Source organism: Hibiscus syriacus, unplaced genomic scaffold (genome assembly GCF_006381635.1).
Source record: "Hibiscus syriacus cultivar Baekdansim isolate YM2019G1 unplaced genomic scaffold, ASM638163v2 tig00110044_pilon, whole genome shotgun sequence".
Lineage (NCBI taxonomy): Eukaryota > Viridiplantae > Streptophyta > Magnoliopsida > Malvales > Malvaceae > Hibiscus > Hibiscus syriacus.
The window spans coordinates 827425-971603 of NW_024062574.1; the positions used below are offsets into that span (position 1 = coordinate 827425).

Consider the following 144179-nt stretch of genomic DNA (forward strand, 5'->3'; position numbering starts at 1 on the left):
AAAACGTCATGACTCACATAAATAAATATAAAAGAATATTATGCTTTATAAAAATGATTATATTACTTTCTAATATATATATATATATATATATAGGTTTATGTTCCACTTACATCGTGTAAAACTCTTTTAGTTTTACACTTTTTTAGGATCGTTGGATTGAGGGAACTCAAAGGCTGAGATTAGCTCTCTTTTTTTCCTGTAAATATTTTCTCATTTTCTATTGTTAATTTTAGCCTTTAATCGATCCCATCAAATGGTCCTAAAAATGTGCAAAAACAAAAGAGTTTTAAACAGTGTAATTGAATTATGTGCCCCTATATATATAGGGATAGGATTATGTTACACAATGTAAACTATTTTTAGTTATACACATATTTAGGATTGTTGGATGAGTGAAAATAAATGGTTGATATTAAAAGTAGGAAATGTGAAGATATTTGCTGGAAAAAAATAACGAGTCAATCTCAACCCTTTATTTTCACTTATCTGACGCTCCTTAATCTGTGTAAAACTAAAGAGTTTTACATTGTGTAAGTGATCATAACCCATATATATATATTGGTGGGGGTGTCATACATGCACATGCAGAGAAGAACATGATTCCTTTTGGGTGTTATTGATTCCATGTTTGCATGCGTGCATGGAGAAGAAATAGCCTTGGAATAATCATTGATATGATGAGTGCGTATGATTAACTAACTGTTTTTTTAATTAATTCATATTATATTTACAAATAACTTATCCAATATTTTTGGGTTGATGAAAATTTCAGCAAACGTGCCGCATGCATGATTCTTTCTACACCAACTTTTCTAAATTTATAAATATTTTAAAATTAAAATTTAATTTTGATATTCTAATTTTATTAGGTTAGATTTTATATTATTTAATTTAATAATTGTAATATTCTGTGTGAATCAAGTGACTTTAGTGTTATAACAATCATATATTGTTATTTCTTGAGGTCCCGGGTTCGAGCACCATAAATGTTAAGGGTAAGAGCGTTCAACGTCAAATGGTTAAGTGTTATATTCAAATGATATTGCGATGTACTTATCCTAGATTAATAGAGATAATAATAATTTTAGTTTCCTTTGTTCACTTTTGTTTTGTAGCATAATTTTATAATATTCATACATCCTTATAAACGTTGTATTTGAACTCGACCCAGCTCAATTTGAACCTGAATCTTAAAAAAAAATCCAACCATATAAAATTAAATCAAATCAAAATTCATCAAATGTGGATTAATTATCCACCTTAATGGGAGATTCAACTAATTAAATGAGAGATTATATCTTAATTTTTCTTTTGAAAGAATAGAAAAACGAGCTGAATAAGCATGGATAACATGAAACTTGGCAAGTGAGTGATGATGTGATGAGTACCCCATGGTTCCACCATGCACATGGAGCCACACATGCTTGGTCTAAGTCACTATCCAAATGGCAACCCAATATGAACTTTATTTGCTATGAAATTAGAGGATGAAATGGAATGATATCCCTATCTACATGAATCGAACCAATGAAGAAGAATCCAATTGTGTCATCTTGAGGCAATTTGTTGTATGGGAAACTTATGCATACGTACACTAAATTGATGGCTCATGTGGGCATTTGCATATGGGTGGGAACATTAGGGCCTTCCATGAGTACATATACCTATTTGAATATATATATATATATATATATATATATGGACCGAGCAACCACAATGATAAAGAAATTATCGTTATTTCTTAAGGTCTCAGGTTCAAATACCAGAAATATTGAAGGTGCAAGCGTTCAATGTTAAATGACTGATAGTTATATTTAAATATATATATATATATTGTGACTTTTGTTTTGTACTCAACTATTTGCTTTACTTTTGTCTACTGATGTGGTTTTTATCTAGTTGTTTGATGATAAGGTCCATGAAACCCTAAAAAGCTTAATCAATTGAGATTGGGTTCGCTGGCATGTGTTACCCCGTCAATTTTGGCTAACATGGCTAAAGTTGGTGCTTTCGAATACGGATTAACGGGTCGGTTTGAACTGGGGTTGTGGCCAACCTAATCCAACCCGATAAAAATAAATTATTCACTCAAAATTCGACCTGAATAGGATATAAAGTGATTTCATTTGACTAGAAATTTGACTCGTCTTTGAGTTAAAATATGTACTCGTCTTTGAAATTTGACCTCAAAATATAGTGTCTCAATCAACTAGATCAACACGGTTTTGATCCTAATAACATATTTACTTCCAAGGAAATGCTATGGTTGATCAATCGACGGTATTAATTATAATTGTGCAATTAAATAATGTAAATATAGCATGAAGACATGATACATTGTCATTTTTTTTATTTAATGGTTGGTCCATATATCTATTTGGCTAAAAGTCTCATGTCCCACTTAAATTGAGTAATTCATTTCAATCCCTATCGTTTTGTTATTTTGTAAAATCATCCATACTATTCTTTTTAATAAAATGGTGGATTCATGATTCACCAATCAAAGATTAAATATATATATATATATATTGGGACGAAATTCGTTCCTTTTTGATCTTTTCTTAATTAACATTATAAATGAAATAATAAAGAAACTAATTTCTATTTTAAAAAAATAAAATTATATCATCGATGTACATAATTAATAATCTAATACAGAAGATAATTAAGTACAATTATTCATTCATCTAATATAAAAAAAATGAGAGACTTAAAATATACTCCATCCAAATATTAGTACCCTGCCATCAAATGATAACTTCATACATACTTAATTTCATCACTTGTATTTATTATTTGCATATATAACTATGTTAATTATGTATTCATTATATATATATATATATATATATATATATATATATATATATATATATATTTTAGATTGTATTATTTGAAATTTTAAATCAAGAGTCGTTTTGATTTTCGTTTCAATTATACCACTGGACCGTTAAATCGTTAATAGCACGGTGATGTGGCTTACGATTATCGACGTGGCTGATAGTTGTCAATGATACAACTCACAAAAATGACATTATTTTGATCCGTCCTTTAACGATATAACAACCCAGTTGTATAATTGAAACGAAATCAAAGTTCGGTGCTATAATTGGAAAATTTGAAAGTTTAATGGTATAAACGACACAACACCTAAAGTTTAGTGGTATCTAGTGTAGTTTACCCTTATTTTATTAATAATAATATCCTTTGATATATGAATTTATATTAACATATTATAAGTAAATAATAGGTTTTTGGTAATTGATGGTCATATGAGTTTGTTTTTATTTAGTATTAATATTTATACTAACATATTAATAATAATATATTTGCTTTTATTTAGGGTAAATTACACACATGATCATTTGATTATGGAGGGATTTCAATTTGACCATCAATCTTTCAATTTTATCCATCGGATCACTAAACTGTTTAAATTACGTCAATCAAGTCACCCATTGTTAACATTTGACTTAGGAGTTGACGTGGCAGCTAACAAAATTATTATAATTACGCATTTAATCTTCGTTACTTATACATTCTATTAAATTATTAAATTAAAATCAAGATTAAATTAGATCTATAGATCATGATTCTGTCACAAACTTTAACAATAGTAATAATTTTAACTTCAAGTGCAAACTAAAAATAACTAACCCCATGCATGAGAGATTGCTTGTCTTGGTCTACACCATCAATGGTCCAAATTATTGCAACTTAATCATGATGATTGATGAAATGTATTGCTTGTCTTGGTCTACACCATCAATGGTCCAAATTATTGCAACTTAATCATGATGATTGACGAAATGTTTTCACCTTCTGCGGCAAAGAAAAAGGGTAAAAGTGCAAATGCAAAAGAATTTGGGGTTGGGGGGTTCACAAAGCATGGAAGCTGCCATGATGGGTGCCAATTTGTTGTTGAATCAAGTTGTGTCCCCCCTTAAACAGAACAAAATTGTCAAATGATTATTAAAAGTTAGATTAAATTTATCAAAATGTTAAGGATGTAAGCGTTCAATATCAAAAGGTTGGGAGTTATCTTTGAACAGATAATGCATTGTACTTACTCAATTAATTAAAAAAATTAAATAGATAAACTTAAAATAATTCAAAAAAATTATTGGGACTCTAACGATTTTAGAGTCAAAACTTCAACTATCAAAAACAAGAAGGTATGATGATAAAATTAATCACAATATTTTTTTAAATGATCATTTTGACGATTATTTTTTTAATCATTTTAGTTTTAATATTTTAAAATTTTATTAAAATAGTTCACGTTTAATGAAAATCGTTAATTAACGTACGATCAATACATATTATTGACATTATATTGTTTACACGTATTTAATTAGTGATATGATATATATCAAGTCATCACTTTGGGATGTCGTGACACATGTAACCTCGTTACTTCAGATGACATGACACATATCATAGTATTACTTTGAGTGACATAACACATGTCACATCAATATGATAGAACTATAAATATTTTTAGGGGATGTCAAATTTAAAAATTATAGGCGGAACTTCTTTTAAATGGGAAAATTAAGTTTTAAAATTGTAATTGTTAAATATTTTTCAAAATGTAAGGTCAAATTCTCTTGTAAAGAGTGTCAAAATCTTTTTAAAGGGGTGTCATTTTTATTCTTTTATATTATATATACATATAACTTATAGAGTGTCGATACATACTAGCTCTGTCAGTGCACATCAACAATTAAACACACGTGAAAATGACACGTCAACAACACGTATTGATTGTTAATTAATTAACAATTTTAATCTAATACGAATTATTTTAATAAAATCTAAAACATTAAAATTAAAATATTTAAAATATATGAACTAAAATAACTATTTATATAACTTGAATTGTGGTGGGCAAAGTCCATAAGCTGGTACTATATCTTTATATTATGAAATAAATTGTTGCTGCAATAACACATACCCAGAATTCAGTCTTACGAAACCAATATTTTGACTCAATTGTAGGCCTGTGTTGAATTTATTTCACGAGATATGATTACCCATTTGACTCAACAAATCTATTATTTAACTAAACTTAAAGTAATAATAATTATTATTAATTTTTATACAATTATTGATTTGTTGTATCAAGTTTATTATTATAAATAATAAAAATATCACATGATTTATCAAATTTAGAAGAAAAAAATAATAATGAAAATATTCTCGAATCTAAAACCTCTAGAAATAACAATTGTCTCTTTAATTGCTTAGGTAATTTGGACCGACATAAATTATTATTAAATTAAAAAAATGACATGTAAGTGTAAAGTGTAACAACAATTGGACCCTTGTAATTGTTACCTCAACGGAAATTTCCCTCTACATGATTCAATGTCAGTCGATATTTAGTACCACGAATTTTGTTCCAAATACTTGACTTCAACATTTATCCTTTGTTAATGTACCATAATTATTAAATTATATTAAAATGATATTTTAGTACTGAAATTTTAAAAATTATAAAATAAAGATTAAATTTATCAAACTATAATAAAATGATCATCACGCGTAACATAATGATCAATTTCAATAAATTTAAGAATAGTTTCATAATTGTTTTATAGAATAAAATCATAAATATTCTTAAAAGAAAAATAAGCATACCAAAATAGGGATGGGCATGGGTGGATTGGGTCGAGTTTTTGGTCCACCCGACCTGACCCAAGAACAAGGAGTCCTCCACCCGAGATCCGACCCGACCCGAACCGACTAAAATAAGTTTTCACCCGACCCAATATATAACTTAAAAACCTGACCCGACCCGAAATAATAAAAAAATTATTTTTATTCAATAAAAATAGTGACTTAATTGAAAAATAATAATATATAGAGGGATATTTTAAACCCGACCCGAACATCACATTAAAAAAAACTCGACCCGAAACATAATTTTTTTTAAAAAAAATTAACCCCGATCGGGTCGGGTTCGATCCTATACCCATCCCTATACCAAATAAGGAGCTCGTTATTGTACCTAACAAGTAACAACACCCATGTGATGTGAGAAAAAAATTAGAAAAAAAGAATTAATTTCTCAATTCCGTACCTTCTTTTACTCCAATCTTGTTCGTCAAAGGCCGTGATTGGCGCTCACGTAATCCAATTCCAGCAATATGCCGATTAATTTTCCATTTTTCTATATTTTAAAAATAATAACTTCATTTTATTTATTTATTTATTTTATAATTTATAAAACTATTATTTCATAACCGGAAAATCAGCAGGAAACCGTGCCGCCGTACAGCCGCGTAATATCCTATGTGGCATTTTTCTTCAATAATTAAAATTAGGGTATTTATTATTCGGTTTTATCCAAATCAGTCTATAAAATTAAATTTTAATTTAATTAATTGATCATATAATTTTATATTAAATCAATTAATGATTAAGTAATATATATTAAGGTATGAATTGATTGGTTTCCGTAATAAAGTGTTTGTTGTTATTCCTTAAAGATTCAGGTTTGAACACCATAGATATTAGAGCGTGAGCATTTAATGTCGAAAGGTTAATAGTTATCTTTAAACATATATTGCCTTATACTTACTATAGGTTAATATATATATTAAGCTCAAATCAGTTAAGATTCTGTAATACCCCAAATTTTGGTTAGTGACCAAAACATAAATTTTTTAAGTTTAGTTACCTAAGTAGAAATTTTGAAAATATTAGGGACCAAAAGGGTAATTTTTAAAAGTTATATATTTTGACCCGTAAATGAATATTTTAACCCCAAAAATGATATTTTCATAGGAATCATAATTTTGATCCAGAATTTGTCTATAAAGTAGTAAAGTCCGAAAGAATATCGAATAACCGGATCGAACCAGAATTTTACGAAAAATTGAAGGATGATAGATAAAGATTAGAAATATTATTTCCATAATTTAGAACAGTGAAATTTAATGTGGATCAGTGGAATTGAAGTCGATTTTACATATTTAGATGAAATTAGAAAATTTAGTGACTAAATTACAGTTTTTAAAATTTTTTCAAGGGCAAAGATGGAAAGTAAAATTTTTTATTTTTTCATATTTGAATTTAGAATATTAAAAGGGATGATAATGCAATGGCAAGTTGAAATTATTGTGTTTCATTAAGAGTAAAATGATGATTTCACATTAAATGAATTTTAAATTCATTTATATTAGATTAAGCCAAGTGTATTATGTTTTAATTGAAGAAAAATAAGAAATTTTTAGTTCCTTCCAACCCCAAAACGTGCACCACCATAACTACAAGGTAAGAATTTTTTTAAGCTTATTCGATTGATTTTTAGAATAAGCTGTTAGATAGAGAATTAATCCCTTTGAAATTCTCTATCATTTGGTATAAATATTACATGGAGATCATGCTTATGTGAAGAGTTTGGAAATTAGGGTTTATGTAGGATTTGTTGATTTTGAGGATTTGATGAAAGATTTTGTGTTTTTTATGTTGGACATTAATTCTAAAGATTGTATGATGATTAAAACTATTTGAAATTGGGTGAAATTTCATTTGGCCATGACCTAGGGTTTTGAGAAAATTGTGATTTGGTTAAATTATGTTAGAACCCTGATTGTACAAGCCTTGGAATGTTGTTTAGAGATGGAATCCATGCTTGAATCAAGTGAAAATCAATGACCCTAACCACTATGATATTCGACCCTAAGGAATTAATTGGAGAAAAATTGTGAAAATTTTTCGTATGCCATTTTGTAATTTTATGAAAGTTGGGGAACCTATTTGGCAATTATGGGGTTTATGTGCAAATGCTAGAAAGATGATGTACTATGCTGGAATTGAAAGTTGGAATATTGAATTTGATGTTAGAATGTGAAATTTGACTATTTTGGAAAGTTGGCAAAGTTCGAGTACTAAATGACAAATATTGAGAAAGTTAGTGACTTAAGTGGTAATAGTAGAGTTGTTGAGGTATTGAGCTGGAAATTAGATGCTGTAAATTTAATTAAGTTGTTTGAAACTTGAATTGAATCTAAAAGGCAAAGGAATATTTGGAATAAAATGGAAAGTTTATATGAATTCTAAAAGAATTCATAAATGGTAGTTAAAATGGAAAGTTGAAAATGTTATGTGAAGTTTGGGTGAATTTGGATAAAAAGGGATTTATTGTACAATTTGAAGTATCAAGATCAACATTGATGATGTGATATGAAATTCGTATCGAATGATCACATCGAAAGATTTTTAGGAATTTATTTTCTATTGTATGCCTATGTTAGTAAGATTCTAACATATGGTTTGAAATGTATATGTTATGTAAATGGTGTTTATTTAGATTATGATTGAAATCAAAATCAAGCAATGTTAAAGCTAAGGAGAAGCTTAAGGACGTAATATGAAGCGCTAGGAAGGTTTACAATCTAAGGACATCATGTGAGTGCATATTTAATTCGTATTTATGTTATTGAGCAAACATTGGCTTGCGATGTTCCAGTGACGGAATTACTATGGTAAGAAGTAACTTCTAACTATTATCTGAATTGTGATTCATACATAAATGTTCAGTTAATATGCTAATAGAATTAGTGAATAAACTGAAAATATAAGTTAGTGAAACTTGCTCAGATTTATGTTCTGAACAGAAAGTTTAGAAAATCATTATAAATTATAAAAAAATGATTAGAGGACGATTTTTACACTATTGGATTTGTATGGCATTATATTTTCTTTTAAAACAAACGGATACTGATTTCGATAGGTATAAAAAAAGATATGAATTTTTAATTAATGATAGATCAGAAAGCAGTGCAACAAATTATACTCAAAACAACTTGTGTATATCAACTTCGAAAATTCACTATAAATTGTATAAGATGAACTAAAAAAAAGTTCCTTATATAGTTAGATTCTTATTCGAGTGTATATTCTATTGGAATAAACGGAATAATTTTCAAGTGAGTAGATTAATACATAATAATATTTCTTTGCAAGTAGTGCATACTGTCATCATATAAAACTTTTCATAAATTATGTTTTCATGTTACTCCTATGTTATAGGTTATTATAAATGCTCGAAATAAGTCAACTTTATTACAATCAGTATGATAGATATGATATTTATTACATGATGAATATGATGTTTATATGTTAAAGAAAGATAATTGACGATGATTATGATATATATATGTTATGTGGAAATGAAATGTTTAGGGTATGAACTGTCCATTATGTTAGGATATGAAGAGTTGAATATGTTGATATATTTATATCTTTGATAATTGAATAATATATAATAATTAATGATTCTATTATGATAAATAAGCCCATTGTATGTTGCATTGAGAGTCGTAGGTACATTTGACATGCCATTAAGTTGAGTACCTTTCAGTTATCAGTTAAGTTATGATACATTCGTGTACATTACGATCTGCACCGTTAGTGCTCATGATGTGATTGCATTTGGAGTGCATTATATGTTATAGTTATGATTGACACTATGATGTGCCTAGTGCGCACCTTATTTTCTACTCACGTACCTTGTATTCTCATAAATATGCATTGGGCTATGAATTTGAAAATAAGCTATGAATCTGACAGTAAGCTATGATTATGAAAATAAGTTATAAATCTGGAAATAAGTTATGATTCAGAAAATAAATTCTGAAATGTGAAAGTATTTATTATGAGCATGTAATACAAAAAAATGAATATGTGAATGAATATGGAAGTGGAAAATGATAATAAAATAAGAAAATTCTTAAAAGTATTTGAATGAAATAGAGTATGACATGATTGTTATGTTTATTATTAATTATCATGGGTTTGACAAAATCATGTGATGGTGATTTTCAGGTATTTGATGAGGAAATACGACTTGAATAAATCGGTTTGGATATATAACGATTTTATTTGAATTTAAGTTAAATGTTTTGAATTGTTATGATATTTTAAGTTTAGTTTTATATAAAAAAATATATTGTTATGATGTTGTTAAGTTGTTTAATATTTTATGTCACCTTAGTTTATTTATAATGTCTCGCTAAGTGAATACTTAGCATGTGATGATTTCACGCATAAGTAAAGAAGGGCAAGTGAAGTAAGGAGTCGAGTTGACATCAATCAACAAAGAACAACTACATGTATTAGTAATGTCATCCTACTATTTTAAATTTTCTAGATGATATATATACGAATAAGAAATGTCTAAGATATATTATTAGGGTTATAAATATGAATTGAAGTTTTTTATTTTAGATAAAAATTATATTTTACGAGAACAAAGAAATATTTTAAAATTAGACAACTTTTAAGCAGTATTGTTTACTATTGAACTACTAAACTTCTGCCTAAAATTAAGCTTGATTTATATGATAATTATTATTTTATGATTTTACACGAATAATGGAATATTTGTAAAGTTAATAATGGAAAACATTTTTAAGCATTTATGATCAGTGACTAATTGTAAAGTTGATGTGACATTTTTAGCTCACATTTTAATACGTATACGATTATGGGTGTTACAGACTCCATTATTATTTTCTTTTTGGTTACCCTCTTGGTTTTCTAGAGCTTTGTTCTACTAGTCCAAACCAATTTGTGTCGTATACCTACTTCTATTAAATCAAATTAATCTAATTAAAAAAAATCAAAAAATTATAATTAACAAAATTAACACCAATGTTTGATTAATTCGAAAAATGATTGAATCAGTCAATCTTTTTCCGGTTTCATTATTATTTTATTAAAAAACTAATTTGATTAATAATAAAAAATTAATTAATTTGATTTTAATCAATTTGATTCGATTTATTATCGAATGAAGTATTTAGACACTCTAACATCAATTCGGACTAATTGACTTAAATGAATGTTAGATTTAACTATCAAATCAAAGAAATGGATGAATGAAATAAGATTGATTTTCTTAAAATATTTTTATGGCTTTTTTTTATTTTTTAAGTCGAATATAAATTAATTATAAATTAAATGAGAATTTTTTTAACCGTGGTTAAATGGGATGTGACTTAAGAAAGGGAGAGAGGGAAACAGTTAGTGGCGGTTAGGTAACTTAGGTTTAGTAATACATTGGTTAATGCAAAACCCAACTTTGCTTTTGTATTTTGGGTTAGGCGACGACGCCGTTTCCTCTTTTTTTCCTTTAGCTCGTCGCTCTATAAAAAACCGTTTCCTTGGAGCTTGTACTCTGACTCGCCCTGCTTCTGCTTTTTCGACTACCCTTTTCCTTTTCTCAGCCTTTTCTCATTGTTTTCTTTCTTGTCTGGGTTGTCTGTTTGGATAGTGAGAAAATTTTTGAATTCCGAAGAAGCTGAGAAAGTTGCAATGGCGGTTGCAAACAAGTGGGCTTTCACCTCTTTAGCTCTTCTGTTTTTGCTTCTTGTCGGTGCAATGGCCACTGCACGGACCGGCAACGCTTCCAGGTTTCTCTCTCTCTCTTCGATATTCAATTTTGAAGCTTTCTTTCTCTGCTACTTTTCGTTTTCTTTTACAATTCCAGTAAATGAAGGAAACGGAGGCGCCTCTGTTTATTTAATAATGCCGGATTTTTCTCTTTGCAAAATCTTTATTTTTCCTTTTTTGTTTACTGGAACCGAGTAATAATCCAATTCATATAAAGCATTCATAAGCTAGATCTTGGAGTATATTTTGTGGAAAACGAATCTCATTCGCTAAAAGGAAACTGGAGTTTTGATGTTAAGGAATCCTTTATATATATATACACTTCAAAACCTTCATTAACGCATATCAAGTGAGATCTCACTGTACATTTTCAATATATAAACAAGAAAGTGCCTCGCCTCTTTTTTTCTATTTGTTGTACATTTTCTCTATTTAATTTTTTGTATATATTTATCACTGTTTACAGCAATGTGGAAACGGAGAAGGAGCAGAGCTCAAAGAACTCAACAATGGCAGCAGCTAGGTAATACATTTTCACTTTCTGTAAAAAAATGATCATCTCATCTCAGCCGTTAGTTTTGTCATTTCGTTAACGTTTTCTCTTTGAACCGTTGGATAAACGATGACGGTTACCATTTTATCCATCCAAACAGTAAATTAACGACTCCCTAGCTGTTGAGATCCAAATCCTTGGATCCTAACCGTTTATTCCGTCGTTAATTCCCTTCTCTCTTTGGTCATAATACCAGAATTACCCTCCAAAAACGGAATATGAAAGTGCGTTTTCGTCATTTCCATAATCCTCATCGGTGGTTCACTCGCCCCTTCTTGTTCCACCACCGATCTTTCAACGGTTTCGGGAGTTTCGGTGAACATGCAGCTCTTGAGCACTGTACTTGCTGCAATTTTATATCTATTTACGTACTCGCGTTTGGAGATCGACACGTGTCTAGAATTCATTTGCAGAAATTAATAATTATGAACATTATTTTATTCTGCTTCACTTTAATTATGACTTTTTATTGGCTGATTTTCAGATCAGAAGAGGTTGAGCCACTGAACGAACATGCTCCTGACCCAGAGGCAGTAGCAGCCGAGGTCGAATCTATCATTGCCATGTGAGTCTCTCATTTTTTAAGAACTTTTTTATTTAATTATGTTAAAATAATTTTTTATTTATTAAAATTTTAAAAATATAAATCAATAATTAAATTTATTGCATGTTGTTGTTGATTTACCCCCACCGACATAATTTCCTCACCTCACCAAAAACCAGAAATCATAATTAAAACTTTACTATGACAGCTTGTGATTTTATTGCATGTTAATAATATGTCCATGCACATTTGACATGATGGCAGGAACATTCGCAATGTGACTGAAAGGAGGAAGTTGGGGTTCTTCACGTGTGGAACTGGTAACCCCATTGATGATTGCTGGCGTTGTGATGCAGATTGGCAGAAGAACCGGAAGAGGCTAGCCGATTGTGGCATCGGGTTCGGAAGGAATGCTATTGGTGGCCGTGATGGGCGTTTCTATGTTGTCACCGACCCTAACGACGATGACCCTGTTAACCCGAAACCCGGTACCTTGCGTCATGCCGTGATCCAGGACGAGCCTCTTTGGATTGTGTTCAAGAGGGACATGGTGATTCAATTGAAGCAGGAGCTGATTATGAACAGTTTTAAGACCATTGATGGTCGTGGTGCCAATGTACACATTGCCAACGGGGCGTGTATCACGGTCCAGTTTGTTACCAATGTGATCATCCATGGTCTTCACATTCATGACTGTAAGCCTACTGGCAACGCCATGGTGAGAAGCTCACCGTCTCACTTCGGGTGGAGGACGATGGCTGACGGTGATGCGATCTCCATTTTCGGTTCAAGCCACATTTGGGTTGATCACAACTCCCTCTCTAATTGTGCGGATGGTCTAGTTGATGCTGTCATGGGCTCGACTGCCATTACCGTCTCCAACAACCACATGACCCACCACAATGAGGTAAATATCTGCTGCTTCTGCATATACTTTTTATCATCATTAATGGTAAAGCTAACTGTTTTGAAACCGTGATTAAATGTAGGTGATGTTGCTAGGCCACAGTGACTCGTACACAAGGGACAAGCAGATGCAAGTGACCATCGCTTACAACCATTTCGGAGAGGGACTTATCCAGAGAATGCCAAGGTAAATCCATCAATGGAAGGCCTTTGGATTATCAAGTAAATTGAATCTGACAGCATTCATTTTGTTGATAAATGAACAGGTGTAGACATGGGTATTTCCATGTGGTGAACAATGACTACACACACTGGGAAATGTATGCCATTGGTGGAAGTGCGAACCCAACCATCAACAGCCAGGGGAACAGATACGCAGCTCCTACAAATCCATTTGCAAAGGAGGTTACAAAGAGAGTGGAAACACCTGCAAACCAGTGGAAGAGCTGGAACTGGAGATCGGAGGGAGACTTGTTGCAAAATGGTGCTTACTTCACTCCATCAGGAGCTGGAGCCTCAGCCAGCTACGCCAGAGCCTCAAGCTTGGGAGCCAAGTCCTCCGCCATGGTTGGGGCCATGACTTCCAACGCCGGTACTCTTCCTTGCCGCCGAGGCAAGCAATGCTAGTCATACCCATCCCCCTACTCAATTAAATCGGCTGAAAATCAGCCATTTGCCATGATTCTTAAAAAAAATTAAAACACTACCCACCGAAATATCCATCCATCCATCCAAATTCTTGGTTTTTTACGTTTTCACCACCTATGCCTCTGACAAAGTGTACATTTTTTACACATTATCATTATGTTGTCTCTGTCTGTCCTTGTTTGTCAACATGTTTATTTTCTCAACCTCGGCCTGCTTCAGCTCAAGTAAAGCCCCGAAACAACTGAAAAAACAGCAGGTGCGGAAGCGTTGTCCTTTCTTTATCCCTCCCTCCTACCAAGTTCCTCTCTGCCTCTGGTCATGTTCAGTGTTACCCATCTCTAAAAAAACCATCCTTTGATCTCTCCACATACTCATGGTCATTTGGGTTTATAATATTGGATTGAATGATTTTGTGATTTTTTTTTCGTCCCCTCAATTGTGTCTAAGCTTACAAAGCAAAAGTATGAATGTAAAAGTGGCGAGATATATTGAAAAGGGCTCTTGTTGCAAGTGATGGATAATATAGTCAAATTGGGTTACACTTTTTGCATTTGGTGGGGATCTTTGATATCACCCTGCCCTGCCCTGCCCTGCCCTGTGTCTGGCAGGCAATAGGAGGAAGGGGGAATGCATTCATTACTATCGGTTTCACTCTTTTAAATGCGGGAGGCACCGACATGACCTAAAAGGCCAATAATCAATGGCTTTGTTTCCTCTTAGCTTTTTATTGGGTCTTACTGTCACCAAACGATTAAAGCCGAGGCCTACCCCCCATCGCTTTAAACATGTAAGAACTTGAAAGCATGCAACCACCCAGACTAAATATCAATACATCTAAGTTACATCAAGATTAGATTGAAATTGAATAAAACATTGTAAATTTTTAATCGAGGTTGAGACCAAAAAAAAACTCACCTTGTCCCGTTGTATTGCCATCTCTAATGTAATTCTTCAATATTAATTTAGTTGATGAAATATATATATATCATCACATTTAATATAAATTAAATATGATTCTATTTTAAAATGTAAAAACAAAAACCAAAGTATTGTGAGAGGGGATGTGGGAGAGTCACGTGGAAGATGGGGACTGTAGCATGTGGCATGTTAGAGAAGCCTTTGCATTGCATCTCAGAAAATGGGGATGGGGACCATTATTACCTTTCTCTTTCACCTCCCCTACTTGCACATGCTCATTATCACTCATTTCGAGGATTTAATGTTCTTTTATATAGTCTATAATACAATTACAAAGTTATATATTTTCCGGATATGATACTATTACTCAATATAAAATTCTTTTAATTTCATATAAATTTACGATCGTTCATGAAAATAAATGACTTAAACTAATAGTAGAAAATGAAAGATACGCACTAGAAAAAAAATAAGTTAATCTCTACCATCTATTTTAAGTCATCCAACAATCTTAAATCTGTATAAGATGAAAAGAATTTTTCATTGTGCAAGTGAATATTAACCTTATATTATGACCTATATGTAGGGGTGTTCAAATAACCGAATTAATTCGGTTAACCGACCGAGTCGAATTAGTTCGGTTAATTCGATTCGGTTACCGAATTAGTTCGGTCGGTTAACGGTTAAGAAAATTTTTAGAATTCGGTTAACGGTTAATTTGGTTCGAATTCGGTTAATTAACCGAATTAACCGAAATTAAATTTTAAATATTAAATATAACATATGGGCTCAACCCAAATCATTAAAAACCCAATTAATAATTTAAGATCCAATAACTTTTAAATTTAAATCAATATTAATTAATTAAAAAATTATATAAATTTTTTATTTTATAATTATATATTATTTAAATTAATTGTAAACTGTTTTTTAATTAAAAATATTAAATATATTATATATAACATATGGGCAAAACCCAAACCATTTAAAACTCAATTAATAATTTAAGATCCAATAACTTTTAAACTTAAATCAATATTAATTAATTAAAAAATTTATCTAAAAATTTTATTTTATAATTATTTATTATTTAAATTAATTATAAACTTTTTTTGAATTAAAAAATATTTAATTTTATATAAATTAGAAAATTTTAAAAAAAATTCGGTTAATTCAAAATTAACCGAAATTCATTCGGTTCGGTTAATATGTTTGAAAAAAAATTCGGTTCGGTTAACGGTTAAAGAAAAAAAAAATTGGTTAATTCGGTTATGGTTAATTCGGTTCGGTCGGCCACCGTTTTAACCGAATGAACACCCCTACCTATATGTGTTTTTTTCCTGAAAGGCCTATAATATGTGTTTGATAAACTAGAATTTTGTACTTTTGAACGAAAATACATTACATTTTGATAAATATAAGTACATACATTTTGTTTTTCGAGCTAAACACATGCTTTGATGCTTCTGTATACATGGGCTGCTTTAAGGGCTTTAGTGGAATATGGATAATAAGTTAATATTTCCAACAAAATCTATGTTACCAGGATATTGTTCTGTAACATTGCTCATCATCATCATCATCATCATCATCATATATATATATATATATTTGACACTGACTTGGGCTTTTAACAATTTTCAGGCTAGGTTCAAGACAATCGGAGTAAGTTGGAAGTATATCGGATCATGTTGGACAGAACAACTCTGCCCCATCCCAAGTTCGAGCTCGAGAATTATATTTAGATTTTAAACAATTAAATCTTTCATGTTGAACATTTTCGTTTTAAATCCGGATTCGATGGAAAAGTGATGCTTTTTAATACTTACTAATTGCTATCTTCTGCAGATTGCTAAAAAGCTAAATGTTCAATGGTATGCGCTCTCTTGCACAAGAAACTTGCTTAAAAAGATGGTAGCAATGGTAACAATGAAGAAACATATAGCTCACTCTTTAGACGGTGTAAAATTGTATCCGGCTTCGACAAAGTGGGATTTCACCATATCAAGAGCCCTTGACCGGTGAGAAATCTTGTTCTTCTCTTCCTTCGGCATCTCTGCATAGCTACCGGAATCAGGATATAAATAAATTATCAGAAGATATGTTCCAGCTTTATTCAACTACCGGACCATAATTAATCGTAGGAGAAAGCAGAAATACGAAACGACGGACTTACGTTTGGTCATAGCCATCAGGTTGGAAGATAGGGTCCCATCCGAAGTCATTAGGTCCCCTACCCGGAACTATTTTGCCCTAATAGATCAGCCAAAAAGTAGAACAAAATATCTCAGAAACTATGTTGTTTAGATTCGAATTAGTCTTTGAACTATAAATGGAATATTGACATGACAATCAAATATTCACTCAATGATTCAATAAAGAATGTCCAAGTTAAAAGTAAACATCGGTAAATGCCGTCTGCAACCACAAGACGATAGAGCAGGATACCCTTCATGTGGCTATTAGGCATTTCATGGACCACAAGATCATTAACATAAATGCAGCACTATGCCAGATCCTTAAGAGCAGCACATTCCATGTAAATCGGAGACGAAAAAAATTCTGGGCAACTCTACCAACACATGTCCTGAAGTACAAGAAACAACACTCTACCTGCCACTATTTTCTATGCCCATGTTTTCATTTCCGTTTATTTTCCGAACAATATTTAAATTACTAAAGAATAACAACATACATGGAGCAGCACTTTCTGATTGATATACAATTTGGCTCTCATTCGCTTAAGAATGTAAAAAATCATATAATTGAAGAGCAAAGTCCTTGTGCTCCATTACTGTCATATTTAGACCATATCATTGTCAAAATTTAACTCGAACGATTTAAAAGTTAAGGGGAAAAATAGAAACGTAATCTTGGGAACATACCGGAGTTTTCCCCAGAAAGGTAACAGGCTCAACATCAGGGCCGAGGGCAAACGAAAATGCGCATAAAGCATAAGCTGACTTATCATCATAAGCCATCAACAAGTTATTCAAACCTAGGGAAAAGATTATGAAAGTGAAGTAGACAGGTTAAGGAAGAGTATCCCGAAGCATCTTAAAATTGTCATCACGGAGGTTTAAAAGAAGGAAATGAAATGAAAGAAGGTATCGTAAGAACAGAACCTTCGTGGCCAATCTTCTGCAAAAACCACTTGCTGCAGAACACATTAAACAATGATAATTAGAAAGCATACAACAAGAACCTCGACATCACATTGAAAAAGAGAAAAGAACAATATGATGAGACCTACATTATCTGCTAAATCATCTAAAAGCGATTTCATTTCTATCATGACAAAACAAAGATTAAGCTTAAACCTAGAAATTTTAAGAAAGTGAGGAGAGAACCAAGAGGAGGAGAAATTTATTAGAATCCAAAAAGAAATGGAAAGCTCCGAAAATATAAGGCATATAAAACTTATTGATAATGCATAAAAGGTATTTGATGATTCAAATCAAATTAACACCCTCAAGAAACAATAATTAAAAGGAGTCTATTAATGTTACCAAAGATCATGGTTGAACATGCAAAGAATGTGTTCAAAATGGTTAGGCATTTGCTTATTATCATCGGGTAAGCCTAATAGATTTCATGCTCAATAAAATAATCATAAACTCCGTAGGTTCAGTTCACCAAATACCAAAATACCAGAAGCACAGATAAACATTTTTTGGAACATTTTAATGCTATTGAAACTGAAATGAGAAGAAAGCTTACACCTTCCGAATTTAGCTACAAGAATGGGATAGAACTTACATGTACGGCCCTGCAAGTAGTTTTAAAAAATCATAAAGGAACCCAAAAAAAGAAATGAAAAACAATCAGTAAAACATTATAAAGGATGATTAATACCTGGAAGACCCTTTAGAGCATTGAAGCAAAGGCATGTATCTTCGACCAATACTGGTCCATTCACCTTCACATCCAAGAAAATATAAAGATTAAACCTTTTTAAAACTAAACAAAAATAAAAATAAAGAGGTTAATTTACAAAATACAAAGATTTATGAGTATATAAACCTGGCGAGCAGCCAAACGAGCCTTTTCTTTGGATATTTCTTCCGGTTCCCCTTGCAGTTCAGGCACTGAGCAATTGACGATGTAAAAAGTGAAAAAGAAAATCAAAATCAAACGAAAGAAAGTGAAAGATCTTGCTGGAGAAGAAGAGATTACGGTCAAGCTTGAGGGACTGAAAAGGGATGGATTGGCCCAAGATGGTCTTCACTTCCTCCAGTTTTTTGGCATTTCCGGTTACGAACGTCACCGGACATGATACTATCACTGCTCTAGACGCCGACGCCATTTACCCGCCCCTTTGTTTCTGCCCTGGAATAAAATGAACAATTCAAAGACTGTTGAAGCTGGGTTTTGTCTAATCTCGGGGGCAGAACCTAAATCGAAGTTGTGGTGAAATTTACATCAAATAATACTAAATTTTCGCGGCTTATATATTAAAATTTTGATTTCTTTATTATAACTCTAAATTTTATTTTTTGATTGAATAATATCATTCTATCGTTAAAATAATAAGGTCTAAATACAAAATAAGTGTACGAATTATAGTGTTTTTCATAAATATGTATCTAAACTATTTTTTCCCAATGATCATAGTGTCTAACGTTACAAACATTACCACTTTAGACACTTGGGCCGTCAACGACGTTAATTTCTTCCGTTAAGTGACACATGTTACAATCTTGTATTTTTATTTTTTTAAAATTAGTATATGAACCCTGATTTTTCTTTAATTACAAAAACCCCAAAACCCCAAATCCTAATTCTAACATATCGTCGTTGATCTTTCTGACAACGACCACCGTCGCTAACATAGTCCGTGTCATCTTTCTAGCCATACGTTGTTGTAGTTGCCACTAATTGACCGTCAAAATCGTGTGGGATCACGATTTTCATCCTGCTGTTCAGAAGGTATAAAACATTGATTCACTGTCAATTGATCGTTGATTGGGCACGATTTCATGGGTGTTTAGGTCGTCGAGGGAGGTGAGGTCGGGTGGAGCTTCGTTGACAGTCGGTGTGGGTTTAGGGGTTGAAATAAAGGTTTTCAATGTTATGGGTTATTTCGATATTTATGTGTTTTAATATATATATATATATATTAATCTCAAATAAAATTTAGACGACCTAGGCACTTAAAGGAGGAAATTAATGTCATTAACGATCCAGACACCTAAAGTGATAACGTATGTAACGTTAGGCATCAGGATCATTCGAAAAATAATTTAGACGTTTTTTCGTGAAAAGCATTATATTTTAGACATTTATTTCATAATTAAGTCAATCAATAATAGTACAATAGTGTGGTTATCTCACCAAAATAACGTTATTTTAGTGTAATTGTTTTAATGTCTAAAAATTCCAAAATGCCGTCGTTTTGTTTTAAAAAATATTAAAATATTATACTTAAAGGGAACTGAAATCCAGACCTTCAAAGGTTTTAGCTTAATCATAGAGTTAACGAAAGTAATTGTTGTGTCTTTAAAACTTCAATTTGGATAATATATTTTTGGGTAAATCTTGTATTTAGTACCTAAATTATTAGTTTTGATTTATTTTAATGCTTAAACTTTTAATTTTTTAAAGTTATATCTAACATTTATTTTTTTTCATTTTAGTATCTCGCCGACGAGTGATTTGCACGCGACACTTTTTTATAGGTAAATTACCTCATTCATTACTCAACTATCTTCTCACTCTTATTTTGGTCACTAAAGTTTAATTTTTTAAAAAAATAATTACTTAACTTTCATATTACTCTTAATTTAATCACTCTAAATTTTAATTATATATTAATAAAATAGTAATAAAAAATGTCATATCACAAAAATTATTGATAAAATAAATTAGAGTGATTAAAATATGAGCATTTTGAAAGTCGAGTAGTTAAATTGAAATTTTTTAAACTTTAGCACTAAAATAAGAGTGAGAAGATAATTGAGTGATGAATAATGTAAATTACCCATAAAAAATACATTGCCTTTAAATTTTAATGACGAACCACTAAAATAAAACAAAAATTTGATATGATTTAAAAAATAAAAATTTAAATACTAAAACAGACCGAAACTAATAAACGTGTAACTTCCACTGTATTTTAAAGAATTAAAATCAACTACACTTGATACACTTGTCTTAAAAGAATAGAAACGATACACTTGTCTTAAAAGAATAGAAAGAAGGTTGAACATTCTCTTAATACACCCGAAAAGTAAGACGAGAGCAAAATTTGGATGCAAATTGTTATACAAATCGTGCACGAATCAATTTATTTTAATGGTAAAATGAATTATTATTATTTTTATAAATTATAAATTCGAGTATTAGCGGTTATAATAGAGTGATTGAACGTTCATTATTAGATTATCGAGAACATTAAATGTTACTTTATAATTACTTTAATTTAATAAAAAAAATAGACTTGATTTGGAAGATTACTTTGAATGTGGCCAAATTTCATATAAGCTTAAAGAAATAACACGTGCAGGGTCCTGAAACAATTAACGGCTGTCCCTTATTCCCATATGTAATGGGGTAGGGGAGGTAAGATAGTAGGTTGTCCCCAATATCAGGTTGAGAGCAGCTTCCGTAGAAAACCTCCGAATTATGAAATGCCCTCCGTGAGACTCGATCCTACGACCTCAAAGTTAAGAACCTTATGCTCTACCAACTGAACTTGATAGCCATCTCGTCATGAAACAATTAAGATTTTTAGTTTTAAATTCGGTCAAAATTTGTAATCGCAAGCATTCCTTTCACAGCTGAGTACTTGTAATCTGCAGTGATTGTAGGCCACGGTCTCATCAATCATCAACATACCCTTTTTAAATTTAATTGACCTACATAATTTGATTTTTAATGATATTTTTAAATTTAAATAACGTAATATCTGTTTTAAAAAATCTTAATCATTTGATGATGAACGCTCAAATCCTATTACAGATGTTGATACTCAAATTTATCTCTAGAAATAACAACGATTCTTTTAACCGTTTAGATAAATTAATTCGTTCTAAAATTAAATCATATCAAAAAATAATCATTTATCCCGGTCCCATACCATCCCAATAATGACCCGGTCACATATTACAATAATAAAGTTTTCAACTTTGCAAGTCATTGACCACCGGATTATTATAATTTAATGTATAAGTAGTCCTTACAATTAGAGATAGACATGGGTCGAATTTGTGTCAACTCGATCCAACTTGAAAATTTTACATCCTTCACCCGATTCGATCCGATCCAATTCGAAAAATATATATCCTCCAACCGATCCGAACCCGACCCTACTTTTCGAGATAAAATCTGAATTCGACCAGACCCTACTCGAAATAATAAAAATATTATTTTTATTCAATAAAACCAGTAATTTAATTGAAAAAAATAATATATAGAGGTGTATTATTGTAATTATTCCTAAATATATAACGTAAAATTATATTTTTTTCCAGGTAGGATCGGGTATTTTTTACCCTAAACCCAAACATCACCTTTAAAAATTATGACCTTACCCGCACCTGATTTTTAAAAAAAAAAAACTCGACGCAATTAGATCAAATTTGATCAGAATCTGTCGAGTTCGGGTCCATGCCCATCCCTACTTACAATCCGTAGAACACCAATTATTACGATTATTTACAATATTTCAGCTTTGATGAGTCATTGATCATCTGCTTTTTGACTTGGATTTCTATATATATTTCCCACTATAATCGAAAAATGCTGTCTAATTCTCCATTACCCACCATTGTGCATGTACTTTTAATTCCCTTCGCTTATAAAAGCAAGCAAAGTGATCAAACCCAACTCACTCAAAAACCAAACAGACATGGGTGGCCGGAACTATCTCGTTGCGTTCCTGGTCTCGGTTCCGATAATCATCAGCCTCTCGTCGTCGGTTCTCGGAATGCAACACAAGCAATCAGCCACGATCCACATAACGAATTCGATGCCGAAGGGTTCGGGGCCTATGCAAGTCCGTTGCAAGTCGAGCCACACCGACTACGGGATGCACCTAGTGGACGAAGGGGACGGATATCGATGCGACGTTCGAGAAAGGGCCTTGTATTATTGTATGGCGATATCGGGACGGCGAGTGGCGTCGTGGCACGCTTTTCAGCCGCGCCGGGACGGGAATCGGAAGGCGGTCTATTGGTTGCTTAAGGACGATGGGATCTTCCTTAGTTGGGATAATTCGAGCTGGGTTCGAAAATCCATGTGGGAAACCGAGTGAAATTCCAGCTTGGGGACTTAGGTTTGCTTGCTTGTGTATGTATGTATTTGGTTTCTTCATGCTCTTCGTTGTTCAGAATATATAAAATTCGTGTTGTTTATTGTAATGCAATTCATGTGATGAATTGTTGCGTTGTACTTTATGATATATTAATAAAAAATTGGTAAAGTACACAAATGGTCCCTGACTATAGGATATTATTTTATTAAATCCACCAACTATTAAAAATTATAAAATGATCCCCCGACTATAGAGTGTTGTTTTGTTGAATCTCTCAACTATTAAAAGTTACAAAATGGACATCCGACTATTCATCATGTTTAAAACTCGTCCTTTTATGTTAAAAAGTGAACGATATTATGAGTTGAACATTAACACGTTTACTGTGACATGATAAAATCTTATCCTAGAATCTCATTATCATATCCCATATATCATGTTAACGTCGCTTAAACAACCGTCAATTTTTAACGGAAAAGGATGAGTTTAGAACATAATAAATAGTCGAGTGACTATTTTGTAACTTTTAATAGTCAAGAGACTTAACAAAGCAGCATTCTATAATCGGAGGATGATTTTATAAATTTTTTTTTGGATAAATCGAAATTTTATTATCCAAAAAAGCTAAGTAGCTACAAAAAAATCACCGATCACAGAAAACATAAAGAAAATACAGACCAAATAAAAATCGATCGGTTTTAGTCAATACTCCAAGCAATACAAAGATTTGAGTTTACATCATCAAACCTATTAATATTTTTACCCCTTAGTTTTATACCTACAAAGTCTTTGATTGTGCGGAGTATTTCTTCAATGCTTCGAGAACATCCTTTGAAGATTCTTCGGTTGCGTTCCTCCCACAAAACATAGATTGTGGCGTTCCACGCTAATTTGAGGATAGTGATTAACAAGGATTTACCTTTCCAATATTTACTTGCCCATGTAATCAAGTCCTCCCAAGATAATACTGTCTTGTAAATTCCATTGAGATGAAAGATATGGTCTCGTAATTGAGAAGCAGTCTGGCATTCGAAGAACAGATGATTTCTTTTTTCCAATGACTCGTTGCATAAAACACAGCTTTCATTAGAAACAATACCTATGCGGTGAAGTCGATCTCGAGTAGGCAGCCTATCGATCATTGTCATCCAGGCAATGAGGCTGTGTTTAGGAATGTTATGTGGGAACCAAATAATAGATTGCCAAGGAACTTTATCCCCCTTCGTTCTAATCTCTTGCCAGATTTGTCTTATCGATAGAGCTTCAGTTAGAAGGATTACTTGAGCGTCGGCTCGCAGTTTAAGTAATTTATTGAAACTCCAGCTTAATGTTGAACCTGTTTCCATTTGTCAAAAGTTCTTGCCCTTTAGGACATAAGCATTTATCCAGGCCACCTATAATTTTTTTTATAATTTTTAATAGTCGAATAACTTAATAAATAAATTCCTATAGTTATTTTCGGTGAACATTTATTATAAAGTTTATTTGGATGGACGGATGAGATTAATTTTAGTTAAATTAGTTATCATTCAACGTCCAATTGTTAAAGACGTCATCTTATTTAAAATGTGCACGGTTATGAACGAGACATGTGACGTCGACATGTTAATGTGATTTGAAACCTTTAAAATTCCAAGAATTTGACCTATTGATTTATATACTTAAAGATAGCATTATCCATAATTCTAAGTTATAGCTTTTGGTCTCTGAATATTTAAATCATATAATGTTTGATGAGTGCGAATGGAGTAATTTTAATGATAAATAAATTATTATTATTTTTTAAGGTTTTAAATTCGAGTATCGAAAATATCTGATATAATCCGATCCGAAAAAAAATATAATTTTACTTATATATTTAGGGATGCTTACAAAAAGACTTCTTTATATATTATTCTTTCGATTAAATCCGACATGGTTCAAATCCAAGTCGATAGCTCGCCGCTCTCATTAACCAAGCTTGGTTTATTGACTTCAAGCTCATTAAAAGAGAAGCCAACATGGTAGCAGACTCCTTAGCAAAACTAGAGAATAACACTACAGGGCAGTTAAACTTGTTCGAGTCTCCCCTCGTCAAATTGAAGAGCTCCTTAGGTCCGACATTAGCGACCCTCCTTATGTCCGGCGGGGACATGCCCGGTTCTTCTACTTAGGCTCTTTACCATTCAAAAAAAAAAAAAAGTAGTGTTTAGGGAGGGTGTTTTTCGATGATAAGAAAAAGTGACAATGGAGACTTCAATTGAGATAGACAATGACAGTAGGAGGGTGAAGGTGAGATGGGCGGGGTTGTAATTTGGGATTAGGCCGGTTTAGGAATAAATTTTAAGAATTTTTATTTATTTTAAATATTACATGTCATAATTAAATATTAATAAAAAAATATATCATCGTTATATATTAATGAAAAAACTACATCCTCCATATGTTATAAGTTTAACGGTCGAGTGAGCAAAATAGAAATATTAAAAGTTGGGTGAGCAAAATAGGAGAGAGAGTAAAGTTTCGTGAAAAATACCCTATATAAAATTAAAAAGTGAAATTTATATTTTATCTAAAATTTATGAATTAAAATAATATTTTATCTGAAATTTTAACATTTTTGTTTCATATGTAAGGATGACAACTGTTTTTTATTAACTCAATCCGAAAATTATGTATCCTCCATTTGAATCTGACCTATTCCCAAAAAATATATATACTTCACTCGACTCATACCTTACCTGAATTTTTAGAGAAAGAATCTGACTTGACTCGACCCTGTATAAGGACTTAATTAAAAAAATATTAATTATTTTTAAAAAATTACATTATTATCTCTGGATCAGATCGGGTCGGAGTTATCCCTATTCATGTATCGACTTATCATACGGTTTTGGTTTGTTCTGTAGTGTGTTTCATGTATCTACTTATGCACGTAGGTTTCAGCCCTATTCTTCTTTGATTATTTGCATCTTCACTCGCATACCTGTTAACCAGAAAACTCAGTTAAAAAAATATTCAACTTTATGAGATTCACACATCACTTATGTTTGCAGGGGTTCTCTTTGGTTGCAACAGAATGGTACGTAGGATGCAGCTCTGGTTTGCTTTGTATTGTAACATCCTGTGCTGTGTATGTGTTAATTTGCTTTGTAAGAGCTTGTGTTATTTGTTTCGGGGACAGACACATTATTTTATATTAAGGGGATAAATTTGAAGTTTTAAAATTTTAGGAAATGAACTTGAACATATAAAATTTCTAGAGACAAAAACAAATTTTTAATAAAAAATCTAAAATATATAATAATTTTAAATTTTTAAAAAGACAACTGCCTTCATCTCCGATGGATCCATCCCAATTTACATGGGTGGAGGAGCTTTACGACTCACAAATATCTTTTGTACAACTTTTTGGCATTTTATTTTGTGTTTTTCATACGAAGTGGCTCTCCAGTCGACCCTCCAAGAAATCAGAGTTCAAAATTATCCCCTCCCTCGTATTGTATAAGATTCATGTTAACCTATATTATTATTTAAAAGCTTAAAGTTTACGTTTGCACTTATAGTAGACTTAATTTATCATTTTCGTACATATCGTATTTTCTTATCAATTTAGCTCTTAAAATTGTTTAATTGTATCATTATATATCTTACCCCTAACTTAAAACCTTAATTTATAAGCTCTAAGATAATGTTTAGGGTTAGGGTTTATAAGTTATGGAGTTATGATTTAGGGTTTAAGATTTATAATTTAAAGTTTAAGTTAATGGTAGGGTATAAAATAATAAAATTGAACAATTTCGATAGCTAAATTGATATGAAAATACGATAGAGACGAAAAATAATAAATTGGATCTTATAGGGGCAAAAATTACTCTTTTACCCTATTTAAGAGTACACTCAAGATGACGTCATCGATTAATCAATTTCATTTTTATAATTGACAATTAATTCGTGTCATCAAAGTCTTATCTTTCTTATGACTGCCAAATAAAAATAAAAAATTTCCAGCAGGAAGTATAACAAAGAATATTTAGAGAGAATTAATAGTAATAACAATAACAATAAATACAACATTTGCTAGTTTGTTATTTTGTGTAAAGATCAAAATTTGGGGACTTGAGGTTTCTCCGCAACGAGGGATTCAAATCACGGTCCGAAATAGTAGTTTTGCTGCCGTTCGAGTTACCGGTTACACCCGCAATAGCGCCCGTGACGGCCGCAATAGCCCCCGCGACGGCCGTAATCTCGATTTGAAACCCTGTACACAACTACATTAAGAATTTCCATCTTCTCCTACCATCCCTACAAATGAATGCTGACGAGGAATGCCAGAATCAACTACCTATATAAAAAAAAACACCCTAATGAAAGGGACAAAGAACTATAACATTTGTTAATGCTGCATGATTTTTGTAAGGCTGGTACCTTAATCCTGTAAAAGTTGGAAGGCTTCCAGCTTCTCCTACCATCCCTACAAAATGAATGCTGACGAGGAATGGCCAGAATCAACTACCTATATATAAAAAAAAAACACCCTAATGAAAGGGACAGAACTATAACATTTGTTAATGCTGCATGATTTTTGTAAGACTGGTACCTTAATCCTGTAAAAATTGGAAGGCTGGATCCGCCATAAGTTCTTCGGCGGCTCTTACTTGTGCGTACTCTTTGACTCGTTGGGAACTATGGATGTCGTCCATCGTGAACGGAATGCTACATTCAGAAGGGATTAATCGATTAGGATGGCGAACCGTTAACATTCGATATCAGAGTAGCTGAAATTTGACTTTGGTTTTTGTTATATTACCTCAGATCATCCTCCAGCAGGAAGGAGTTGCTGCCATCGTCGGACTCGTCGGTCATAAGTTGTTTCATACGGGAAAGGACCTGTGCGAACCAAGGCATTGTGTCGTGCCGTACGAACAAAACGAAGAAAAGAAGACTAGGTAGATAGAAATGTCTATCAATTTGAGGATATGACTTACATCTTGTGAAACACTTTGAGTGTTGTATTTGTCATCCCTGTAAAGCGTGCATACCCTATAGAGTTGTTGAACGCTCAGGCCCTGGTGAAAACGAACAATGTAAGAGGAAGAAGAAACCGTAACTCGAAACATTTCGGAGGATCGCGAGATGAAAGGGAAAGAGACTTACATTACAGAGGTCATTTGCTATTTCTTCATAGGTCATTTTGGATTTCTGATTTATAACCTGACAAAGACAAGACCGGGTTTTTCGAAACAGAGAAATAAACCATGAAACAGTCCACATGCACGTGCACGACACAAATAGTTGAACATATCAAAATCTAAGCTAAACAAAAGCCAGAAGAAACATACCAAGAATCCAACAGCTTGCCTTGTGTGTTTGAGTTCATCCCATGCCGGGCCGACATACTGTAATTAAACAACCATCGACTCTAAATACAAATTCAGAAATTACTTCAAACAATGTGAAAGTGCCACCTTCAACATTCATTAGTGGGAACAAAAGAAATTACCTCATGGTCTGCTTCGGCACATCACATTTCCAGTTCAGCTAAGCCAGATTTCACATACTCCCCGTTGCTAAATGTGCAGCACTCTCGACGGAGAAGAAGGCTGTAGCAGAATATGTTAACATCATATATTTTGAAATTTGTTCTTATTATATTATCTAGATTAACAGGGGAAAACAGACAAAACAACCCTTTACCTGTTAAAGAGCAGTACGTTAATATATGCAAAAGTTTGAGTGAAAATATTCTGAACAAATACTGGAGCCACCTGGAAATAAAAAGTGCCATAACCATAAGTTCATGTCTCAAAAATTAAAAACGGGGTCAGAAAGAGCCATCAGAATTGCAAATTATATACAAAGTTTTCTTTTAATATGCTCATCATCCTGTTCAGGCACTCGATAATGGCCTTCCAGTGACTAGCTGGAGATGTATAGCCTTGTTCTACAGACGTCGGAAAAGCAGCTCCTTTTGACATCCTAGGTACCTGACATGTAGGGTGATGAATTAAAAACATAAAGAAATAGCAATTCAAAACACTTGTGCAGAAAATGATATTGTCATGTAGAACCTAAATATGTAAAAGAATGAGGGAAATAAGGTTAACAAGTAGATGCGTCTCTCTCTAAAATAATTACTTAATTTTCCGATGCTCAAACCATAAATCATTCTCTTTGAGAATTTCAAACCAAGCAGGCAGCAAAAAGTAAATCGCAGAGAAGTTACAGGAGAATAGCTTGTGATAGTTTCACATGTAAAGGGCAACCTAAAGCGAAACGCATGATTTTTCACAAGAATGATTTATTGCTTTTGAATAAATATTCGAAATCAAAATGAATTTAAGGCTTATAACATGCAATGCTGAAATTAACACATACAAATAAATTTCAGTCGACAATACAACATACATTGATCTACAAGTTCAAAAGAAGCAACCTGGTAAAAGATTAGTGTGCAAGGCACTATAGAAGCAAGTAAAGAAAATATCATGAAAAGAAGAGATGATACAAATGTGTAGCTCCTTGTACCTGAATGCAACGAGAAATAAGTGGTGCCAATTCCTTTTTTAGGTTCTCTCTAACGATTCCATAGATCTTTTCTACATAAGCGGAGAGCTGCTGCTTAAAAAGAAGAGCAGGATACTTGGCCTCAACCTGGGTCACTATACCAGCTTGAAGATTGGTAGAAGATGAGCGGAAACTCTGAGAAAGAATAACATTATATCAAATAATTTTCCTGCATGAGTTCTAGAATCATTCATCAAAACTGTTAATGATTGTATGACAAGATTTTAAATAAAGAACTAATGTGTTCTGTTCTTTCCTCCTTTTGTAGGAGAGTTCAGAGATATTTAAATCAGGATCATTTCACGCAAACAATTTAAGGAAATGGTAAATGAAATATCTCAATACTTTGGTCATCCTTGCAAACAATGATGCTGCAGCAGGTGGTTTCTGTGCTCCAAAGGCTTTCAAAGTACGTTGAAGCAAAAACAACAATGAAGATGTGTTTGACAGCCAATAAGCTATGTGATCAGTGCTGTCCTCATCCTGAAAATCATCTCATGGAATCATGAATATTATATTAGATATATTTTCCTCATCTTTTCAGTTAATTAAACCTGCTCGATCAGGAAAAAAAATAGTTTAAGAATCAGATAATCTGGCATAAGTCCCTAGCAAAGAGAATACTCCAACTGCTTTGGAGTAATTCTTGAACAAGCTAAAAGATCAAGATTGCTATAATAGCTTATATTATTATCATTATCTTGAAAGAATAATGGTTTATATAGAGGACAAGGATTTTATCTTATACAAATATGAGCTTTCTGAAATAGACATACCTCTAGTGCAGAGCCAATCATCTCAACTAGACGATCAAAAACACTCGTCTTTTCAGCTTCGAATAACTTCCATTGGAGAAGACATTTGTATATGGTAAATGCTGCAACAGGCTTTTCTTGACTGAACCCAAGATTCTGCGCCACACAGTTGATCATATCATCTATACTCTCTTGCTGCAAAGAAGATACATACAAAAAAAAATTAATCCCTAGAAACGTCACCCGATACAAATACTTGAAAAAAAGAAAAGGGAGAATCAATTCCACATCATTGGATTTCATACTTGATGCTTTTCAGTTTGGGATCTCTTCATTTTACTATCTTCTCTACCAAACTGTTTTGATGTACCCAGTTGTGCCTGTTAGAAAGAGTTTTCCATCTCAGGATGATAGAAGCAACAAAGAACAAAGTACGCAGATATATCTAATAAACTGAAGTGATCGGAAGTTATACAGTCTCTACATTCTTCACTTACATCATGACCATTTTCCAGACGCTGCAAAGTGAAATAAAGTCCAATAAGGAAAAATCCGAAAAGCAAAAAATAATCAGAACCGGCAAACCAACTGAAGGAAAATAAGGAAAGCATGATAAGATATATTTCACTGCAGATGGCACCTCTGACATGATACTACCAGGTGTACTCTGCAATTTCTTGACCCCAGTTCCCATGTCCAAAATCTTTTCTTCAAGCCTATTAAAGATGTAAAAAAATTATTCAGAAGAAGAAAAGCAACTTCCCAGTCAAAGAATGGATAAAATTTACTAAACATTCGTACATAACATATAAACTTCAAACACATATTATCCAAGTTCAAAATAGGTATAAACCTCTGCACTTCAATTTTAAGCTCAATTATCTTCGACTCTGCTTCCGTAGCCTGCTTTAGCCTCTCTTCACTAAGCTTGTGTGTTTCTTCATATTTTCTCTCTGTTTCATTAATTTTCTCTTCCAAGGAATTTACCAGAGCCTGTAATAGGGTTGGACCAAAAAAGATTTCAAGAAACATAAAGGAAGAATAACAAAGTTTAAAAATGACATCAGGAAAGCCTTTAGTCAAACCTAAGATCTTATTTGAAGCAACAAATGTTTAAGAATACCTTCAGCTGCTCATTTTCAGCAGTAATTTCTTTCATCAATTCACTGTCAATAACGGGGATCTCCTTAATTATAGGAACTAGTTCAGTAATGCTTTTTGTAGCTTCTTGTTCCTCAACTAGTAACTCTTTTGTTTCTTGAACCTACAATGGCATTGTCCCAAACAAGATTTCAAGAAACATAAAGGAAGAATAACCAAGTTTAAAAATAACATCAAGAAAGCCTTTAGTCAAATCTAAGATCTTATTTGAAGCAACAGATGGGTAAAAATACCTTTAGCTGCTCATTTTCAGCAGTTGGTTTATTCATCAATTCGTTTTCAATGACGGAGCTCTCCTGAACTGCAAGAACTTGTTCAGCAATGTTCTTTGCAGCTTCATGTTCCTCAACTAGTAACTCTTGTGTTTCCTGAACCTACAATGCCATTGTGCCAAACAAGATTTCAAGAAACATAAAGGAAGAATAACTAAGTTTAAAAATGACATCAAGAAAGCTTCTAGTCAAACCTAAGATCTTGTTCTTATTCGGAGCAACAAATGCCTAGCAATACCTTTTGCTGCTCATTTTCAGCAGTAGGTTCATACAACAATTCGTTGCCAATAACGAGGTTCTCCTGAACCGCAGGAACTTGTTCAGCAATGTTCTTTTCAGCTTCACATTCCTGAACTAGTGACTCCTTTGTTTCCTGAACCTACAATGGCATTGTGCGAAGCAAGATTTCAAGAAACATAAAGGAAGAACAACCAAGTTTAAAAATGACATCAAGACAGCTTCAAGTCAACCTAAGATCTTATTTTTGCTCAAAGCAACAAATGTCTAACAATACCTTCGGCTGCTCATTTTCAGTAGTAGGTTTACTCATCAATTCGTTGCCAATATCAGGGTCCTGAACTGCATGAACTTGTTCAGCAATGCTCTTTTCGGCTTCAGGTTCCTCAACTAGTGACTCCTTTGTTTCCTGAACCTACAATGGCATTGTGCCAAGCAAGATTTCAAGAAACATAAAGAACAACCAAGTTTAAAAATGACATCGAGAAAGCCTTTAGTAAAACCTAATATCTTATTTGAAGCAACAAATGTCTAAAAATACCTTCAGCTGCTCATTTTCAGCAGTAAGTTTATTCATCAATTCATTGTCATTAGCTGGGATCTCCTTAATCGAGGGAACTTGTTCAGCAATGCTCTTTGCAGCTTCGCGTTCTTTAACTAGCAAGTCTTGTGTTTCCTGAAGCTGAAGTTGCAGTTCCTGAAACTCAAGTTGCTTTTCATTCAAGGTAGATTCAAACCTTGCACTTTCCTGTTCTTGCAACTCTTTTGTTTGCTGAAGCTCAAGTTGCTTTTCCTGAAACTCAAGTTCCTTCTTTTGCAAAGTAGATTGTAACCTTTCAGTTTCCTGTGCTAGCAACTCTTTTGATTGCTGAAGCTCAAGTTGCAGTTCATGAAACTCAAGTTGCTTCTTATGCATAGTAGATTCAAACCTTGCACTTTCCTGTTCTAGCAACTCTTTTGTTTGCAGAAGCTCAAGTTCCAAATTCTGCAAAGCAGACTCGTACCTTGCACATTCCTGTCTTTTGGACCCCTCAAACTCAAGTTGCATCTTCTCCAAAGCAGCTTCAAACCTTGAACTTTCCTCGACTAGTAACTCTTTTGCTTGCCTAAGATCAAGTTCCTTCTTTTGCAAAGTGGATTGTAACCTTTCAGTTTCCTGTTCTAGTAACTCTTTTGTTTGCTGAAGCTCTGTTTGCAGTTCCTGAAACTCAAGTTGCTTCTTTTGCATAGTAGATTCAAACCTTTCGCTTTCCTGTTTTTTAGATTCCTCAAACTCAAGTTGCATCTTCTGCAAGGTAGATTCATACCTTGCACTTTCCTGTTTTTTGGATTCCTCGAACTCAAGTTGCATCTTCTGCAAAGTAGATTCAAACCTTGCATTTTCCTGTTTTTTGGATTCCTCAAACTCATGTTGCATCTTCTTCAAAGTAGATTCAAACTTTGCACTTTCCTGTTTTTTGCATTCCTCAAGGTCAACCTGCCCTAATGCATAAATCAGTTAGGAAAAATAAAAACACGTACAGTTTAGAACGTAGTTGAAAAGACAATATATAATTTTCCTAATGGTTCTTAACCTTTCTAGCATATTTTTCTATGAGAAATCACAAATGAAAGTTAGAAATGGACTAATCATACAGAGGTGACAACAAGTTTATACCAAACGGATATTGCAGATGTTAATGAATAGACAGATAATTCTATGACAACTTGGCTGGAACTGGTGTAAACCTGTGCACTTATAATAGTAACATTATTATTATCAAGAAAAGCTCTACCCTGGTTCGTTTCTCTAGATGCAAGCGCCATGTAAGTTCTTCAACTTCCTTTTCCAACTTAGTTTTGGCTTCTTGGAGGGCACCAGTTTCCCTGGCGGCCTGCAGACAGAGGAACAATAAATTGAAACAATCATACACATACTTTGGAAAGAATGGTAGAAACTGAGACTACAAAAGATGATAATTTCAACAGTTGCAAGCAACATGAGAAAAAAGGGAGATGATTATTCCATTTCTCAATACATAGCTGGTAGCAGGGATTGATTCTTGACATTCGTTCATTGTTATATAATCAATCAAGATCAGCAGAAATAATAGTAATATTCATATAGCAACAGGGATCACATTAGGGAATATTATCATCTATGAAGAATTTATTGTTGAAACAAAAATACAAGAATACACCCATGCAAAAGAAAATCATGAGCTTAAACTAATTTTAATGAAAAAATCACCATTCTTAGCTTGCGTAATTCTATACGTGCAACTCTTGCTCTCCAGGCACATTGTGTGGTAATTGCTGCTTTCTTTAACTTTATATAATAACATCTGGCCATGAAGCGACGATATTGAGTCTGTAAAATACATGAAATCACATAATATCAAACGTGCAACACGAAATAAAGCATGAGCCTTATTACTTTTTCTGAACAGATCAGCATCAACACAACTATGATAAAACCCAAAAGCAAGACTATGCCCATTCTTTTAAAGGTGAAAGTCGAACCTAGAACCTACTTGAGAACAATCTTTCTCCTTACAGATTAGGGCACACCGCGCTGGAGATTGCTTCTCTTTAGAATTACAACCAGTGAGTGGGTAAATGATTAAGCAAAGTAGCAAGAATTTAAAATAACGACATATTCTTATTATAACGTCGACTGATTGTGATATTATGGGGAAAGTAAGCATTAACAAATGGTTGAAGAGAGGGTAAAATGAGAAATCAGAAAGAAAGCTAGTGCCTATTAATATGTCAACAACTGAAAGAAAGTTTTATTTTTTACCTGAATTGCAGTTGCAGCCTTTGTCTGCCTTCTGAATAGAAGCTCACTACGAGCAACCATCCCACGCATACCTGTTTGAATAGAAATAACTGAGGAGTATAATTTCTTGTACGCTTTCCTCGCAAGAAACCTGCGTGAATGTTTTTGAATTTTCACACTAGCAGCTTCTCTTCTCATATCCTCATACAGATGGCGTGCTGCTACACCTGAAAAGAGGGTAAAAAATAAAAATGAATAACAGTAGATATAGGCAAGCAATTCCATCTCCTGATACAATCAGAAACATACATGGATGAAATGCTCTGTACCTCTACACAAGGCTTGAATTTGTATGGAAGATAACTTCAACAATGTATAGTATTTACGAGCCAAAAACGTTCGGACTTTTCTCTGTATTAGACTCGCTGATCTTGCTAAAACCTCAGCTCGCATTGCATCTAGATCAGCCATCTGACCAGCTCTGAGAAAAACTTTCGTTTTACCAATCTGCAATAGTAGAAAATCTGTAAGGTACAATATTGAACGGTACAAGAGCTTAGTGAAAGTAACAATATGAGAGTGAACTGGGTGCCAAAACTTATGCAAGCAACCAGCAAGCAAGTGATTTGGACAAAAATGACATGCATGAACTACTTAAGAAATACACGGAATATAAAAAAAGGAACCCTCCCAAGTTATTTTTAATATAATATATAAATACTGGATGCACCTGATAACCAGTGAGGTTACTCTTCTCCAGAATCTTCTTGCTAGCAGTGACCTCATTATAGCTACCACTGAATGACATAGAAACAGAGATATGCACCTCACAGGTAAGTCCTGGATTCTAGTAACATTATAAAGAATAAAAGAGACACCTAAAGAAGTAATAATTTTGAACTGCAAGAACAGATTTTGGAAATATTACCTCTTACTCTTAGAGAGAATCTCTGGAGCCAATATGGAAAACCGAGCTGTGAATTCACGAAATGTCTTTCGAGAGGGAAATCCAGCACAACTAATTCTAATTGCCTCCATCACTCCCTGGAGTCAAGTACAACCATCACACGTGGACATACAGACACGCTACTTATCAACAAACGCAAGGATTGACCAAAATATCAAAACTTACCCCGCAACGTAGTTGTTGTAGTACATTTTTGTTCTCAAATATTGCCGGCTTAAGAGCATTATTTGGCTTCACACAACGAATGTAGTGTGGTTCGGTGGCACTCAAAGTTTCGAGCAAAGCTTGGAGTTGTTGCTGTATAAAGGACATGGTGTGCATGAAAATGAACAAAAATAGATGAAGCATGTGATCTACCTTTAACATACACACTAGACTCTAGGGCAGAGACAGACCTTGAAGGAGGAACCTATTGAGGAGAACTTTGATGATTTGGAAGTTTCCTCAGGTGGAGGAGGGAACAAGCTTGAAACAAAAGAGCATTCTGAAGCATGCAGCAGAGCTTGATGCTCTGAAACAACATAATCCTTGTTCTTATCCAGGAAGAGATCGGTCTGGTAAGTAACCTAGAGTGCAAATTCCTTCAAGTTAACGTTAAGCAGATTTCACAAAACTAGATTTGAAAATCATAGCTGATGTGACTATTTTCTAGTCAACATTGAGACCGATTTAAGTTTATTTAAGTTCTAATATTACCACTTAAATACTTAAAGAAGAAAACAATCAAAACAGCTCATGTTATATAGGTCTTGTTAAACAAGGTTTCTTATGTGTAATTTGAGTATTATTAGCTAAGTGGGACCTTCTTGTTTAATCTCAACTGTGTGTTAGTCAGGTTTAATTCCCTTTTCCAAGTTGGACATCAACACGTTCCACAGGTATAGGACTTGTAAGAACAGCCAAATATATATATATAATCTAGATTCAGTGGAGAATAACAAAGATATTCCATCAGGCTTATCTTCTAGCACGTGGTTCCTATGGATGCCCTGACATGGTAAAAATACTTACCTCGCCAGCATAATGGTAAATGGTGAAGTCAGTGCGTGACAACTTAGGTTTACTGAAGCGTTTATTGTCTTTAAAAGTCTGATAAAGCTTTTGAGCAAATGTCTCGTGTGTTGATCTGGGAAACATACTATGAAAATAACAGGAATAATTGTCACAGTTTTCAAAGGATAATTGAAGCAAAAAAAAAATAACAAACTAAAATTAACAGGAGTAATCTTCACAATTTCACAGGTAGATTGAAGAAAAATAGGCCAATTTTCTTAAAATAAGAAGAGCTGATTTATCATTTTATTATTCTGATACCTACCAAGCCTCATCAAGAAGAGCTATGATGCCGCCAGGTTTCTGTAAGCAGAAAAGAAAACATTAGTTAGTACATAAAATTTCTACTCCTGGTCATGAAAAATTAATCCCCCTTCTCCGTTTCAAAAAGATATCCTCTCTAGCACTATTTTCAAAAAGTAATTCTTAATTAAATTCATTTTACTTTTTTAAAAAATCAACCTTAAAATTTTATTCCCAAATCTACAGGATACCTTTTACTTTCAATGTTGATATTTGATTAAAAAGAAAGTTTAAAAAGGAAGCGTCGAACATTTTGACATGGATGGAGTGTTGCTTCTGATGCAATTAAACTCGAACAAAGATTTCAGCATGGGTGTAAATGAGATATTTGCACTACTTGGGTTTGACTTGGAAAAAAATCTTAAGTTCGGATCAGCCATTGTCATGCTGATCTCAAGTAGCTTGAGCTTTTAAGCAAGCCGAGTTCAAGTATCCTAATGCTTGACTTGAATAGCTTGTGAGTCTAATCAAGCCTTTTATTTTAAATATATATATATTTATATTTATTTTTAATTAGTAATTGAAAATTATCAACACAAACTCGAACTCAAGCACAAATAATTGAGCTCGAAGCCGAGCATGAGAATCGAGCTTATTTTTACCAAGTAATTGAATCTAATAGAGAGAGTTTGTGCAATTTTATCTTTGTCTCAGATCAAGTCCAAGCTTTAAACATAAAACTTGATTGAGCATGAACTAAGCTTAAAGCCTCGAATTTCATGTCAAGTTCAAGCTCTAGTTTCTCTTAGCTTGAGCTCAATGCAGTTCACCAACAGTCCGACTTGCTACCAAACGGCAATATGATTGATAGCTACCCTTAAGATTTCCCTTCTAGTAGAAATTTTCTAAAGAACTGTTCTGTTTGATATGAAGAAGATAGAAAATATTCAGCATTTACCTCTCTATGTGTGTACGTGTCTGCACACATGTATATTGGCAGTGTTTCACATTATAGAAAGTGAGATACAGGTCACGAAAACAACAATGTAAAACAGAAATGTGATGCACCTTTTCAATAAGATCAAGAATATCTTGATTATCAATAAATTCTATATAACTCCAGTCAATTTCTTCTTTCTTGTATTCTTCCTGCTCCATCTTAAAAACATGCTGGTAAATGACAAGTACAGTTATGTTAAGCAGAGCTTTAAAAGATGAAAATATCCTAAATACATTAGAATCAATCTAATGCATAAACCTGATTAAAATGTTGCTGCAGCTTTTCATTTGTCAAGTTGATGCAAAATTGCTCAAAACTGCATACAGTGAAATTTTCAAAAATTATGTAAGTATTGACAGGCGCACTTCAAAACTAGAGAAACTGACACAAACATGTGGGCACACTAGCTTTAAAATGTATTTCATGCTGCAATTATCCATCCAAGAAAACAAACTATAAACTAGTTATCGCTCTAGCCAAGAAAGAGGAGTAATGATATCCTCAAATTTGATCAGCAAAACCCAGCATAATCATTAAAGGATCTTTCACACATTATGGCCTTGAAATGTTGGATTTCCTGAGCAAGACATCCCACATTCCCACTCATGAAAGATATAGAGGGACGCCATGCAATAAATTGGTTTTGTAAATGAAAAAAACTAAAGCATACCGGTTAAGCACCTGTTTGTCTTGAAACTCTCAAATCCATAAATATCCAGAACACCAATCAACAATTCTGATGCAGTATCCTGACCGATAGAAACATTTATCTTGTCAACAAGCCTGGGGAATCAAAGTTCAAAACGTTAAAAAATAACTTTAGATGGATGTATTGAACAGTGTATTTGTGTGTCTCTAGAGTAAATCCATAAGGTAGATTGAAAGTTACCAGTCAAACAATTTTGAATAAACAATTTTTGCCAAAGCATCTCTGCTGAGAGCTGCTGTATCAGGGTCAAGTGATTTTGAAATGCTCTCATCACGGGTCACCATAACACGTTTAACAAGAGAGTCTTCAAGAGCCTTCAGATTACACCTAAACAAGAGGCAGAGGCATATTAGAGTTTTTCCATTCACATCTACATATAAGGATGAAGGAGTGGATGTTTAAGGATAACAATAGCAAAAACAAGTTACTTGAATAGTTCTGCTGCGGTTTTCAGATGGAACCGAGATTTATCATCCTTAGGTTGAGAAGAATCTATTTCTTTTCCCTTTACAAACTCAAAATTTCCTAAATGAAGAATTGCAGCCACAACTCGGAATATTGCATCCTGACATAGCAAATATTTATAATGAGTGAAAAAAAGGTGAAATAATTGCAACTAGATAATAATCAAAATGCATTACCTGCTCTTCTTGACTGATCCCGACAACATCCATAGCTCTCTTAGTTGCAAGATACTCCTTATATTCATCTACGCCGTCCAGATCATAACAATTTGACTGTTTTAAATAATGAAAAGTTCGCGGATTTCCCAGTTTGTACTTCTCAATATCCTGATACATGTATTAGGAAAAGGACAGAAGAGAGTTAGATGCCTCTTTGGTAACACAAAACCAGTCAACATAGGCAAAAATGAAGCTCTCATATTAGAAAATCACAAGTATCATTAAGGGCCAAAATAATTTTTATTTTCATCAACCACATGGATCTAGAATAATACTCCCCCCCCGGTAGTTAGAATTAGAACATAGACACGGGTTTCTTTGTGAAGTCAAATGCAGAAAATTCAGAGACACCATTACCTCTGCCGGTGCAGCACAAAGCATATAAAAGCAATGATAGTTTCTCTCTGGATCTGACACCTGACAAACACGAGATCGTTCTAGCAAATAAGTCCTTATTGCAGCTCCAGAAATTTGGCCCTTTTTATCAAATTGAATTTCCACAAACTTGCCGAAGCGACTGCAATTATATCATAGTCAGTCCGGGGAAGTCTTTCATCAGTTAAAACAAGAGACTTTACATGAAAAAATCTCAAGGCGTGTGGAAAATTATATTCCCTATAGATTTCGAACCTTGAGTTATTGTTTCTGACAGTCTTCGCATTGCCAAATGCTTCCAGAACAGGATTAGACTACAGATGTAAGAACAGCAAGATTAGGAGAAAATAATATTTTTATTCAAGCACCCTCATTTTTCAAGAAGGAAGATGGGGAAACACTCAACCAAGAATGCAACATCAAATTCATCAATCTTACACATATAGAAAAACAAAATTAATTGAGTTTAAACTACCTCCAAGACTTTCTGCTCCACAGAGCGTTCTTCTGTCTTGCTAGCTTTCCCTCCCATATAGGCTAGATAGCGCATAAGACTCTTCGTACTCTCTGTTTTCCCAGCTCCACTTTCCCCACTTACCAAAATCGCTTGGCTTATTTTCTCATTGATCATATTTCTGTTCATAACACTTATTACATCAATGAGCAAGTCAAGAATGCAAAAGAACTTTACGACACGGGAAGCATAAAAACATACTACCTATAGGCAGCATCTGCAACAGCAAATGGATGTGGGCTCAGCTCACCAAAAGCTGCCCCTTTGTATTCTTCCATCATGTGATTGCTGTATAAATGTGGTAGTCTTCGAAAAGGATTTACAGCAATCAATATGTTTCCTGTGTAGGTCTGAAATAAATATCAGCACATTTAGCCTCAAACAACAATACATAACTCCGGCAAAAAACAGCCACAAAAAATTAAAGCAACATATTCACACTCGGTCATCATGAACCACAGTCAAAGGACTGCATTGAGTGAATCACGATGAAAAATAGATGATCTGAGTAACCACTGCTATAACATTTCAATATATTAAACAAAACGAGAAATATGTTCTGGAAAAGTTAATTCAAGCAACCCCTGCCAACTTGGAGCTATATATCTAACAATAATAAGTAAATGAAAGAATGCAAATCCACTGTTGATACTTACATATATTTCATTGATATCATAACGACATCTTAAATTCTGCAAAACCCCAGGTTCATGCAAATATGCTAGCTTCGTCATATCATCAACACCGCATGAAGGAAATTCAGGGTCCTTTGGATAGACATTAGCTGATTTGGCGACAATCTACAGAACATGAAAGGTATGCAAAAGCCACAAACCTTTTAGACTCCAATTTCATGCACAGAAACAATGACTAAATAAAGTACTAATACGGACTGGCATATATATTGAATGAAATTAGATCTTGAATAGATGACAGATGCTGTTAGTAGAAGTTTTAAACCATGTTAATAAATCCTTCGCGCAAGAAGTAAATCATTTGGCTTGTAAGTAAACTGCTGTTAGGCGAAAATTTAACATATTTAGATAATAAAAGCCATAACCAAAATATTTCTGTTTAGGCCTACACCAATCGAAGGGGGAAAAACAAAAAGGCAAATCGCATAAAATCCTGAGAAAAAAAGCACTCACCGTCTTCCCTGATGTGCAGTTTATTTTAATATTATCCCCTTTAACTTCCGTCACTTCCCCATCCAACCAAGCTTCGTCTGGGTCCTCCACCCAAACATGAGATCCAACAATGATACTGGATGGGGCAGCCTGTGAAGCCATGTTGAATCATCAGCATGTCAGTTTCAAAGAATATTGACTCATCTCAAACAATGAAAGATGGTACCAAATTGGATTTATCATGCAAGTAAATATGTAGGACCAACAAGAAGGTAGAACAGTATCCGTCAAATCAGAAATCATTGAATTTGTGACATTGAAATAGCAAGTTCAAGCTACAAAACATGATCTCAACAAAAAAAACAGGGTAAATTGTGAATATTAATTCTACTAAGCCAGCTACTTCACGAAAGACTGGTATGTTAATGAATTGCATATAGTAAATATTAACAAAGTTTTTTTTTCTATCGATTTAAAAAAAAAAGTACGGATCACAAACTCACAAGAATCTTAACGGCAAAGAAAAAGATAAATGCAGCTCGAGTTACTTGAATTACATGAACGAAATAAATATTATGTTTGACAAAATAAATATAAAAAACATAAATGCACATTTAAATAATGAACATTTCTAATCTAAGCGTTGATAAATTCATCTGGAGCTAAACGAACCTGAATCTAAAATTAACAGAACAAAAAGCGGTGCATGCAAAAAAAGGAAATGAGAAATAAACATGAAAATATAAACGAAATCGCGGGAAAACAAAATGTTCACCATTGGTTCAGGCTAGATTCAGATCCCACGCGGAGCCAGTAAATCCTAGATCCTTCCACGATACATTGCGAAACGAATCGCCATCTAAAATTTGCCTCTAATCAACCGGGAAAAAAAATAACACAACGTTCACATTCCAAACTCTTCCCTCTAGCTCGTTCATCTCGTTCGTTTCTCTCTAATCGTACCGAGTGTATCTCTTTACTTCCTCTGCAACAGCAAAAACAAATCGTTATCAAAATCGTCTTCGTTTTCCTTTCAATCCATTTTGATTTGAAACGAAGTAGTGAACGTGAGGAAGGAATAGAATATAGATTACAATGTAAGAAGCTTAAACCTCTCCTTTTCAGGCAACGTAAACGAATCACAGCATCGGACATTAACGAAGAACTCCTTCCTTCGCCTTCGTTTTTGGCTTTGGTTTTCTCTTTTTTCCTTCCCTTTTTTGTCTCGCTCTAGTGTTTTTTGGTTTTCCACAACGACGTGAACGCGAAAAGTCAAAATCAATAATACGAAATTCCCGGCTTGTCCTTAAGTTTGGAGAATATTTGCTGATGGTTCTCTCGTTGTACTCTTTGATTGTGAGGCTAAAGTTTGTCGCAATTAGTGTGGGGTAAATGGTAACATCCTACGTAAAAATAATATTTTTATATAATTTCATTTGATAAAAGATAAAAATATTTATATACAATTAATATTTGAACCTTGTGTTTCGTATTTAATATAATAATATTTAATTATTTTATTTAGATATTATATAAAAATAATAACATGTTTATAATATTTAGTTATCAGAAATTTAGAATTATCCGATGAAGATTTGGTGGGCTCCTTTAGCCAAGCCACTGTCTATAAATAGCAGGCTCTTCATTACCCATTAGGCACGTGGTCAGAACCAGGTCTCCTCCCGGGAGCTTGAATTGACAAAGTTCTACGTAATGAAAATATTAAGGGTAAACTACACTATCAGTAGCTAATTTATTATTTTTGCGTAAACTAGGCCTTCAATACCTAAACTATCAGTTTTGATTCGTTTTAGTACCTAAATTTTCAATTCTTTCAAAACCATAACCAACGTTTAGGTTTTATTTCATTTTTGTACCCACCGTTAAAAACTTAACGTGTTTAGTACCTAAGCTATCAGTTTTTTAGTACTTAAACTATCAGTTTTGGTTCGTTTAGTACCTTAACGTTAAATTTTGAACGGTATACTAAATGAAACAAAAACTAAACTATATGTATGGTTTTGAAAAAAATGAAAGTTTAGGTACTAAAACGGACCAAAAATAATAGTTCAGATACTAAAAGTATAATTTACCATATTTTTTTCTATTTAACAATTTTTTATAAAATCATCACTGATGTTACATTCTTTATATTATGATCACAAGCATTCAAAAATTAACATCAATATTGACGTATACTTAAAAAATTATTTTACAAGTTATTTTTTCTCTTCTCATTAACGTCGTTAAGTTTTTAATGATCAATGATAAAAGTAGAAAAAATGTAATATTGATGATGATTTTGTCAAAACTATTAGTTTTGCAACCAAAATAGAGAATAACTTTTAGTTTTGTCAAAACTAGTAGCAATATTACGTTCTCTATAACAAATCATGTAAATTACGTAACTTTTTAGGTTACATAACTATTTTGGTTGTAACCTAAAAAGTTATCGTAAAAAACTCATGTAGCACTCTTTGTTGTAACCGAAATTATTATCAATTGTGTAACTTTTTAAAGTAGACTATGTAACATTTGTAATGTAACACTTTTTATTATAACTCAAATTATTACTAGCTAATTATATAATTTTTTAGAGTAAACAAAATAATATTTTAGATCAAAATTCGTTGCAAATTAATTTTAAATTTCTCCATCGCACAACAGGATTATCATCTGTTGTTCTTATTTATATTTTTTTTCTTTTTTTTATTAATCTAGGGTGACTACAACTACAAAGGACTCTCAAACCATTTGACAATAAACGTTCAATACACTGCAATCACTGACACTCGAACCTGAAACCTCTAGGGATGACAACCATCCCTTATTGACCCTTCTCGTTATCAAATTCTTTTGACTAGTTCATATTTTTGTAAATTTATATATTAACTTAAAGATGTTAAAAAATATCAAAATTATAAAAAAAAAATTATGTTATTAATTTGTTATACTTAATTATTTTCACATTTTAAATTTTTATTAATATATTATTCCAATTGTTAAATTTAATTATTTTAATAAAGTAAGTGTAGACACTCATTTTCGTCCATATTTATTTATTTATTTATTTATTTGTTTTTTATTTATATATTATATAATTTTAAAAAAACATTTTGAAAATATATGATATATAATTTTTAAAACATTTTAAAAACATTTATATATTATATAGTTTTAAAACGTTTTTGAAAAGAAATATAATATATAGTTTCCAAAACATTTTTGAAAATATACATATTATATAGTTTTTAAAACGTTTTGAAAATAAATATATAATATATAATTTTTTGAAAAACATTTTGAAAGCATATATAATATGTAATTTTTAAAACATTTTTAAAAATTATATGGTTTTTTAAAAAAAACACTTTTGAAAATTATATAGTTTTTTAAATGGTTTTTTAAATTTATATATAATATATAGTTTTTAAAAGAAAAATTTTAAAAATATATATTATATAGTTTTTATATTTATTATTATTATTATTATCATTATTTATTATTATTTTTTATTACTTATTTTTATTTTATTTTATTTTCCCGTTTCAGGTCCAAATGGGTCAACTGTCCAGTCCAACAAGTCACGGTCAGGGTCCAAACACAGATGGGCTTGATCCAGCTTGGTAAGTTTAGGGTTTGGAAACCCTGAATGATATCAGTTTCAACGGCGCCACAAAACCAGGGAGATGAACGGTCAACAGTGCCAACGACCGGCCGAAATCCCCGGGACTGACCCATCCCGGGGTGACCGGCCACAACGGCCACGAGCACCCTTATTTCGGAACCGACAGGCCTCCGATGGGGGTATAAATACCCCGGTGAGGCCATGCAAAAGAGAGGACATCATCAAGACCCAAACAGAGAACAAAGATCATCAATAAAAACAGTAAACCGAGACAGAGAATCCACAATACCGAACATCAACAGAACAACAAGTTCAAGCAAACATCGGAGGCTACGCAGAACAATCGGAACCATTGAAACCGAGAGCCAACAGTAAACACAGAGAACCACACATCACAATAGTAAACCAAGGCGAGCCACAGGATCGCAAACAGTACATAGCAAACAAAAAAAACCGAGAACGGAAAGGCCACCTCACAACAAATCACGAAACAAGGCACCATCGAAACAAAAAAAACCACATACAACAGTGAGCAAAACCCACCACATCAACCAAAAAACCGAAACAAACACACAAGAACAAGAACACAAAAAAGATCGAGAGCCGAGCAAAGCGGGAAGTAAACATGCCGGGAAAGTGAAAGGTCTCGCTGGAAAAAGGTAAAGGCCGAGTTTTGTTTTGTAGATCTACGTGATTCGGCTTTGGTTGCGGTGAATCGGGGTTCGATTTCGGTTTGAGCGGGACAAGGGGCTCATTTGGTGAAGGTTTTGGTGTTTTCCGGCTGCCAAGGCCGACGGCCGGAGGCGGCGCTGAACGGTGGCGGGGGGTTCGGCCAAGGGGGCTGACTGAGAGAGTTATCTCTCGTTTAGAGAGATGGTTTTTTCGGCAAATGCTGAAAATGAATTCAAAAGGGAGAGTTTTCATATTTATATACCAGGGGCCTCTTTGCAATTAGAAGTTTTTTTAATTCTCTCCGCAGTCCCTGTATGTTTGAATCGCTTTACAATCTGGTCACCGTATGCAATTTGACCTATGAATTTGTGATTTATTCAATTCAGTCCCTACTTTTAATTTACATTGTTTTGCAATTTGGCCCCCTTACTTTTTTATTTTGCAGTTTATTTTTAGTACCTGGTTAACCCATCCATTTTAATTTGTTATAATTTAGTCCTCGAATTTTTTTTCTCCTTTTTAATTTTAGCATTTTTTTAATTATTCATTTTTACCTTAATTTTAGTGTATTTTTATTCCTTTTCTTATTTTTAATTTATCACTTTTAAAATCTAGCATTTGTATTATTTTTTTCCTTCCTTTTATTTATTCAATATTTATTTTTTTTTCTTTCCCCTAACATTTTTGACTTTGTAGAGAAATTTCAATTGATCAAAGGTGAGTAATTCGAATCGAGTAATTTAAATTTAAATTTAAATTTTCTATTTTTCGCTATAACGACAACCGGAAAAATTAATCGGTACCGAAAGGGCGGTTCAAGGGTGCTAATCCTTCCTTGACCGTAATCGACTCCCGAACCCGACACGTTTCTGGTACAACGCAGATCAGGTAAGATGGTGTCCGACCCACCTAAATTCGTTTTAAAGTGGTCGGTGGCGACTCCAACCCAATTAATCTAAGTCGAAGCCCAATTCCGGGGCCCAACCGGAAAGACGGTTCCGACAGCTTGGCGACTCCGCTGGGGACAGGTAAGTGAGTCAGGCCGAAATTAATTTTCGGTTGTCTTTTTATGCGAAAATGGTAAATTTTAATTTTAATTTATTTATTCGATTCCAATTATTTATCTTTGATTATTTTTCAAATAAATAGTTGTACTGACGTTTTTAATGATTTCAGATTTTTTTCAAAATTGTCATCTCTAAGCTCTAAACCCGAGCTCTGAACCCTATTTAAGTGGGGGTGAAAGCGACGCCTTCGTGTGAATTTATTCACCGCACAGGCCTAGCAAGTAGCCTTCGGGATTCATATACCTTATGTCTTCGTGTGAATTTATTCACCGCACAGACATAAGGGAATGTGTCCTCTCGAGTTTAACTTAGTCCACACAAGCCTGTGATGGGTTTAGGACTAAGGGTCTGGCAAGCCCAAGGGGGCACCGGCAAGGAGAACTCGAGTACCTTTTTTTTAGAACCTAAACCGGGAGAGTACAGGGAATTAGAGCCCGCCCCAAAACCTCATTCCAAACCCTAGACTGTTTCATTTCCTGCATTATTTTATGTTCAAAGCATGCGAACTAGACAAATATGCGGTTAGGATTTGTTTAAAATTAGCATGCGGAATAGAAATCATGTCCGGGTAGGAATTAAAGCATGAAGGATAGATATCATGTGGGGTAGGATTTTTCATTTTTTTTATTGTTTTGATTTACCTCACTAACCCTTTTATTTTTTGTTCTATTTTATTTTGTGTTCATCGTTTGCATCATTTAAAACGAGGTGTTGATCCACCAAAAAATGTGTTTGTTAAACATGAATAATCTGCATTAATGGACAAATGGGTTATAATACAAAGAGATAAAAAGCTCAGAAGTCCAGCCGTGGTCAAAGAATACTCAGAGGCAAAGGTTGCAGGGGCAAGACGAGGAAAATGTTGCTGGCCCAGAAACTCCTTTTGAAAACTACGATAACAAGTGGCGGAACCCCAGCTAAGCTGCAGACCATTAATTGATGAATTCCAAAAACAAGTCGACAAACTTCGGATGGAAGGCTCCAAAGACACTTTCGTTTGGAACAAGCTCGGTAGAAAGTGAAAGTCGGAGATGCAGTCCTTCGAGATCTTTTTTTTTTGGGGCAAGCATCTCATTATTTGCACATTTTAGCCAAAGGAGCCGGAATGGTTCGACAGGATATTCAACTAGTGAAAAAGACGAATCAATTTGTCAGAAGCTGTACAAGATTTGTACCATCAAAAAAGGTTTTTTGTCTCTTCAGATGTAACACTTTTGTCACCAATAAGGGTTATTCAGAATAACAGGCACATTTTTTGGATCAATGCCTCGGACATTTCATGCATCATGCATTTAGACATTTTGCATTTCGTTATTTTCTTTGCATTTTGTTATTTTCTTTACATTCACATTAACTAACATATACATATCTCATCAAAAGGAGTAAATACTGGATACACCGTCTCAAGCATTGGACACACCCCATCCACATAACACTCGTTTGAAGAAGAAGAGGATGGAAGCCATAATTACACAAATCGAGGAGAATATGTTAAAACTACAAAAAGAGCTAGAAGACAAGATAAACCAGAACAGTCGAAATACTCTAGAAACAATCACAAAGAACAAAGAGTCCTTGGTTGATCAGATCGTTGCCAAGTTAATTGGCCTACAACAGACCAGTGTGCCTGGGGCAGGTTCATCGGAAGGGGTAACTATACAACCTATCCCACAAATGGTCATCTCACCTGAAATCTTACCAGAACTTCGGGGGGACTCATCGACGGCAAAAGCAAAGCCCTCGTCCTCTGTATTTAACCTTAAGGACAATCCGGGTTATTACCATGTACCGGATTTGGACGAAGAGGACAAAGCAAAGAAGATGGAGGAAAAAATCAAACAATTGGAAGACCAAATGAATATAGTCAAAGGAGACCGTGACTACCATGAAATCGATGCAACAGAACTTAGTCTAGTCCCGGACTTGGTTCTTCCCCCGAAATTTAAGTCCCCGGAGTTCGAGAAATTTGACGGGAATAGTTGCCCATCCGCTCACATCACCATGTTCTGCCGAAAGATGACAGATATGGAGGAAATGACCACTCCTGATCCACTGTTTTCAGGATAGTCTGTCGGGCTCAGCCATTCGGTGGTACAACCAGCTCAGCCGATCAAATATCAAGACCTGGAAGGACCTGGCCAAGTCATTTCTGGAACAATACAAGCATAACAATGATATAAGACCAGATCGAGTTATGCTACAAAACATGGAAAAGAAGCATAACGAGAGTTTCAGGCAGTACGCACAAAAATGGAGGGACTTGGCTGTGCAAGTTCATCCACCGTTAGATGAAAAGGAAACTCGGAAACTTTTCGTGCAGACTCTGAAGGCTCCATACTTCGGGCATCTGGTGGCGATCACATCAGGAAGCTTTTCAGACTTGGTTATGGCCGGAGAAATGATTGAGTCGGCCATAAAGCAAGGCAAGATTAAGGATGGGGAAGCCAGTAAGAAGCCTCCTATGAGGGAGAGGGATGGAGAGGTTAATAACATCAAACACTCCAGCAAAGGTGTTACAATCTCCAGCCCAAAATCAACTGCAGCTGTACCGTTAGGTACTTCTAAACAGATTCCAGGAGGGAAAGGGAACATTTCGACCCAATTCCCATGACCTACAAAGAGCTTTACCAGCAACTTCTTGACACCCATGTGGTGTCACCATATCCAGTAGAACCCATGAAGCCCCCATACCCCAAGTGGTATGATGAGAATGCGTATTGTGAATATCACGGCGGAGTCCCAGGGCACACAATTGAGAACTGTTACGCATTCAAGAGGGTTGTACAAAAGATGCGTAACCAGAACTGGATCGACTTCAACAACTTGGGGGCATCCAAGTGAGGAATATCATTTCATCATTTGAGGCATTCTGTTTGACTTTGTTTTTCTTCCATTTTTTTCTCAAAGTTTTTGTAAGAACATTTTAATCAAATTTATGTTACTTTAAAAGATGTTAAGCATGGATCATATTTGCAAATTTGTAATTCTTTGCATATCATTGAATTAAGAAACTCTGTAAACGATTCAAAGTTATGAATCTTTGACGAAGTAACATGATTTAATAACAAGGACTTTGACCTTATCCATAATATACCCTCAAACACCATACCCCGCTCTTGTAATTAACCAATATACCCTTTTCCTTTCATAAGGTGCGGACAACATGGGGCATCATTTGCATATGACAATTACTATGTTTTTTATTTAAGACGTTCAATGACGATGATGATCTTTACAAATGAAAGAGTCGAGTAGGTGAATCCATTTAGGTCAGTTGCTGGAAATTGAACTCTAAGATGAGATTCCTTGACTTCAAAAACACCTAAACTATAACATTTCTTCTTGACAATCTTAGGAATTAAATCCGTAAAAACTGAGCTATTCCGCTAAGGCAGTTGGTTATAGAGGAAACTTGAAAGCCCTGGCCTTATGAGTAGATTACGTTCAACCATGACATTGCTCGACACTTGGCAATTCGGTGTTTGCTCCACTGCTCTTGTCAGGCTGAAGACTCCGTGATGAGATGAACCCTTCAGTTAACTTGATAAGAGTGATTATAATATTAAGCTGGCCCTCTAAAGCAATTGGTTAAATGCCCCGACTTTATGGATTCAGCTAGCCAGATAATGAAAAGTTAAATCAAATTTATCTAAGCAAGAAATTTTCGGTAAAATGGACTAAGGGAGTTAAGGAACACCTGTTATAGTTGACTACACACAAGCACTCAAGAATTTCATTTATAGACCGATATTTTTTGCACTGCCTTTGTTGGAAGAGCCTACAAAGCTTGAACAAATGAAAAATTTCAGAGAACTGAGATAAAAGGTCTAGTAATTGATCATGTTAGTTGCGTCATTTTGTCCGCACCCAATTAAAGTGCCAAAGCATGTGGCGATATTTAAAAAAATGACATTTTTTACCAAAAAAACCTTAGAAAGGAGGCCAACCTAAAGCCGACTTGTCCCTTTGAACATTTGTCAAAGATTTGTAACTCTGAAAGCATTAAAGAGCTCTTGATTCCTTTGGTATTTTTGAACTCACATTTACAATTTGATTCAATTGCGAACAATACTTTACATTTCTCTCTCTGAACAAGAAAAAGGAGAAAAACGTTTCAAACAGAACAATCTCAGATATGAAATGTCTGTAAAGCCCAAGCTCGAGAAGCAAATGGGGCACGATCGATTCCATGGACCAGATTGGCAGGCAAAGCACGAGACTCCATCCAAGAAATAACACATAATTTATTCATGTTGCATGCATCTCAGACATACTTAGGTGCATCACATTCATCATTTTAGCATACATAATTTTGCAGCTTTCAGAGTCAAGCTTCGACTTCAGGATGAAGGTTACTCGACTTGCAACACCTTTAAAGAACGATGGTGTAACTCAGCAGCAAGAAGCTACACCTCAAGCGACTTTACATAACTACAGATCTCAGATGGGTTCGAGAACCAATTCAGATCAAATCTAGTTCAGTTCAAACTCACCAGGAGCAACATGTTTTCAGTTAACACTTTCAAGCCAGATTTCAATTCCACGACGGAAGATATCCGGCTGTCAGAATTTATCAGTAGTTTTCCCAGACCAGCTTAGGGAACCACCGAAGAATCATGACCGTTTTTCGACCCGTAAAGGAAGCCTTTTTAAACAAACTATTTGCAGCTTAGCTCAAGGCCAGAGGGCTATCTGCCACCAAGACCTTTGAGTTCGACTACGCTCAGCTCCAAGGCACATCATTTGCAGTATAGCTTAAGTCGAGAAAAAGCTATCTGCCAAAGACCCTTAAGTTCGATTACACTCAGCTTCAAGGGCATAACATTTACAGCATAACTCAAGGCTAGAAGGTTATCTGTTAGCAAAGACCTTGAGTTCGACTACGCTCAGCTCCAAGGCACATCATTTGCAGTATAGCTTAAGTCGAGAAGAGCTATCTGCCAAAGACCCTTAAGTTCGATTACACTCAGCTTCAAGGGCATAACTTTACAGCATAACTCAAGGCTAGAAGGGTTATCTGTTAGCAAAGACCTTTGAGTTCGACTACGCTCAGCTCCAAGGCACATCATTTGCAGAATAGCTTAAGAGAAGGGCTATCTGCCAAAGACCCCCCGAGTTCGATTACGCTCAGCTTCGAGGGTGCATCATTTGCAGCATAACTTAAGTCAAGAAGGGTTATCTGCCAACCAAAAGACCTTCGAGTTCGACTACGCTCAGCTCAACGGCACATCATTTGCAGTATAGCTTAAGTCGAGAAGGGCTATCTGCCAAAGACCCCCGAGTTCGATTACACTCAGCTTCGAGGGCACATCATTTGCAGTATAACTTAAGTCAAGTTCGATTACGCTCAGCTTCGAGGGCGCATCATTTGCAGCATAACTTAAGTCAAGAAGGGTTATCTGCCAACCAAAGACCTTCGAGTTTGACTACGCTCAGCTCTAAGGCATATCATTTGCAGCATAGCTTAAGTCAAGAAGGGCTATCTGCCAAAGACCCCCGAGTTCGATTACACTCAACTTCGAGGTCATATCGTTTACAACATAACTCAAGGCAAGAAGGGTTATTTTTCAATAGAATTGTCGAGTTCGACTCTATTTAGCTCGATGATACCTCAATCACACTAATGTTCGGCTGCAATCGAGGTTTTCAAAGTCAAGATGAACACCTGGGTTAACCGTGCCTTAGTGACAAAAAACTGCTTTCCGACAGCATAACTTAAGTCGAGAAAAGCCATCTGTCGGCGAGGACCTTTCGGGTTTGATTTTATTCAGCTCAAGGGTCTATCAACCACATGGTGGAGTAAAAGAATTATTTTTCCAGTCGAATTTTTGAACTAAGGTCTTTAAATTAAGAAGAAGACCGAAGTTGACTACAATTGGGCAACAAGAAGCCGCATCCCGATTCAAATCTCGAACTACGACTTCAATTCCATATCATTTCAAGGTGGACTCGACTTCACGACGGAGGAGCCATCTGCAACCCAATTCGACAGGGAGTTATTCTTCATCTCCACCGAACGAAAATTTGTGTCTTTTTATCTTTGTCCTATTTTTCGTTCCACGAAAAAGGACAAAGAGGGGCAGCTGTAGACACTCATTTTCGTCCATATTTATTTATTTATTTGTTTTTTATTTATATATTATATAATTTTAAAAAAACATTTTGAAAATATATGATATATATTTTTAAAACATTTTAAAAACATTTATATATATAGTTTTAAAACGTTTTTGAAAAGAAATATAATATAGTTTCCAAAACATTTTGAAATATACATATATATAGTTTTAAAACGTTTTGAAAATAAATATATAATATATAATTTTTTGAAAAACATTTTGAAAGCATATATAATATGTAATTTTTAAAACATTTTTAAAAATTATATGGTTTTTTAAAAAAAAACACTTTTGAAAATTATATAGTTTTTTAAATGGTTTTTTAAATTTATATATAATATATAGTTTTTAAAAGAAAAATTTTAAAAATATATATTATATAGTTTTTATATTTATTATTATTATTATTATCATTATTTATTATTATTTTTTATTACTTATTTTTTTTCCCCGTTTCAGGTCCAAATGGGTCAACTGTCCAGTCCAACAAGTCACGGTCAGGGTCCAAACACAGATGGGCTTGATCCAGCTTGGTAAGTTTAGGGTTTGGAAACCCTGAATGATATCAGTTTCAACGGCGCCACAAAACCAGGGAGATGAACGGTCAACAGTGCCAACGACCGGCCGAAATCCCCGGGACTGACCCATCCCGGGGTGACCGGCCACAACGGCCACGAGCACCCTTATTTCGGAACCGACAGGCCTCCGATGGGGGTATAAATACCCCGGTGAGGCCATGCAAAGAGAGGACATCATCAAGACCCAAACAGAGAACAAAGATCATCAATAAAAACAGTAAACCGAGACAGAGAATCCACAATACCGAACATCAACAGAACAACAAGTTCAAGCAAACATCGGAGGCTACGCAGAACAATCGGAACCATTGAAACCGAGAGCCAACAGTAAACACAGAGAACCACACATCACAATAGTAAACCAAGGCGAGCCACAGGATCGCAAACAGTACATAGCAAACAAAAAAAACCGAGAACGAAAAGGCCACCTCACAACAAATCATGAAACAAGGCACCATCGAAACAAAAAAACCACATACAACAGTGAGCAAAACCCACCACATCAACCAAAAAACCGAAACAAAACACACAAGAACACAAGAACACAAAAAAAGATCGAGAGCCGAGCAAAGCGGGAAGTAAACATGCCGGGAAAGTGAAAGGTCTCGCTGGAAAAAGGTAAAGGCCGAGTTTTGTTTTGTAGATCTACGTGATTCGGCTTTGGTTGCGGTGAATCGGGGTTCGATTTCGGTTTGAGCGGGACAAGGGGCTCATTTGGTGAAGGTTTTGGTGTTTTCCGGCTGCCAAGGCCGACGGCCGGAGGCGGCGCTGAACGGTGGCGGGGGGTTCGGCCAAGGGGGCTGACTGAGAGAGTTATCTCTCGTTTAGAGAGATGGTTTTTTCGGCAAATGCTGAAAATGAATTCAAAAGGGAGAGTTTTCATATTTATATACCAGGGGCCTCTTTGCAATTAGAAGTTTTTTTAATTCTCTCCGCAGTCCCTGTATGTTTGAATCGCTTTACAATCTGGTCACCGTATGCAATTTGACCTCTGAATTTGTGATTTATTCAATTCAGTCCCTACTTTAATTTACATTGTTTTGCAATTTGGCCCCCTTACTTTTTTATTTTGCAGTTTTTTTTAGTACCTGGTTAACCCATCCATTTTAATTTGTTATAATTTAGTCCTCGAATTTTTTTCTCCTTTTTAATTTTAGCATTTTTTTAATTATTCATTTTTACCTTAATTTTAGTGTATTTTTATTCCTTTTATTTATTTTAATTTATCACTTTTAAAATCTAGCATTTGTATTATTTTTTTTCCTTCCTTTTATTTATTCAATATTTATTTTTTTTTTCTTTCCCCTAACATTTTTGACTTTGTAGAGAAATTTCAATTGATCAAAGGTGAGTAATTCGAATCGAGTAATTTAAATTTAAATTTAAATTTTCTATTTTTCGCTATAACGACAACCGGAAAATTAATCGGTACCGAAAGGGCGGTTCAAGGGTGCTAATCCTTCCTTGACCGTAATCGACTCCCGAACCCGACACGTTTCTGGTACAACGCATATCAGGTAAGATGGTGTCCGACCCACCTAAATTCGTTTTAAAGTGGTCGGTGGCGACTCCAACCCAATTAATCTAAGTCGAAGCCCAATTCTGGGGCCCAACCGGAAAGACGGTTCCGACAGTAAGGTCACAAATTATAACCCAATTAATCTAAGTCGAAGCCCAATTCTGTGGCCCAACCGGAAAGACGGTTCCGACAGTAAGGTCACAAATTATATCACAGTGTTATAAAATGATTTTTTTATAAAATTATTAACTTCTAAAATAAATTTTTAGAATTTTATTATTTTTTAGAATTTCTCTTTAAAAATTTATATGTATCTAATGTAACAAGATCACAGTGTGACATGTAACTTATGAAAACAAACATAGTTAAGACTTGACAGTCAAAATTAATCAAATATTTTAATAGATTTAATTTTTATTAAAAGTTCATTTGAAAAAAAAGACTTAATTAATTTTATTAATAAATTTAAAGGTTTCGTGCACATTTAATTTTTTTTTTATTCTCTGACACTGTAAGGGATGTGCATGGGTCGGGTCGGGTTTTTGGTCCACCTGACCTTACCCGAGAACAAAAGATCCTCCACCGAGACCCGACCCGATCAAAATAAAATTTCATCCGACCCGACATATAACTTAGAAATCCGACCCGATCGACCCGAAATAATAATAAAAATATTATTTTTATTAAATAAAAACGATGACTTAATTGAAAAAATATATAGAGAGAATGGTATTATTATAATTATTTCTAAATATATAAAATAAAATTATATTTTTTTTGAGTCGGATATTTTTCACCTAAACCCAAACCCGACCCAAATATCAACTTAAAAAAACCGGATCGGGTCAGATCAGGTTTCAATGGGCTCGGGTCCCAAATTCTCCATCCTCAAATTTAATGTGAAAAGGACTAATAGTTTGTAAGGTAGCATTATTGTGCAGTTTCAGAACATACAATTAGGGCTGTAAATGAGACAAGACAGATCGTGAGTTATTCGAGATCGACTCGATCAAGGCTCGATAAATACTCGAATCGAATGGACTCGACTCGAGTTCTTAACGAGCTGAAACGAGCTACTCGATATTCGACTCGAAAAGCTCGTGAACAGCTCGAAAATATAATATATTAAGATTTTATTTTAAAAAAATAAATTAATATAATAATATTAATATTTATGTATTGATTTTTTTTAAAATACAATATGATTTCATGTATTTAAGGTTCATGTTCGAGTTTGAGTCTTTAATCGAGTTAAGTTTAAGAATTTTTTTTTCTTCATTTCGAGCCTTTTCGAGCTGCTCACGAGCTTCAGTTCAGGATTTCGAGTTCGAGTCGAGCTTGAAATTTTAAGCTCGCGAGTTTTCGAGTCAAGTCGAACTCCATTTTAGAATTTTCGAGTCGAGTCGAGCTCAGCAATACTCGAACTCGACTCGGCTCGTTTACACCCCTACATACAATGAACTGAGAGTTCTTTCATTTTTGGGTCAGGGAATCCAATGGTGAGTAAGCTGTGATCATAAATGAGTTTTGTTTGGTACATGAAATTATGTTGATTTTGGTAAGCTTTGAAAAATGCAAGAGATGTCAACATCTGTTTTACTACCCCAAACTCCAGGGGTGGAGGGATTTTCCCAAGAAAATCCTGATTGGATAGCGGGATTTTCTGAGAGAATATCTCGCTAAATTCCCTGGAAAAAGAAAATTATTTGCAGACAAACAGTAAATTGTTGGTGGAACAAGATTGGAAATGAAGGGTAGATTTTTTGTTTGGCAATGAAACTGATAGCCATCGTATCCTACTTTCAACTTTTGGCCTTTTTCAAGTAACCTTTGTTTGTAAATTTAATATAGATATCAAAGAATCTTTTTGGCATTAGAGTTATACAATTGGAGTTATTTTTTATCGAGCATGATAGGTTTCTATCCGACTTGACTCAATCGGATTGAGTTTTTTTTTTAAATTCGGATTCGGATCGGATTGTGTCTTTTTTTAAAAGGTAATATTCGGATCGGGTTATATTCGGGTTTAGGATGAAAAATATTCGGTCTGACCCTGAAAAAAAATATAATTTTACCTTATATATCTATGAATAATTACAATAATATCAATTTATATATTATTTTTAATTAAATAATTGCTTTTATTGAATAAAAATAAATTATTATTATTATTTTTGGTCAGAACAGGTCGAGTTCGGATTTTATTTCAAAAAGTCGGATCAGGTTCAAGTCAGGTTGATGGTATATATCATGTAGGTCGGTCAGATTTCGGGTGGATAAATCATTATTCTCGAGTAAGGTCGGATGAACAAATAATCTAACCCAGCCCGACCAATACCCATCCCTAGTCTCATTTCATATCCTCTTTGATTCATGTTGTGACTATGGTAGCAGCCAGAGTTTTCATGATAACAAGGTGCTCTCTCTCTCTTTTCTTCTTCTTCTGAATTCCCATATAGAATTTTGATTGTTATCATAATTTTTATTAATAATAGTTTTGAAAATTTGGTCATTAAAACAATACTTAGTACGACAACATAGATGATCACAAAATAAATTTAGCGTCCAACAAAACTATCACAATTTATATTGAGAATAGTGTCAACCATTTGATCATTAAAATAATACTTAGTGTGACAATATTAACGGTTGCAAAATAGATTTTTAGTGTTAAACAGAGTCATATTTTATTGAAACTGGTGTCGAGCATTTGGTTAATAGAAAATCTTTAGTGTGACAACATTAATGGTCACAAAATATATTTTCAGTGACGAACAAATTTATCACAATTTCTATTGATAACATTGGCGAATATATGGTAACAAAAAATTTAACAATGTGACAATTTTTAGAATAATTGTTACTGATACAATAGCGCCGGAGTTATTAGGAACGACAAGTGACGATGTAACAAATTTATCACTATGTATTTTAGTGTTTAAATTTAATATTTTAGTGACCATTTCCACTGTCACGAAAGGTTCATTTTCTTGTAGTGACCATTATTTCAGCCATTTTGCCATCATATTTAGAGATAAACGTGATACTTGAACTCGATACATTTTGATATGGTTATATAAGAATTTCTTAGTAAAGAAAATTTTGTTAGGCTTATATTTGGTTTTAGGGTTAATAATTATTTCTTATATATTTATAGATAATTGTAATGATATTTTTTTTATATTTTTAATAAAATTCCTATTTTATAAAATAAAATAATATATATTTATGTAAAATCAAGTATAAATTTATCTTTAAAATTTTATCAAATTTTAAGTCATATAAAGTTTTTTCAATTTGATTGGATCAACTGACGGGAATAGAATATAATAGTTAAACTAAATTCAAATAAGTTAAAAACTCGACTCGACTTGACTTGTTCTATATCTATCTTTAATCATATTATTCATGTATTATTTAAAACATGTTAAAATTTTAAAATTAAAATAATATATACCATATGTCTAGGGATGGGCATGGGTCGCGTTGGGTCGGGTTTTTGGTCCACCTGACCCGACTTAAGAACAATAAATCCTCCACCCGATATCCGACTCAACCCACATGAAACAAGATTTCACTCGACCTGACCAGACCTGAAATAATAAAAATATTATTTTCATTCAATAAAAACAGTGACTTAATTGAAAAAAAACAGACTCGATCGGATCGGGTAAAATTATATTTTTTTTATTTGGATTAGATATTTTTCACCCTAAACTCAAATTAACCCGACCTGACCCCGATAAAAAAAACTGACTCAATCGAATCGAAACCCATCGAATTCGAATTCCATGCCCATCTCTACAAATGTCCATAGACGAATTTGGGCAAAATCAACCCATTAATGTTACGTAATAATTATTTAGGTTTTTAGGGTAACTAAAAGATTCATTAACAATCTACTATATTTATTGTAGTGTCTTTAAACTTTAATGCTGACGTAATAATTATTTAAGTTTTTATGATGACTAAAATATTAATTTGTAATCTACTATATAAATTTTAATAAAAGATTATATATATTGTCTTGTGCATTCATCTCCTATGTATTTTTATGTATTTATTTATACATATTTTGTATTTTATCTATATTTTTAATTTTCTGATTGTCGGAGGTCTTTCACGAAAGTTACTCTCAACCTGACGTTGAGGACAACCTATTACGTTATCTCCCCTTATCCCATTACATATGGAAATTGAGTTTTATTGTTGTTATTATTTCGAGCGTGTGTTTTCTCTAATGTTTACTGCGCAGATAAGTTAAATCAATCACAAACAGTGTTGAAAAATGTCCATGTGGGGATTCTTTCTCTTCATTAATTGAGCCGGAGCCAGTCGGTGTGGGAATTTATGTCCTTCACACACTCGGTTTTCTCTTAATTCCCCAAAAATCCCTAAGACCCGCCATCCTCTTCAACAATGGGCGCTTCCGGCAGCAAGGAAAGGCGGAAGCCTTGCCACGAGGGGAGGAGCGTGAGGTATCCGACGGAGAAGATGAGGCTTCTCAACAGCGAGAGAGGAGCGGCGATGGTGTTGGCGTGCAAAGAGGCGGAGTGGGCGAAGGAGAAGAGGAAGCTGAAGGAGGAAGTGAAGGCGTTGAGGAAGATGGTGGAGGAGAAAGAGGAGAAGATTAAGGGGATGGAAAGGGATTCGATGGCGGTTCAGAAGAGTGATAAGGGGTGGCCGTTGTTGGGGACGAGTTTCTTGTTGGAGCAGATGAAGGAGGAGAGGGCTAGGAGAGATGAAGTTGTGGAGAAATGGAAGCAACTGTATCTTGCCATTAAGACCGAGCTTGATGATCTTATTCAAAGAACTCATGGTACAGTTCCCTCTCTCTTTCTTAATCTTCGTGCTTGTTTCATGGTTTTGAATTTTGGATTGCTTCTTCTAACGATATAAAAATTGAAGGTATATTCCCTTTTCAGAAAATGTTTTATTCTCTGCACTAACCAAGCGACGGGTAAATGTGTTTAAAATTCGGTTTTAATGGAATTAATCGATCGAATAAAATTTATTCGGTTAATTTAGTCGGTCACCGAATTAGTTCGATCGGGAACGGTTAAGGTTTTTTTGGATATTCGGTTAACAGTTAATTTGATTCGAAATTGATTAATTAACCGAAATAAAATTTTAAATTTTAAATATATTATATATAACATATGAGCTCATCCTAAACCATTTAAAATCTAATTAATAATTTAATATCTAATAATTTTTAAACTTAAATCAATATTAATTAATTAAAAAATTTATATTTTATAATTATATATTATTTAAATTAATTATAAATTATTTTTTTAATTATAAAATATTTAATTTTTATATAAATTAGAAATTTAAAAAAAAAATCGGTTAATTCGAAAATTAATCGAATTAACTGAAATTTAGTCGGTTCGGTTAATATTTTCGAAAAAAAATTCGGTTCGATTAACGGTTAAAGAAAAAAATTCGATTAATTCGGTTAATGATAATTCGGTCGGTTCGACCATCGAATTAACCGAATGAACAGCCCTAACGATGGCTAATCAACGAATTATTATTATTCCTTAAATTATCTGTTTCGAATATTAAAAATATTAAAGATAAAAGTCTTCAAAAGGTAGAGTTATATTATTATCACCATACCAAATTCTAATGGGTTAATTTTTTTAGTATAATGTTAACATTAGTCCTTAATATTTATCGAAATAGTTATTTTATTCTATATTATTTTTAAAAAAATTATGATTCTAATATTTCATTTTATGATAAAAATACACTTAACATTTAATAAAATAATTATTTTGTCTCTTATTTTTTTTGACATTTTAACCCTCCATTTATCGTTTTAAGTTAATAGAGTCTCTTTTTTTATAACGTTATTCATGTGTTAACCGATGGTTTTCATTTATAGGTGGAGTAGTTTGCCCCAAAATCAAATTTTGGGCTAAAATACTAAAAAAGAAAAAGGATCAAAATGATCATATTGGTAAACATTAAGGACTATTTATGATATCATGTCAATCCCCCCCCCAAAAAAAAATATTAGTATACTTATCCTTTTGATAAATAATAAGAAAAATTGAATTTGTATAAGTTCTTTTAAAAGGATATTTTATCAAAATAGACTAGTCCGAATTAAATTCGAGTTTAGATTAAAAAATGACTCGATCTGAAAAAATAATATAATTATTTTTTATATATTTATAAATAATTATAATATTTCACATATATATTTTTAATTTAAATCCTACATTTTATTTAACGAAAATATTTTTAAAAAATAAATATTCGTGTTAGATCGAATCTTTACCCAAAAATTAAGTCAAATAGAAGTTTTCTAAAGTTGGGTTGAGTGATGGTTAGGGATGGCAGTATGACCCGAACCCGACGGGGAAACCCAAAACCCGGTCAAGTTCAGGTCGGGTATCGGGGATTTTTTTCAGGGATTTTTTCGGGTCGGGTTCGGGGCAAGGTATCCCCGCCCCGCCCCGATTATATATATATAATATTTTATATTTTTTATGTTAATTATATATATAATATTTTATGTTTTTTATATTAATTATATATAAAATATTTTCGGGTTTGGGTATAATATTTCGGGTCGGATTCGAGGACGGAGCAAAAAAAAATTCAGACGGGGCGCCCCAATAAAAAACTCGTCGAGGACGGGAATTTATTTCGGGTTTGGGGACAGGGCGAGCAAAACCCGCCCCGAACCCAATCCGTTGTCATTCTTAGTGATGGTCTAAGGGCATAATATTTTAAGGGTAAAGTATAGTAATGGTCACTGAACATTTCTGAAGCTTGCATTTAGGTCCCCCAACATTTAAAACTTGCAATACAGTCCCCCAACATTTATTCCGTTTGCAATATGGTCCCCCAACTTAAACCACAGTTAGAAAATTAGGATAAATTATATAAATGGTCATTGAACTTTTCAGTCACTTGAATTTAGGTCCCCCAACTTTTAAAACTTGCAAAACAGTCATCAATTTCATTCTAAACCCCAATTTCCAAGTAATTCAATTTTATTCTAAACCCTAAATTCCAAAATACTTAAATTAAATTCAATTATGTCAAATTTATTATTATTTAATTTCATCTTATTTCATGTGATACGTATTTTTTATATAAATATAATAGTATAATTCTTATCTGTTGAAGAAATTTTTTAATTAAAAAAAGTAGTTAGGATATAGAAGAGGTTGAAAATAATTCGAATTTTAAATTTATAAAATGTTATTTTGACGTATAAATAAAAGTGTAAACTACTCGGTTGACAACTTAACTATCTAGCCCTTTTTACTTTTGTCATCGATCTTTTAAATTTATCAATCATACCACATAATTATTTAACTGTTTCAACTAAGCCACTAGTCGTTACCAATTGATAAAAATGATGATGTGGCAGTTAAAAGGAATTGGTATTATTATACATTCAGTCTTTATTATTTATATAATCAATTTGGTCCTAAATTAAATAAAATTTAATAAATTAATCATTTAATTAGGATCTGACATGTGTTAGCACATGATCATGACACGTGTCATTCGTGACACATGTTACCACCTAATTATTTATATATGCTATCAATTTGGTCCTAAATTAAATAAAATTTAATAAATTAATCATTTAATCAGGATCTGACATGTGTTAACACATGATCATGATATGTGTTATTGGTGACACATGTCACCTCCTAATTAGAAGAAAATTAAGTTACAAAGAAGTAAAATTTGGGTCTTGGGCAAACTCAAACATGAGTCACGCAAATGAAAGATACAGGGTGGAGCCACTAAGCTAACACCATCGTTTGTGTTAAGAAATATACAATAATACATATACTAATAGTATGATCAATGCCAGAAAAAAAAGAATATAATGTAAAATGGAAATAATGAGATTTGAACTTCGGCAAAAAATTTGAAAGCAATAAATGATGGGAAAATATTATATTTTTACAATAAAAAAATATTATATTTGATAAATTGTTTGATAGATTTAATATATTTTTTAAATATTAGTTGATACAATATTTTAAAAGAATAAATTTAAGATTTATATATTTTTAAACTAAATTTAATAATTATATTTTTCATATTTATAATTCATGATTATATATATAATCTTAAGTTGAGTATTTCTAATATAATTAATAATTTTAATTTCTTATTAAAAATAAAATATTCAAAAAATATAAATGATTCATACATTAATATATGAATATATTTTTTATTTATACATCTAAATATAAATATACATTTATATAAATATATTTTTATTCGTTGTGTCTGTGCCTTGAACTCTTTCTTCAAGCCTATATTACCTTAAATTGAAGTATTTTAGAATTTAATTGAAGTATTTTAGAATTTAGGGTTTAGAATAAAATTGAATTACTTTGGAAATTGGGGTTTAGAATGAAATTGATGACTGTTTTGCAAGTTTTAAAAGTTGGGGGACCTAAATTCAAGTGACTGAAAAGTTCAATGACCGTTTATATAATTTATCCTAATTTTCTAACTGTGGTTTAAGTTGGGGGATCATATTGCAAACGGAATAAATGTTGGGGGACTGTATTGCAAGTTTTAAATGTTGGGGACCTAAATGCAAGCTTCAGAAATGTTCAGTGACCATTACTATACTTTACCCATATTTTAATCGGTTTTGTGTGTACTAAACACCACGTGACCCAACCATGGCGATCCCTACTTTCAATTATAGAAAATACAAGGTTTAACTATAAAATAAGTGTTTAAATTATTCTATTTTTTAACGGGTGTTCAAATTCTTTTGATTTATTCAAATTTTTGACGTTATAATTTTAGATGTCGTGTCATAACAACCGGTAAAAATGTTTCGTTAAATGAAACATGTCATTTTATACATTTTTATATATATTTTTTAAAAACATAAAATTAATATTTTAAAAAAATCTTAGAAAAAATTAAAGTCTTAAAATAACCTCAAATTCCTAAAATCTCTCATTCTAGTCCTCTTTACTCTAACTGTCAGTCATCTCCGATCACCCATCCATCGACGAAATGTCACCTATACATGGTCGACTACTCACTAATCGGTCATAAACCTTGCGATCATTGTAAAACTCAAAATTCTCAAATCTCTACAATTCAATCCTTTATCCTTAAAACTCATTTGGTTGATTGTGATAATCGATCGTTTAGTCGACTGTGGTAATCAACCGTTTGGCCATAGAAAAGTGAAAAGTAAGCACCAAGTATGGGAGGGTGAGGGACGACACGAGTTGGGAAAAGGTTTTCTTTTAAAGATAATTCTCAACACTTTGATATTGAATACTCACATCTTTGGCATTCTTGATGTTCGACATCGGGATCTCAAGGAATAACAACAATTATTTTATCACTGAGACCACTTGGTTCGTGCCCAAAATAAAAAATATAAACTATGTATTTAGTCACATAATTAATCTTGTGATTTCGTTTTAATCGTCTAACTATTATTTTTTTCAAAGTCATACACGAAGTTACGCTTTGTTCACCCATCTTTAAAAATTTAACGGTGATGTTGACGTGTCACCGTAAGATAATGTCACTTCATCATTGAAAAATATAATAAGATTTATCACGTCAACATTTATTTATTTTTCTAATTTGCGGGTTACCAAAACGGGAAAAAATAACTTTAAGTGTAATTTAAGAAAACGATAAATTATATTGTTTCTCACTGAATTATACTGTATCTCTTATTTTCTTCACCCAACTTTCAATTTGCTCACTGAACTTATAGATTGAATCATTTTGCTTACTTTCCCGTTTTCTCTCTAACGCCTGGATGATGTGGCATTTTAAATTATTTTTAATATAAAATAATTAATTAATAATATTAAATAAAAACAGTCATTTAGTTCTAAATTTCATAGGTCACTTTATTTTGACATTGTGAGTCCGAAACCGACCTTCATTTTATCGGAAGTTGCTTTGAAGTTCACAAATTTGAAATTGAAAGTGAGGAAGTCAGTCGACATTCACGGGTTTTTGGACATTTTGCGGTGAAATAACCACTAGATTCGGACTTAAGGGGTCGAGATGAATCAACCCATAAAATTTGGGACCAAACGACCACCTTCAGCAACGGTAGGCGGAATGGAAATGACATGGTGGCCGATAGAGAGAAAATGAAGAAGAGAAGGAAAAAGGGTAAATTACACAATGTCTCCATGAACGTTACTATCTCTCATAATTTACTCACCGTACTTTCAATATAAGATTTGAAACGATATTGTTTTGGTGTATATTTTAGTTTTTCAAAACGATGTTGTTTTGATGTTTGTGCCATGTCATAACGTCGTTAAATAGTTAACAACAGAGTGAGCAAAATGATTCAATTTGTAAAGTTCAGTGAACAAATTGAAAGTTGGGTGGAGAAAATATGAGAGATAATATAATTCAGTGAGGAACGATGTAATTTATCCTTTAAGAAAATATTATATAACTAAAACGAAACCGTGAGAATAGTCGAGTAACCAATTACGTATTTTACCCACAACATAAATGTGACCATGGATATGATACTCATTTTGGAAAGCTTGATGGGTATATTGTTAAAAAGTGTTGAAATTATTTGTGCAGGGGATGCAATCTATTGGAAGGTAGAGGAAGAGGACATGATAGAAGAGATGAAGGAGGAACTCAAGATCAAGGAAGAGACCATAGAAGCCATGAGAGCTCGAATAGCTTCAATGGAGAAGGAAGGGTTTGAGAGGAAACGAGAGATGGACATTCTTAAGCAGAGCCTGAGGATTTTGGACAGCAAGATGAATGCAGCTTATACCACCAATAATAAGATTTCCACCACTCTTGGTCAGTGTTTGTGAAATCTCACTACTGTATTTCATATAATATGTGTATAAATAAGTTGTTTTTTCTTTCCTTTTTGTAATTTATGTTTGATTTTGATTTTAATGGGGACTGCATATGCTAAAGCTCATGTCATAACATCATTTTGATCCGGGTAAATTACGCATTTAGTACTTAAACTCCCAACTTTGATCCGTTTTAGTACTTAATCTTTTAAATTTTTTCAAAAATATGCCTAACGTTTAGTTTTCATTTCATTTTAGTACTCCGTGGTTAAAAACATAACGTGTTTAATACTTAAACTATCAGTTTCGATCTGTTTTAGTACTTAAACTTTGGATTTTTTGAAACTTAACGTTAAATTTTGAAGTGGTATTAAAATGAAACAAAAATTAAAACTTTTACCAGCAAAGTATTAAAATGAAACGAAAATTAAATTTTAGGTATGTTTTGAAAAAAATTAAAAGTTTAAGTATTAAAAGGGATCAAAATTAATAATTTAGGTATTAAACACATAATTTACCCATTTGATTTTAATTAGCTAGAAAATTCCTACGAGGGAGGTCCATGAGCTCCAGTTTGTTAGTTTGACTCAACCAAACAATCAATTTAATCATCGTTTTTAATTAAAATATTCATTACTTTTATTGAATAAATAAATAAAATTAAAAAAAAATATTCATTAGTTTTTAATCCAAAATAGAGCTTATTCAATTTATTAATTATTCGTTAGCTTCAATTTTTATTTTATTATTGACTATAAGTTTCTTTGAAATAATTCAGTTCATTTGTACTTTTATTTGACACTAAGGTTAATAAGTCAACTCATTTATAAATATGATTATTTATTTATATAATTAATATATTAAAATAGATATATCTTTAAAAACACCTTTAACGTAAGATTTAATAATTATTTTATTTCTTCTCTTTTAAAATATTTTGACCGTTAATATTTTATTTTAGGACAAAAAAATCATAACATCTAATTAAAATACTAACTTTAGACTTTATTTATTTTAAAGCATTTGGCCCATCAATATTATATTTTAGAACAAAAAGACTCATATTTTACTATATTAATTATTTGTTGACTAATAATTTTGTTCTATACAAGGACTTGTTTGCTCCAAAATAAGATATTGAGAGTTAAAATATACAAAAGAAATGATAACTTATATTAAAACTATGTCGTTCTGAATTCCTAAAAAAATTAAATTTAGACTAAAACAACTTCCTTTTAATAATAATATGATCATATCATAACACCGTTAATTATTTAATAATAATAATTCAATCTATAAAGTTGAATCAGTAAATTAAAAATATAATGAGTGAAACAGTAGATAGAGTCAAGTTTAGTTACCAAATGTGTAATTTACCCAAATAAAAACTGTACTTATCGTCGTCTTCTACTTGGATGCTCCATTTACTTCAAAAAAAAAAAACTTCTATGTATGAAAGTGACTCAACAAATAAATGCAGAGAAATGGAAAACCAAGAATCAGCCCCGAGTCCACCAAATCAACGAGTCAGCTCACCGACTTACGAACTGCCATCAACCTCTTCAGCTGAACAAACCCAGAAACGGAACCACCAAGAATCACCGCTGCACGAAAGCCACGAGGTGTCAGCTCAATCCCCAAAAGCTCGATAAACGCCAACCTTCCTCCACCGTCGTTTCCACTGGAAATCATCGTCGAGATCCTCTCAAATTTGCCCGTCAAATCCCTCCACCGTTTCAGGTGCGTTCCCAAATCCTGGAAAATTCTCATATCCGACCCTTTCTTCATCAAAAACACCTAAAAAAACGACCCCAATGTTCTCTAAAAACAAGTCTTAATCAACACCGCAATCACCCAAACCCAATATAGCTTCAAATCATGCTTTCTTAACTCTATTTTCCATGACCCAATTGTCACTACCATAGAAATCGAATACCCGTTGAAGAACGATTCCCGTTGTGATTGGGTTGTGGGTTCATGTAATGGCTTAATTTGCATAGCTATTAGACAAGATAAAGTCATTTTATTAAACCCCGTTTTAAGGGTTTCCAAAAGGTTGCCTGATTTAGGGTTTAAGAAAAGGAAGGGTTGCTATACTGTTTATGGGTTTGGTTTTGATGCTTCCCTGGATGATTATAAGGTTGTTATGGTATTTTGTTATCAAAGCAAGGGTTTTGAAGATGCTTAGAGTTACGGTTTATTCATTGACGACTAATAGTTGGAGGAGGATTCAAGATTTCCCCTTTGGGGTTCCTTGTAATGAAGCTGCGAAGCATGTTGATGGGAATTTGAATTGGGTTGTTTTTCATGGACAAGAGGGCTTTTCGTGTACTATTGTCTCCCTTGCTTTGGCTCAGGAAATGTATAATGAAGTTCCGCAACCATGTTACGGCAATGCCTCGAAAGGACATTAGGGATATTGGATGGATGTCTTTGTGTGCTTTGTGACTACGGGGGATTGTATACTGTGATTTGGGTTATGAAAGAGTATGAAAGAGAGAGTCTTGGACTAAGCTGATTACTATTCCGTACCTGCCGTATCCGGGAGCCGAATTCTATGCCGCACCATTGTTTGTATCAGAAACTGGTGTGATTTTGTTTCATTTCGAGATGAATTTAGTTCTATACGATTCCAAGGAGAATGCTTTTAGGATCCCTGTGATTCCTTATGATGCTATTTTGTATATCGATCAAGCAGAAGTCTATGAAGAGAGCCTTGCTTCGGTATAGATGAATGGAGTTAATAGCTATCATGAACAAAGAGAAAGGTAAATTTGAGATTTCTTACGAATTTGTGGTGTTTTGGTACCTTCTCTGTTGGTTCATCTATTTGGTTTAGTTTCATCATATTGAAGTTTATGGGATGAGACAACATCTTGGTTTAGGATTTGTGATAGTTCCTATCGGCATAGTTGATTGATATCTGATTCTCTTCTAGTTTGCTGATGCAAGAAAACCGGTATCCGTGTTATACATTATGATCATTGTTGTATTGAACTATATGTTTAGTTTCAGGGATGTGGTGATCGAGGGGGATTCGAAAGCTGTGATCTCAAAGTTATCTTCAGAGAATACTGATTACTCTGAGATCAGTGCGCTAATATGGGAAGCAAAAGGCAAAGCGAGGGGATTACATGCATGTACCTATCAGCATATCCACCGGTCGGATAACAAAGCAGCACACTTGTTGGCGACGATGCATAATCACGATGAAGACGATCGGTTCTGGATCGAGGAGGCTCCTCGAGCAGTGGAAGATAAAGCTGCCGAGGATAGGCACGGGTTGGAGCCATCGAAGGGTGCTCTCTCTCCGTCTGGTTGGAATGTGAACAGGTTTTATTTTGCTCTGTTGGTCTTCGCCACTTGAAGCTTTCATGGGTTTTAGTTGGGTTGTGGAGAAGCCGATTAGTCGGCTTTTTTTTTTTTTTGGTAGCGGTGTTTGTTTTATTTTGTATGTTTTGCTTAGCTTGGACTCTTTACTGTCAAGCAAGTTGAATAGTTCAAATCTATATCCAATTAGAATTTCAATCTAGCTGAAATTTTGTCTTTGTTGATTGGATCATCATCTTGCTACTCGAGAATTTCATTGAAATCAAAATTGTTTTTATACTTGTTGAATTGAATTATCACCTTTCTCTTCAAGTGTTTCGGCTAAATCAAAATTGTTCTTATCCTTTACCAGAAAATTGTTGAAATTGTTGTACTTACTTTTCGGGGAGAAGAGTATTTAGCCTGCCATACCTTCTTGGATGCAGGTGGATAAATGGTTTTCAAAATTGATTTTGGGAAAGCTTTTTGGGTTCTTTTGTTTAAAAAGGAAATGGAAAACCAAAGCCAAGGATCAGCCCCAAGTCATCCAAATCATCGACTCGATCCACCGAGTTACGAACTGCACTCACCCGTTTCAAATGAACAAAGCCACCGCCCAGAATCACCGCATCACGAGAGCCGCTCACGGTCGAGAAACGCCAGCCTTTCTCCGCAGTCCATTCCAGAAGAGATCATTATTGAAATCCTCTCGGATTTGCCCGTAAAATCACTTCTCCGTTTCGGCTGCGTTTCCAAATCCTGGAAATCCCTCATATCCGACCCGTTCTTCATCAGAAAACACCTCAAAAGAATCCAAAACGACCGCAAGTTCTCTGAAAAACGAGTCTTAATCAAGACTGCGTGCTCCGGATCCCCATTTATCATCGGATCGTTCCCTCTTAACGCTATACACGAAGACCCATTTGTTAAAGCCACTAGAATTGAATGCCCTTTGGAGAGGTCCTATAGATCTATTAAGATTGTGGGTTCATGCGATGGCTTGATCTGCATAGCCATTAGGGAAGATGCTGAGTTTTTATCAAAATATACACTGTTTTTATTAAACCCCGCTTTAAGGGTTTCCAAAAGGTTGCCTGATTTAAATTGTAAGACGGGTATTTGTCTTGTCTATGGGTTTGGTTTTGATGCTTCCAAGGATGATTACAAGGTTGTTAGAGTTTGTAGTCATCCAGATAAGGCCATTGAAGATGGTTACAAGAGTATAGTTGACGTTTATTCATCGAGGACTAATCGTTGGAGAAGGATTCATGATTTCCCATTCCGTGTCTCTCGTAATGAAGGTGTGAAACATGTCGATGGGACCTTGAATTGGTCTGTTTACGGTAGCCGAAAGGCAGGTTTTCCGTTCACTATCATCTCCCTCGATTTGGCTCGGGAGACTTACGATGAAGTGATGCAACCGTGTTATGGCGGCGGCGGGGTGGGTGAAAGGACATTGGGGGTCTTGGATGGTTGTCTTTGTGTGCTGTGTCACCACGCTTGTTCGTATGCTGATGTTTGGGTTATGAAAGAGTATGGAAAGACGGCGTCTTGGACTAAGCTGATCACTATTTCATACGCTCAGCATCTTCGGTTTTGTACGCATTGTACACCTTCGTTTACATCAGTAAGTGATGAAATCTTGTTGTGTTTTGGGGCGACTTTAGTTGTATATAATCCCAAGGAGGATAAGCTAAGGGTTCCTAGATTTCCAGATAAGGGTTTTACTTTAGTTTCTCGAGCAGAAGTCTATGAAGAGAGCCTTGTTTCGCCGATCGTGATCGATCGGCATCGATGAATGTTCGTAGCTAGCAAAGAGAAAGGTGAGTTCTTTTCGATTTGCACTGGTAGAGTTTTGTGGTGCCTTCTCTGTTGGCTCCTCTGGTATAGTTTCATTGTATTGAATTAGTTTAGTTAAGTTTATAGGTCCATTTTTATGCATTTAGTTCATGTGGTTTTGCACCAATTGTTGGCACAATGAACTGCTTGATCTTCAAAAGCATTTACACATCATAGGGTCAATATTAGGTGTGTAAACGATCCGAGCTTGAATGAATAAGATTGTGTTCATGTTTATTTGTTTATTTTTAAAGGTGCTCATGTTCAGTTCATATTCATTTAATTTTTTTATATTATGTTCATGTTCATTTATTTATTTTTGAAAATGTTCGTTTATTTATTTATTATTCATGAACATGTTCGTTTATATGTTCAAAAATAATAAAGTTAAGTCACTAGTTCTTTAGCCCTTTAGGTTAATATAAAAAGTAAAAGAAAAACAAGAACCAGATAATCAAGCTTATAAACAAGTTAATAAATGAGTTTATTACGTTTGTTCATTTATTAGATAAACATGAAATCATATTCATATTTATTTATTTATTTAACAAATCGACTGACCCTATTGGTAAAGAAATTATTGTTATTCCTCGAGGTTCTGATTTGAGCGTTCAATGTCAAATGATTGAGATTATCTTTAAATAGATATTACATTGTACTTATCCCATATTAATAAAAAAAAACTTAATGAACATTATTTGAACGGTTTATGAATAGTTCATCACACACTATTTATATCCAAAATGAAACACGAAGAGACAGTGATTTCATAATAGTGTGATTGAGTCGAATTTTTGGTCAACTTGACTTGACTAAAAAAGTATACACCCTTCTTCCTATCCGAGCTTAACCCAAAAATTATACATCTTCCAGTCGACTTGAACTTGATCCTTCATTTTTAGATAAAACTTAAATCCGACCTGAAATAATCTACTTAAAAAATATATATAAGATAAAACTATTTTTCGGGTCGGATATTTTTAATTTTAAACTCGAACTCAATTTGACTTGAATATAATCTCTAAAAAGTTCGATTCGACCCAAACTAAAAAAATTAACTTAGATATGATCAGATCGAAACCCATGTGATTCAAGTCCCGTGCCCATCCCTCCTCGTAACACAGACCAAGTGAACCAGTGCAATTAAATCAACCGTGAGAATTCATAAAGTGATATTATATTTATGTATAAGTCATGGTCTTTGTAATTTGATGCCCACAAATGTTCTTTGTCGAGTGGAGTCCCATGCATCATATTCACTTGAAAAAAGGTGCTTTGATTTTCATTGTTTGTTTAATTATAATTTCAGTTCACATCCTTTTAAAAATTGTTGTTTAGATTTTTAAATAAACACTTTAATTTTTTAAAATTAAAAAGAGTTTTAATATTAAAAAATAATAAATATTTTACGTTTTATTTTTTAACGAGACTTTAACAAAATCTAACGACAAAGTGACAGAGGACGATGAAACGAGCTCATCGACATTTATAATAACCACGAAAGATAACGACGATTCCTAACCATGATTAGGAAGGATGAAAAATTCCTGATAAATTAAAACTGTGATATTGCCACGTCATTTTGATTTTTATAGTTCGATATTTTAATTGGATCTAAAATCAAAGTTCAATATTTATATTAAAATGTTTTAAATTTAATATTAAAATTAGCACAAAATATAAAATTGCATGATTAACTGTATAATTTATCCGTTCTGAAATTCATATGTATGAGTACTTTTTTATATACAAGTTTAATAAATTTAAAATTGCGAACATTAAAATCTAAAATTTAAAATATTAAACTATAAATAATACATAAATTATTAAAATAAATAAATTTATATAAATTAAAACTGATCAAATTTGTGCATTGAATATTTTTCTCATATATGTATTATAAAAGGGTAAAATATATTTATTCCTCGTTGAATTTTACTCTCTCCCCTATTTTACTCGTTGTACTTTTAATTTTTTTAATTTACTCACTAAACTTTCGAATTGCTCTTTTTTAATCACTATGATTTATTTTATTATTATTTTTGTATGATGTGGTATTTTTCTTATTATTTAATATGAAAATAATTAAAATAAAAAATAAAAAATAGAATGTGGTCGAACATCACCATCGGCAGCCGTCGATTGCCGTAGATGGATGGCAGTTTTTCATGGGTTGATTCGCCTCGAACCACTGAGTTCGAATCTAGTGGTTGTTTCACCGAAAATGTCCCAAAACTCATGAATCTCGACCGAAACATTTCGACTTACTCACTTTCGATCTCCAATTCATGGATTTTAGAGCAAGTTCCGAAAAAATGGAGGTCAGATTCAAACTCAGGGTGTCGAGGCGAAGGGCCCATGAAATTCGGGACAGAACGACCACCATTTACGACGGTCGACGATGGCGTCCGACCACCTTTTTTCTTTTTTCTATTTTAAACTATTTTTATATTAAATAATAACAAAAATATCATGTCATAAGAAAATAATAATAAATTAATTTAGTCTGATCAAAGCATTAACAATTCGAAAGTTTAGTGAATAAATTAAAAATTTTGAAAGTATAATGAAAAAAATAGGAGAAAGAGTCAAATTCAACGAGACATTATCTAATTTACCCAATATAAAAAGAAACTAATTGCTTCTAATTTTGGAGAGCACTAACAATCTTTGCCGTGTACACCATCATGCATCTGCATCACACAAACTAATAAATTGTTTATTTATTCAACATTTTTTATCATATAATTAATAAAATTATTTTTTAATATATAAAATATTTAATAACTTTAAGTGTTTTATACAAAATAGATATATTTTTATTTTGTTTTCAGAAAATCACGTATATAATCTATATAAACAATACATGAAATACAAAGATCATTCTAATTAAAGATAAATAATATGAAGATAAATAAAAAATAAATTATATTAATTTTTACATTAAAATATTCTCAAAAAATATATTCTATATCTCACTTAATAAGAACATATACCAAGCATTTGTTTAGAAAATGACAACCAAAGAATCTATTGTATGCTTGCTATTAGTTATGGATGTACAGTGTGAAATTATAATTTATTTTTAACAATACATTATTATTTTAATAATTTGATCTTATAATATAATTATATTAGTTTTAAATTATTGATATGAAATATTCGATTACAATGACAAGAACAACATGATGCATGACAAATGACGTCATCCATAATATGTATAAGTGTAGATATATGGTTTGTTGTTGTAAATGGGTATCATCAGCTTTTATTTTTAAAAATATTATTTTTCTATGATAAAATAAAGTGTAGAACAAACTTTGATTTTGATATAACATGAATTTTTAAATGTTTTAAGCTGTTAAAATTTATATTTTACGATTCTATAAATAATCTGTCATAAACTATTTTCAAACGTTTTCAAGTGTGAAAAATAATAATAAGGGTTCTTGAGTAATTTCATATTTTAAATAAGCTTTTATGAGGGGAGATTGTTGAACCAACCTTTGATTTTGATATAACATGAATTTTTAAATGTTTTAAGTTGTTAAAATTTGCATTTTACGGTTCTATAAATAATTTTTCATAAACTATTTTCAAGTGTGAAAAATAATAATAAGTGTTATTAACTAATTTCATATTTTACAAATATTGTTTTGAAGTTCAAAACACTTGATTTTAGCTAAAAACCCATTTCAGTCTTGAGACCAACATTGTAACATCCTCAATACCGGGTTAGTGACCAAATTATAAAGTTTCAGAAATTGGTGATTAAAGTAGGATAATTGAATAGTGCAATGATTTATTGGAAATATGATGAAGGTTATTCAGTAATTATTAAAGGAAATAAAGGGTAAATTGGTCATTGGACCAGAAAGATATTTATCTTTCTTTTAAGGGTTATAAAACATGTGGGATATGAGATAATTATCCAGAGTCTTCTTCTCCAGCTTCTTCTTCTCCCCGTAAGCCTCATTTAAAGGTGAGTTTAATTTAAGCTGTTTAATTCTTGGATTTATAAGTTGATTTTGATTCTTGGAGTATTATATAAGCTTAAGGAAAGCTTATATAAGCTTAAAACATCAAGAAGAGAGAATGAGAAAGGAATTTCTATTAAAAGATTAGAAATGAACTTTTGATATAGAAAGGTTTTTGAAATTCTAAGGATGAATTTGACTTGTCAATGGTTAAATTAAGAGATTTGTAGTGATAGAATTGGATTTAGAACATATAGAAAATTTGGTATGATTCTTGAATCTCATAAAGAAGATAGGATTTTGAGGTTAAAGATGATTTGCATGGATATAAGTTGGTTCAAGTTATAGTAGTTGAGTTTAATGTCCAAATAGGGGCTTAAAATAGAAGAATTAAGGGAAGAGTTGATGATTTACGTGCTAAAATGTCAGTTCTGGGCAATGTGCATCGATGCACATTCATTGTGCACCGATGCATCGATGATAAATACCAGAAATTGTTTAAAGTGCATCGATGCACATGCAGTGCATCGATGCATGATTTTAAATAGAAAACATCGAATAGGATTTATGCATCGATGCATAAGTAGTGCATCGATGCATCCCCATTAAATAAAAACATCGAATGCATTTTATGCACCGATGCACAAGTAGTGCATCGATGCATACATTCATTGAAAGAGGAAATGGGCTTTTCTCTTAGCCTAAGAAGTGACAGTTTAGAATATATCAATTGGAATATTGATATGAATCTGTGTATTGTTATGTAGAGATAGAAAGTGATCCGTTTCGGGATAATTGAGGAATTAGAATCGAATCAAAGCAAAGCTAAGGTGAGTGCAATTTATTTTGTACTTATTTTATTGAATTAACATTGGCTTGTGATGAGCCAGTGATGGAGTTACTATGGTAAGAAGTAACTTCTAAATTGTTATGTGATTACCATGTATGCATTAATACATAGAAATAGATGGATGCTATGTTATATGATTTATATGCTTAAAGTGAAAAATAACATATGATATATGTTATTTGACATGACATGCATGGTTACATGAAAGAAAGCTATGTGACTACATGTATATGTGAAAGAAGCTATAAGCTTATATGCACATGTGATATACGTGATATGAATTACATGAAATGATTTACATGAATACATGTATATATATAATACATGTGATATGATATGAGATATATGGTTACACATACATGTGATATGTGACAGAAGAGAAAGAACAAGTGATACGAAATGTATAAATAAATGCCCATAGTATATGATACGAGAGCTATAGGTATAGTTGGCATGCCAAGAGTCGAGGGTTTTACCTATGTCTTTCGAGACATATGGACAGTATACCTATGTTCTAAGGAACATATGGACATTTACCTAGGTTCTTTGGGACCTATGGACAGTTGCCGAGGTTCTTTATGACCTCTGGATAGTTACCGGGGTCTGTGTGACCTCTGGATAGGTCCTTCGGGACATTTATACGAGCTGTGGTGACAGCATTAGTGCACAACCTCAGTGTACTCACATACCTCTATTCTCAATAATATACATGGGCAATGAAATTGAAAGACAAATGAAAGTGAAAGTGATAAAAGAAGGTAAGTTGCATGTGTGCATGACCTGATTGTATATTGTTATCATACCATAGATTCATGCATATTGATATGTAGTGATTCAATGATATGAATGCACATACATGAATTATATGTGTTATATGATGAGTATATGGTAAGGGGAAAGGATTATTGATAGTGTTTGTATATGTATGTCTTTTATTTATATGAAATGATATATGGTTATATTATATGTTTTATATGCCTCACTAAGTCTATGACTTAGCGTGTAAGTGATTTACACGTAGGTACCAAGAACGAGAAGTGAAAGAATAGAAGTGGCAAAGACAATATCATTACTAAAAGATCAGATCAGAAGTATTTGACAAAGTATGTATTTGGTTATGTATAAAGTGTTGGCATGTAATAAGTCATTAAGTACGAGCACTCTGATCAAGTCTGTATTTTGTTTTAAATAAAGTTTTAAATTTCCCGGGATTTTTCTTAAGAGTCAAGGTTTGAAAAGTCAATGTGACACTTCGGACTCGTATCCGGGTCGGATACGGGTTGGGGGTGTTACAAACATGTTAGTCTCGATACCAATTTTCTAGTACGCTTTCGGGTATCGTTATCATAGTGTTGATATAGATATTGGTAGGTGAGTATCGATACTCACATGAATAGTATCGACACTTGTGGTTTAACGGCTATAATTTTGACTGTTATGATGGTCAGTTTCGATACCCACTACCCGATGTTGATATTAAATGTGCATGTGAGCATTAAATGCTCAAAATTAATGAATCTAACAGCTCTGATCAACCACCAACGGTTAGGAAGAAGTTAGAAGACGTAAAAGGGACCAAGATCCAAATAGAGAACAAGAAGAAAGTCAATTGCAAGATCAAACCAACATCAAAAGAGTTTTATAGCTAAAATTACAAGAAGAATATGTAATTGCTTCAACACCTTTTGAAGCAATTACATATTCTTCAACAAACTTATAAAGTATAGAAGAAAAAACATTATAGATTTTTGTGACGTGTTTGTCTCTTCATATGCGAACTTCACAAGCAGATGAACTCAGAGAGTCAGTCCCAAATTCTGATCTTGCAATGCGCCATTGCTTATCCCCACTTTGCCTCCCAGGTAAAGAGATCAGAGCATCATCAGTAGAAAATAAATCCCTGTCTAGAGCTTCCCTTTCAATTCTGTCACGGTCTTCCAATACTGAAAGAATTTGAGATGTAAAGTTACTTCGGCATTCTTTGGTCATTGAAGTGAGAGCAGACACCAGAGAGGACTCTCTGGTAATGTTCGTCGAGACAAAACCTGAAAAAATGGTAATGAACAAAAAGATGAGTTTGGGGAAGGGAATCATGTTTCTTCATAACAATGCATAGATAAACAATACTAAGAATAAGAAGAAATATGCATTAGAGGCAATAAAGTGCTATTTTTTATCATAATTACTTCATTACAATTCCGTGTGTAACGTTTAGTGACATCATAAACTCCATCTTCTGTAATAACAATTACATAATTTAATTTCTTTTTCCACTTGTAGAAAAGAAGCATTTACTATAACTGTAGTATCAAAACAAAAAAAGATTTTTTTCCTGAAAAATGGATAATAACACAAATTAGAGTACCCTTTTTCATATAATAGCGGTATGTTATAGATTGTTTCACAAGGATCAAGATGCATCCACCTGTACAAAAATGAATGAATAATTAGTTAGTGAAATGACCACATAGTTTAGCCTCTTTGCTACATAATAGGGATCCTTCCCAATTGAAGATTAAAAGGCATCAATTTGGGTTTTTTTTACCTTCCTAGGGCTTCTGAATAGCACTCTGTCCAAACATGGTCTGTAAAATCAAGGACCTGAAAATAAAGAGTTGGTGCAAATAAAACATCATCTCAAGCAAGCAAATTATCCGAAGTCCCATGGAATGTCATCTTTAAACAGCTAGAGCTAATTAAAATGTATGCAACTATGCACGCATTTGCTGTTAAAGTACACAATTCTAGATACATTTCGTGCCACCATAAATATTGATTTCATATATTGCAAAATCAATAACTTCAATTTATACAATTATCAGCAAATGAACCAGTGAACCACTCAGTTATAAAGCTAAAAATGGGTTTCATTTACAATGTCAAAGACATCAAAATATTATACATAAACAAACATACCATTTCAAAATTCTTTAAATCTATCTTGAACATTTTCTTTGTTTGGCAAACAATACAGAATCAAAATAATCCAGGTCAAACATTATCCTAATATCAAATAAAAGGTTTGTCTTCACTGAATTTCCAAATCCTTCTATTTAGTGGACTAGATATTACAGATATCATGTCATCAAAAGCTTCATATCAAAATAATAACAATTCCAGGTCCATATATATTGCAAGTACAACAGTCGGAACAAATTTCTTTCTTATTATAAATTAGCTTAAACATATTCTTTTTAACTATATAAAGAGTTGTGTTTTAGTCAGTTGGATTTGGATATTGAATTGACATATAAATGACTAACCAGACGAGAGTCATAGCCAAAAGCACGACAGTACAATGTGAAGCAATTGGCCCACTCTCCACAACGCCACTTTCTTGTTTCTACAAGTTGCAAAAAGAAATGGAGAAAATTCAATAATTGATACTTGAACCCCATACACAAGGAAAAGAAAAAAGAAGATAATGGTAGAACGAAGTATTACAGCTTCATACCTTCAATGGGTCATTGTAGCGAGGGAACCGTGTAACTCTTGAACAAGAATTGCAACTACAGTTTTTCACCCAATAATTAACTTTGCTTTCTAACAGACAATTATCAGAAACCAAGTTATGATGTAAATGCAACAATGGAGAGAATGAGGCTCAACCAAGACTTATCAACCTCCTAAATTCCATCCAGATGATGTATCAAGACCTCCATTTACCCAAAAAAAAACCCCACTAAATAATGGAAGGATAGGACATGATACTAGGAAAATAACTCAAAAGAACCACTGAGAAAAATGATTAGTTACGTTTAATGAAAATAATTCAAAATAACCCAAAACCTTTGTTTCCCTAGACCATGAAAAGAAGCGAACAATTGTTTCCCTAGACCATGAAAACCCAGTTTTCAAATTCAACCATCAAGTCGATGAATCAAACGAAATAACTAAACTCGAAACCAAAGACCCATCAAAGCCCAGTTCAAGATCGAGTGCTAGACAAGACAGAACTGAGAAGACAAAGATGGAGGAGAAACCTTTGAATAATAGAAACACATGGATTTAATAGTACTACTGAGGAGGAACAAAAACTAAAAATTGGGAGAGAGAGACAAACCTAGCAACAAATTAGCAGATAGAGCTAGAGCACCACAGAAGAAGTCCGTTGGAGAAATAATGGACAGATCTTCGCAACTCTTGCCAAATTGAAGAAGAAGAAATTTTGTTTCAGCCAGAACCAAGCTAACGGGGAGAAGGGTATTTTAGCCAACAGAGGACGGGAATAAACAAATACCTAAGGGAGACATGGTATTTGGATTCCCAGTTAAACAGAACAAAAAAACCACTGTTGGTATTTAGTTTTTACCCTCACTTGGGAATATGGTCTATCCAAACATGTGTATCTTAATCCGGGGAAAAAAATTCCTCCCAGGAATGAAGAAATCCGTGAACCAAACGGGCTGTAAGTATTATATAAATTTATAAAAAATATTATATAAAAATGATATAATTAAATATATTTAGTTTATTAAATGATTAATTTAAATTCAATCGTATAAAAACATATTATGAAGATTATCCTTCTAATTAAATTAATTTCATCAATAATATTAGACATTATTTAAAGAACTCAATAACTCATCTCGTTATTAATTATTAATAAAAAAAACTTTGAATAATTTATGGGTAACATGATTGATCACTTTAGTTTAAGTTTGTACACTTTTTTTCATTAAATTCAAAAAATATAATATTTGATCATTTTTATTTTTTTAATTATAATGTGGTCACTGACTGTTAGTTGTCTTAGACCTTTAACGGTTTGTTGACGTGACATGGTGAATCTATAAAATTAGAAAGGGCAAACTACATAAATGGTCACTAATATTTTCATGTTCCTACTAAAGTTTTAAAAGTAACAAATTTGTCACTAAAACATCAAATAGGTCTTTCAACAATGATTCTATATTTAATTTATTCTAAAAACTTTTTAATTTTGTTATTTATTATTCTAAGTATTTGATTGCTTTATCATAATCATGATAATATTATTAGATTTTATTTTTGAGAAAATAACCTCAGTGACCAAAAATGCCTTATAATATACGATTTTAACAAACTTTTTTTGGATTTGCCAAAATGACCAACTAAATCGCAATGCGATCGATAATTCGCAACGCGATCTCCGGTATCGCAAATCAGTTTCCAGATTCGCAACGCGAACTTTGACTATCGCATTGCGATAGTCCAAGTTCGCGTTGCGATTTTCCAAATTCGTTGCGATAGTCGAAGTTCGCGTTGCGATTTATTCCAAATTCGTTGCGATAGTCCAAGTTCGCGTTGCGATTTATTCCAAGTTCGTTGCGATAGTCGAAGTTTGAGTTACGATTTATTCCAAATTCGTTGCGATAGTCCAAAATCGCAATGACTGGTGGTATTGCATTTGTTTCTTAAGAATTTTCTCTAAAAAGATAGTATTCACGCGGACGTGTCGAAGACACGTATTACCACGACCCCGACCCCAACCCCGAGACGAGACGGACGGCGGCGGCGGCGCGCGAGAGTCCCCCTTGTTCTCTATCACTCAACAAGGAAGTGGGAAAGCCAAGCCTTAAATACCATTCCCAATAGTGTTTCCAATACTATGTGGGATTGAGCATTACCAACACTTGTTCCCAATACTATGTGGGATTGAGCCTTAAATAGTGATATTATTTTTGAATGTTTTGCTTAAAATTGCAATAATCGCGATTGATTGTAGATTGACTTTTAATTATGACATATTTAATCGTATAATACTAATGCAATTGATTGTTGATTCAGTTGTTTTAAGGTGCATGATTGTTAATTGTTTCCTGAATAATCACATTGTATTGGAAACAAGTGTTGGTAATGCTCAATCCCACATAGTATTGGAAACACTATTGGGAATGGTATTTACGGCTTGGCTTTCCCACTTCCTTGTTGAGTGATAGAGAACAAGGGGGACTCTCGCGCGCCGCCGCCGCCGCCGTCTCGTCTCAGGTCGTGGTCGTGGTAATACGTGTCTTCGACACGTCCGCGTGAATACTATCTTTTTAGAGAAAATTCTTAAGAAACAAATGCAATACCACAAGTCGTTGCGAATTTGGAATAAATCGCAACGCGAACTTCGACTATCGCAACGAATTTGGAAAATCGCAACGCGAACTTGAACTATCGCAACGAATTTGGAATAAATCGCAACGCGAACTTGGACTAGCACAACGAATTTGGAATAAATTGCAACGCGAACTTCGACTATCGCAACGAATTTGGAATAAATCGCAACGCGAACTTCGACTATCGCAACGAACTTGGACTATCGCAACGAATTTGGAAAATCGCAACGCGAACTTCGACTATCGCAACGCGAACTTGGACTATCGCAATGTTAATATGTAAATCGCAATGCGATAGTCGAAGTTCGCGTTGCGATAGTCGAAGTTCGCGTTGCGAATCTGGAAACTGATTTGCGATACCGGAGATCGCGTTGCGAATTATCGATCGCATTGCGATTTAGTTGGTCGTTTTGGCAAATACAAAAAAAGTTGGTTAAAATCGTATATTATAAGGCATTTTTGGTCACTGAGATTATTTTCTCTTTATTTTTATATATTTCATATATCTTCATATTTTGAATTATAGATTATCTTCTCAAAATTTTAATAATATTATATTAAATGTTCGAATTTGATTTATATAAATGGGAATATAATATATATCTTATACTAAGTTTTTTTAGTAATATGTATTAAACTTCATCACACATAAGATGATTATAAGTTGTACGAACCAACTTATCTCAGTGGTTAAAAGAAATCGTTGTTATTTTTAGAGGTCGCGAAATCGAGCACCAACGATTATAGCAAGGCGAATAAGCGTTCATTATAAAATGGTTGAGAATATTATAATTCTTCACACGACTACCGATTAATATGATATAAATATAAAATAATCTTATTATTTTATGATAAAATATAAAAAAAGTATTCAATTTTTTTTCTAGAGATGAGCATTATAATATGTATATTTTTAAAATATAGAAGATAATTATATTATTATTTTGGGACAAATTTTCACCTTAAAAGATGAATTCGATTTAAATTAAAAAAATGATTTTATATGGTTAGGTCGTATTGGAACCTGTTGAGTTTGAATAAAATGGATATATATAATCACATCTGAGTGAAAAAATAAAAAAATTAGAATTTAGAATTTGAGTTATAATTTAAAGATAAAATTTGAATGTTAAAAATTTAAAGATAAATTTAAAATTATAATTATAATTTGAGGATAGATTATAAAATTAACTCTATTATTATTATTTATTTAAAAAAAACTCTATTATTTTTAGGGTAAACAATGTATTTAATATCGAGTTTATTAGTTTTGGCCTGTTTTAGTACCTACTTTTTTTTTAATTTTTTTCAAAATCATACCTAACGTTTAATTTTTTTCATTTTAGTACCCGCTGTTAAAAAATTAACGAATGTGCTGACGTGACATAGTTTCAGTAGACGGACGACAAATTTGAACGGTGGACGTAGCATAGTTTCGGTGGACGGACGACAAATCTGAACGGTGGACCATGAAAAAATGACGAGACGACCAACATAGTCCAATTTCAAACCCATCGGACGGTGGACCTATAGATTGAATAACGAAAAAATCTAAGAGTCCATCGTTGATTTGGAGAGATTGGGACATTCCCCAATCAAAAGGAGACCGAAATCGTGTTCAAGGGGTCGAAAAGGTATGTGCTGGAAGGTTTGGGCTTCATCGGCCGACGAATACAATAGTATGCGATTGTAGACGCGATGACTAACGAGTTCTTCGATTAAGTATGATTTTGAAAAAAAAAAAATAGATACTAAAACGAATCAAAACTTTTAGTTTAAATACTAAATACATAATTTACCCTAATTATTATTATTATTTTATGATATCGAATCCGCTCGCACCACCAATACGTTAAATAAAAAAACAAAACAAAATAATTACATAAATATTTGAAAATAAAAAGAAAAGAAAGAAGCAAAAGCGACCCCACGCACCACCGTAACCAGCAATTCAGTGGACGCAACGAATGCTCTTCCCACACTCCTCTCCCTCAAATACCAACCACCAAACTCTTCCCCCTTTTTTCTTTAAAATAAATAAGTAAATATTATAATTTATCCAATAAATAAATATATAATTATTTTACATAAAAAAGTATACAGAAATTAATATTTTTCCTTGTAAAATCAAAATAATAATAAAAATTACACATGTCGGTATCTTATTCTAAAATTATTTTATTATAGATGCATTATTCATAGATATAAAAATGTGTAAGCAAATTAATTCTTAATTTTTATTATATTTTATTTATAATTAGAAATGAATCGATAGATATTCAGGAGAGCAATCATATTTGTCTAAGAATTATTTTTATATAAATTTTTTTATTAATGGTATAATTTCATACTTAAAAATTTTAGAGGTCATATCTTTAAATTTCTAATATAACGTTTTAAATCATTATCTGAAATAAAATATTAGGTTCATTCTTATTATGTTAATAATTAAAATATTAATTAAATTTAACCTAATAAATTAATTAAATATTGATTTAATTTAGAGTTATTAAGTTATTTATACTTTTTTTTATATAATTTTTAATAAAATTTACTCTGTCGTTTCATCTAAAGTAATTGTTAATATAATTTTTTATATAATTTTTCTTATATTAGAAGTTTTATTCTTTAATTATTTTTGGGTAAATTATGCATTTAGTGCCTAAATTATCAATTTTAGTTTATTTTAGTATATGAACTTTTAATTTTTCAAAATCATATGTAACATTTTGTTTTTATTTTATTTTAGTATCCTACCGTAAAAAAATTAACACATCTACTATTTAAACTATAAGTTATGGTCCGTTTTAGTACTTAAACTTTCAATTTTTTCAAAATTTAAAATTAAATTTTGAACGAGATACTAAAATGAAACAAAAACTAAAGTTTTTAAAGATGAGGTACTAAAATAAAACAAAAACTAAAGTTTTTAATGAAAGGTACTAAAATGAAACAAAGGCTAAACTTTAGGTATGGCTTTGAAAAATTGAAAGTTTAAGTACTAAAATGAACCAAAACTAATAGTTTAAATGCTTAATGCGTAATTTACCCTATTTTTCTGTACAATAACAGTATTGTAAAGTTTGTAATTGGGAGCAGCTGGCGATTGGAGAACTAGCTGCGATCACACCAAGCAATCCATTGAGGCGACACGCCAACGCCAGGGCTCCACTCCTCAGATTTTCCTCTACTTGCTTCCCAAAATTTTCTTTATAATCAGAACGCCATCACTGCCTTTTACGCTGCTCTTTTTCCCCCCTTCTCTTTCACGAAAAATCTCAAGCACTCTCCAGATCTCTTATCCCGCGGGTCCCTGTTTGATTAAGCACTTCGTTTCATAGCTGAAAAGAAGGGGGAAAGAAGGGGGAAAAGAAGAGTAACTATAGCTGAAAAGAATACGAGGCAGTTGCCTGCGTTTTTTTGGGTGATAGTATGGTTTTTACTTTTTAGAGATTTATAGCTGAAAAGAAGGGGAAAACAAGGGAAAAAATAAGAGTAATTATTGAACTGGAAATTGAACTTTGATCATTCGATATGGTTACTAGCAATATATTCCATTGTAGAAAGAATTCATGGCCGCCTGAGGAATATATCAGCCGTCACACTTTACAGTTGGTAAGATTTTTGGATCATTTTCTAGGTTTTGTTCTGTTTGGTTCCTGAGGGGGGAAATGTGTAAAATCAGAGGAAAGAAGGTAGTGCTACTATTAGAATTAATAGGATCGAAGTATATTTTCCCACGGAATTAGCTATATCTTGATTAATAATGTTTGGAATTTATTTTTATTGAGAGATTGAATTTTTACTTCATTTTTTGGCTGCCTCTTTTTTAATTCATAATCCTACTGATATTGTAGATGGCGTATAAGAGATTTAGTTAATACATTTACTTTAAATACTAGTTATGGAGTTTGGTTGTTTCTTTGTATTAGCAATTAATCAAAGCTTGATTGCCATCTTCATTCAGGAAATAGATTTTAAAAAAAATTAGAAGGTTGACTGGCCTGATATAATTCCTGTCTTCGATAGGAGTGTTTGATTTTCGCGACTGATGTCTGATCAAAATCCTTACATGTTTAAAAAACAGTAGGGAAGAAAGCATTTTTGAACTTGATGCCTATATCACTTACTCACATCATGAAGTTTAAGTCTCAAAGGTGGGAAAGAGACTGACAATCATCCCTGGTAACATCTAGAATTAATAGGACTCTGTTCTTCCTAATATTGTTTCAAATTTGATGATCTTAAATCCAGTACATAGTCATATCGTGTGTGTGTTGATTGCTGAATATGAGGATAAAGAATGAAATTTTGATTTATTTGATTTTCTGCCTTAAATGGCATATTGATTCTATAATAAACTAGTTTTTTCTTTAGATGATAGTTGTAGGCTTAGCTTCAGATGAACTTTTAATATTCTGCCAAACTAATTCACCCGGTTTGGTACTCCTATATAGTTTGATTTTGATAGTGCTGGCCCGCCAAAACAAGCTTGGAGAAGGCGATTAAACAGTCATGCTAATCTTCTTAAAGAATTCAGTATTACATTTAAGGAAGCAATAAAGATGGTAAGTGATCGAAATCCTTGTTTGATTACTGGTTTAAGTTACTATACATATACTGGTTACCTCTTCGAATTGATCTTGGAATTTGAAACCTTAGGTGCGGTTAGGTATACGTCTATGGTCCTATGTCAGGGAAGAGGCATCTCATGGAAGGGTAATTGTCTTGTTTTATTTAGTTTGCAGTCTTTTGCTTCATTTTCCTTTTTAATTTTTTTTTTGGAAACAGGCAATTATTTTCCTTGATAGCTCTGAGTAACTTTATATGTTGTGGCATGATAATTTGCAGAAAGCACCTATTGACCCTTTCACCCGAGAAAGCTGTAAGCCATCTGCATCTCAAGGAGTTCCACTGGGAGGAATGGGGTATTTAATGCGGTTTAGCTAAATGTTTTAGTTTGTAGTGTTGGAATGTTTTATTCATCTGATTGTGGCAATTTGTGTTGCAGGAGTGGGAGTATATCCAGAGGCTTCAGAGGTGAGTTCAGGCAATGGCAAATTGTTCCTGGAACTTGTGACCCTTCGCCTGTCATGGCTAATCAATTTTCTGTAAAGCTCAGATCTTCAACTTGTTTACTTTTTTATGCCCATCTTAGTATTATTTTAATTCAAGGAATAATCCAGAAGTCTGCATGCGAAATAAGATTGCTGTACTAATTGTTTCAGGACTGTCATTTGAACATATGCAATATGTATTGAACTTAGAATTTATGTTTCCGTAGCTTGGTACATTGAATTGAAATGAGTATGGAGATTTTGTTAATATAATGATTAAGCTAAATGATGGGAAAGTGATCATGAATCTTAACTAATTGATTAACATATTTTCCATTCTAAGTAACAAGCAAAACCTAAGAGAATTTTCTTGGCATCATTCATAATTAATGAAGTAATTTTTCCCCTTTTTAAAATAGACCAACAACATGGTTTGGATTATATGTGCTTTTCCAACCGCCCCCCCCCCAAAAAAAAAAACCTTAGCAAGGAATAAAATTAATTCATTAGATGTTTAGAAACATTAAACCAATTTTTTATTCTCGCAATGGTTTGATTTCTTTTCTGTAACTGTAGCTTTTTATATCTCGAGATGGTGGGAATAAGAAGTATGCATCAGTTTTGGCTCCAGGACAGCATGAAGGATTAGGGTAAGATTAAGTTCTAATACAATCATTCTAAAAAATATAGATATGAAAATCTTTACATGTTGCTAATAGAAATAGATATTCACATGTTGCCCATCAACTGAAGATTAGGGTAAGATTAAGTTCTAATATAATCACTCTAAAAAATATTGATATGAAAATGTTTACACGTTGCATCCCGTACATATCAACTAATCAATGTTGTGCATGTAGGCATCTGATTTTGGTTTGTATGGTATTTATCTTCTTTGATTCATTCTATCTGCAGAATTTGGGTGCATTGATTTTAGCTTTTAATATTTCTACTAAGAAGTCATACATGCAGATTTTTGATAATTTTGATGTTTTGTACCAAGGAAAATTCAATTAGAACTTGGCAGATCAACTGATCAAGTAATATGTGTTCTTATTTATATATCAAAGTTCTTACATTTTGTTTCTAACATTAAAACTGATATTTCTTGGTGATCTGTCAACTGAGAAACTACCCTGCTTGCTACTACGTTGTTTATATATTTATTTATCAACCATGCTACTTCAATCTCTGAGAGTATTTTCTAAATGCTTGACAAGCATATTTTGTTTAGTTGGAACGGATTGAATAGAGAAACTTCTAGAAAACGGATGGGTTAGTTATTTTGGAATAGAATGAATCCTGATGCAGCTATGTTTTGTGTATCCAAAGTTTACTTCTTCTTCTTTTTGTGAAAGGTAGAGAGATTCCAGTGAACTTTCTGTGGCTTGCCTAGATTTGAAAATAAAGATTAATATCTCTGGCCATAATTTTGTAGTTAGGTATGAAACTTGTCATTTGGAGCAACTGTATATTGCAAGTTTAATGTCAGTTGTATGCTTTCACAGGAAAGCTTGTGATGAGGGTATTTCATCATGGGGTTGGAATCTGAGTGGCCAGCATTCTACATACCATGCTTTGTTTCCTAGAGCATGGACAATATATGATGGTATTATTCAAACTTTCTTGGTCATTCGAGTCATTTTATTTTAATTTGCTTCATGTTTTATAATGGTCTATCTTTTCAGGTGAACCAGATCCTGACCTAAAAGTGTCCTGTCGGCAGATATCACCTTTCATACCACATAATTATAAGGATACTAGTCTTCCAACAGCTGTTTTTGTCTATACAGTATGTTTACTGAGAATCTAATTATCAATAACTTAGTGACATGTTATATGCATACAATACAGCCCTTTTTCGTTTTTTGTGTATTTCAGATTTGTTTTTGTAATTGGTTATTTACAAGACTATTTTATGCCTTTTTTTCCTCTATTTTTCTTACAAGATCATTACTTGTTCCATTGCAGTTGGTGAATACTGGAAAAGAAAGGGCAAAAGTCAGCCTACTCTTAACATGGGTGGTAAGTTCATTTCTGGGTCCAGACTTGTTCAATATTGTGTTTAATTTTACTCGATCAATAAAAGGAGTGGTTCTTGCATTTTCAGTAATCAATGTTTGTTTCTGCAGAATTCAATTGGTGGAGTTTCACACTTATCAGGGGATCATGTGAACGAACCATTCATGTGAGTATATTTAGTGGATATTCTTTCTATTTGGACTATGTGCATTACAAAATGTCTTAACTTTCTTTTCTTTTATTTTGATAGAGGCGAAGATGGAGTTTCTGGTGTACTTCTTCATCACAAGCAAGTCATCAAACTTTAATAGCTTTATACGACGGTTGGTTTGTGTATTTCTCCTGGTTATTTCACTGTTATAGGAGGTGAAAGGGAACATTATGTGCTAAGCACCGTCCCCTTTCTAAATACACACAAGCTCAACAATAAGTAGGGAAAAAGAAGTGGGAAAAAACAAAAGATGATGTTGGGCTGACATAAGTATTTATGTTAAAAGAAAGAAAGATGTTTTCCTTATGACACTCGGTAGCTAATTAAAATACACCATTCACTTTAAAAAAAGAGTGAGCAACACATTATTTTGGTCGTGAGAACATACTTCTGTTGCTAGCAGAAGTTTCCATTTCAGGTGGGTATGGCATTTTCCTATATGATGAAAAGCTCCTAAAATCTACTCAATTTACATTTTGTGGTAACCCCTGCACTTTCTCTTAGTTTACGATAATTGCAAGTAATGGATAGAATATTATAAAATTTAGGTACTACTTTTCTTTTCTTTTTTTAAATTAGGGGGACATAGTTGCACTTGTTTTCTTAGGAAATGTGATGTGAAATCACAGGGATATGCTTGATTATGGCATTTATTTGAAGCGTAGATGAGAGAGATCATGAGTATGCCTGTTTTGTCGGAAGGTGATTTGGAGGCTTTCTGTAAACTACCCGAAACATCAGTACTATATTTAGCAGGCTATTTCTTTTACGTGTATGTGTGTGTATTTGACAAAACAACTACCGGAATATTTCTTTAGGATTTTGTAAATATTCTAAATATAAATTCCGACGCATCTTGTTTTGCTTCTCCCTGAGACCTTGAATTTTTAAGGATGTTAGAATATTAAAAAGTTTGCTTTTAATCTCTAGTATTAAGCTTTATATCAATTAAGCCCTCAGAATTAAAAATTTCGTCGTGGGTCACAGGAATTTAACCTTAGTCGAAGGGTCACATTGTTTTCTTCCTGGGTTTGAGGGTTTAATTGAGTGTAAAAAAACTTCAGGGGTTAGCATTTCATTTTCTTCTCTTTTCTGAGTCATTACATGAATCTTCCTCTGGTCCAGGAGTTTCCTTGACATTTACTTCAGTGCTGCATTGATATTATTTGTTTGTCGACGTTTTATTTTCCTGCTAGCCTGCTTGCATTCTGCTTTGGTGCATAAGTTACATAAAAGTATATTGCTAACACAATAACTAGATTTCAAATGTTTCTAAGAATTGACGTCATTTCACAGGACTGGCAAGGGTAACCCTCCTGTTACCTTTGCCATAGCTGCATCTGAAACCCAAAATGTCAACGTGACAGTCCTACCATGTTTTGGTCTTGCTGAAGGAAGGTCAGTAACAGCTAGGGAGATGTGGGGTAAAATGATGCAGGTAAATCTTTCTTGTAAAGGATTATCAACCTTTACTTTTAGTTATCATTTTTTCCCCTTCAATTTACGGAACTTGTCAACATTGGATATGTATTCAATTTCAAGTCTATATCTTACTGTATGAGTTCCTAATAGCGCCCTAGTATTCTTTCCAAGTTGTTCATAAATTATTTCCGTGCTATGCTTTTTCCAGACCCGTTTGCAAATTAAAATTGTTGTTTTTGTGTCTAAAGGATGGACAATTTGATCATGAAAATTTCAATCGCGGCCCAAGCATGCCTTCTTCGCCGGGAGAGACACTTTGTGCTGCAGTCTCGGCCTCTGGTTGGGTGGAACCCCATGGAAGGTGTACCATTTCATTTTCTCTTGCTTGGTCTTCTCCAAAAATAAAATTTTTAAAAGGGAGCTCATACCATAGGTATTTACAATTTACTTCTCTTTCTAGTCATCAGTGCATGCCAACGTGTACAGACATTGGATGTTTAAATATATTTCGTCTTCCTACAGGAGATACACAAAATTCTACGGCACTTCTGAAAGAGCAGCTTTGAACTTGGCTCATGATGCACTGACAAGTATGCAATTGGTTTAAATATTCTGGCACTATTCTCTTTCACAAGTCGTTGACAGTATACGCTTTCCGAAATGGCTTTTTTTTATCAGAATTATTTTGTTTTACAAGATTTCTATTAACTTCATACATCTGAGACCGATAACATTCTGATTATTTATAGATTACAAACGGTGGGAAGAAGAGATTGAAAAATGGCAAAGTCCCATCCTCAATGATGAAGGGCTGCCAGAATGGTAACATCCAATGCACCTTTTACTTTTCTCATCAACCTTATCTTGCCTTCTGTTCCACACCCCCCTTTACTTTTCTCATCCTCATTATGTATTTCAGGTACAAATTTACGCTGTTTAACGAGCTCTACTTTTTGGTTGCTGGTGGAACTGTTTGGATAGGTACTCATGCAATGTGCCTTGCTCATTTTACTTTTTGCTTTACGATATGGCAATTAGTAGGTGCATGTTATTGTACGATATGGCATCATTTACATATAGTATCTTGTATACCAGCACAGATTGGTCTATAAGTTTACTGAATTCGTCGTAACCCTTGTGCAGATTCTTCTTTGCCGTCCCCAAATGTGAAAAATGATCAAGAATTACCAACAAATGTAGAAAGTGTAGATGTGAAAGTAACCGAAGCTAAAGTGAACAGCGAGCACAGTACCTTTGTTGAGCATAGTACTACCAGTGGCTGTAATGGTTCTACTGGTGTTCCGTTGAAAAATAACAGTGACTCGGGTACTCCTCAGAATAAAGGAAGCAGCAACCACTTATCACATCACTTCAAATGGCAGGATCAACTAGATGACAGGGATGATGTCGGTAGGTTTCTTTACTTGGAGGGAGTTGAGTATATCATGTGGTGCACTTACGACGTACACTTTTATGCATCGTTTGCCCTTCTTGAGCTTTTCCCTAAAATTGAGCTCAACATTCAACGAGACTTCGCCAAGGCTGTTTTATCCGAGGATGGAAGGAAAGTAAAGTTTCTAGCAGAAGGTAACTACGGAATTCGCAAAGTTAGAGGAGCTGTTCCTCATGATCTAGGGACTCATGATCCTTGGAATGAAATGAATGCGTACAACATACATGACACAAGCAAATGGAAGGATCTGAATCCCAAGTTTGTGCTTCAAGTGTATAGGGATTTTGCTGCCACAGGGGATATGTCATTCGGAGTCGATGTTTGGCCTGCTGTTTGTACTGCAATGGAATACATGGAACAATTTGATAGAGACGACGATGGTCTAATCGAGAATGATGGATTTCCAGATCAAACTTATGATACTTGGACTGTCCATGGGGTAAGTGCTTACTGTGGTTGCTTATGGCTTGCAGCGCTCCAAGCTGCCGCTGCAATGGCCGAGCAGATAGGTGACAAGTTCTTCGCCGAAACATGCAAAACCAAATTCTTTACAGCAAAATCAGCATTTGAAAAGAAATTGTGGAATGGCTCTTATTTCAACTACGACAGCGGGTCGAGTCGTAATAGTAAGTCGATACAAGTGGATCAACTGGCAGGGCAATGGTACACGGCATCTTCAGGCTTGGCTCCACTTTTTGATGAGTTCAAAACAAGAAGTGCTCTTCAGAAAATATATGATTTCAATGTGATGAAAGTTAAAGGAGGTCGGATGGGAGCGGTAAACGGGATGCATCCCAACGGAAAGGTGGATGAGACATGCATGCAGTCGCGCGAGATATGGACCGGTGTTACCTATGCCGTAGCGGCGAATATGATTCTTGCCGGAATGGAGAAAGAGGCATTCACAACTGCCGAAGGCATTTTCACCGCGGGCTGGTCCGAGGAGGGGTTCGGGTAAGTCGTTGAGATGACATTTAATTTCTCTTATTAGTTCACTGCGGGCTGGTCCAAGGAGGGGTTTCGAATCACTACTTAAACCCTGTTTTCTTTTTCCGAGCAGTTACTGGTTCCAGACTCCGGAAGCATGGACGACCGACGGCCATTTCCGATCTCTTATATACATGAGGCCTCTTGCAATATGGGGTATGCAATGGGCGCTATCCATACCTAAAGCAATCCTCGAGGCCCCAAAAATAAACATGATGGATAGGATCCTTATATCTCCGGCAACGTTTTCGTTATCGCTAACTGGGAATGGAGTTCGAAAGATTGCTAACAAAGCGAAGTGCTTCGGGAATTCTGTATTGCAATGTTCATGCTGATCTTCATACTCGTGTAAAATCCCAACAGATTAACGATGTTATATACTCTTCCGTTTAACCCTATTCTCCGCAGAATGCCGACCGAGAATTCGAGGCTAGGGAAGCTGTCCTGGTAACTGGGCAGCTAAAGTGTGGCCACCCTCGGAAGATGGGCGAATATCTCTGATTACGACGACTTCGCAGCATATGGAGGATGAGGTTTTTCCATTAAGTGTGGCCATTAGATTTGGATGTGATTCATACGTATAAGTTATTGGTATCAGCTAGATTTACTTAAATTCTATATACAAGCAATTAAATAAATAATTCGTGTTTAAAGCCTAGTTTTGAATGTAATAATTTAGAATGATTACCGTTCAACTTGATTGCTGTTTTATATTTGTTTGAAATGGCCATCGTATTCCATATTCTATAAAATTGATTTTTGACAAGAATTTTCAATGGCGTAAACAATAGGATAATATTTGAGCTTTGATGAGTTTTGTCAAATTGGCTGTTGAACTTTTGAGAGTCAAATTAGCCTTGAGCTCGATAAGTTTATGCAAATTGACCTTCGACCCTGAAGTTGCAATATAAATATCTAAGTGAAGGAATTTTATCAGGGACCACTCTGACCGAAAGAAATTCAAGGGAAAATCTCTGTTTTGAAAATCGGATTGGTCGGTTGAATCGGGAACCGTTGTTTAGTTCGGTTCAATTTAAATTGGTTGAACCGCTATTAGTGAACCGGCCTGAACCGTTGAACCGTTCGAACCGGACCGGCTGAAAATCGGGAAAAATCGGGATTTTTGTTTTTTATTTTAAAAAAAAATTAAACCAAACAACGTCGTTTGTTAAACGAGCCAAGTCGAACTGAAAACTTTAAAAGTAAGCTCAACTCAACTCAAACTCACAAGCTAAAAATTATCAAGTTCAATTCAAACTCGAAATATAATATTGAAACTTGACCTCAAAAAGGCTTGAACTAAAAAAAATTTGGAAGCTCGATTGAAGCCTCAAATTCGAGCTTGATTGAAGTGAAAGAATAGTTCACTCAATGCTCACCAAAAGGCTCCATGATTTTGAATGTCAAATTACCTCTATTATTTATAGAAGTTAGTTGTGATGCTCTTTTATGTTTCTTAGCAACGTGAGATTGTTTTGTTCTCATATTTTCTCTTTAGACTTTTGGGATGCTCTTCTATGTTTCTTAGCCATGTGAGATTGTTTTTTTAAAAAAAATTAAACCAAACAATATCATTTTGTTATGATTTTTTTTAACCCCAAATTTATTTTTTAATTATAGTTATATGATTATATTTATTATTTAATATGTTTTACCTTAAATATTATGTTGTAGTTAATTTGAATCATTTTGTTTCACTTGATTTTATGGTTTTTAACTTATATATGTTATGACTTGCTTTGAATATGACTTATGATATAAAAAAATATTTTTTATTAAATATTTTTTGTATTTTTATTTAATTTTTTAAATAATTATGACGTCGTCCGGTTCTTCCAACCGATCGAACCGGTTCGATCGGTTAAACCAGTGAACCGATAACATGATCGATTTGCTAACCGGTCCGGTTCTGAAAATCATGGGGAAAATTGACAAAACCTGTCCAGCTCAAGGACCAAATTGACTGAGGAGATGCTCAGATGTGTTTTAAGCCCTCTATTTTTAAATATATAATTAGATTGCTAACCATAGAGGTGATTCTTTGTTGAGTCCATCATTATTGAGTCTCTTGATGATTAAAAGTTATAGAATAATCTTTTTATCATATCTTTTTTTGTTGAGTCATTTAACTATTAAAAATTACAAAATAATCACTCAACCATTCGTATGTTCCAAACTCATCATTTCATGTTAAAAAATAATGGTTGTCTGAGCAAGATATTTACCTGTTGACTAAGAAAATAACGTTCTCTTTTACCACTAAAACCATTTGATAGACTACACAAAGATGGTACACATATGTACTCAAATCCAATTACATACGTCGAATTTATATAAATATGTATTTTATAATTTGTACTTCTAAACATGTTATATGGAATTAAGATGTAATTATAATTTTATAGTCAAACATGTATAATAAATTGTAATTTTTTAATTATATTTAAGTATAATTAATAGGATAATAATTAAATTTACATACAATTATAATGCATTAATGTGATTTCTAACCCGGAGAAAAATGATTATATTAATAAAAAAATATTTTTAAATGGTTTCATATTACTTATTTTTTTACTTCTGATAAAAATATAAATTGAAAAGTTTTGTTTTGTCAAAAATTTCCCTCCTTCCACCATTAATTGATCTTGTTTTATTTCTTGTTCTCTTTTTGGTAGCAGAAACTTAAAGCCAGACACGGTGGTCCGCCTGCAGATTTTCAACTTTTCATGGATATTCAATATCCCTTCTCCATCTGGGACTTCTTCTTTTTCATAACTATTCAATGGAACGCTTCGCCCTACTGTTCTTCCTCCTACTCGTTTCGCCGCCGCCTGCTTGTCTCTCTTTCTGTCGATGCCAACCTTTCTCGTCTTCTTCCCCCTCTTCAGCTCAACGAACAGCCTCGAATACGCACCCATTGCCGGAATCTCCGACGCCGGAAACCACCAGTAGTGGTAGGGATCGACAGTTCAAAGCCGCCACTCACGAGGTGCCTAGCGGACCAAATCCTGAATCTAACAAGTAAGCCGATAAGGAAGCATCACGTTTCACCCTCCACTACAAGCTCCCATTGTTCTCGCCCTAGAATTTTTTTACGTTCAAATTTTGGGTAAACTATGCATTTAATACCTAAACTATTAGTTTTTATATATTTGAGTAGCTAAAATTTTAATTTTTTCAAAATCATATATAACATTAGTTTTTGTTTCATTTTAGTATCCGTCGTTAAAAACTTAACGTGTTTAGTACTTAAACTATCAGTTTTTTTTCTGTTTTAGTATCTAAACTTTCAAAGTTTTTCAAAACTTAACATTAAATTTTGAATGAGAGTACTAAAATGAAACAACAACTAAACTTTAGGTATGATTTTGAAAAAATTAGAAGTTTAGATACTAAAATAAATCAAAATTGATACTTGAGATACTAAATTCGTAATTTACCCTTAATTTCCCCCTCAATTTACTGTTTCCTTAGATGTGTTACACTACATGGAACATTGATGCTTGTTTTATGAGAATATTATACTGAACATATAGATAAAAGAAATAATGTATAATTCTATACAGTGGCATCACATATTGGTAGAATTAAATTATTTAATTTCAAATTAAAAAATATATTAGGTGATATTTATATAAAATAGTTATTTTTACAGTTTTTTATTAGTTAAAATCAGGGTAAACTATAACCACAATCACTTAACTATTATCCCTATTCATTTTGACCGCCAATTTTCCAATTTTGTCAACTAATCAACCTAACTATTTAATTGTTGCCAATCAAACCATTAACCGCTTAAATTTAACAGAGAAATTTATGTGGTGGTTGAAAGATTTGATATAATTACATACTGACCTTGTTACTTACATATTCTATCTTAAATTTATTTTAATTTATTAAAATTAAGATCAAATTGATAGAATATGTAAGTAACAAGTACCAAATGTATAGTTATACCAAAATTTTTAACTATTATGTGACACTCTTCGTTAAATATTAAAGGCCATTGACTTGATCCACAATAATTTAATAATTAGACGGTTTGATTGACAAAATTGAAAGATCAGTGGTAAAAATAAAAGGGAAAATAGGTTAGTGATCATATGAATAATTTGCCCTTAAAATTAATAAATTTAATAGATAATTGGTGATATTTTTTATTATCGATAATAATTTTTTAAATTTAGTTTAATTTACACAAACCTTTTAAGCTAAATTATGTGCTTGGAATTTACTTTATAACTTGGGACTTATAAGCCTGATATTATATAATGACTTATAAACAATAGTCACATAAATTCTGTAAAGAATGTAGGATTTAATTATTTTGAAATATATTAAATTTTATAATAATTTATTTCTATAATTTATTTTCTTGAATTATTTGATATTTTTTAATTATTCATTTTTATATTTTTATTTATTTTCTTATATATATTTATATTTTATAAAAAAATAATGAATTATATTTAAGAAATTAAATATGCCTACACTTTGGTAGATTGAATAGATTTGTCTTGGTATCGTTTAATATATATATACATAACGGTAAAAAGTATTTTACAACTAATAAATAATTATATAATCTTATTTTACTTGAATCTTAATATAAATAATCTGCATAAATAAAAATATAAATTGTTAAATTATATTTATATAGTTAATATAAGTTGATAAAATGTTATTTTTGCTTATATAATATCCACTAATATATCTAGTATTCTAGTAGTCAGATTAAATTAAATTTATAAAAAGGAAAAAAATTTCATAATATTGTTTTATCTATTTATAATATTTGAATTTAAAATCTTACTTTACAAGGCATAATGTAAAATTTAGCACCTAGCATTTACTAAAATTATCATTTTGACCCTTATTCTTTCTTGTAACATTTTGATTCCAACTTTTCATTTCGAGACAAAAAAAGTCGTTTTATGGTTGAAAATCTTTAGTAAATAAACGATTAACGCTCTAAAATAGGGGTTTTCTTACCCTAAAATAAAACGCTAGGGGCTAAAATACTTTAAAAAAAGAATCATGGTAAAAGTGACTATCTAGTTAAATGTTAAATGTCTTTTGACCTTAAGGGTGCGTTTGGTTCACGGAATGTAAGATTATCAGTGGGAATAAAAGATTACCAGGGAATAGGATTACTGGGAATGTTGTATTTTGTGTTTGGTTGTTTTAGTAGGAATGTAAGATTACCGTGTTTGGTTAAAAGAATAAAAGATTATTGTAATGTATATTTGACCAAAAATGTCCTTATTATATGTTTGTATAATATTACAAGTTGTAAAAAAATTATATATTTTCTTTAAAAAATTAAATTCATAATATTTATATAATTTTTTCACAAAATAAAAAATATAAAAAAGGTTTAATGAAAGGGTAAAATTTTATATGAATTTTATTCAACCCCTGAACTTCATATAAAATTTTAATTATAGACTTTTTTTGTAAATCTAAAATAATTTAAGGATAAATTTGTAATTTAAACTTCGTAGAATTTTTATTATTCAATGACAGAAGAATGATATTTTTGAAATAAAAGTAAAATTTTAAGGGTATTTTAGTCCAAAACGCCGGTAATGTTACAATACCTAAGGGAATGGAGGTAATGACATTCCCGGTAATATACCCCAAAAAATCCACTATTGATAATAAAACATTACCGGGAATAACATTCCCGTCCAAACCAAACGGGGGAATGTGGATTCCATTCCCGGGGGAATCCCACATTCCCTCATCCAAACGCCCCCTAAAAGAAAACGTTAGAGTCAAAACACTCTAAAAAAATAATAGAGGCCAAAATAACTATTCTAATAAATGTTGGGGGACCTTTTTCGCATTATGCCTTTTTTAACATTACTCACACTTTCCCTGCCTCAATTTGATACGTGCAAATCTCGAAAGAATGACACACGTGTGGATCACGCTCCTTGGATGCCCGTGGCCCGTGGCTCTGTTTGATCTCATCTTTAACTTGTAATCAGACTATAATTAAAGGCATATTAGTTTAAAATCTCCCAAAAATTTATTTATAGGAAGAATACACTTAAACAACATTAGTTAGAAAAATACTCTCTAAATTGTCCACGTATGATGATCTCGTGTTCTGTAAAAAGTGAGGTTTGACGTTGCGTTCTACGAAAAACGAGTTGCAAGCATTTATTGTTGTCTTTATCTAAAAATTAAACGAGTTTATCTGAAAAGTTAATGAATATCGCGTCCAATAAAACGTAAAGTCCATAAACGCATTTTGTAGGACGGGAGGTAATCTTTCGGGGACAGTTTAAAGTATTTTTTTAACTAATATTGTTCGGGCTATTTTTCCAGTAAATGAATTCTTTTGGATGATTTTGAACTAATAATGCCATAATTAAATAACTAAAATATAATATCATGTTTTTTAAGGTTAAAGTATAATGTCACTAAGATTAATATAAATATAAAATATATTTTGAAAATAATGGAATATAAAAAAATAAGAAACAAAACAAAAATCTTTCTCAAGTGAATGTTTGAAAAACATAAACTACAATAAATAACACTTTATATCTTTTTATATAATTAAATTTTTAATTATTCTAAATATAACATTGAATTTTAATTTTTGGCCCAATTACATTATTAAATTATTAAAATTTAAATGGCTTCATGGCGTGAACAAAATGATATCGTTTTGGTGCAACTATTAATGCCCAAACGATTTCGTTCTCATAGTAAACTTTAAAGGTATATCAATATTGTCACTAAGCTTTTAAATTATTTATTCAGGCATTGCACTCTTTCGAGTGTCTCTGGCAATAAACCGTTACCAATTATTAATCGTTATTTGTGATAAAATTGGTATAAAAACATTCACATTTAATTATTTTTTATTTTCATACTATTGGGTTTTTTAGAAAACTTAATCAAAATCGACGAAATTAAATAAAAATCTCACCATGTTTAGGGATTTGAAGATTTTCTCATATTAGATTTTTTTTAGTGTTTGTTAAAAATTCGAACGATGAGAAGCATTGTTTTTAAAAAGATGAACAATATAACTCAAAATTGGTTTTATCGGATAACTGTTGAAGGGGATCAAAGTATTAGTACGTCGAACATTTAGATGGATTTTCATCAAATTTTTAGTGAATTTCGTGAAAATCAATCTGATGAGAAGAAAGAGAAGTGTAATATGAATATTTTAATATTGATTTTTATGCGAATGACGATCAGTGACGAGCACTGATTTGACTATCAATTTTGAAATGATGTTGTTTTATTCACGTCGTTACAATGAAAAAAAAAAGATTCATTCACTCCATTATAGTGTTAAGCATTAAAATTTAACAACATAATGATATAATTGAAGTTAAAATCAAAGTTCAGTGCTATAATTAGAACAATTGAAAATTTAATGATATAAACGATATACCATCTAAAGTTCAGTGGCAACTTATATTGTTTACCCTTTCAAAATAAAATAAGTATTAAAAATCAAAATGCACTTTCCACGTCGCCACCTAAGAAAGGGTATCCAATGCTTATTGTCATTGACTCGTATCGTGAGATGATGAGATTTTGGGCGTAATTCGTAAAATAAGGCATGGTTTGTAGTAATATTGAAAAGCTATTTTTATTTATTGCGATAAAAAAAACAAATAATTATAAAACAAATTTATATAGAAAGTAAATTCAAAATATTGCCTTAAAAAATAAATACATGAAAATAAAAAATAAAAAATACATATAAATATTATCTGACTTGATAACTTTGATCAAATTCAAACATCTGTATTTAAACAATGAGTATAAAAAATAAAAGATTATAAACTTTTAATAAATAAATTTAGTTTTATTAAATTCTATGTTTAATTAAATTCTATAGTATAGTAATTTTTTAACTTGTACACCTACTTTCAAATTTATTTTTTGTATTGAAATAATTTCAATATTTAATTTTTTTTTTATTAATATTAGTTCTTACGTTTTATATTCTTTTTGTTTTTTTATTATTGGTTGGTATGGAAAAAGAAATTCAAGGGTTAAATTAAAATAAATATCAAAATTAGGGATGGTAATTGATTTATCCTTTTTTGTTGTTTAACCCCTAATTTAGGGAAGCGTTTAAGACAAAATGTTTTTATGTTCTCATCCATATTTTGCATAAATATTTTTAATTATTTGCAAGTTATTAATGAATAAAAAATAATTCAAATATAAAATAAAGGGTAAATTATGCATTTAGTACATGAACTATCAATTTTGGTATGTTTAAGTACTTAAACTTTCAAATTTTCAAACTCATACCTAAAAGGTTAAGAACTTTAGTTTTTGTTTCATTTTAGTACCATGTTTAAAATTTTAAGTTTTGAAAAAAATAAAAATTTAAGTGCTAAAACGGATCAAAATTGATAATTTAAGTAGTAAACCCGTTAGGCTTTTAACGGAGTGGAACTAAAATGAAATGAAATTTAAACGTTACACCTGATTTAAAAAAAAATTAAGTATTATAACAGATCAAAAATGATAGTTTAAGTATTAAATATGTAGTTTATCTCGTAAGTGAAAAAGGGGAGTATTTAATATTTTATTTATGCTTCCCTTTTCTCTCTGTAACAAACAACTGCTAACCCATCTTTCTTCTCGTTTCCCTCTTGAAATCAATTTTCAAACCCCAAATGGGGAAGTACATTAGGAAGGGCAAAACTGCGGGGGAAGTTTCCGTAGTGGAGGTCTTGCAGGCTTCCCTCGGCGTTCGTACCCGAGCCAAAACCCTCGCGCTCCAACGCCTCCAGAAATCCTCGGCTTCTCCTCCGCCTACGGTTGCTTCGGCTCCGGGTAAAGGAGGCGGCTCGTATCTCCAGCTTCGCAGTCGACGGTTGGAGAAGCCGCCGGTTGCGGTGCACCACCATGATTCGAAGAGGCTCAAGCAGCAGCAGCAGACACAGCAACAGGGGAGTAAGAAGGATAACTGTGGACATAATCCCAACCCTAATTCGAATTCTAGGGTTCGAGTGAGCAGCGGCTCTGATTCGGAGAAGAAAAAGGAAGGTGGAGTTGGAAGCCAGGAGATTGTGCAAGAAGATAATGTTGTTAACTATAGCAATATTGGCAATAATAACAATGAAAGCAATGATTTTGGTGGTGATGAAGCTTCTTTTGGGGAAAATATTTTGGACGTTGAAGCTAGAGAGAGGTTGGTTCGGAACTTTTCTCTAATTTTCATTTATTTATTATTTACATTGGATTTTGGGTGTTTTTATAAATTTAATTGCCTATTCTTTTTTATGAAGAAAACACAAAGTTTTGATATTAAAAATGCTTCACAAATTTCTCATTTTTCTTGATTTTTAGACCCCAAGAGAAGTATAAACTTTTAGTGCAATTGAGTTCTTGCATTTTGTAGTTTTAGGATGAAATTTAAATATTTGGTCTATATTTCATGTATGTGTTAAACCATGCATTTTTTTCTTGCTCTTGATATCTTAGACGCCTAGTTTCAGCACAAACATAAAAAGGTAACATTATTTCATGTTGGGATTCTGCTATAATGAAAATATCTGCTAACATATATGATTTCTTTTCACTTCATTTTCTCATGATTTCCATATTTCTCATAAATTTGCTACTATGGGTTTTTATAGCAAGGTTTAGAATTTATCCTCACGATATAATATCTTTGTGAATCAATTGCTGAGAAGAAGTGTTCTTTATTTGTTTCAAATTGTTGTAAACTTGCAATTTTATCTCTGATCTGTTTCTGTAGTCTTTCCCCTGCAGAGAAATTAAATAATTCGGCTTATATCCTTTATTGCCTCACAAACAAAGTTGGCTATTAAAGATACATTGTTTGGTTATTTTGAATTTTGATGGAAGTAGGTGGTTGAATTTATGCAGAAGTCTTTGTTTCTGAAATAAAACTATGCCACTACCAACCATGTTTCTTGGATTCGGATTTGAGTGTTGGATATGGATATATGTCCGACAAATTTATTAAGTTCAAAATTTTCTTATTTTTTCTCTGTATTTGAAAGATCATGTCCCATATCCATGTGTCTGACATGGATGTCAGACACATGTATTTCAAGAAAAATGGAGAACTCCAAGGATATAGATTACCAGCCTTACCCTGTCACTCATAACTTCTGTTTTGTTACTGTAATTGATTTCTGATCCTTTTTCTTTAATAATATTATGCTTTTAAAACTTGGGTTTGTCAAATTCTGCGGTGATATATATTAGATCTATTAGGTTCTTTCGTTTAGGTATTTTTAGGCATCTATGCTGCTAATTATTCTATTGGAAAGAAACAAAACATTTTTTTTGTTCTGCTTGTGGTGAATGCCATGACTTGTTCAAGATAAAAATTTATGAAATCATTTTTTTTTGGAAATTAACGTGCTAATCGAGCTCATCTCTTTGGAATACATGGTTCCATGGTTTGGGAACGGATTACAGTGGATGTTAAATCTGATCTTTGGACATTCTAATAACCAGAAAACCTGTTTTCATTTTCTTCTTTGCTCAATATTTGTTGAGTTTGCTTTGCTCTTTCTTTTTCTTTTAACTTTTTGCTTGTTTAAGTCAAATTACTTTGATGAATTTTATCTTGTTTTAGTTTTAACCCCCTTCCTTATAGGAAAAAGTGGCTCTGTCAGTTCAATTTATCCTTGCAGAAATAATTGTAGTGCTGCATTTTGTGATTTTAATGTGTCATCGTGTATGATGAACTCCATATATTTGTAGTCTTTTTCTGCTGAAATTCTGGTTATTGGAGCGTGTCCATGTGGAAACAGGATCCAAAACAAAATAAAAACAGTGGCAATTTTATTTATTTCCCCCCTAGATTGCAAAGACCTCTTGCTTGAACGTTGATAAAAAGAGTCTCTTTCTTTTTATTGTACATCGACGAACCCTTATGTTTATACATTGTCAGCTTTGTTCTTCAAATGATTGGTATTATCTGGTTCTACATGCAAAGTTGTTTCTTTTTCTAGGAGTGGGGATTGTAAAGCCTAAAATGGAATAGTTAATGCTTTTTACGGGCTTCCTGGAATCGAGTGTTTACGTTTAGATTCTTTCACTTTTCATTAACTAATAACTATTGTTTTTGTGCAGAGGCACTAGGGAGTCTACTCCATGCAGCTTGATAAGGGACCCAGAGAGCATAAGAACCCCAGGTTCAAGTACTAGGCCGGCCAGCTCAGCAGAGACTAACCAAAGAGTACAGAATTTAACGAGGCCACAAATCCCGACATCAAATGAAATGGATGAGTTCTTTTCTCTTGCAGAAGTAGACCAGCAAAGGCAATTCATTGAGAAGTATATACTATATTTCCTTCACCCTGTTTCTCACTTTTATGACTGTCTTAAACTTTTGCAGAAACACTTTAGTGTATTTGTGGTTTATGATCTGATAAAAGATGTGGGATTATTTGCAGGTACAACTTTGATCCAGTGAAAGACAAGCCACTTCCAGGACGTTATCAATGGGAGAAAGTGGACCCCTAGGCAGCATTAGTGTTCCATCAGCACTTATATTTCCTGTTAAATGCTCAGTTGATCTTAAATTTAGATAGTTTTGGCTACTAGGAATTGGCCTTAGTTGTAAAGGTGATGGTTTTATTTCCATTTTCCATCACCCTTAACTGTTAAAAGAATGTATCCGGACTAATGGTCTGTAACATAATGGTAACCAGTTAGAAAAGAAAACTGAATCCAAGTCCTTTGTCTAACAGATCATCCTACAAGTGAAGGGAATGAAGCTGTAGGTTAGAGTTTGGAAACATTAGGGTCAGTCAATTAGGTCAGTTGATCCAGTACAGAATTTCTTTTGGTTTTTCCTCCCCTTGTTTGTCTATACTTGTAATGATGGAACTTTAAGACACTCTTTGGACGAAACATGATCCATTTCCTCCTATCATCTGTCTTTCCCTACGATCTTCACTGCTAAATTTTGCATTCTTTATGATGATGTCGACGGAGCCTGTCACCATGATCAGAAACAATATTGTTTCGTTTTCATGACCGACTGCTTCCTCCATTAAACTTCTCATGTATAAAGATGGATGGTGACATTTCAGGTACTGGTGGGGTAACTGGTAAGCTATTTTTCTTGTTGGTAACGTGTATCAGAAAGGAACTTTGGATCATTTCTTAAACTATGCACTTGTTTCTTTGGGAGAGTTGTCAATATTTACAGGTACGTACTACTCGTCTCATACGCCGTCGTTTTTTCTGCTCCATGGGGTTTTAACACTCGAATGTTGCTTGCGGATTCTAAATGTTAAAGATTCGATTTAGTTTCTGATTCGGTTAGTAAGCTTTATCATTCATAAAGGATCTGAAGTGGATTTGAATGAGAATATTTTGAATATCTGACGGTATTATGATGTCGGATTGAAAAGTTGGTGGTGGCCGACGGTTACAGTGGAGGTGGGTGGTGTTTAGGGATGAGCATGGGTTGGGTCGGGTTTGGGTTAGGTTTCTTTATTTTTAGGTTAAATATTGACAAAATCTTGGATTATAAATTTTTTCCAGTATAATCATCCCATTTGATTTATTAATAGGTAAACTATGCATTTAATACTTAAACTATCAGTTTTGATCCGTTTTAACACTTAAACTTTTAATTTTTTCAAAATCATAACAAACGTTTAGTTTTCGTATCATTTTAGTATCATCCATTGAAAACTTAACACGTTTAGTATTTAAACTATCAATTTTGGTCTGTCTTAATTTTTGAACTTTCAATTTTTTCAAAACTTAACGTTAAAATTTGAACGGTGTGCTAAAATGAAACAAAACTAAAGTTTTAAACGGTGTGGTACTAAAATGAAACAAAAATTATAGTTTATGTGTGATTTAAAAAATAAAAGTTTAGGTACTAAAAACAAATAAAAATTTATAGTTTAAGTACTAAATGTGTAATTTACCCTTTATTAATTTGAATGCGATATCACAAAAGTTGATTATGAGAATGATTTTTCCAATTTATGTTGTAAGATTTAAATCTCAAATCATACTTAAGGATTAGTGTTTCATCTTTCTATACTATTTGGTAGGTGGAGTATTTAATCGCTAAAAAACTAATTTTTAAATTTTAAAAGTATTAAGACTAACAATTATAGACACAAGTAATATAATATTTAAATAACTACAATAACAATTACTTTTTACAGTATAATTGAATTAAACTATTAATCATAAGAGTTTACCACATTAACCATTATAATACAATTATATTAATAATATTAATCACTGTAAAATTTAACAAAATTAATCACATTGACCACAAAAATTAACCATTACTGAATTTGTCACATTGATCATATTTAAATGTGTTATATTTATTACTCTATATTTCTAATACTGAAACATATATCATATTTTCATTTAAAAAATATTCAAAATTATGGTAGTCGTTGGACGTTTGTGATAACTGTCGACGGTGGAACTGAAAGTAGCTTTAATGAAGATGTGGTCCTCAAAAAAGATGAATGCTTTTCACACCAACTATCATGGCGTTATTAGTACGAAAACCCCAAATGCTCATTAGTTAGGAAAATAATCCCATCGGTCATTCTTTGAAAAAAATACCCCTAAATAATTCCGTCGATCGTTCTTTGAAAAAATATCTCTAAACTATTCACGTAGGTTTACTTTGCGTTTTACAAAACGTGATTAAAAGAATCTCTCTTTCTACAAAAAGCGAGTTTCATTGACAACCCACATGCAAAACATATCTAAAAAATGCACTTTAATTAAATTTGAAAAAAATAATATTGTAGGGACTAATGATGTAAATTAATACACTTTAGCTCGATGAGTTGAAAGGCATAATGGTGTTAGTTTATATAGGCATAATGGAGTGTCTAGACTATGTTTGTTAGCAATGTGCGATAAAAACTAACATGGGTTATTCTACTTTTTTTCTCATGTAATTTTTAGTTTTTTATTTTTACTTAATAAAAATAAATTTATCAAAGTATTTAATTTTAGTTCATATATAATTCAATAATAAAATTTAATGGGTTAAGTAAAAAAAATTACATAAGAAAAAGGTAGAAGAACTAATGTTAGCATTTATCTCATGTTGCTAACAAACATAGTCTAAACACTTCATCATGTTTGTATAAACTACCACCATTATGCTTTTCAAGTCATAGAGCTAAAATGTACTAAATTACATCTTTTGTCCTTTTGGTATTATTTTTGTCAAATTTGATTAAGGTGCATTTTTTAGATGGGCTAGGTTGTCAATGAAACTCGTTATTTGCAGAAAGCAAGTTTGTTTTTTGTAATACCCTAAATTTTGACTAGTGACTAAAATATAAGTTTTGAAAGTTTTGAATTTCCGTGCTTTGAGCATAGGATAGTCTGACGAGGGTTTAGCTAATGAATGTCAATATGATTTTTGGAGATTATAATAACTAGAACTTTACACTTTGCTTGATATTGTTCGAGTTGCTTTGCGTTGCTTTTTTTCTTCATATTCGTATAGGTTGTAATTGGACCCCTTACCCTCCAAAAAGGACACTGTCAGTTCAATTTGTCCTTGCGGAAATAATTGTAGAACAGCTTTTTGTGATTTTAATGTGCATATTGAATGAACTCCAGGTGTTTTTTTATGTCCTTTCTGCTAAAGTACTGGTGATTGAAGCATGTTAATGTGGAAAGAGGATCTGAAACACAATGAAAACGGTTCATCAAATTATTATTATGGTCTGGTTCTCTTTGCAATGTTGTTCATTTTTCTCTGTAGGGTGGTTCTGGGAGATATAAAGCTGGAAAAAAAAAATGAACAGTCAATACCTTTTTACTGGCTTCTGAGAATTGAGTGTTTACCTGTAGATTTTATTTTACACCAACTAATAGCTATTGTTTCTGGTGCAGGGGCACTAGGGAATCAACTCCTTGTAGCTTGATAAGGGACCCAGAGAGCATAAGAACACCGTGTTCTACTACTAGGCTGGCCGACTCAGCAGATACTAATCGGAGATTACGGAATTCAATGCGGTGAAACATCCCGGCATCGCATGAAATGGACGAGTTCTTTGCTCTTGCAGAAGTAGACCAGAAAAGGCAATTCATTGAGAAGTATCCTATATTTGTTTCACCCTGTTTCTCTCTTTTATGATTGTATGAACGTTCAGCAGAAACTTTTACTTGCAGGTACAACTTCGATCCTGCGAAGGATAAGCCACTTCCAGGACGGTATCAATGGGAGAAAATGGATCCCTAGAATCATATTTCCTGCCAATACCTCAGTTGTGACTTGTGAGGGTGATGGTGTTAGTTCCCTTTTCTATCACCTTTATTTTTACTTGTAGAGAAAGAAGTAGGACTGTTAAAAAAATGTGTCGACTAGTGATTTGTAACATAGCAAGGGTAATGAGTTACTATGAAGGGAAGAGGATGAAGGTGTAGGTTAAAGTTTAGATACTTTAGGGTCAGTCAATTAGGTCAGTCGATCTGGTACAGAATTTCTTTGTATTTTCCACCTCTTGTTTGTATATATTTGTAACGATGCAACCTTCATGTTCCCTTTCATCCTATCTTCTCTTTTCCTTATAATCCTTACCGCTTTGGTCCGATTATGATGCAGCCCGATGCTGTGATCGGAAACGATGTTGTTTCATTGAGTCCTGATCAACTGCTTCACTATGATCGGAAACAGTATTGTTTCATCAAGTCATTAGTATGATCAACTGCTTCTAGTGAACCTCATGTATAACATTGCTGGTGGTATCTCAGGTACCGGTGGGGTAAAGCTTTTTCTGGTTGGTAATTGATGATTTCATAAACTCGGCACTTTTTCCTTTTGGAGAATTTTTAGTTTAAACAGGGGAGGGAAAAACTTTCGAAGTCGAATAATCAAACAACATTATCAAACAGAAAACATTAAATTGTCATCCTTCCATATCTTGTCTTTATAATCTTTGAAGATTGGCATAAATGAAACCAGGGTATTGATGGGTTATCAGAACAGATCTATACTAAGATGATTTGGTGTAGAGGTGAACACCGACGGCTAACCCCAAGATGGCAAGGGGGACTAAGAACTGAAGAAGCTTGATGATGAACTCGGATGTCTTGTCCTGATTATAGTGTGGCTGGTTTGCCGGTTTATACTTTATCTTCTTCGGGATAGTTGAGACATCGATCTCTCCAACATAGTATTGAGCCATCATGTCTCGAGCGCTGTCACTATGCCCAACATCCTCAAAATCATCAGTTGCATCCTTCCCTGTGAATGTACCCACATTAAAACCATGCCAACTTCTTTGCAGTATACTATATTGATCTGACTCGAAGAAAGTAGACTCGAAGTTTTGTACCTGTTGCCGATAACAACACTTCATCACCACCAGGGTGGTCTTCCAAAAAGTTTGTCGCATCGTAAACCTGTTTCACGTACGAAACAGACACTAATAGGCACTAAAATTCATACAAATAAAATAGATATTGTGCTCCCCAAAAATTTCAAGAACATTCCATGCGAACTATCACAACAGACACTAGTAAGGAAGTTTTTCCGCTTCCTAATTGAATTTTCTTTGATTGCTGCATATAAGGGTGTTGTTTTCTTTTAAGAAAAAGAAGATCGGGTTTGTTTTCTACAACATACGTGCAAATATAGAGAAGAGCTCTCGGTTCGACAGTGTAACGAAGCCCTCAAAGAGAATCATAATTGTATAGTCAAAACTGCCAAGGGCACGGAGAAGGAAATCGTGTTTTCTTATTCCGAACTATATCATTTCAAAACCAAACAAAATATGACAAAAGCAACATTGCCCTGCCAAAGAAAAGCCCTCCCCATTTTAATCAGTTAACTTCAAGAAAAACTCAAGCTCCAATTTACTTTTACGAAAATTCTTATCAGCCATCTACCCTGACACAAACCTTAAGTTATTACTTAGGGACCTAGTGTAAGTGACTATACAAGTATACTAACTTTGTCTAAGATTTTACAAATATTTATGGACTTACATACCACAATTACGTTTGCATACACCCCGGACATGTGACCTTCAAAAAGAAGGAAGAATATAAGCCAAGTGTCATAGAGCTTCGATGATCTGAGTGTGCATTCATAACTTAGTCCTCGGTTAATCATGTGAACAATTCCGTGAAGGTTCGAGCATACAAGATGCAACTCCCAAACTCAATTATCAAGTAACTAAAAGTCCCAAGGACATCTGCATCTAAGATGCATTCTCTTAATAATAAAACAGAATCATCCCTTTAGATGTCCGATATACTTCTTAGAAAAGCTCGAGCAATAATACCAGAAGCAATTGCAGCTAAAGATATGATCATAAGACCCATATTTTCAAAGTTTGACACCCTCTTCTTAGTTGGCTCTAGATGCTATTTACAACCAGCCCATACAAAACGCAATACCTATACCTATGGTAACAGCGGATTCAAAAGAGACAGCAGCAACAACCATACGTTCTCTTTTCGATAAGTTTTCAAGTCCTGTCATCCGATGTACAGAGGGATGAGTGTCGGGTACGAATTAAGAACAGCATAACGCCATGAATGGCTTATGAGCTATGTCACCCAGGAGTGGGAATGAGTGTCGGATACGAATTAAGAACAACAGCACACCTGATTCGGACGTGTTCGATTCTTTTTCCTAGTTTTTAAATACATATAGCAGATTTAATCCTATACCCAAGTCCGAATTTGTGTATGATATGGTGTAGACAGTAGACACGGAAACTTGAGAACATGTTAAATCAGATTCTACCACGGGCTAATGGATCAAACCAGAACAGCAAAGTTCAATTGCAATGTAAAACAACTCAAATCCCACATCGATCAGGAGATTAAATTCCCAAAACAAAAGGAATAAGAAGAGATAACCAACACCCTAACCAGTTCAATCATATTGGGGGAAAAATAAACTCCTAAATGGGTTCATCATCACTCGAAAATCAAAGTACCCGACAAGTCAAAAACATGCAAAAACCCTTCACTTTGGCATTTAATCAAACACATCATAATAAAATGGGGAAAATGTACCTTGCCATTGATGACGAGCCAGCAATCTTTGGGGCTGTTATGCTCGGAGACTTGAGCCAAAGTGAAGACCTTTTCATCACCACCCATTTTCTGCTCTACTTCGCTTCCTTTTCAGTTTACTTTAACCCCCTTTTCTCCCTCTAAAACACTGGCAAGGATAGAGATCTGAGAGAGAAAGCGTGGGAATTTTCTCAAATATTTATTAAGCAGGTAAAGTTTCTGTGGGCTAACCAAACAGCGAATCCACAGTTCACTCGTTGAATCTCAGTGGTGGTTTAGTAATAATAAATGCCGGTATAGGTAGAGTGAGACAATTGAATTTAAGATCGAAAAAAATTTCATTGAAAATATTATAAAAATCATAATATTATTTATTAAAAATATTATAATAATTATAATAATATTTTTCAATTGAAAATCTTTTTTATAATATTTTTAATTGACAATCGAAAATATAACGTTTTATATGTTAAAGAATTAATATTTTAAGTTGTATCCAACTAAAACTGATATAAACTTTATATAATTTTCAGTCATACCTATTTTCTGTTGTTCTTTAATCTTAAATTAGATTATCGTATGGTACAACTATTCAAGAGTTTAAGAAATAAGTCATTATTTACAATGATTTTGTTAGGATTTAAATTAATATTTAAATAATAAAAATATTTTATATAATATATAAATTACTCATATTTTTTAGCTTTTTATACTGTATTAATAATATTATTAATTGAATTAAATTTAAAAATATTATACTAATAATAAAAAGTGAGGATTGATCTCCTAAAAAAATTAGGTTAAAATTATCAATAATCAAGAAATATTTTAAACAAATACTATATTAAAATAATCTCGAACAATGAATAATATGATCGAAGATTTAGTCCAACATCGAGTTAAATAAAATGTTTACTTAAATAGAAAGAGTCATATAATAAAATAGAGAAAAAAAATAAACGAAACCTGATTGCAGCAGCAAACTAATCACAAAAGAGAATGAAGCTATTGAAAGACCACTGATAAATCATAAATCAGAGTCAGACGAAGTGAAAAAACTATCCACGAACGCAAAACGCGTATCCAAATTAATCAGATGGTCCAAAACAAGGAAAATCAACATGATAACAAATAAGTGTCATCTCGAACAGTCATTGCGATGTCATATTCAACCTTAAAAAAAGATAAATGAAAACAACGACTAAAAAATTAAAAACTGCCAAAAAGATAGAGATAAATTACTACAAAGACAAAGATAAACATACCATAAATATATAATTATTCCTAAAAAAATAAAGAAAAAAGATTAAAAAAATCTCATTATTTTGTTTTCTTATTTTGTTTTATTTTTCTTGCTGTTTCTACCGGACAAAATTCTATCATTCAAAGGCCGACTTATTTTTTGGAGTAATTTGGAACAGCGTAAATTCAAGAAGGACTTAATCGTGTAAAAAGGAAAAGTTTGGAGGCTAATGTTTAGAATTTAGAAGTTACAGAAACAGATTTCTTTTCCTTCAAGCTACGTGAATCTTCTTTATTTCCCTCTTCGATCAGATTCAGAGGAAAACGACTTTGTTGCCCCAAATCTAAGCAAACATTTCTCATTGTACTGCATATTTTCCCTGTCGTCGCTTCCTCGTCGGCGTTCGTCTCCGAATAGTCGCCGGTTCTCATTTGCCGAAGAAATTCTAACGGCTAAACTCTCTAATTTCACCATCTCTTTTTCTTCTTTTCTTGACGAGGGAACTCCGAAAACTTAAAGAAAGAAAGGGTTTCTTTTATTTCGTGAAAGAATAGAAATGGCGGCTGCTGCGGCCACCATGGTCAGTTCGGCTGGAGGTTTACTGGCGATGCTTAACGAGAGCCATCCTCAGTTGAAATATCACGCACTTTCTAATTTAATTAGCTTCGTTGATCAATTTTGGCCCGAGATCTCCACCAGCGTTCCTATCATGTAGGCCTGAGTTTTTTTTCCTCTTTTACTTAGTAGCTTTAGGAGTCGATTGTTTTGATCTGATTCTTATATGGGGAAATTGGATGAAACGAAGTGAATAAAGTTATTTTTGATGCATTGATTTTGTTACAATAGAAAAACGAGAATTTGGATTCAACAGCTGTATTGTGTCCATTCTGGGCATGTGATAATTGATTACTTTAGTTAAGCTATATGTTCTGCATAAGTTTCAATTTGGGAAGAACTAAAAGCAGTTATTTTGAAATGTAGTTAATAGTTTGTTCACTTAGGAAATAGAACTTTCAGTGAATAAAAGAATGGGGACAATGTTTTTATTTATTTATTTTAAATTCCACTAGATTGAGTTTTATGTTCACTTTATTTGGGAAATTGTATATGCCTGTTTTGCATTGGAGTAAAATAGGGATGGGGATATTAGTTTTATCTTCACTTATCTGCTTTCATCTTATTTTAATTTATTATGGCAAGATTTATTTCTTTCATGGATAGTTTGTATAGGTTACTGGGCCTGTAAATGGGAACGATTCCAATTCAAAGTAGTGTACTTAATGAGTTTTGGATGTGGATATTGATTTTATGCTTGCGTTTTTTTCAGAGAAAGCTTGTATGAAGATGAGGAGTTTGGCCAGCATCAGAGACAACTTGCTGCTTTACTTGTCTCGAAGGTCCTCCTCTTGTGTCCATCTCAGCCTGCATTCATGTGCATCTGCATGTTCTTAACATAGTTTATGGAAACTGAACCCATGCGTTCCTCTAGTAAAGGGAAAAAATCTGCACTCCTTGATCTGCATCTTTTGCTTTTTCTGGATAAGTTTTTCTAATTGAAGTTACCGATTTAGCAAATGTTGGTAACACAACAAAAGTCGTCCACTTCTGGAAGACTAACGGAAAAAAGCTAGGTTTAATATGATTTATTAGGATCATATATATATCTATGTGTGTATATATGTATATATGTATCATATGTATGTAATATTTATAATTGTTATCGGATTCCATCATGTGAAAACAATGCTGCAGTTTGGTTTGTGGAACATTTTTAGGACAGGAGTGCTTTTACAATTTATAAATGAGATCTAGTGCAGTAGATGCCTTCTCTCGTATTGCCTTTTTATTTGACTCTGGCCTTGTTGACTTTCACTTATTTAATATGTACTGTTATCTCCTTCAGGTCTTTTATTACTTGGGTGAACTCAATGATTCGTTGTCTTATGCTCTTGGAGCTGGCCCCCTATTTGATGTTTCTGAGGATTCTGATTATGTTCATACTCTCCTTTGTAAGAACTTGGATTCATTTTCTATATTTTGTGATCATTAACAAGTTGATTAATTGAAATTTGTTAGTATGTCGATTATGGTTGTATTTTGCTGAGATTGATTTATCAGGCAAGTCTAAATATCTGTGTAGTGTTGATTATATTTATTTGTTGTCTTTATTGGATATTCCAAACAGCTGATGGTTTTTGTTCTTAATTTTAGCCAAGGCAATAGATGAGTATGTCAGTCTTCGGTCAAAGGCAGCGGAATCAAGTGATGAATCAGCAAAGGTTGACCCTAGGCTGGAGGCCATTGTAGAGAGAATGCTCGATAAGTATGTATATTTTTCTTTCTTATCTGATGACATATTTTGGGGTTTGTCTTGCTATCTTACTATTTTTTTCATTTAGGTGTATCGTGGATGGAAAATACCAACAAGCCACGGGGATTGCAATTGAGTGCCGGAGACTGGATAAACTTGAGGAAGCAATAACAAGGAGTGATAATGTTCTTCGTACTTTAGCATATTGTGTCAATGCCTCTATTTCGTTTGTGTATCATCGAGAGTATCGGCAAGAGGTAAGGACTTCTTTTAGTAGTTCATATAAATTGCATAGCAAGTAGTTTTTTTGGACAATTTTGATTAGAACAGTTAATATTGCTTTATTAATTGCTCTTTTCTTGTAATTTGGTGCAATCTTGCAAATTCTGCAAGATCCTTAATGTTCTTGATCTTTGGTTCATGCAGGTGCTTCGGCTTATTGTTAAAGTTTATGAAAAGCTTCCTTCTCCTGATTATTGGAGCATTTGTCAGGGTCTTATGTTCTTGTTTGAAGCTGAAAGTGTTGCAAATATATTAGAGAAACTTCTTCGTTCTGAACGTAATGAGGATGCTCTTTTGGCTTTCCAAATCGCATTTGACCTTGTGGAGAATGAGCACCAGGCTTTTCTCTTAAATGTAAGAGATAACCTTTCAGCTCCCAAATATCCGCCTTCAGAATCTGTACAGCCAGGCTCCAGCAATCCTCCTACTGCTCAAAATGAAAATTCTACTGCTTCAGAGGATGTTCAGATGACAAATGAATCTTCTGCTGTTCATGATGCTGATCCTAAAGAAGTTATGTATGCCGAGAGACTGACAAAAATCAAAGGAATTTTGTCTGGAGAAACATCCATACAATTGACTCTACAATTCTTGTTCAGTCATAACAAGTGTGGCATCAATTTATTTTGTGCCATCTTCCAGTGGAACTAAATTATCATGTTTCTTTTTTATATTTACATTATAAGCTATTATCTGGTTGTCATTTCTGTTGTTGTAGATCCGACCTCTTGATTTTGAAGACGATAAAACAGTCGGTTGAAATGAGGAATAGTGTTTGTCACAGTGCCACAATCTATGCTAATGCAATAATGCATGCTGGAACAACTGTAGATACATTCCTGAGGGACAATATGGTAAAGCTTTTGTCTTGCTGTATCTACTTTCACTCTTTTCGTCTAATGTGCATATTGGGGGATTTAATTTTAAGATTCTCATCATCAGGACTGGCTGAGTAGAGCCACCAATTGGGCCAAATTCAGTGTAACAGCTGGGCTTGGTGTTATTCACAGAGGACATCTGCAGCAGGGGAGGTCTCTGATGGCTCCTTACCTGCCCCAAGGTGGGGCTGGTGGTGGGAGTCCGTACTCTGAAGGTGGGGCTCTATATGCTTTAGGTCTCATTCATGTCAACCACGGTGAAGGCATCAAGCAATTCCTTCGCGATAGCCTATGTGGGACTAATGTTGAGGTATGTGATTCTCCTGGTCTATGATAACTTCTCTTTTTATTACCAATAGGCCTTTAAGAAAAGAGAAATTATTAGGTGCCAACTTCCACCTACTCACAAGAATGCACACTCTTCGATTTGTTCTTTCTTAGCTCAATCCCGATCACATAAACTAAAATTTTAAGCATAGACTAATTTTTTTTATAATATTTCAAATCAAATATTTTTAAAAAATAAATATTAACGGATTAGACACGAAGATGAACCTTTTCCTTTTAAGGAGGAAAGGTGATATTAAATTACTAAAGTATTACCAAATGTTGTGATTAACTAACGATATATACAAAAGGAGAATAAACATACACCGATTTGCTATTTATCAAGTTTAAAAAAAAATTATTCATAAACTTTAACATAACTATCATGTTAAAATCGAATTAATGTTTGATTGTACTTCCCAACTGTCAGACAAACTAGCATTACTCTTAAGTAATTGAGAAATAAAATTTAGGATCCTTCTTATGCAGGTCATCCAACACGGTGCATGCTTAGGTCTTGGTTTGGCTGCTCTTGGAACTGCTGATGAAGAAATTTATGATGATATCAAAAATGTGCTTTATACTGACAGTGCTGTTGCTGGTGAAGCTGCTGGCATCAGTATGGGTTTGCTTTTGGTTGGAACTGCTAGTGAGAAAGCAAGTGAGATGCTTGCTTATGCGCATGAGACACAACATGAGAAAATTATCAGGTAAAGTTCGATTTTTTGTGATCTTGGTATTGAGCTGGGTTTTATTGTGAAAGTGGTCTTTACCTGTGTTGTTCTCATATGGTTTCAGGGGTTTAGCATTAGGGATAGCTCTTACAGTTTATGGAATGGAAGAAGAAGCAGATACATTAATCGAGCAGATGACTCGGGATCAAGATCCTATACTACGTTATGGTGGTATGTATGCTCTAGCATTGGCCTATGCGGGAACTGCTAACAACAAAGCCATTCGCCAGCTGCTGCACTTTGCTGTATCAGATGTGAGTGATGATGCTAGGAGAACTGCTGTCTTAGCTCTGGGATTTATCCTTTACTCACAGCCACAGCTGGTAGGTACTGTTTCTCCTCATCTGTGTTGGCGGGGTGTTATCGATATTTGTCTCAACTTATACCCCATATTTTCCGACTAATGTAATTTTGAGATTTGTCATTGGGCTGTATGAATTTCTGAAGATCTCCTTGTTTTGCCTGTTCAATATTGCAGACTCCTCGAATTGTCTCCTTACTATCGGAGTCATACAACCCACATGTTAGATACGGTGCGGCACTTGCAGTGGGCATTTCATGTGCTGGAACAGGATTAAGAGAGGCCATAACATTGCTAGAACCATTAACATCAGATGTCGTTGACTTTGTTCGTCAAGGGGCCCTAATTGCAATGGCTATGGTCATGGTCCAGATCAATGAAGCCAGTGATTCTCGTGTCGGAACATTCAGGTATGCTATTATTTTATCTTGTTCTTTTTCTTTTATTTTTTCCCCCTCTGGATGTGTAATTATCGTACACATATGTGCGTTAACTTCTTTTTGTCTCCTTAAACTAGGCGACAATTAGAAAAGATAATACTTGGTAAACATGAAGACACAATGAGCAAGATGGGAGCAATCCTGGCCTCTGGGATCCTTGATGCTGGTGGGAGGAACGTAACCATAAGATTGCTTTCCAAGAGAAAGCATGACAAAGTCACTGCGGTTGTTGGTCTTGCAGTTTTTAGCCAGTTTTGGTATTGGTATCCCCTAATTTATTTTGTAAGCTTGTCTTTTTCACCCACAGCTTTGATTGGACTGAACTACGACCTGAAGGTTCCAAAATTTGAGTTCTTATCGCTTGCAAAACCTTCGCTTTTTGAGTATCCAAAGCCAACTACTGTGCCCACAACTACATCTGCTGTTAAACTTCCAACTGCTGTCCTATCAACTTCGGCAAAGGCTAAAGCTAGGGCTAAGAAAGAGGCAGAACAAAAGGCAAATGCTGAGAAATCAACTGGAGCCGAGTCCTCCTCTGCTGCTGGAAATACCAGAAAAGGGAAATTACCTAGTGAGAAGGATGGGGAAGCCATGCAGGTAAGATTTTTGGATTTATCTGAAATTGTCTATATGCCTGTATATAAATGATCCATTTGAACACTATTTAAATCTTTCATCTTTTATGGTTTATATTATATAGTTTTTTTTTAAAAATAGTGTTTTGGGGGCTTAGTGGACTGGCCATCATGGCAATTATTGGCAATCTAATTATAATTTCATAATATTAGAATTTACTGCAACTTTAAATCGGGTTCTGTTGCGGTTTTACGTAAATTTCATTACAGGTGCATTGTTGCTTACATGTGATGCAAATTTGCGTTATTTTGATATTAGATCAGGTGATGATAAACTGAAAATGATCTGTATATCAACCTTCTGTCGATAATTCTCTATATTGGACAGGTTGATAGCCCTCCGGAGAAGAAATCTGAGCCTGAGCCATCATGTGAGATTCTGACCAACCCAGCAAGAGTGGTTCTTGCTCAGGAGAAGTTCATCAGGTTTTTTCGAGACAGCCGATACGTGCCCGTGAAGTCGGCACGATCCGGGTTCGTTCTTCTAAGAGACCTACTCCCCAATGAACCGGAGGTGCTCTCTCTAACAGATTCACCCACATCCACATCATCCCCAGCAGGTGGATCAGCTGCTGCTGCAGGACAACAGAGTTCTTCATCAGCCATGGCCAGCGATGATGAATCTCAGCCACCTTAGGCATTCGAGTACACATCCTGATTTTTACCGGATCCCGGAACTGAAACAGGGCCAACAATACTTTTGTACATGAATGGTATTTCACATTATAGCTCTCTAACATAGAGTGAAAAACTAGAACATTTTCTCATTTCACGTCCTCCGCTTAGGGAGCTTCCGAGCATTCCCCCGAGATCTTATTCGGTTCTGCTAGGGTTGTCTTGATTTTCCTTTTCAGGCATGAATTTGCATGTTGAAGGATTCTGTTCCCATTGTTGATTGTTCCCCTTTATCTTGTGTTTTTAGACCTTTGGAAAGATAGTTGTATACGTACATGAACGAACAATGATCATTTCAAATTTAAATTTCAGCAAGCATTTAGGCCTTGAGATGCAGAAGGAACTAAGATTTGATCCCCATTCATTTTTAGTACTTCATATTTAGTTTTATTTTTGAAGTTCGAGCTCGATTCGAGATTGTCGAAACTATTTTGATCATGTTTGCTTACATGGTAGAAGACGGTTGTTAATACTCGAATTTGGATATAGTTTCTTTGGGGACTGACCAAGATTAATATCAAGCTTAATGTGATTTCTAGATTTAGCAAACTTGATCACTTTAATTGATTTATTTGAGGTTCAATATGGACCTAAACATAATAATTTGAATTTCGGAACTAATTAAATTGAATTAAAATTGACTTGAATTTTAATAGGATTAATATGGGTTCATGCTTAATTTTACATGAATCGAAAACAACCGGAAGCGGAAGCAATTCAAATCGAAATTAACACTAACAAAAAATAACCGAAAGCAATTCAAGTCGAAATTAACTTGAATTTAAAACAACTCGAATAAAAACGACTTCAATTAAAAATTTGCCAAAATTTGATTTAAATCGTGTATTGACTTGATTTAAATTTTATTCTATTTTGTATTATTCTAATAGTTTAATGACTTTATATTATTATACTACTAGTTAACCATCATCTTTGTATTATCTATTTTTTAACTCGATTGAACTTATACTAAACTCAACCTGAATTGACATGATGATTCAAATGTTAACTCAAATAAAGATCTGATCGATTTGATCCAACTCGAATATTAAGTGATTTGATATTGACTTGACCAAAAAACTTATCAATCTCAATATTAATCCGATCCGAAATTGATTGATTTGATATTGATCTTATTCGATATTTGATTCGACTCAACTTATCATAGACCCAAACTAAATTTGAATCAGATCCAATTTAACTTGAATCGAGCCTAAATTGAATGTAGTCTAGATCTAAAATAATCCAACTCAAAGTGACTCGACCAAAACGATCCAAATGACCTGATTATCCCCTCTAATAATTTTAAGACATTTTGAGTTAAAACATAAAGAATATTTTTTTTATTAATATGAGGTAAATACAAGATAATATCGATTTAATAAATCATTGGTTTAATTGTTTTTGAGTAGGGGAAAATTTAAATTATCCAAATTCAAACAGTTCGATTATGAAACTATATCGATTCGATTAAACTGATTTTATCTATTCAAATTGATTGATTCATTTTATTTAATATAATCACATAATTCATTTAAAAATATTAATTTGAACCTTTAATAGTTTACTTTATATATTTAAGTAAAATAAAGAAAAAAATAGAAATATATGTATATATGTATGTTTATTAAGTTGATGGCATAATATTAAAAATAGAGCATTTTAATCTCAATATTTTATTTTAGGATAAAAATGTCATAATATATTTTTTAAATAATTACTTTGATGTTTATTCTTTTTTAAAGTCTTTTAGTCCTCAACATTTCATTTTATGTTAAAAAAAGGTCTTTGTTTTGGAGCGTTAGTTGCTTGTTAACTAATGATTTCTATTTATAGAAGGGATTTTTTGTCATAAAGTGAAACGTTAGAGGTCAAAATACTTCATAAAAAGAATAGAAGTCAAAATGAACATTTTAGTAAACATTGGAGGCTGTTTTTGACATTATGCCTAAGTTGAAATTGGTGGTAAATTGAGGGCAATAATCCAAGCGTATAAATTATTTAGCCCAATAAGATAAATCAAAGTTTATTTTGGGATATACGACATTTATTACAGTGAAAGACTAACTTGTCCTGTAATGGTGACAAATTTCAATTTTTTATTCAAACTCATCACGTGGACATGATGAGTTTCAAAAAAATATTATTATTTTATTAAAATCTATCACGTCGAGATAAAAATTTTAATAAATTTTTTTTATTAAAACTCGTTATGCCATGTGACGAGTTTTAAGCTACCGTGGTAAATTCCGTAAATTACTAATTAAGTTTTTAGTTACCTTAAAAACTTAAATAATTATTGCGTCATGATTATTGGGCTAATTTTGCATAAAATTGGTTTGTAAAAATCAGGTCTTCCATAGAGTAATTGGGCCGTGAGAAAATATATATTTTTTCAAAACCCAATTTCATCGAGCCGAACCCTAAAAGCCCTAATAAGGAATCAATATATTCTTGTCACAATCGCAGTGGCAGCAAGCACCTACAAGCGGCCTAAGCTGATCAAAGCAAAGGAGGCAAAACACAAGAGGAGAAGATGGTTTCGGGGTCAGGGATCTGCGCCAAGAGGGTGGTGGTGGATGCAAGGCACCACATGCTGGGAAGGCTGGCTTCCATTTTGGCCAAGGAGTTGTTGAACGGCCAGAAAGTAGTCGTCGTTCGATGCGAAGAGATTTGCATGTCTGGTGGTCTGGTCAGACAGAAGATGAAGTACATGAGGTTCTTGAGGAAGCGCATGAACACTAAGCCCTCTCATGGTCCCATCCATTTCCGTGCTCCTTCTAAGATCCTCTGGCGTACCATTCGTGGGTAATTTCTCTTTTCTTTGACTGGCTTTGAATCTTTTGTTTCTCCTCAATGTTTTGATTGAAAGGAAATTTTTTGATTAGTTCATTGTGAAGTTTTGGATGAATTTTCTGTTTCCTCATTGTTGTTTGGTTCTTGGAAAAATATAGGAAAGAAATGAAAAAGGATATTATGAGTTTGCTTGAGGTTATTATTGCTAAAATTAGTGAATACTATAAGCTCTAAAGATCTACGAATCTATGAATCCTACCCTACAGAAGAAGGGTATTTTGTTTCATTACATAGTTCTTGGGTTCTTGTGTAGAGTTTAGTGTTAACTTTTGGATTGTTCTGTTTTTTGGTTATTGGATTTAGTTCACTTTTAATGTCTTGGATGAATTTTCTGTTTCCTCATTGTTGTTTGTTTCTTGGGAAAATATAGGAAAGAAACGAAAAATGTTATGAGTTTGCTTAAGGTTATAGTTGCTGGATTTAGTGAATCATATAAGCTGTAAAGATCTATGAATCTTATGCTTGAGAAGAAGGGTATTTTGCTTCATTGTATGTGAAGTATGAGCTATGTTTTGATTTGAATTATAGTGTACTTTAATGTTCCTTATGATTATTGAAATGTGTTTTGGTTTTTAGGATGATTCCTCACAAGACCAAGCGCGGAGCAGCAGCTCTTGCTCGATTGAAGGTGTATGAGGGGGTTCCAGCTCCTTACGATAAGACGAAGAGGATGGTTATTCCTGATGCTCTCAAGTGAGTTTTGATATGGTTTTTGGCTTCTTTTGCTTGGTTTGGGATTTGATTGCTTCAATGATTAGTTATGATTGATGTTTTTTTGTTGCTCTTTTGGTTTTTGAATTAGGGTTTTGAGGCTTCAGAAAGGACACAAGTACTGCTTGTTGGGCAAACTCTCATCTGAGGTCGGATGGAACCACTATGACACTATCAAGGTGAAGATCTAGTACCCTGTTCAAATTTTCAAATACAACTCGTCTTTCAATGTTATTTCCTTAACTCTTTCTTCCGAATTATATATATAAATGTCTGCATGCAAGTAATTGTGTGTGTATATATTTATTTGTGATTGTTGTTCTTCTGAATTTTCCTTTGTGTTATGCACTGAATAACGATGTTGCCTTGTTTGTTGGACTTCGGTATGAGAAGTCCAATTGATGTGAATGTGACAGACGGGACATTTTCTTACATTTTCTAAGACATAAATCTTATATTTTCACGGCCATATTCCCATGTCTGTGTCATTTCTGTAAATATTATTTGCTTGTTTGAATTAATCTATGGTTTTGGGCATCTGAGTTTATAGCATCTTTTAACTTATGGCTGCTCGGTTCTTCCCTCCAGGAGCTCGAGAAGAAGAGGAAAGAAAGAGCTCAAGTGGCATACGAGAGAAGGAAGCAACTTACTAAACTTAGGGTTAAGGCCGAAAAGGTTGCCGAGGAGAAGCTTGGTGCTCAGTTGGAAGTCATTGCTCCTATCAAATACTGATTCAAATTCAGTAATTTTATTGCCCTAATCATTTGAAGTAGATGTTATGCTATATACCTTAGTATGTTACTGTGGGGGTGTCTTTTACCTCTTTGCTTGAGAAACACAATCTGGTTTTTAGTTCCCTTTTTGGTATTTTATGTTTTCAGGATTTGATTTTGGTTACTACAACTCAGAGTTTACCAATTGATTAAATTATTGGCATTTTTCTATTTTGCATTTACTCTTTTCACGTTGGTAATTAGTTGGAATTTTTTTATTTAATTTAAAAATGATATTTTTTAAAAAAAAAATTGATTAGTTTTGTGGGTTTTTAAATTTATTTATTTATTTATTTTATTTTTTGAGTTTGATTTGAATCGAATAACTTGAATAACAAATTAATGTACAATTTTTTAACACCAAATAGGCTATATTTTTTAACATAAATGATTCTTTTAAGAAAACAAAAAGGAGAGTTGATATCATAATCAAGAGGATTCAAACTATATTAGTTTGCATATTTGTATATTGTAACATATAATCTTAAATTAATTTTAATTTATTGAACATCACAATCAATTACAAATTAAATATTCTTGAAAACATAGCAAATCCATTACAAGTAAAAAGGGATGAGGTTAGAAGGAATAACCACAAAGCTTGCACGAAATCTGAATGATGACTTGCTACGCTACCTTTCACTCACCACATTAACATTGAGCACACAAATCAATCTATGATTAAATGGAATGATAATTGAAACCACAAGGCATGCAAAGAGAAATGCTTTTGTTTTATTAATTAAGTAGGATTCTTTCAACTTAGCACAAACATTGATAGATATGAGTGGATTATAGTGCTAAGGGATGTATAGAGAAAGAGGAGATGGAGACCTGGGGAAGAAGGTTTGGAGGTTTAAGGTGGAATTGAATATAATGGATACAAAAGCTGACAAATGTAACGAGGTGGAAATAAAGGAGATAAGACTGATAAAGATGAGATCTTTAAATGAAAAGAGGATTTTGTGGAGTTTACTTGTAATATGTAGGTGGTGGAGGCTATTTGTAAGCATATGAAGGAGGTGATGGTGACTTGTACTTGTATGGGGTGAAGGTGGTGACTCATACTTGTAATGAGGTGGTGGTGGTGATTTGTACTTGTATGGAGGTGTAGGTGGGGACTTATACTTGTACGGAGGTGGTGGTGGTGACTTGTACTTGTATGAAGGTGGAGGTGGAGACTCATACTTGTACGGAGGTGGTGGTGGTGACTTGTACTTGTATGGAGGTGGAGGTGGGGACTCATACTTGTACGGAGGTGGTGGTGGTGATTTGTACTTGTATGGAGGTGAAGGTGGTGACTCATACTTGTACGGTGGAGGTGCGGGTGACTTGTACTTGTATGAAGGTGGAGGTGATGACTCATACTTGGACATATATGGAGGTGGTGACTTGTATGGAAGTGGAGGTGGGGACTCATACTTGTACGATGGTAGTGGGTGACTTGTACTTGTATGGAGGTAGAGGTGGTGACTCATATTTGTACGGAGATGGAGGTGGTGACTCATACTTGTACGGTGGTGGTAAGGGTGACTAGTACTTGTATGGAGGTGGTGGTGGTGATTTGTACTTGTATGGAGGTGGAGGTGGTGACTCATGCTTGTAAGGAGGTGGTGGTGGTGATTTGTACTTGTATGGAGGTGAAGGTGGTGACTTATACTTGTACGATGGTAGTGGGTGTGACTTGTACTTGTATGGAGGTGGAGGTGGTGACTCATACTTGTACGGTGGTGGTGGGGTAACTTGTACTTGTATGGAGGTGGAAGTGGTAACTCATACTTGTATAGAGGTGGAGGTGGTGACTTGTACTTGTATGGAGGTGGAGGTGGTGACTCATACTTGAAGGAGGTGGTGGTGGTGATTTGTACTTGTATGGAGGTGGAAGTGGTGACTCATACTTGTAAGGAGGTGGTGGTGATTTGTACTTGTATAGAGGTGGAGGTGGTGACTCATACTTAGAAGGAGGTGGTGGTGGTGATTTGTACTTGTATGGAGGTGGAGGGGGACTCATACTTGTACGGTGGGGAACTATTTGTATACTTTATCCATCATATTAATGGTTGAAATTAATTATATACTATGTAAAATTAATTTTATATATTTAAGTAAAGTAATGATTGTGATTTTATTTTAATTTCTTTTTTGTTTTCAATTTCTCATTTAAACAGAAGTTACTTTATTTATCACTAGTTGAGACCCAATTTATTACTAATAATCAAAATAAAAAGTGATATCCTATTTATTTATTTTATTTAGTTATTAGTATTCAATTTTTACTGATTAATTAATCTAGATCAAATATTACAAAAATTTATTTTAAGTGGAGATACTTTGAACTCAATTTTATATTTTATTTATAACTATCTATTGATTAATCTTTTGTAAATATATATTTTATTTAAAATATATTTTCATATAAATTATGAGTATCATAAAATATATTTTATTATAAAATCTTTGATTAAATTTATGTTTTAAATTAACGTAACAACAATTTAGTTGAAAATACTTTAAAACACATTTTTAAAATGGTAATTAAATATAACTATAATAGTACTAAAATATAGAGATGACAATATATTTAACTTATTTTGTAATATATATTAATGGCCTTTAACTGCGAGTACTTAAAATTTAAATTGAGTAAATTACACAAGATATTTTTAAATTATGATTTTTATTTTAAATTGATCTTTAAACTTCAAAATATTATAATTAGGTCATCAAATTAATAACATTAATTCAATAAATTGATCTTTAAAATATGCATTCACTCTATTAGATTTCATGCAAGTCATGAACGTAAGTATGCATATCAGACACAAACACGTACAAATATATCTCATCTTATAGATATCAACGGATAGAAAAATAATAGATTAAATAGAATCGTCACGTTCGTAGATAATGTGAGATATCCAAATAATACGTCACAAATGATTGTCGGTCAGATAATTTCGAGTGTCTAATATTTTTTCTGGAACGCCCGAATAAATCGTGAGTCAAATAATAACGTCGAGTGTTCGAGTTATTTCTTTTACGTACAATTTCTCAAATAAATAATACTATTATATTCTTCGTTTTATTCATGAGAAATAAATGTAATTAAATTTCTTGTCTGTAACAGCATACTAAAATGCTAAACAAGTAAGGTCCTAAAGTTTAGGGAATCAAATTAAGATATTGTTGTTTGAAAATGCTGAAATTTATGCATAAAAATGATTCATTAAAATTAATATAACATATCTTATTTAATTTTCCCTAATCAAGCTCCACGTCTTATAACAGTGTCCTTAATTACCATTTTCCCTGTTCATGGTAACATTTTCTTACTGCAACAAGGCTTTTAAATCCAAAATTTATGGTTTATCTACTTTTATTTTTGGGTAAATCACGTGTTTAGTACTTCAACTATCAGTTTTGGTCCATTTTAGTACTTAAACTTTCAATTTTTCAATTTTTGGGTAAATTTCGTATTTAGTACTTCAACTATCAGTTTTGGTCCATTTTAATACCTAAACTTTCAATTTTTCAAAACTATACCTAACATTTAGATTTCGTTTCATTTTATCCCTAAACTATACCTAAACTATCAAATTTTAAAAACTAAACTTTAAATATGATTTTGAAAAAAATGAAAGTTTAGGTACTAAAACAGATCAAAACTAATAGTTTAGGTACTAAACACATAATTTGCCCTTTAATTTTTCTAAGAGTGTCACTAAACTATATTCATATTATACTTTTAGCTACTAAACTTTCAAAAGTTAAGAATGATCATTATATTGATCAAACTATTAGAAAATGATCACTATATTTATTAAACTATTACAAAATGATCGCATGTTGTTATAATAATAATAAAGTCAGATGAACTTAATGAATATTTGTAACATTCCAATAAATTCACGAGTATCTTGTAACATCATGATCATGATTATTATTTCGTAAAATTTCGATAAATAAATCATTTTGTAACATTCGAAAGTTTAGCGATCAAAATTATCTTAAAACCTCCTATGTACAATACCTTATAGAAAAGCCTACAAAAGCAAAAGAATCAAAAGAGAGGACCGAAAGAGAAAGTTGATTATATGCAAAAAGTAATTACTGATATATTTCCATAAACATATATTTGACTTTTAATTTTCCCTCCCACGAATCAATAGTTTTCTCCTTCAAAAACTTTTTCCTGATTTTCACTATAAATTACCCAACATCGTCAACTAAACCTCGAAGATGGCACTGATTCACTGCTTTTGCACTCTGTGCATTATATTTTTACTGTGTTTCGAACAAATATCGGCGGCATGCAAAACGGTGACGGTCGATAAATCTGGCCGTGGGCATTTTTCCACTATTCAATCAGCTATCAACTCAGTTCCATCAAATAATAGAAATTGGCATTGCATCAATGTTAAACCAGGAACATACAGGTATATATATAGTTTATATCGATTATGCAAGCATGTATGCATGTATGTATGTATGTATGTATGTATGTATGTATGTATGTATATGAAATGTTTTGTGTATAGGGAGATGGTGGTAATCCCATACGACAAGCCATTCATAATTCTCAAAGGTTCTGGACAGAAGAAAACCAAGGTGGTCTGGAATGAGCCATATCTACAAGCCCCAACTTTCAGTTCTTTAGCTGATAATATTATTGTCAAATCCATCGCTTTCGTGGTAAGCAAATTAATTACTTTTTTTTTCCTTTAAAAAGATTTAGTTTTGTATATTTTAAATAATTTTATCATTTTTATGTATGTATGTATGTATGTTTTTATGTATGTATGGATGAATGGATGGAAATGAATAGAATTCATACAACGGTCCAAATAGCAAAAACGCTAGGGTTCCGGCTGTAGCTGCGCTGATCAACGGCGACAAAAGCTTCTTCTTCCGATGTGGTTTCTCGAGTGTTCAAGATACATTGTGGGACGCTACCGGTCGCCATTACTTCAAGAGATGCCACATTGAAGGGGCTGTGGATTTCATTTTCGGCAACGGCCAATCGATTTACGAGGTAACTTTTAGTAGTCGTCGTGCCGACATAAATTTTTAAATAGATTACGGGTAGCTACATGCAAATGTTGTTGATTATCGGTTTGCAGGATTGTTCCATACGTTATCTCGGGGAGGCATTGCCGCGAGGGCTCGCCGGTTTCATCACAGCGCAGGGAAGGAACAACCCGCGCGTTTCGAGCGGGTTCGTTTTCAAGAGCTGCCACATCTACGGGAAGGGGTCGACGTTTTTGGGCAGGCCATGGAGAGATTTCTCTAGGGTTTTGTTTTATAATTGCAGATTTTCAAACGTTGTCAACCCTAGGGGTTGGAATGCTTGGAATAGTGTTGGGGAAGAGTAAGTGATCACAATCACAACTCTTTAAACTCAAATCCGGAAGATTCGAGTGTCACAGTTCTTGAACTTAACATATTGCTTGTCAATGGTGTAGGAAACAGCTAACCTTTGTCGAGTATAAGAACTATGGACCGGGAGCATACAAATCGAAGAGGGTGAAGTGGTTGAAGAATCTTAACGCTCGAACTGTGGCCAAGTTAACCAGCATGTCGTTCATCGACAATGATGGGTGGTTGCAAAGCATCCCTGTCAAGTATTTTTAGGGTTTTGTTTATATCATTTTAGTTGTTCATTTCTTTGTTACTCCGATTGAAGTTTATTAATGAAACAACCATCCAGAGAGAAGAAAAGAGAGAGAATGATGAGAATACTTCTGAGAACTTTATTAATGAGCCATGAGTTAACAAAGCTAGCTGACTCTCACTGCTTTCGGGGTCCGAAAATTACATTGTTTGATAAAAAAATTGCTTCCGACTCCATTCAAGTTCGATCCAAAATACTGGAATATATGAAAAATTCATGAAAAATAAATAAAATTCTGAAAAAAATAAAGGAAAAAGATCAAAAACGAAATAAATCGAAATAAATTAAAGAAACAAAAAAGAAAATAGGTTGCCTCACATGAAGCGCTTTGTTTAACGTCAATGAGCTCGACGACCTGATTCAGACTACATAATTTGTTCGAGACGTCTCCTCCATTTCATGCATTTTCTACAACTAAGAATTTTCCTTCGGGAACTTCTACGACCGATAAACTCCTTTAATTTTTCCTGGTAACTTTGAACAATCTCATAAGTATTTCTTCGGTTCTTTTTTAGATTTAGAGCTTGTCGAAAATAGTGGCCGAAAATACATCATTTTCGTCAAAAGATGAATGCTTCAAATGTTTCGATTCCTCTTTCTGTATCTGCAAAATGTAAGGAATAATTTTAGATTCAGAAGGCATTAAATGAAAATCAGAATTGTTAGAAAAAAATTATTCAAACTCCCTGACTTCATTGGCGCAATCCTCATTTTCTGATTTCCAATCAATCGTATTTTGTTGGTGCATAGATCTTTAAGGTATTTGGCATATTTGGGCACCTTCTGAATCATTTCAAGAAGGGGATATTAATCTCCACCTTCCTGAAAATGTCGAGAATTTCTTTCTCTTATTCTTTCATGTCATATCGTATAAGTCTACCAGGAAAGGGAGGCGGAGTTTCGTAAGTAGAAGAAAAAGAAGAAGAAGAAGAAGAATTAGGAACATATTTACCTGAAATGGGTGGAGACAAAGATTATTCTTCTTGTTTCTTCGATGATGCACCTTCTCATTTCTTGTCGGGCTCTTTATTGGACTCTTTCGTTGGTACAGGCGAGATGACAGTACTACTTCGAAGAGTAATCAAACTTAAATTTTCCCTCGGATTTGTTTCAGTTTGTGAGGGTAATCGACCTCGAGATTCTAGGTGACTTAATGCTTAAGCCAATTGGCTTATTTGTTTTTCAATCTCTTAAAAGCGGGTTTATGTTTGAGCCATATGAGTTTGTGTTTGTATTAGGAATTTTTCTTCTGCTATGGCCAATTTCTCGACAATTGTTTCAAGAGAAGTTTTTTTTGTAGTTAAGTAGGAAAAAGAGGTGGACTCAGTTGGTAAATCAGATTTCTTTGGTTGTTTCTGTAACTCAGATTTGGATGATCTCTCCAATCGAGATTGAAAGTATTACCGTAAGGGTTATAAGATCTTTGAGGAGGTCCCGGAAAGTTGCTTACGGCATTGAGTTGTGCCCCAGATTCATCGTGTAACAATGGGCGTGAATCCGTCGAATGATCCGACATAGTGCAAACTCACAAACCTTCGCAGCTTCAATTTTACCTGTAACAAGTGAATTGATGATGTCATTCAATTTTTCTATTTTATTCTCTATTGAAACTGTACTTACTTCGTGTACCAGTCGGCTAAGTTCACTTGAAGAGCCGAATTGTTGTGAGTTTGTGACCATGGTAGAGATTAATGATTTTGCTGCATTCGGGCCATGTTGACGAGAGTGTCACCAGTATCCACCGTCTTTTTATCCATTGGGAGCATTTTTTCATAAAAATATTGAAGGAGAGTTTGTTTGGACAGGCCATGTTGAGGACAACTGGCTCATAATTTTTTAAACCTCTCCCAATATTCATAGAGAGTTTTGTCATTCCTCTATTGGATTCCCAAAATGTTTCGCCTAAGTTCGCTCGCTTTTGCCTCAGGGAAAAACCTATCAAGAAAAACATGAGATAGTTTAGTCCATGTAGTAATTGAAATAGGCGGAAGATAAAATAACCACTCCATAGCCATAACGGCTAAGGAAAAAGGAAATACCCTCAGTTTGATTTGATACTCGGAAACTCCCTGAGGCTTTATACTACTGCATACTATATGAAATTCGGTGAGGTGTTTATGTGGGCTCTCATTGGGAAGACCATGATAGGTAGGAAGGAGATGGATCAATCTCGTCTTAAGTTGGAAAGGGGTCTCGCCATGAGGAAAAGCAATGCAAAGTGGTTGTTTCATGGCAGGTGCGGCAGCTAGTTCTCTTATCGTTCGATTCACCATTGGTTCCGGTTCAGGCGTGAGATTTGCGATTGGTGTAGTTTGTGTGGCGTCAGGTGATGGTTCTTTGTGGGATTGAATATGAGATGGCATTGCGAAAGTGGACTCCAGATCGTATTTTCGGGTTGAATTCTACTAAATTTCCCGGATTTCTCTTGATCATAAAATCAAAACAAAATTAGATCAATAATTTGTCGAAAAGTCATCGACAACGACACCAATTTTGATAAGCATCATTTTACTTGTAAAAAAAATAAAATAATATCCTCTTCAAATAAAATAAAATGTAGTATAGTAAAGAAGATCGATTCACAGGGACTTGTTAATTTCTGATGTGATTCCTTATTGATTTCAATCCAGGAAATTGTAACAAAAAAAATAAATAAAAATAGGGAGGTTGACGTGAATTATGTGAAGAAAATGAAGTAAAAAAATAACGATCAAGGTAAAATATATGGAAGCGTAAATAAAGATTAAAAATAATAATGAGAAAATCGCCTCGAGCTAGCTTTGTTTCAATTCCATTGATCATCGAAATGGATTTTTGCTTCGGGATTTATGTTGGTTATAGTCTACAAGGCCCAACCCATTGTAACTTGCCTTTCTCTCATGTAACCTATTTTCCCAAGACTATCTTCGAAAGATGATTCTTAAGTGATTAACCACAACTATTGCCATTAAAACAATTAGATTAAAAATTGGAAAACCCTGTCTCAAAAATTTTCTCATCAAGAATTGTATATGATCTCGTCTTTCCTTAGCGGGTCGCCGCTAAGAGTGTTCACAGGGAGTCGAATTGCCACAAGTCGATCATTCCTCCCAATTGTATATTAAACAATATCCTGACCAACGAGCTCTTTTTGATTTGAAAAACGTTTAAAATTGTAGTAATGTAACACCCCAACCCGTACCCGACCCGGATACGAGTCTGAGGTGTCACATTGACTTTTCAAACTTTGACTCTTGATAAAATTCAAAGAAAATTTAAATCTTTCATTAAAGTAAAAGCGGTTTAGTTACATAAATTGACCACAATACCCAAAATCAATCAGAGCATAATTAATTCAACCAATTAGTACATGCCAACTATACTTAAAATAACCAAAAACATTTAAATTCTTTATTTTCTGATCTGAAATTTTTGTAAGGGAGGTGCTGACCTGTCTTACTCTTCGTCGTTTCTCTTCTAGCTTCTGTAACCTACGTGTGAAACAATCACACGCTAAGTCTATGACTTAGTGAGGCATAAAAACTTAAAATGCACTTTATAACATATATCAATACATGCATGTTCTGTTCGATCATGCTATACCAAATTACATGATTTCCTCATATCATATAAAATCATATCAGATTAATTACAGTAAATACATACATACATACATACATACACATAACTCATCATTAACAGTTTATCATGTAATAACATACTTGTATGCTTAACCTTTTCAATCAAACACTATACACACACAACATTATATCATTTCTATAACATTTATCATATCACTAACATATATTTGTTTATATCTCTTGATTAGCCCATGTACATATGTGAGAACTATAGATATGTGAGTCTATGGAGGTTGTGCACTAATGATGTCACCACAGCTCATATAAATGTACCGAAGTGCCACGTAGAATTGCACCGTAGTGCCGCATAGAATTGCACCGTAGTGCCATATAATAATGTCCATAAGGACCACATACCATTCCTTAAGAATCATATACATATACTAGGGATCAAGTATGTGTCTCACTAGACTTCACACATGTTCCAAAGAATACATATATGTCCCGAAGGACAGCGTAGACCCTCGACTCTTGGCATGCCAACCATACCCCTAGCTCTCATGACACATAACATGGGCATTGTCATTTATATCATTTCATATTCACATATGCATATTAATTATCTTTTATCACATGTCTGATCTCATATAATCATGTAATCACATAGCTCATGTCATTTCTTGTAAAATCACATATATCATGTAATACATATAACTTATACACTTTCTCATATGTTCACATGGTTTACATCACATGAATCATATCTTTTCATATAGTTTATGTTTTATTCTCTTATATTCCCATACATGTAATACATATCAGGCATGGTTACACAACTCCTTTCGATATAACTTGCATGTACCTATATTCTTTTTCATATACTCACATAGTCATATAGTATAATATTTCATATAACCTCATGAAACAACTCACATGGATACATACTCAAATACTCATAGTTACATATCACTTAAATTATTCATATTTACCTAATCCATGGTCATATAGCTTCTATCACCAAGTCACTTATCTAATCTCTTATTCTCATATGTTCATATTTATCATATAACACATAAGTTTTATTGCATATTTATATCTCATTCCTACATCACTAATTCATAATATAATTTACATCATATCATCTACCTTATTCTGTATTTCTTAGTATGCACTTACATTACCTAACCTACATTATACTTATAAACCTGAATATATTACTTATATTATTTCTTTTATATACAATTTAATCTATTTACTTAATTCAATTCCGTACAACTTCTATAATCATTTCATATCACTCCATAGCTTCTATTATACAAATAATGTATTGTAATTTTATTTAAGCATATGAATCTTTCTCCTCTATCTTATCTTATATGCTCATAGTATCACTGAAGTTCAAATCTTCTAGTTAATATATTATTTATGTAACCTTTGCTTACTTAGTTCATATCCTTTCTCATAAACTCACTTTTACCATATTCTCATATTATTACTTAAATTATCTCATAACATGTATTCACGTAGTAATATTTCATTTATATATATGTATATATCAAAGATCTTATCACATAACTTGTCTTTTATATTCATATAATTTATTATCATATCATATGGTTTATATCATCATAACATATCACATATTCACATCAACCATATAATACATATATACAATAACATGTCAACACATATAAATCATACACATATATACTTCTATTTATGAATTCATGCATTTTACTATGGAAATAGACTTGTCGCAAGTCTTATTTCCATTTAACATCATATAATACTAATATACACTCACCTGGCCTCACTAGTCCATTTCAATCTCTTATCTTCCCTTTTTATCGATCTTACTTGTCAATGATTTCGGAACTCGTTTAGGCTCTGAATCTACATAATTATACATTTTAAGACAATTATTAGATACCTACACCTTGTAATTTGATACTAGCAACTTAAACAAACTTATTAAACCAATATTTACAATTTTCCTTTAGGGGGAATTGGTTCCCTCCTATGGGGGTATCGATTCCCCCTTGACATTCTATAAATTCTGGTTCGTTTGAGGGGGTATCGGTTCTCCTTGAATGGGTACCGATTCCCCTTGCCCAGAAATCACATTTTGAGCTCGAAAATCACTTCATTTTCAGCTCAACACTTCATACTTCACTCCCTTTAATATTCCTAACTTTCATACACATACTTAAACCAATAAATTTTCATTCAATATCTCTTCAACTTAAAAATTCACTCTTCCACATAGCATTCAAAAATCATACCAATTTTTCCATGTTATCCAAAATTAATTCTAACACTTATAACTTCTTACTCTTCCATATGACAAGTCAAATTCAACTTCAAAATCTATTAACTCCTTCTATTTCACTTAAAAACTCTTCATATTTAATCATTCATAATTCATCCATTTTGAAGTTTCAACCTACTTTAATCTCTAAATAATCTTTCTTAGCACCTCAAGAATTAAAACTAAGCTTAAAACTCAAGAATTAACCAACTGAAATTAAACTTACCTTTGCCATGGAACTTACGGGAAGAGAGGAGGAAGGAGATGACCCAAGCTCCAGATCTTTCTTTTCTTCTCACCCTTTCCACGTTTTTATCACCTTAAAAGAAAGATAAAAATCTTTCTGGTCAAATGACCATTTTACCCTTAATTTCCTTTAATAATTACTAAATAACCTTCATCATATATTTCCAATAATCATTAAATTATTTCATTCTTCTACTTTAGTCACCAAATTCTGAAACTTTTCAATTTAGTCACTAACCCGGTATTGCAGATGTTACAAATCTCCCCTCATTTTTAAGAAAATTCGCCCTCGAATTTTCACTGAACATTTTGATAAAACATATCTTCTAATGTTCTCATGTTGCTTCATTTACTTACTCTTTCTTGTCATCATCAGGAAACATACTTTTCAATCCTTTAACTTTTCAATTACCTTTTTCCTTTATACATTCATATCATGCACTTATCACTTAAACAACCAGCAACTTCAATCCATTTTCATCAATCAACATCATAAATCCATCTCTAATTACCTTATAATAATAACCAAATTCGTTTTCCATCATCATTTAACCAAGAACACGACCTTAAATCTTCTTTAAATATGATTCAACATACACTTTATAAAATCTTTTCACCTCACTAATCACTCTTTTCTCACTTGTATATCCAAAATTATCACTTACACTTCCATATAACCTTTATCGTGTCTAGTCCTTTAACTCAATCCCATTTCATTTCTTTATTCCATTCTTCCTTTATTTATTCCTTATACACAAATCATATATTTCCTTTCATGTTCACATACTCTTGTCTTATCACCTATATTCATCGCTATATAACAATCTTCATTGCATCCTCATAACTTTGATAACCTATTTCTTATACTTGTATTTTCATTTCTTAAAATTCGATGCAAATACTTATCTCCTTTTCTACATCATAGCTATCTGATCAGAATACCCAACTATATTCAGATTCACATCATAATTGATTAACTCAACTTTACCTTTTCTTCCAATCTTATAACTCTATCACTTTTACTCTGACAGTTAATCAATAACATCTGTCCAATCTAGAACACAACCCTAATCAACCAATCACATACATCCTTTCCAATCGAAATTATCTCAAAATTCGTTTACTTAACTTGTCAATTTCACCTCCATTCTCATACATCCTATAATTTACGTTGTTCAACTAAGCATTCTGACTTACTTTTTCTTATAAACTGATCATCGATATACCTATTCCTAAACTCTTCTTATCAATCCTCAGCTTTACTCAAATATACAAATCCTTATTCCCTTTATTATACCACAATACTATGATCCAAATATACAATTGTATCCAGATCCATTTCATATTTGGTTATCTTATCATAACAACATCTCAAAATATTAAATTCTATACCTTTTTCATCACATAATCTGGTTAGCCAACGCTAACTCTTTCCATCCAAAATACAAACCCTTATTCTATCCACATTCTTATTAATATACAGTACTATTCCTTTATTTCAAACTCATTAACTCTGACTGTATATATCTTATACGCTTGTCACTGATGCACTTATTCTCGAACTCTCCACAAATTCTAACCACATCCTTAGATCTTTTAACGTCCTTATGGTGACACTTGCTCACCATATTCTATCTTATTCACTTTATAACAAAACTTCTCCGTATCACTTTTTCGATTCGAAACAGTGAGAACCTTTTATAACTATTCGAATATGATTTCAATTTCTCAAATCAACCTTTAATCTTATAAGACACTTTCTGAGGTTTCTGCTCTTCATCCTGCCTGGCCAGGGCAGGTGAATTGCTATCACCATCAGATTTGTCAACTATCGATTCACTTTGTCATTTCTTATAATCACATTTCTATTGTATTCTATTAAAATTATTCTATCAGCAAGACAACATATTCCTTACAATTTCATATCAGAATTTATTTTCTATTTTGTTGGCATGTATACATTATACGACACTCTAGACTCCGGTTTATGCCGAGAATCGACTAAACCGTAGATGTGATACCATTAAATGTAACACTCCAACCCGTACCCGACCCGGATATGAGTCTGAGGTGTCATATTGACTTTTCAAACTTTGACTCTTGATAAAATTCAAAGAAAATTTAAATCTTTCATTAAAGTAAAAGCGGTTTAGTTACATAAATTGACCACAATACCCAAAATCAATCAGAGCATAATTAATTCAACCAATTAGTACATGCCAACTATACTCAAAATAACCAAAAACATTTAAATTCTCTATTTTCTGATCTGAAATTTTTGTAAGGGAGGTGCTGACCTATCTTACTCTTCTTCGTTTCTCTTCTAGCTTCTGTAACCTACGTGTGAAACAATCACACGCTAAGTCTATGACTTAGTGAGGCATACAAACTTATAATGCACTTTATAACATATATCAATACATGCATGTTTTGTTCTATCATGCTATACAAAATTACATGATTTCCTCATATCATATAAAATTATATCAGATTAATTACAGTAAATACATACATACACATAACTCATCATTAACAGTTTATCATGTAATAACATACTTGTATGCTTAACCTTTTCAATCAAACACTATACACACACAACATCATATCATTTCTATAACATTTATCATATCACTAACATATATTTGTTTATATCTCTTGATTAGCCCATGTACATATGTGAGAACTATAGATATGTGAGTCTATGGAGGTTGTGCACTAATGCTGTCACCACAGGTCATATAAATGCACCAAAGTGCCACGTAGAATTGCACCGTAGTGTCGCATAGAATTGCACCGTAGTGCCGCATAGAATTGCACCGTAGTGCCATATAATAATGTCCATAATGACCACATATCATTCCTTAAGAATCATATACATATACTAGGGATCAAGTATGTGTCTCACCAGACTTCACACATGTTCCAAAGAATACATATATGTCCTGAAGGACCGCGTAGACCCTCGACTCTTGGCATGCCAACTATACCCCTAGCTCTCATGACACATAACATGGCCATTGTCATTTATATCATTTCATATTCACACATGCATATTAATTATCTTTTATCACATGTCTGATCTCTTATAATCATGTAATCACATAGCTCATGTCATTTCTTGTAAAAGCACATATATCATGTAATACATATAACTTATACACTTTCTCATATGTTCACATGGTTCACTTCACATGAATCATATCTTTTCATATAGTTTATGTTTTATTCTCTTATATTCCCATACATGTAATACATATCAGGCATAGTTACACAACTCCTTTCGATATAACTTGCATGTACCTATATTCTTTTTCTTATACTCACATAGTCATATAGTATAATATTTCATATAACCTCATGAAACAACTCACATGGATACATACTCAAATACTCATAGTTACATATCACTTAAATTATTCATATTTACCTGATCCATGGTCATATAGCTTCTATCACCAAGTCACTTATCTAATCTCTTATTCTCATATGTTCATATTTATCATATAATACATAAGTTTTATTGCATATTTATATCTCATTCTTATATCACTAATTCATAATATAATTTACATCATATCCTCTACCTTATTCTGTATTTCTTAGTATGCACTTACATTACCTAACCTACATTATACTTATAAACCTGAATATATTACTTCTATTATTTCTTTTATATACAATTTAATATATTTACTTAATTCAATTTCGTACAACTTCTATAATCATTTCATATCACTCCATAGCTTCTATTATACAACTAATGTATCGTAATTTTATTTAAGCATATGAATCTTTCTCCTCTATCTTATCTTATATGCTCATAGTATCACTGAAGTTCAAATCTCCTAGTTAATATATTATTTATGTAACATTTGCTTACTTAGTTCATATCCTTTCTCATAAACTCACTTTTACCATATTCTCATATTATTACTTAAATTATCTCATAACATGTATTCACGTAGTAATATTTCATTTATATATATGTATATATCAAAGATCTTATCACATAACTTGTCTTTTATATTCATATAATTTATTATCATATCATATGGTTTATATCATCATAACATATCACATATTCACATTAACCATATAATACATATATACAATAACATGTCAACACATATAAATCATACACATATATACTTCTATTTATGAATTCATGATTTTACTATGGAAATAGACTTGTCGCAAGTCTTATTTCCATTTAACATCATATAATACTAATATGCACTCACCTGGCCTCACTAGTCCATTTCAATCTCTTATCTTCCCTTTTTATCGATCTTACTTGTCAATGATTTCGGAACTCGTTTAGGCTCTGAATCTACATAATTATACATTTTAAGACAATTATTAGATACCTACACCTTGTAATTTGATACTAGCAACTTAAACAAACTTATTAAACCAATATTTACAATTTTCCTTTAGGGGGAATTGGTTCCCTCCTATGGGGGTATCGATTCCCCCTTGACATTCTATAAATTCTGGTTCGTTTGAGGGGGTATCGGTTCTCCTTGAATGGGTACCGATTCCCCTTGCCCAGAAATCACATTTTGAGCTCGAAAATCACTTCATTTTCAGCTCAACACTTCATACTTCACTCCCTTTAATATTCCTAACTTTCATACACATACTTAAACCAATAAATTTTCATTCAATATCTCTTTAACTTAAAAAATCACTCTTCCACATAGCATTGAAGAATCATACCAATTTTTCCATGTTATCCAAAATTAATTCTAACACTTATAACTTCTTACTCTTCCATATGACATGTCAAATTCAACTTCAAAATCTATTAACTCCTTCTATTTCACTAATTCACTTAAAAACTCTTCATATTTAATCCTTCATAACTCATCCATTTTGAAGTTTCAACCTACTTTAATCTCTAAATAATCTTTCTTAGCACCCCAAGAATCAAAACTAAGCTTGAAACTCAAGAATTAACCAACTGAAATTAAACTTACCTTTGCCATGGAGCTTACGAGAAGAGAGGAGGAAGGAGATGACCCAAGCTCCAGATCTTTCTTTTCTTCTCACCCTTTCCACGTTTTTATCACCTTAAAAGAAAGATAAAAATCTTTCTGGTCAAATGACCATTTTACCCTTAATTTCCTTTAATAATTACTAAATAACCTTCATCATATATTTCCAATAATCATTAAATTATTTCATTCTTCTACTTTAGTCACCTAATTCTGAAACTTTTCAATTTAGTCACTAATTCGGTATTGCGGATGTTACAAGTAAGGCTTATTGTCAAACTATCTAATCGAAAAGATGAAAATGTATCCCAAAGGGATTTAAACGATGTTCAATTGTCACACATAGAATTGATTTACACTAGCTCTCACCTTTAAGGATATTAGCCAAGCATGATATGATTGATCATACTTAGCATATTTTGATAAAAAAATAATTTAAAAGTGCAAAGTAAAAAAGAAAGTAAGATGAAAAGAAAAGAAAACTTTTATTAAAATGAAAGTAAATAACAAAAACAAAGATGAAGAAGACGGTGTCTAAGTCGTGCCCCAAGAAGGATATTTATAGGCTTCTAAATCGTAAAGATAACATGAAAATTAAAATAAATTTAAAGATAATTCCTTAAGTTTTGAAAATTAAAATCCAAATTTCCTAGAAAGCCTCCACAGATCGTGCTGAGTTGTTTCCAGAACACTCCTCGTGTTGACTTGGACCTTTTAGAAACTGCAACGTCAGATCCTCGTCGTGTTCAGCGTCGTGCCTATATCCCTAGCTGTGATCAAAAAATAAAAAGAAGTTGCAGAATACGTCCTTTAACTGCAAATTCAAGTAAACAAGTCACTGCATAGAAAATAAACGAATATATCCCAATTCAGTAGCGAAGAATTCATAAAACAAGAGAATTAGCAAGTAAAAAGGTGTCCATTTCAAGCACTAATCAAACAACATGAGCAAACACAGGGCTCATCGCATGAGAGTAGGTTTGCACTCTAGTAGGAGACTGATGACTCTCGGCAGCATTGCTTGTAGACCGTTTCCAACTTCCATTATTCTCCACCCCCATGAAGTCCATATCAAACCTATGATAGCATTTTTGAACCACGTGGCCAAATTTACCACACAATTGACACCGGGGACTATTTCAGCCATTACTTCGATCGCGACCATATCTCTTGTAGCCATCATCCAACTGCCCTCGGCCTTGAGACGGATATGTCTCGGATAAGACATTGTCATAAACATCTTTACCACTTTGCTCATTACTGCTATTATTACTCGAATACACAACCATATTAGCCGAGAAACCCTCACTGAGAAACAACTTTTGTTTGGCTTCACAATCCAAAAGCATCTCCGTGAGTGCATCTAAGGATAACTTCACGAGATGCTACAGTTATGATGGACTCCAATTCCATTGACAGACAAGCCAGGAAATGCTAACGTGCTCCTGTTCAGTAACAACACTCCCTGCCGTATTCAGCACATTGCACATAAATTTTATTTTGGCTAAATACTTACTAACTAACAAGCCAACCTTTCGTTGAGAATGAAGGCTATACCTTAGTGAAGAGAGCTTGTCATTGAACCTAGCACCAAACAATCAAGAAATCACATTCCAAACAATGAGCGATGATGTAAGCCCAGTAAGATGAAGTAAAACGTCAGTAATAACAGTATTCTGAAGTCAAGAAACCAACAGTTTGTCTTGTTGCCTATAAATCACAAAAGTCAGATTCTCCACTTCCTACCCTAAATCACTGGTAATAAGCTCACACGGAGCGCCACTATCATCTGAAATATACTAAACCAGGCCATAACCGTCAACTAAGGTAACTTTATGTTTTCATAGGAGATAAGGGCTCTCTATGAGCTTGATTATATCATGCTTCGGAATTTGTTTAATACTAGGATTTTTCAAATTAACCATGACAATAAACAAACAAAAGAAGAAATGACTCGCGCTACAACGTACTTAAGCACCACAAAGGATTGCGAAGCTACTCCGATCTAGACCAAAATGACCACTAGTTTGCTCTTCAAACTATGAGTTAACACGAGGCAAACATGCTTGCAGTCGACAGATAAGTCATGAGCAAATCTAGATCAGATGCAAAAAAACACTAAGCGAAAGAAAAGAAATAATAGACCTACACAATTCCAGATATGAGAAACTGCATTCACAAAGGCTGAATTGACAATCACAGCGAAAGAAAATCCATAAGAATCACACCATGACTGATCAACAAACAAGCAGCGGACGATGAGCGAACACCGGGACTTGACGAATGATACCATGATAAGATAGTGAAACAACTATCTAGAAGAAGAGAGAGAGAATAACGAGAATACTTCTGAAAACTTTATTAATGAGCCATGAGTCAACAAAACTAGCTGACTAGCTATTAAAAACTCTTATGTAATCTTAAATAGAGGAAAAAGAGTAATCCAAATTTATTAATCCAACATAAGTTCATGAGGTTGGAGATCTTGAGTGTTGAAAGTCAAGCAATGCACCAAATTAAAAGTTCAAAGTTTGGCAACCAACTTTGAAAAAATGGTTTCCAAAGTTTGGTAAATGTTTCTTTGAAAATGGTTTTCAAAGTTTGGTAAATGTTTTTTTGAAAAATGGGTTTTCAAAGTTTGGTAGATGTTTGTTGAAATATTGTAATGGGATAATCATAATTAGTCACTAGACTTTAGAGTATTTACATGATTAAGTCCTTAAGTTCCAACTATAAATACCCTAGCTCATTTAGCTTCAAAACCATCCCAAAAATCACTTCTTTCTCCCAATACTAGAGAGATTTCTTGTGAGTAGTGAGTGTTTTGTAAGAACATGTAAATTTTATCTCTTAGTAAAAGATCTACATCAGTCCGGAGACGTAAGCACAATTGGCTAAACTCCATTATCAATTTCGGGTATTATTTTTCCGCTTTTATTTCACATTCTCACTAATCTGGTTATAAGGAAAATTACTTGTACTCGGTTTATTTCCTAACAACTGGTATCAGAGCTTTTGGTTGTGAATTTTATCAATTTTTTTGCGAGGTTACAATTCATTACTATTCACGTGAATAGTGAATTTCGTGAATAGTAAAAATTTTGTCGGCGATACGAGTTTGTCGACGGAGGTGCTCTAATACACGGTAGTTCGCAAGAATTGTCAGAAACAATCCAAACGAAACCAGATTCGAGTGGGAGCGATGGCTGCAGACGAAGGGAAAGTGAAAATTGAAAAGTTCGATGGTGCGGACTTTGGCTTTTGGAAGATGCAGATTGAAGATTTTCTGTACCAGAAAAATCTATATCAACCTCTCTCAGGAAAGCAACCAGAGGGCATGAAGAATGAAGACTGGGTTTTTCTCGACAGACAAGCCCTCGGAGTTATCCTACTGACGTTATCCCGCAATGTTGCTTTCAACATAGCAAAGGAAAAGACCACGACGAGTCTTATGGCGGCTCTCTCCAGTATGTATGAGAAGTCATCAGCCTCAAACAAAGTGCACTTGATGAGGCGATTATTCAATTTGCGGATGACGGAAGAGGCATCGATGGCACAACACCTAAATGAACTCAACACAATCACAACCCAGTTGAGTTCAGTGGAAATTGAATTCGATGATGAAGTTTGAGCTTTAATTCTCTTATCATCTCTACCAGACAGTTGGAATGCTATTGTTACAACAATTAGCAGCTCGTCGGGAAATAGTAAATTGAAATTCAACGATGTTCGGGATCTGGTACTTAGTGAAGAAATTCGACGGAGAGAATCGGATGAAGCATCAACCTTCTCAGCCTTGCACACGGAGTCCAGAGGGAGAACTTCAGAAAGAAATTCAAATCGTGGCAGATCGAAATCCAGAAGGGGCAAATCAAGAACAGGAAAGAAATATTTTACCTGTTATAATTGTGGCAAGAAGGGTCACTTTAAAAGAGATTGTCGAGCAC

At 33.2% G+C, this 144179-nt stretch overlaps 10 protein-coding genes, 2 long non-coding RNA genes, 1 other non-coding gene and 1 pseudogene across 18 annotated transcripts; 11 read left to right on the top strand and 3 right to left on the bottom strand.

Annotated features, from left to right (window-relative positions):
* Window positions 1–11187: 11187 nt before the first annotated feature.
* Window positions 11188–14087, top strand: LOC120213760 (probable pectate lyase 1). Its single transcript, XM_039211817.1, has 6 exons — window positions 11188–11429; window positions 11876–11932; window positions 12447–12527; window positions 12771–13413; window positions 13496–13599; window positions 13679–14087. Exons 1-6 carry the CDS (start codon window positions 11332–11334, stop codon window positions 14037–14039), a joined length of 1344 nt encoding a protein of 447 aa, XP_039067748.1. The 5' UTR covers window positions 11188–11331; the 3' UTR covers window positions 14040–14087.
* Window positions 14088–16845: 2758 nt separating this feature from the next.
* LOC120213572 (inosine triphosphate pyrophosphatase-like) lies at window positions 16846–19382 on the bottom strand. Of its 2 annotated transcripts, none has more exons than XM_039211676.1 (8): window positions 19155–19382; window positions 19002–19066; window positions 18834–18897; window positions 18738–18747; window positions 18104–18135; window positions 17864–17976; window positions 17155–17231; window positions 16846–17042 (listed from the first exon to the last, which is right to left on the bottom strand). In XM_039211676.1, the coding sequence occupies exons 1-8, from the start codon at window positions 19282–19284 to the stop codon at window positions 16925–16927; spliced, it is 609 nt and encodes a 202-aa protein (XP_039067607.1). In that variant the 5' UTR covers window positions 19285–19382; the 3' UTR covers window positions 16846–16924. The 2 variants fall into 2 exon arrangements, with proteins under 2 accessions (XP_039067607.1, XP_039067608.1); XM_039211677.1 differs by having other exon boundaries at window positions 16906–17034.
* Window positions 19383–27812: 8430 nt separating this feature from the next.
* On the bottom strand, window positions 27813–41797 carry LOC120213623 (annotated as a pseudogene).
* A 17778-nt stretch (window positions 41798–59575) lies between these two features.
* Window positions 59576–66077, top strand: LOC120213761. The gene is made up of 2 exons (XM_039211818.1): window positions 59576–60037; window positions 65812–66077. Exons 1-2 carry the CDS (start codon window positions 59638–59640, stop codon window positions 66054–66056), a joined length of 645 nt encoding a protein of 214 aa, XP_039067749.1. The 5' UTR covers window positions 59576–59637; the 3' UTR covers window positions 66057–66077.
* A 1772-nt stretch (window positions 66078–67849) lies between these two features.
* LOC120213762 lies at window positions 67850–69470 on the top strand. Of its 2 annotated transcripts, none has more exons than XM_039211819.1 (2): window positions 67850–68812; window positions 69054–69470. In XM_039211819.1, exons 1-2 carry the CDS (start codon window positions 68775–68777, stop codon window positions 69409–69411), a joined length of 396 nt encoding a protein of 131 aa, XP_039067750.1. In that variant the 5' UTR covers window positions 67850–68774; the 3' UTR covers window positions 69412–69470. The 2 variants fall into 2 exon arrangements, with proteins under 2 accessions (XP_039067750.1, XP_039067751.1); XM_039211820.1 differs by having other exon boundaries at window positions 69060–69470.
* A 15867-nt stretch (window positions 69471–85337) lies between these two features.
* LOC120213766 (non-lysosomal glucosylceramidase-like) lies at window positions 85338–93952 on the top strand. The gene is made up of 18 exons (XM_039211822.1): window positions 85338–85720; window positions 86563–86673; window positions 86768–86824; window positions 86957–87033; window positions 87117–87216; window positions 87739–87812; window positions 88671–88771; window positions 88851–88954; window positions 89134–89187; window positions 89295–89350; window positions 89435–89473; window positions 90692–90833; window positions 91066–91250; window positions 91340–91407; window positions 91567–91639; window positions 91737–91798; window positions 91961–93224; window positions 93331–93952. Exons 1-18 carry the CDS (start codon window positions 85640–85642, stop codon window positions 93590–93592), a joined length of 2910 nt encoding a protein of 969 aa, XP_039067753.1. The 5' UTR covers window positions 85338–85639; the 3' UTR covers window positions 93593–93952.
* LOC120213770 lies at window positions 85931–86195 on the top strand. Its single transcript, XR_005524809.1, has 2 exons — window positions 85931–85981; window positions 86016–86195. It is a non-coding gene; the product is annotated as an uncharacterized LOC120213770 (long non-coding RNA).
* Window positions 93953–101882: 7930 nt separating the features above from the next.
* Window positions 101883–108667, top strand: LOC120213767 (cyclin-dependent kinase inhibitor 5-like). 3 transcript variants are annotated; one of them, XM_039211825.1, is made up of 3 exons: window positions 101883–102447; window positions 104370–104573; window positions 108426–108667. In XM_039211825.1, exons 1-3 carry the CDS (start codon window positions 101930–101932, stop codon window positions 108493–108495), a joined length of 792 nt encoding a protein of 263 aa, XP_039067756.1. In that variant the 5' UTR covers window positions 101883–101929; the 3' UTR covers window positions 108496–108667. The 3 variants fall into 3 exon arrangements, with proteins under 3 accessions (XP_039067756.1, XP_039067755.1, XP_039067757.1); XM_039211824.1 differs by lacking the exon at window positions 108426–108667 and adding an exon at window positions 104693–105171; XM_039211826.1 differs by lacking the exons at window positions 104370–104573; window positions 108426–108667 and adding an exon at window positions 108147–108288.
* Window positions 104132–111536, bottom strand: LOC120213769 (cytochrome b5-like). Of its 2 annotated transcripts, XM_039211829.1 has the most exons (4): window positions 111285–111536; window positions 109592–109658; window positions 109251–109500; window positions 104132–104142 (listed from the first exon to the last, which is right to left on the bottom strand). In XM_039211829.1, coding segments are annotated over exons 1-4 (405 nt in total). In that variant the 5' UTR covers window positions 111372–111536; the 3' UTR covers window positions 104132–104141. The 2 variants fall into 2 exon arrangements, with proteins under 2 accessions (XP_039067760.1, XP_039067759.1); XM_039211828.1 differs by lacking the exon at window positions 104132–104142 and having other exon boundaries at window positions 109127–109500.
* A 1299-nt stretch (window positions 111537–112835) lies between these two features.
* On the top strand, window positions 112836–119446 carry LOC120213765 (26S proteasome non-ATPase regulatory subunit 1 homolog A-like). The gene is made up of 13 exons (XM_039211821.1): window positions 112836–113238; window positions 113855–113924; window positions 114431–114536; window positions 114739–114850; window positions 114927–115095; window positions 115265–115728; window positions 115839–115974; window positions 116063–116308; window positions 116815–117035; window positions 117124–117382; window positions 117538–117770; window positions 117878–118397; window positions 118764–119446. Exons 1-13 carry the CDS (start codon window positions 113084–113086, stop codon window positions 119070–119072), a joined length of 3000 nt encoding a protein of 999 aa, XP_039067752.1. The 5' UTR covers window positions 112836–113083; the 3' UTR covers window positions 119073–119446.
* Window positions 119447–121558: 2112 nt separating this feature from the next.
* Window positions 121559–123571, top strand: LOC120213768 (60S ribosomal protein L13a-4-like). Its single transcript, XM_039211827.1, has 4 exons — window positions 121559–121918; window positions 122543–122659; window positions 122769–122856; window positions 123266–123571. The coding sequence occupies exons 1-4, from the start codon at window positions 121647–121649 to the stop codon at window positions 123407–123409; spliced, it is 621 nt and encodes a 206-aa protein (XP_039067758.1). The 5' UTR covers window positions 121559–121646; the 3' UTR covers window positions 123410–123571.
* Window positions 123572–124583: 1012 nt separating this feature from the next.
* LOC120213589 lies at window positions 124584–125070 on the top strand. The gene is made up of 3 exons (XR_005524804.1): window positions 124584–124804; window positions 124947–124970; window positions 125058–125070. It is a non-coding gene; the product is annotated as an uncharacterized LOC120213589 (long non-coding RNA).
* A 2606-nt stretch (window positions 125071–127676) lies between these two features.
* Window positions 127677–129081, top strand: LOC120213624 (probable pectinesterase 29). Its single transcript, XM_039211713.1, has 5 exons — window positions 127677–127886; window positions 127989–128142; window positions 128276–128482; window positions 128571–128818; window positions 128913–129081. Exons 1-5 carry the CDS (start codon window positions 127690–127692, stop codon window positions 129079–129081), a joined length of 975 nt encoding a protein of 324 aa, XP_039067644.1. The 5' UTR covers window positions 127677–127689.
* Window positions 129082–130924: 1843 nt separating this feature from the next.
* LOC120213908 lies at window positions 130925–131031 on the top strand. The gene has a single exon (XR_005524817.1). It is a non-coding gene; the product is annotated as a small nucleolar RNA R71 (small nucleolar RNA).
* The last annotated feature ends 13148 nt before the right edge of the window (window positions 131032–144179 follow it).

Excerpts from the sequence above, each read along its gene's own strand:
- LOC120213762 (XM_039211819.1), top strand. The coding sequence starts at position 68,775 with ATGAATGGAGTTAATAGCTATCATGAACAAAGAGAAAG. Across the intron at positions 68,813-69,053 it reads TATCATGAACAAAGAGAAAG|TTTCAGGGATGTGGTGATCG; the intron begins GTAAATTTGAGA and ends CTATATGTTTAG.
- LOC120213761 (XM_039211818.1), top strand. The coding sequence starts at position 59,638 with ATGGGCGCTTCCGGCAGCAAGGAAAGGCGGAAGCCTTGCCACGAGGGG. Across the intron at positions 60,038-65,811 it reads TCTTATTCAAAGAACTCATG|GGGATGCAATCTATTGGAAG; the intron begins GTACAGTTCCCT and ends TTATTTGTGCAG.
- LOC120213767 (XM_039211825.1), top strand. The coding sequence starts at position 101,930 with ATGGGGAAGTACATTAGGAAGGGCAAAACTGCGGGGGAAGTTTCCGTA. Across the intron at positions 102,448-104,369 it reads GACGTTGAAGCTAGAGAGAG|AGGCACTAGGGAGTCTACTC; the intron begins GTTGGTTCGGAA and ends GTTTTTGTGCAG. Across the intron at positions 104,574-108,425 it reads CAAAGGCAATTCATTGAGAA|GTACAACTTCGATCCTGCGA; the intron begins GTATATACTATA and ends TTTTACTTGCAG.
- LOC120213766 (XM_039211822.1), top strand. The coding sequence starts at position 85,640 with ATGGTTACTAGCAATATATTCCATTGTAGAAAGAATTCATGGCCGCCT. Across the intron at positions 89,188-89,294 it reads GCCTACTCTTAACATGGGTG|AATTCAATTGGTGGAGTTTC; the intron begins GTAAGTTCATTT and ends TTGTTTCTGCAG. Across the intron at positions 91,251-91,339 it reads AAAGGGAGCTCATACCATAG|GAGATACACAAAATTCTACG; the intron begins GTATTTACAATT and ends GTCTTCCTACAG.
- LOC120213760 (XM_039211817.1), top strand. The coding sequence starts at position 11,332 with ATGGCGGTTGCAAACAAGTGGGCTTTCACCTCTTTAGCTCTTCTGTTT. Across the intron at positions 12,528-12,770 it reads GTCGAATCTATCATTGCCAT|GAACATTCGCAATGTGACTG; the intron begins GTGAGTCTCTCA and ends ACATGATGGCAG. Across the intron at positions 13,414-13,495 it reads ACATGACCCACCACAATGAG|GTGATGTTGCTAGGCCACAG; the intron begins GTAAATATCTGC and ends GATTAAATGTAG.
- LOC120213768 (XM_039211827.1), top strand. The coding sequence starts at position 121,647 with ATGGTTTCGGGGTCAGGGATCTGCGCCAAGAGGGTGGTGGTGGATGCA. Across the intron at positions 121,919-122,542 it reads CTCTGGCGTACCATTCGTGG|GATGATTCCTCACAAGACCA; the intron begins GTAATTTCTCTT and ends TTTGGTTTTTAG. Across the intron at positions 122,857-123,265 it reads ACCACTATGACACTATCAAG|GAGCTCGAGAAGAAGAGGAA; the intron begins GTGAAGATCTAG and ends TCTTCCCTCCAG.
- LOC120213769 (XM_039211829.1), bottom strand. The coding sequence starts at position 111,371 with ATGGGTGGTGATGAAAAGGTCTTCACTTTGGCTCAAGTCTCCGAGCAT. Across the intron at positions 109,659-111,284 it reads GGCTCGTCATCAATGGCAAG|GTTTACGATGCGACAAACTT; the intron begins GTACATTTTCCC and ends TACGTGAAACAG. Across the intron at positions 109,501-109,591 it reads AGTGTTGTTATCGGCAACAG|GGAAGGATGCAACTGATGAT; the intron begins GTACAAAACTTC and ends GTACATTCACAG.
- LOC120213572 (XM_039211676.1), bottom strand. The coding sequence starts at position 19,284 with ATGGCGTCGGCGTCTAGAGCAGTGATAGTATCATGTCCGGTGACGTTC. Across the intron at positions 17,977-18,103 it reads GCAGAAGATTGGCCACGAAG|GTTTGAATAACTTGTTGATG; the intron begins GTTCTGTTCTTA and ends TCTTTTCCCTAG. Across the intron at positions 17,043-17,154 it reads CCTGATGGCTATGACCAAAC|CTATGCAGAGATGCCGAAGG; the intron begins GTAAGTCCGTCG and ends TGATTCCGGTAG.
- LOC120213765 (XM_039211821.1), top strand. The coding sequence starts at position 113,084 with ATGGCGGCTGCTGCGGCCACCATGGTCAGTTCGGCTGGAGGTTTACTG. Across the intron at positions 114,537-114,738 it reads TTATGTTCATACTCTCCTTT|CCAAGGCAATAGATGAGTAT; the intron begins GTAAGAACTTGG and ends TCTTAATTTTAG. Across the intron at positions 117,383-117,537 it reads TTTACTCACAGCCACAGCTG|ACTCCTCGAATTGTCTCCTT; the intron begins GTAGGTACTGTT and ends TCAATATTGCAG.
- LOC120213624 (XM_039211713.1), top strand. The coding sequence starts at position 127,690 with ATGGCACTGATTCACTGCTTTTGCACTCTGTGCATTATATTTTTACTG. Across the intron at positions 128,483-128,570 it reads ACGGCCAATCGATTTACGAG|GATTGTTCCATACGTTATCT; the intron begins GTAACTTTTAGT and ends ATCGGTTTGCAG. Across the intron at positions 128,819-128,912 it reads TGGAATAGTGTTGGGGAAGA|GAAACAGCTAACCTTTGTCG; the intron begins GTAAGTGATCAC and ends TCAATGGTGTAG.